Source organism: Dipteris shenzhenensis, chromosome 1 (assembly GCF_047967505.1).
Source record: "Dipteris shenzhenensis isolate YYH24624 ecotype China chromosome 1, Dip_SZ_1.0, whole genome shotgun sequence".
In the NCBI taxonomy this organism is placed as follows: domain Eukaryota; kingdom Viridiplantae; phylum Streptophyta; class Polypodiopsida; order Gleicheniales; family Dipteridaceae; genus Dipteris; species Dipteris shenzhenensis.
The window spans coordinates 42,920,820-43,064,998 of NC_141596.1; the positions used below are offsets into that span (position 1 = coordinate 42,920,820).

General features: G+C 41.0%; 3 protein-coding genes across 3 annotated transcripts; 2 read left to right on the plus strand and 1 right to left on the minus strand.

Annotated features, from left to right (window-relative positions):
• Positions 1-18,428: 18,428 nt before the first annotated feature.
• On the minus strand, positions 18,429-80,521 carry LOC147905883 (D-xylose-proton symporter-like 3, chloroplastic). The gene is made up of 14 exons (XM_087382148.1): positions 80,202-80,521; positions 79,878-79,988; positions 79,707-79,785; positions 47,212-47,271; positions 46,981-47,047; positions 46,709-46,833; positions 39,288-39,389; positions 38,838-39,203; positions 38,693-38,740; positions 38,461-38,523; positions 35,642-35,722; positions 35,360-35,458; positions 34,879-35,016; positions 18,429-19,007 (listed from the first exon to the last, which is right to left on the minus strand). The coding sequence occupies exons 2-14, from the start codon at positions 79,976-79,978 to the stop codon at positions 18,876-18,878; spliced, it is 1,461 nt and encodes a 486-aa protein (XP_087238274.1). The 5' UTR covers positions 79,979-79,988; positions 80,202-80,521; the 3' UTR covers positions 18,429-18,875.
• Positions 80,522-103,217: 22,696 nt separating this feature from the next.
• On the plus strand, positions 103,218-104,334 carry LOC147905884 (uncharacterized). The gene is made up of 3 exons (XM_087382161.1): positions 103,218-103,305; positions 103,773-103,929; positions 104,040-104,334. Exons 1-3 carry the CDS (start codon positions 103,303-103,305, stop codon positions 104,084-104,086), a joined length of 207 nt encoding a protein of 68 aa, XP_087238287.1. The 5' UTR covers positions 103,218-103,302; the 3' UTR covers positions 104,087-104,334.
• A 25,979-nt stretch (positions 104,335-130,313) lies between these two features.
• On the plus strand, positions 130,314-133,501 carry LOC147905885 (protein CYPRO4-like). The gene is made up of 2 exons (XM_087375222.1): positions 130,314-132,040; positions 133,025-133,501. The coding sequence occupies exons 1-2, from the start codon at positions 130,448-130,450 to the stop codon at positions 133,298-133,300; spliced, it is 1,869 nt and encodes a 622-aa protein (XP_087231348.1). The 5' UTR covers positions 130,314-130,447; the 3' UTR covers positions 133,301-133,501.
• The last annotated feature ends 10,678 nt before the right edge of the window (positions 133,502-144,179 follow it).

Below are 144,179 nucleotides of genomic sequence, written 5' to 3' on the forward strand. Positions count from 1 at the left end.
TTATCGAACTTTTATCTTTTCACTTATGAATTTGAGTTTATGCAACGTCTTATTTCTATCAATACCTGCCCTATCATTTTACATAAGATTAGCCAAGTTATGTGTTTTATAGATGATTTATTTGTACTACATGTTCCTGACTTTCAAGACTTTATGTACAAAGATACTTGTGCTTTTGGAGAAGGAATCTATCCTCGTGACTCTTGTGAACTGAACTACACTTCAAGAGGGGATTCTTGTGTTTTCTTAGATCTTGGACTTTCTCAATCTACCATAGGATTAGAGGTTGATATATACACTGATAAACGTGAACAACCTGAATATAGTGGTTTACACATTATAAAAATGCCTCACATTGACTCAAAACATTTTTAATTTGGCAAATTATGGAGTCATTTCTTCCCAATTCCATAGGTTTTCCTGCCTTTGTACAACAACTGAGTCTTTTATCACTCAATGTAGTAATTTGAGCACTTTACTATTACACAAGAGGTATAATCCAAGAAAATTAATGAAAAAAGTGCGCACATTCTTAGATATGAAGTCTTTTATCTATGGTATATCGGCCTTAAGTATGTTTCGAATGATTGATCATAAGCTAAAAACAAAAAGCGGGGAGCTAAATAGCCCGTTTTTCTTTTAGTTTCAAAAGAGAGTTTGATTGAGTATGCTTGTGCTTTCTAAGTTAGGAATGTAATTTTGCCTCTTTGTTCCTAGGAAGCGATATATAAGTGTAAAGGGTCCATTTGGCTTTTTATGTTTTAAATAAGAGAGAGAGAGAGACAGAGAGAGAGAGAGAGAGAGAGAGAGAGAGAGAGATTTTATTCTTGTTTTTTGGAAGATTTTGTTTCTTGACTTGCTTCTTTATTTTTGCTTAGTCACCTTCTTCCTTTCTTCTTTATTTCTTGTTTTCTTTCTCTCTCTTTTTTTTTTTTTTTGACATACTTTAGTAAGCACTAGGTTTGCCCGAGAGACTCCGCGAGTCTTTAGAAACCTAGTATAGTTGCTTGTGCTTGGGCACTGATGACGACATAAGTGTTGCTTTGCTTGCTCAGTATGTCTTCCTTTCGTTTTTCATTAAAGTTTTTGTTTACCTCTATTTTTTGTTCTCTTTTGTTTTCTCTTTTATTTTCTGTGTAGTTTTTTTGTCTTTAGAACAACAAAAAAATCTAAATTTGTATGATTGGACATATTCTAGTCTTACAATGGTATATATACAAAGGTGGTGTGTTTTTATCCCTCAGTTAGAAGCACAGTGATAAAGGCTAGCACTAAGTGTTGTATGTGCACATGTAAGCAATGATATGGCTAGCACACGTGTTTGCTTTCCCACCTAAACACCCACACCCACACTTGAACTTTCAACTACATTGCTGAACATGCAAGCTCATACATGCAAAAGCACAAACCCCCCCCCCCCGGGAAGAAAAAAAGGCATGCACATATGCACTCGCATGCTCATGCATATACACCCCTGTGTGCACACATACACATGCACCCATGAAAGTTGCACAAATGTATGTGCCTTACATGCATGTGTGCACTTCCACTCTTACCCTTACCTTCCCAATTCCTTGGGTTTCATAATATAAGCCAAAATGACAACATTTGTAGGGTGAATCATGGGAATGGTCATAGTCAAGAGCATGCATGTCTTGCTCTTCTTTGTATCATTTGCCATGATCTAAGTGGATAGAAGTGATGATAGCACCCATGGCAAAATGACCCTAATTATAGGAGGTTTGAGGGAATGGCATTGGTTCCATTCGTCTAATGCAATGGGCAGAATGCCAATAGTACTATTCTTCGCAACCTCCTATAAGGATGTGGGGAGTTGCATCTCTCTCTCTCTCTCTCTCTCTCTCTCTCTCTCTCTCTCTATATATATATATATATATATATATATATATAGCAAATAGCACACATGCATGTAACATAGCAATTATTGATTTCTCTTCTGCAATTGTCATTGGAATTCAAATTAAAGGCTTACCCTCATGTCAAGGCGAAATTTCTTTGGCAAATTTGAACAAGTACAATCATGTTGAAGAAATGTGGACTTTGTAGTTATTGTGGATGTGTATGTTGTACCTTCCCACCAGATGTGCAGTCTATTTTCTCCTACTCTTGCAATTGATCTTTGTTAGTAGGAATTGTATTTTGTATCTACCATTGCCCCCTGTCTATGTTTTTATGGTTTGAGTTGCTCATCAATCTTGTGCCCATATCACTTCTTAGCGTGTCTCCACGATGCTTAATCATAGTACTTTTTTGGGACATGATGTTTCAACTACTCAAAAGTTGCACATCATGTCTCTATGGACATGGGTCAATTGAAGTGGAAAAGCAGGGTTGTCAATGTGGGTTGAACTTAGATGCAAATGAAGAACCATATAACTTTGGAAGCGATGGCAATGGAGGAAGTTCATGTGAAAGGTTTGAATTCATTATATTTTTAGCGTACTTGACAAGAGAAACCTTGGCAGAACATTGTAATGTAGATTATTAAAAGAAAATGTGGAATACAAATAGGCTTGTGGTTGAATTTGATTGCAATCAACCATTTGTTATTGATGACATTGTAGGCTTTAATACTTAAAAACTCAAAACATTTTATTGTGTTGTTATATCCCTTTCTATAGGTTGCTTGGCATCTTGTTCCATGATCATAACTTGTAATGATGATGAGGAAGCAATAAATCAAGCACTCATTGAATCAATGATCTTAATGGGAGGAAATTCTTCTTGCAAAACTAGAAAATGGTAGTTTTCAAGGCCATAGTGATATGAATTTAAACAAAGAAGATTGATTTGAATGTAGTTTGTTCCTTTTGTGTTGGAAATATCCCAAAACACAAGATCTATAAGCTCTTAGAATCAAATCTTTCTTTGATAATAGCTTCACTAAGAATTTTTAGGAAAGGTTACATAGAGACTCTTTACTTATATACAAGAATTTGAGCAAGTGCAAGTGGCTTGGGAGCACGATGTGCCCAACGAACGCTAAGCAAGAATGAGCTCGAGCCTCCCTAGCCTCATACATCCCAACCTTCACAAATCCTATTTTCTCTCTTATTTTCAAACATTTATACAAGGAAAGAAAGACTAATAAGAAATCTAGATTTGACAGCCAATGGGATGATTATTGAAAGAAACTTAGCCATATTGAAAGAGATGAGTGACTCCATTTTGCTTGATTTTGAATAATATCATGGCATGTCTTCTTGAAATTTTATGTAGACTTTATGCCTTGATCATAGGGAGCAATTATAAGTACCAAACAATAAACAGAGAACAAATTTTATAGTCACCATACTTACCCATGATATTATAAAATACTTCCTCAATAAACTGAATAAACTCATCATCGACAACATCATGGAGATGATATACTGCCCGATCGCCACTGATAATCTTTCCAAAGTATTCAGAAAGGCTCTCCCATGGGAGCACATGGAACACCTCATTTGACACATGGGAATCGGCTCATAGTGACGTCATTGAGAGGGGGTGTTGGAAGTAAATGTCCCCCACCTATGAGCCCCCATATGAGGAGGACATGGGGGGTATTATGACTATGAGGGGGAGGGATAATCATCTATTTTTTTTCCAATGATAAAGAAACAGATATCACATGCATGGGTACTACTGGTTAATGTTTTCATCTGTAATTTTTTGCATGTTTTTCCACATGAAGGCTTCATATCAACAGCTAAGGACTTTATAGATACTTCTTCTTTACTCTTGGCTTGGGCAATGGTAGGGCCTAGTGCTTGCTTTTCTTTTCCCTTCACTACTTGATCTTTCCAAATTTGAAAGAAATTGAATTGATGAGTTGCCAAATCTCACCTATTTAAAATGCCAATTGGAGCAAATTATTATAATCTCTAAAAATATCACTAGGATGCCTCAAGGCACTTGGCAAAGTGACATTGATTTGTGCCAACAAGCTTGCCTTTAAAGCTATAATCAATAGAAACCTATGCTCATTCTAGGTAGTCACAAACTCATTTTTAAAAATATATTTCTATCGATCTATACTATCCATGTATTCTATCTATTTATTCTATCTATCTATCTATCTATCTCTCTATCTATCTATTAGTATATATCTATCTATTCTACCTATCTAGCTATCTATTCTATCTATCTATCTGTGTATCTTATCTATATATCCCTCTCCCCCCCCCCACACACACACGCACGTATGCACGCACCATAATCATCCCTTTCTTGTAGTCATTGTCTATCAAACACTAGTGAATAGTTGTTTGTCAATCTTGCAAAGACACAACAATTGCGAGTGTTGTGGAATGTATGAGTGGGGTGCCATGTTGTTAGTTGCCTTTTTCCTTCAGTTAAATGAAAACCACCCTATAGAATATAAATTCTTTAATCAAATTCTTTTTGTAAGACCTTGATTTGAATCCACCAATACAATCCAATTTATTACATTGTGGCCCGAGCAGATACAGGGAAGGCACCCATGTCTCATGTTCTCAAATGTCAGTTCTACGTGCATTCGCTATCGTCCAAGCTATGCTTGTATATTAATATAAAATCTTGGCAAAAGTTTTCAAGCTTATTTTTTTAGTTTCACAATATTGGTAGAAGGTAGTACTTTTTAATTTATTTTCTTTTGAATTTGGAAGGAAAAAATGTAAATCCTAGCGAGAATTTATTTTTTTTTATAAGTCCTTCACGCAAGCTCGAAATTGGGGCAAGAAGTAATTGTAGAACACAATGCCCCAGTCTACTTCGATCTGGCCCTCCTACACGGCAATCGCCTTGGCTACAAAAGCCTTGGGACATTGCCAATGATTTTTCCAATCCGATGTACTTTGAGAGGAATTTGAGGAAGGGCCTCACCTACTAGAGGCTAGTATTGGGTGTAGTTGATGAGGTACCCTTGTGAAGCATTGTAGCTTCCCTCCTAGAAGTACTTGTCGCAACACAAAGCGTTCGAGAGGCAAGTGGGATGCACAGTGGAAGGGATCTGGAATACTTGATCTATCAGCTACAGGTGGACGTTCATCTTCCTCCCTTTGACGAGGATGGTGCATTCCTTATCATCATAAGTGCAAAAGATCACATGTGCCTCAGATGCATTGAATTCTTTTCTCCATGGAATCCATGTGAATTTCTTCTACTTGTTGCGTTTGAGCATAAACTAGCTCAAACATTGTTGTTGTTGTTGTTTTGTTTTTGTGATAATCAGCACCGTAGTTTTGGGCGCTATATGTTATGGCTCTCCTTTGAGTAGTTGCATGAATGTTGTATAATCTTGCCAAGTGGGAGCATTGCTTTCTTTCATTCCTTGCACATGTGAGTGCTCTCTTTCATTAGCATGCCATAATGAGAAATTTCAATTGCAACCGACTGAGATTACTCCCATTGAACAACTTGTGGATGATCCTCCCTTGTAAATCGGCTAGCTAGGGACTGCACCATTATTGAACATTTTGACTAATTGGGAGGGTCCATTCCACCCTAGCTTATGCTGGGGTATGAGTGGGCCAAAAGCTAAGATTGTATAGTAGCATGAGCATGTTCTTCTTCACGTTCTTATGTACAATGTGGTTTTCATGCCATGCTTTCCTCATCTTTGAATCACTTGATGTGTCCACACTACTTGTACTCAAACATCATCAAGCTCCACCAAATATTGGAGTCATTTGTTAACAGTGTCTATCTGATACTCAGCGAGCACCCATAAGGGCACTATTGCTTTTAGCTTGCAAGCCATTCGGAATTGAGTCCGATTTGTTGTTACCTTATAGGCCATTCTATAAGCCTATAAGGTAGTATTTAGCTTGATGTCCCAATCCCATTGATGCATGGTGATCATGAAGATGGATTTCAATAACTCGAATAGTAGTAGGTCACTACTCTATGTATGATCATGAATTCCTTGGTGTGAGCTGAACACCTCATTCATGAAGTGTTGCCTTGGTCACTATGAGCTCAATTGGGCAACCATATCCAGAAATGATATTCTTGTAGATGATCTTGGCCATACTTAGAGCTAAGTTGTCTCATATTTTCTTGGCCTCTTCCCAATTCATTGCATAATCCATTGCAATGATGATGTGTTTGTTTTGTGTGTTTTGGGCATACTATTTTGAAGGGTCCCATGAAGTCTAATCCCCAACGTTGGAATGCTTCCCATGATTTGATCAAGTCTAGTGGCTTGTGATGTTGAGGCAAGAGTCTTATCATTCTTTGGCATACATCATATTTGAGACACCATGAGTGACCATCCTGGAACAAGGTGCTCCACTATGGCTTGAATTGAAGTGTAAGTTCTCCACTAAAGTGTCCTCCAACGAGTCTTGTGTGCACATCAATGAGGTAAGCTACTTGTTCACTAGAGAGGACCCATCTTTGCAAGATCCCATCTATGGCTTGGTGATAGAGCTATCCTCCAATCAAGCTATGCCTCCAGGCTGTCACTACGAGGGCCTTCACTAGTCTTGTGGCATGTCTTTTGGAAATGTTTCTTGGAATAGGTACCAAATCGTATCCTCATACTCTTTTTTGAAATGTCAACTACAAATGGGTGAGCATTTGGTAGCTCGATGGTAACTTGCCTAGTGCCATAGGTCTATTGCAGCATGCAACTTCCTAGGCTTGTGGATGATTTTGAAGTTCCATTCCTACAACAATGGCATCCAACCTACTTGTATTCCTTGGATGATTTTTTTTTTGATTAGATACAACAATGGTTAGTGATCAACATAGGAGATAAACTGGTTGCCAAGCAAATATGTCAGAATTTTTAAACAATACAGACCATGCCGACGACCTCTCGCTTGATGGTGCTATTATTGCGGTGGAGGAGGCCATCAAATGAATGACATAGTAAATAGGGTAATCCATTCTACCATTTGACTATGCTAATTAGATACCTATAGCATACCTTGATGCATCAACATGTATATGGAAAATCACATCCCACCTTGGTTGTAGGATAGAGGTGGTTGTTGCTCAACTTTTCAATGTGTGCATGGAATGCCTTGGACAGTTCTTCATTCCATTGGGGCTTTACATCCTTGGTGGGCTCATAGAGCCCCACGATAATCTTGGCAAAGTCTTTCATGAACCCGTGATAGAAATTGATGAAGCCAACAATGTTATGTCAAATTCTTTAGTTTTGGAATTTGCTCTATGGTATTGATCTTGAATGCTCGGTTCTGATTCATTATTTACAAATCATCTATCCCAACAGGATGCCAACTCCAATGCAAAAGCTATAATTGACCAAAACAAAGGAGATTATCACCTCTCTGCACTTCTTGAAGACTTTTTTAAGGCGAGAGAGAGCACGTATTTCTATTGGGTAAACAGAAAAATCATCTAAGTCAATAGCAAAAAACTCAGTCAAGTACTAACTAAATGTTTCTACCATGAACTATTGAGATATTGTTGATGCATTCCTAAGTCTGAGGGCATGAACTTGCATGCATATGCACCCTACTCAGTGATGAAAGCCATTTTTTGTTATCTTCTAGCGCCAAGAAATTTAATTGTAGCCTCTGTACCTATCCATGAACAAGTATATCTTGTGGCCCGCTACTTAGTCCAAGATAATGTCAATGAAGGGAATGGGGAACAAGTAGCATTCATACTTGAAATGGAGATGGCCGTAGATTTTGAGGTTCAATCTCTTCATTAGACTCTCAAAAATGATGTGGCTCATGATCTTACGACCCTTGGATGTTTTGCTTCTTTATCTTGATCATGATTATGTGACTTGCCTTGTCTACCATTGGGTTTTCTAGAATTGGGATGGTTACTAGTGGATCAATCATTGGTGTGCTTTCATTTTGGGTGCAAATGGCCTTGCGAAAAATTCTCGACAATAAGGTGCCAACTACATAGACCATCCATCATTAGGATAATCTTCACTTCTCGAAACATTTTCGAGGCTTTTGTTACCTCTATGCTTGAATCTCCACCTTGGCTTAGCTCTAGGTTGGGTGACGTGCTTGGTGATGCCTCTCCTTGCTTTTGCAAGGCATGTGCTTGTTCTATTGTGTGTTCAGTACTCTATGGGAACTCCACTATAGGAGCCTTACCCTTTATCCCTTGCCACTTTTGATGCGTCTTAATTTTGCTCCTCGATTTTATGTCCTTTCCTTTTGATGGCGTCCTCCCCATGCTTGCTACCATTCCCTTGTATTGGGTTACTTCATTGACGTCTATTGACTTACATACCTCTATTAAAATTGCTCAACATTCAACATATGGATCTACTTCACTTCTTTTGGAGTTGTGGTCATATTCTTCACAAAAGCAGCACTAGATCTTTCTCTGTGTCCTCTCAATGTGAGTTGCTGCTTCCTTGACCTCTTGGTCCATACCCTCTTTCTCTTCATTGGTCAAAACAGCATGGTCTATAGTCTTTCGGCTTTGCTCCTTGAGTGACCTAGCTGATGTCAACTATTCGCTTGTACCAACATTTCAAGCAATCACGCCGTGCTTTGCACAAGCATCGCTTCTCGCTAACTCTGAGTCTTCCTCGAATGCCTAGATCTTGAAGCACCTTCTTGAGTTGTGCTAGCAATGCTTCCTTTTTTGTTGGGAGCAAGTTGTCCTCCTCCTAGCATTCCTCGATGATCTTCTTTTTCTTGGGATTGACTATTCCACTCTCCTCTAAAGCAATGGCTCTGATTGAGGAGTTCCTTGTAGTTCTTTGTTGGGTTAACTATCTCCCAGGTGTTGGGATATATGTGATCAAGGGCTTGCTAGGTGCATGTGTGCATCCACTAGCAATCGTATGGCTGTGTGTGTGTGTGTAGAAGAGCCACACTTAGTGCCATAGACCACGACACAAGTGATGATGTAATGCAAAGGCTCCCACATGGGGTGGTGCCTATGATTGTGGAGTTCCTATGACTTAGGAGCTAACTCCATTGATGTAGTAGAGGTGCCATTGATTTAGGACACCCTCTCTCCATTTCTATAAAAGAAGGACTTCTCTCTCACAATGAATATAACACCCATTTGAATATCTCATGTGTTCTCACTCACCTCCATGATGAAGCTCTTCTCTCTCCCCAAGTTCCAACATTTGGTAACAGAGCCTCCTTGAGTCGCTAGCCCATTGTAGCTTCAATATGCCACCTCATCATCTTCTTCTCCACCCTCCATCTTCTTCTTCATTTCTGTCCTCTTTCTCTTCAAATTTTGCTTAGCTCCGTTCTCCTCCATTAAGCGACCATTCCCAAAGCCCTCTGAGTTGAAGTTTCCTCTACTTAGGACGCACCTTTGAGACCAAGCAATTAGAGAGAGATACCCTCTACAACCCGTGCCGACACGATCTCTGCTCGCCAAAATTTTAAACAATTCCACCTACTAATACAATATTTCACCAATTCCTCTTAGCCATGGGTGGGCGATACTATGAGCTTGCTACTCATGAAATTTGGACTCAAATGCTTGTTGGAATAAGGAGAAACAAGCAAAAGACCAATCGGAGAAGGCACTACTGCCATGAGCAATGCTGCGTATCTTTTTGGCAATCCTCTGCTGAAAGTAGTCCTCAGTAAGAACTTCCATTTTCCTTTAAAAGCCCTCTCAAAGCTTTTTTCTTCAACTTCAATTGCACCCTCCAATTTCAGAGTCCTCAATTTGGGAGTAACAGTGATATCTGCTTCTAAGATGAACCGTTGAATATGATTAAGTGCTAGAAAGTTTCATTATTATCTCAATTATCTCTAGTCTTTTGGATGTTTGACCGTTGGAAGTGATTTGAGGCATTTTTAGTCTTATCTTTGGAGCACTGTCCTGCAGTTTGACAGTTTTGGTAAATGCTCATAATGCATTTATGATTTGAATATGCTTGAATGCTATTTTTTGAAGCAATAGACACTGTATTTTTTAAAGCAATAGACACTGCATTTCCTTTATGCTAAGAGTTTGGGGTATCTAACTCTCTCCAACCAATTATACTTGTGGAGAAGGAGACTTCTTTGTAAGGGGCTAGACACTGCCACATTAGTGATAAGTCCTTCCCAATATGCCTTCATCACATTGTTCCTCAACATTGATTATGTATCTCAGAGGAAAGCATTCTAAAAGAAGCCTAGAATGAGAGTAAAGTTTGTAATGGTGGATATTTCATCAAGGTGAACACCAAGAAAAAGATATGTGCCTTTTGTGGAGTATGCAATCATACTATGGAGTATTGCCACCTGAAAAGGTTTTCTCTACAGCTGCTCTCCAAGAGACAAGCCCAAGAAGAGAAGAGGAATGACTCCCGAAAGAATGAAGCATTTTATGTGAAAAAGAGCTGCATCAACAACAAAGAAAATCTTGCTGAAGGAAAGACTGCATCAACAAATGAAGAATCAAACTTTGTGGTAGAAGATAAAGACTATGCCTTTTCAGCACTTTGTCTTTTGAATTTTATTTATCATCACTTTGTCCAATTTTGAGGTTCTCTGCCTGGAATAGTACTCCAAAAAGAATGTTATGTGTTTTGTCTTTTGTAAATCACCTCTGGTCACCATATGATGTAAGCCATGTGATGTGTGTTTGCTCCCATGGTACCTCTTGCAAACATGAGAAACTAGGTCCACACAAAGGCCTATGATTAATCCTTGTACATGCAAGAGAACCATTTGAGAGTGATCTATCCCATTTTTGTAAACCTTAACCCTTAGGACACCTTTGCTAGCATGAGATCCTAGCCATAGATTCATTCTTAACCACCATGAGATGGCATGAAAAACTATGTAGATTTATCCTTGACCACCATGAGATGACATGAGAAACTATGACTAGATGAATCCTTGTCATAGCAAGAGGCAAATCCTTAAGGGGAGCTATGTTGGGATATATGTGATCAAGGCCTTGCTAGGTGCATGTGTGCATCCACTGACAATCATATGATTGTGTTTATGTAGAAGAGGCACACTTAGTACCATAGACCATGACACAAGTGATGATGTAATGCAAAGGTCTCCACATGGGGTGGTGCCTATGATTGTGGAGTTCCTATGAGTTAGGAGCTACCTCCATCGATGTAGGAGAGGTGCCATTGATTTAGGACACCCTCTCTCCATTTCTATAAAAGAGGGACTTCCCTCTCACAATGAATAGAACACCCATTTGAATATCTCATGTATTCTCACTCACCTCCATGATGAAGCTCTCCTCTCTCCCCAAGTTCCAACACAAGGAACTAAGACCCATGTTTGTACCACTAAGAATTCAAGTGTGCATCGCTTTGTCATCGGGCAACGTGCTCAATTGATTGATTAGAGCTTTCATGTTCCAACACAAAAACTTGAACTACATCCTCTTTCTTCTACTTCAAGTCATCGAGCTTGGTTCAGACATCTTCCTCATTGAATTCTTGACAAAACCATCTCAAGAAGGTTTCCAACATGTGGTGCCAATCCAAGAAGTGTCCAATGTGAAACTAGTTGAACCACCTCTATATTGTCTTCGTCAACATGCACAAGCACTTCATATACTAGTCCCTGGTGTGGCTCCATTAGTAGTCTTGCAATTGGATGCATAGATATTCATCCTTAGGTAAAGATTTATATTAATGTGCTAGGATGCTTTTGCATTAGTTCGCACCACCTTGGAGCCCGGGGTGCATTCTTTCCTGCTTCTCGTACTTCAATCATTTGAATGCTGCCCACAGATTGCCTCGTACGCTTTTGGATCGAGGGTCCTCTCAGCCCAGTCTTATTGAATTTTTTAAATCCTAAGCTTTGGTGCACCTTTGCTCTAAGTCTTCAATCATAGCCTCCTATACTCGTGGTTGTGTGCATGCCTCAACCCTAGGCTTTGCCTACCTTCCTCTTAGCGCATTGGTCTCAATCAGAGACGCGCAGCGATTTAATACGCCATTCACGACTAGATGCGTGTCCCGACTCAAGGCTAGACACCCTTATTGTTTCTACATGATCTCACTCATGGCATGGCTATTACATCACTTCCTCATTGAATTGAGCATGCCCCACTCATAGCTTGGCTAGTACTCAGTTTCCTTCCACTGTTCCTGAGATATAGGACACTCCCACAATAAGTGCATGTGTGTCTCCCTAAAGTTGTTGCAGAATGGGCATTGTGGCTGTATTCTCGGGTTCCACTTGGCCAGTCTTGCTCTAGTAAGAAGCTTACCCATTAATACCCTCCAAATCAGGAAATTTAATTTGAAGGATGGAGTCAATTTCCAGCTCCTCCTCACTCTCATTTCCAGGTGGATTCACTGTCCATTGACACATGAAACTTCCAATGGGCCTTTGCCATCAGGGCAGCGTCATTGCCTTATCTGTCTTTGAAGTCCTGCAGGGTCAGTTTGGAGAATTCCTTTCTTGTCTTCCATAAGAAGCCTTTGAAATCCTTAGTCTGCATGAAGACATGGCTCGTTGGCCAATCCGTTTTGAAATTATTGATCCACCTGCATTAGTGTCTTCATGCATAGAATGTCATTCTTTTCTTTCATTCTCACCAACCCAATGCCTCCTTCTTCCTTTGCTCTATAAAGAGCAGATCAGCACTGAATGCATGCCATCTTCCCTCCCAAACAAAGTTATTGATGCATTTGTCCACCTTTCTCAAACAATTTTTTGAGAATGGTATTAAAGACAACACATAGACTAAAACTGACTCCAGCACATGTTTAACTACTATTAGTCTTCCTGTGAGTGAGTGTTTTGCCCAACCATTTGTCAAACTTTGCTTTGATTCTTTGAAACGCCCATTCGAATTGATCCTTCAAACTCACTCCTACTCCGATCAGGCAGCCAAGGTACCAGATTATCTGACCTTTTGGGACCCACTTAAAGTCAAACATGTCCAACCATTGGGGCTGCTCAGTCGCTTCTGTTTTAATGTTTTGAGTTTCGAACCAGACAATTCTGCAAATTCATTAAAGACCTCCATTAAATTCTCAATGTTTTCTTCAGACCCCTCCAAGAGGCTCGTGTTATCATCTGCAAAAAAATGTGCAATAATTTGTACCGTCGCAGAGCAATAGCCCCTTCAGTGACCCTCTGTTCTGGTGCCAGTCTATTTGGCTCAATAGTGGCTCAATTAATATGGCAAATAGAAGGGGTGCCAGTGGACATCCTTGCCTAACTGATCTCTGCAACTCGAAGCTCTTGTAGTGATATCCATTGACCGCTATCTGGGCCCAGGCAAAGCATTCTGACCATACCACAAAATTTTCCTCCAAATCCCAGAGCTATCACTGTGCATAGGATAAAATCCCATGAGACTCCGTCGTATGCTTTCTCGAAGTCCATGTTAAGCATCACATACTGCTTGTTTTGTGCCATTGTGTAGTCTATTGCAATAAGTGCATTGAGAACTGCATCTTTGATATTTCTTCCTGTGGTGAAACCATACTGTCTCTGATGAATAATTCTTCCCAAACTAAACTTGATTCTGTTGGCTAGTAGCTTGGCCATGATCTTATATGTTGTGCTGAGCATTGCTAGTGGTCTCCACTGATTTGGGGTTAACTTCTTGTGACTTTTGGGAATCAATTTGATAATCCCCGTGTTTAAGCTTCGAAGCATGGCTCCTTTCTTGTATAACCACTGAATCAGTTTGACCAGCTCGTTTTTGCACAGTGGCCAGAAGTGTTGGTAGAACTCTGCTGGTATCCTATCAGGACCCGGAGCTTTTTCCTTAGGCAGTTGCATTACTGTAAACCTGATTTCTTCCTCTGAGAAGGGTCTCTGTAGCATGGAGTCTTCACCGGCTATTCTGCTAAGGTGTGTCGCAAAGACATCTGCGATTTCTTTCTCTTCTGTTACTATATTTCCTGATTCATCCTGAATCATTGTAATGCAATCCCTTTTCCTTTTGTCTTTGACAGCTTTGAAGAAGAATGCACTGGGCCAATCTCCGTCTACTAGCCATTTATGCCTCAGTTGGATGCGAGCTGCTTTGAGCTTCTCATGTTCCTGCATTCGTAGAAAAACTTCAGTAGTGCTTAGGAGTGAAGCAAAGTGACTATCTTTCAAAGAGTCCTGCAGAGCTTTAAGGAGTGAATCTCTCGCTTCTTCTGCTTCTTACTTGTTGCCTTCCTCTTTTTACATTGTTTCTCCCAAACTCTTTAGCCACCCTAGTGACTGCCTGCATGCATTCCAACCACTTTTTTAATGGGTTTCCTTGTCTGTTAGCAGTCTTTTCCCATTCTGCAGCGATCCTAGCATCAAAATCCTTTCTCCTAATCATTGAGACATTGAGCTTGAAGGGTGGTGGCCCTTTCTTAGGTGTCGTGTCTGTCAGTAGGTCGAAATGTATTTGCAGCAGCAGATAGTGATCTGAGTCAAAGCATTCCTTCATAACTCTTCCTTGAACTCTCGGCTTTATCCAATCTCCTCTCTTAGATAGGTAGATCCTGTCTAATCTAGCCACATGCCATGTCTCATCTGCATGTCTGTTGTGCCAGGTGAACACTCTCTTCCTTCAGTGGGTCATAGCTTATCCAATCAATTAGCTCACTACTTGCTTCCAGCTGTCTCAATTTTGTTCTTTCTTGAACCGGCATATCATTGCTTTCATGAGATCTATCTTGTTCACTGCAAACATTGTTCCAGTCCCCCATGAGTCCCACATCCTTTCCTGCAATTGTTTCCCTCGATCTATCCCATAATTCGCTCCTGGGGCGACGAGTTGTTGGGGGCATACTCCAAGGCCACTGAAAACTGTATACAATGAAATATAATGTCTGCTAGGACAAATTCTCCCACCGGGTCAGAGATTACCGTCTTCACTTCGATCTATTCTTCCAAAAGCAAAGCCATTCCTCCCTTCATCCTCCAATGATGCAGGTCCCTCCAGGCTCCTTCCAAGGGAGTGCTTGCATGTTGGCATTCTGCATGGACAACTCCTGCATGTCGCTTTTCTCACCTGCGGGATTGCTATTCTGATCTTTTGCATGAGACTTTTTCGGTTTCTTCTCTTTTGTCTCCACCCTTTTCAGGGCACTCCCTTGCGAAATGGCCGCTTTTCCTGTAAAAGTAACAAGCACAGTGAAAATGTTGAATCGTACCTCCACAAAGAGGTTCCATCCGTTTGGAAGGTCCAACTCCAGCGCTTCTGGGACCTCCTTTCTTCTATCCCACATTATGCATGCTTTCGGCGAAGCCCTCTTAGGTTGAATCAGTGGCATGTAGAGAACTCTCCCCATGGCCGCTGCAATCGTCGCCAGCTGTGGTAGTAGTATCTCGTTAAGTCCCTGGAAGTGGATCCAAACAGGACATTCGTGTTGAAGAACCTCCTTCGATGTGAAGGATGCGCTCCACGGGATTGCGTAGACCAGGTTTTCCCGCTAGCCGATTGAACTTGACACCAGCCACTCTCGTTCACTAGGAGACGAAACCGTTGCTTGGAAGAATCCTCACAATGCACACCAACGGATATCGTCCCATGAACAGCATGAAGACCCCACAGTCCAGCAGCCTGTTATACTCTCTACACAGCAATTCCGGTTGGATGTCGACCTGCATGCGCAGAATTTTCCTTACCTCTCCTGTTTGAAACCCCTCCTGTTTCCTGATGTTGATATTCTGTAAGTCATGCTCCATGCAAGCAAGGTCGATGGCATGCAGACCATCTTGTCCAGTCTTTACTACCTCTGCAAAGGAGAAAGACGGTTCACCTACCACCTCTTCAGTTTGTTGCACCTTCCTCGGCGAGCTTTGCAACTGTTTGCTGACATTTGGCGTCTGGTTGTCCTCTCTTGGCAGCGGACATTTTGATGCAATGTGTGAGCCAGGAGGGCTCACACATTACTTCCTCATTGAAATGTGCATGCCACGGTTCTTGACTTTGTCTCTCTTCTTTTGGTCATGCCCTTCACTCCCGGCGGTTGGATGCACACCTTGACTCGGGACTCGCTCATGGCTCATCCGGTCTACCACATCATTCTTGATTGGAGGCACATCTTGATTCAAGGCTTGATGGGCTTCTCGAAGATGATGACTCAAAGGTTCCTCTTGTTACAAGTTTCTACGCGTGGCTCACTGCATGCCTCTACATAGTAGTCTAATGATGCATCTCTTCTAGGTAATGCCTCGTGCTCTCTACTGTCGGATACCACACTCCACTCCCATTCTTTGCCTCCTATCATCCAGTCCCGGTTCTGAGTTCTTCTTAATTCCTTCCACCCTTCAAAACACACGTAGATGCGTAGGTTCTCAGAAGCTGTAGGTCTTTCTTTGACTCATAGCACTCACTTGTAGTAGTGTATCACTCCAAGCAGTTATCACATCTCGTTCCTTGTCAACATGAGCTCTTGTACGCTCAAATGATTATGCTCTCGTGTCTAGGGGCTCCTAATGCTCATTCCTCACAATCTTCCACTCTTTTACAGTAAGTCCCACCTTGACTACTAGACGTTGACAGTCTTTTCCCCTCACTACCATGCAATCACTACTTGTATGTCTATGTGTATGCTTGTAGCCCGCTAAGATGCCCTCTCTTATTGTCATAACGCGTAAAGTGGGAGAGACCTGATAGTAAGTAGGTAGCCTAACGTCATGCTTCGACCAATGCTGCGGGTTGTAAGGGAAGCCAAGTGTCGTGTAGCGAGGGTTGTTATAACATGGACACAAACATATGAAGACATGTGAAATGAAGAAGAATATAGATGGAAATCAAATCTTATATTACAGAAGGGGGATCTGGGCCCATATTGTGTGTCACACTACCAAAATACAAGCAACTATGATCTCTACTCTGTGGTCTTGCTCAATACAAGCTCCAACCCTAGCTTTTAGCTCTAGCTTTCAGCTTTCTGTTAGCCCTTGCTTCGGTGTGGTCCTATCTTTTAAAGGGTGTATAGCTTTTTTATTTGTTTAGCTTGTTTTCGTTGCCCATTGCATTTCGGGTCAACATTAAAAGTCCTTGATTATAAATGACTCTTCCTGTCTACTAACATCTTTTTATTTCCCCCATTAAATTTGTAAGGGCTTCAAGTGCACAAATAAGGCAAGTCGTTTATTAAAAATATAAAGCATGTTTCTCTTAAAAGACAACCATAGTATATTGTTATAGATTTAAATGTTAAAAGAAGTCAACTCCTACTATTTCTTGATTAGAATTTAGATTGACAAATTTGAATTAAAAAATACCCTTAATACTACAAGCAAGCTCTTCACCATCCCAACTTCTAAAGAGAAACGAGGTAGGGCTTGTGGACTCGCAACAAGCTCTTTATGATTGCCTAGTTGGTGTGAAAAGTCAGGTCATGTATGGCGCTGCTAGACATAACATAATGCATGAACTTAGTAGTTCTCCCACAATCTTTTCACTCTAATTGTGGTGTTATACATTGTAAATCGTTTGCAAATTTGATACAAATTACCTATATCTTATTACAATGTCAACTGACTTTCAAAATGGTCACCAAATTTCAAGAAGCTTGGACATCATCCCTCTAGAATAGAAACAAAGAAACAATATCTGCCATCTATATGACACTTGTTTGTGAGTGGTGCTAACATATAGGGCATCATAATGTACATTACAACATTCAAAGAAATCTCCATAAGCGCTTTCAAGTAGAGGCTTATAGCGTATACACACCACGCGCGCGCACACATCACGATACTCTAGAGATTGCAGACGCTGTTGGTAATCAACCCTAATACCATACAAGATTGCCTTAGTATTGGGATTGAGTGGATTTCTATCATGGAAATGCTATGACACCAAGAATGTTAGGAAAGGTTGCTTCCCTCTCCAAGTTATTACTAAAATTTGCATGCAAATATAAAAGGCTCTGATTTTAAAAAGTCCATACATCGTTCCAAAAATATATATTGTAGATGTTCTCTAATAAGAATATTGAAAGCTTTAAAATTATGGCGATGATTTTAAAAAATTGTGGGGCACTCACACCAAACAAGAAGCATGCTTCATGAAATGCGACTTCATATTAAAAGGTTGAAATCCATTTCCATTGATGTCATTAAAGAGGTGTCAAAACTCAAAAAAGGAACACTATCAACTTGCAAAATGGCATAATTAATTCAGCAAAGGTAGACCAAAATCAAGGCACTCTGATGTCCAAGGACATTTTAACGTCTTTTCTCAGTAAACTAGTGTATCCAATTTCATGCCATACAAATGTAGCATTCGCATTACTTTCAGGTAGATTTCAAAATTCAGCAATCATATATTATCATATCGAGGCAAGGAATTACTAGTTTCCATGCGTAGCCTTCTCAACTAGGAGTTAAAAAGTCACAAATTCAAGCTAGGCAAATCTTTCCTTTATATTGATGCTAGCCCAAACCACAAGCTAGAGACACGATCACCACTATTAAGCTTGCAGACTGGTACTCTTACACGTCATATTTATGAAACACCATTGTATACTACTTGGACTATCCATAATTACACAAAATAGCTACCATTTTACATAAAATATTAAATTGGGTGGTGAATTCTACAAATGATAAACTTAATCAATAAATATCAAATAAGGAAATGTCCTTGCTTTGTACATTCACTGATGGTACCAAGAATGTGATAAGGGCTTTGTTGAAGGAAAATTTCCTCACACCTAAAGCTCTGTGAAGTCAAGGGATAAATGACCCCTTGCCTTAGCAGCAGCAAAGAATGGACTCTCGCGAAAATGTTCAACAAAATTCAGGAAGATATTCTTGTGATTCCATGAGATATCGTTGGCATTTGAAAATTGGCATGTCACTATAAGAGTGGTAAGTATTTCTACCACTGCACATGTAGATTTACAAACATCTCATACTACCACCAAGCTTCTCTTCCAATCTTCTTTGAAGAAACAATGGTTGGTAAGATGTATTGGTAAGGAGCTCACCAGGTTAAATTTTTCATGGCTGATATCTCTTCCCCCCATCCTCAATTCTTACTCATGTTAAGAGTTCCTCTATCTCTTCCAAGCTTAAACCCTTTGTCTCAGGCACTTTGAAGATGATAAATAGTATTGCAAGCACACCGATGATCCCAAACATTGAGAATGTTGCAGCAGTACCAATTGCATCCTGGCAACACAGAAATCCCTAGAATACATCACAAGCTGAATGTCCAACATGCTTAATTACACATTGTTATATCAGTCTAGCTTTACATTAATGCTCAATTGATCTAGCTCTCACATTACAAACCAGATCAACAATGAAAGGGTTGATATATTTCAATGTAAATACCTAGCAAACGATAGTTTGCTCGCAAATACCTCCCATCTGAGGTGCATCACCACACATAAAAGTACAAAGAAAAGCAATCCAATGCAAAATCTCTATAGCCATGCATGCAGAGCATGTATGCAGCATGTGAAATGCTGTGTGCAAAATGGCCATGTGCAGGTAGGCCCATTAATCAATGTTCAGCCATCATTGTGGCTTCCTTTGAAAATATGAAGGGTGGAGGTAAGGCCACAAAGATCCCAAACTAAGCATCATAAATATAGAATAAAACATATGTAAGAACACTCAACTTAAGAGCTTCAAACTTAAAGCTTTGCCATATGATGGAGGAGCTTCTGCATTCGAGTTTCCCAGATGATGTTGCCGTCTATTTGCAGGGTGATAACGTTATTTTGGATCAGTTGAAGGGTGTAGAAGAATTGCAAAGGCAGGAGCAATGTTGGAGGGGACCTAAACATCGTTAACAACTATCCCATTTGCAACATGTTCCATTGAGCACAAGTCACCTCTTAAGCAATATCCTCGCTCCTCAAAATCAGGACACCATGGTCACCCCAAGGCTGTTCCTAATGCCAATGCTTAAACGCACACCCATGGCTGATATTGTCGGAAACCCTATTTGACCCTGCATCCCTCTATTTAGAGGAAATATTTGATCCAGAGCACCATTTTCCATTCCCAGGAGGTGGCCTACACCTCCCCAAGGTGAATGAGGAGGAGAATTTGCTCGGCTGGGAATAGCAAAGTTAATTCGCCAGAAGCACAGGTTCTTTACGTTTATTGCAGAACAATTCCAGTAGGGGTGTAGATTTGGGCTCCCCTTGGATAGAGTTTCTACACAACTGTTTCGAGGAGGAGATCATGTGTTTCTCAGGCTCCCCAAGTCCCACTAATACTAAGCTTGCTAACAAGTGCTGTGGCCCTTACAAAGTTCTGAAGAGAGTTGGCGAGTTGCTTACCAGTTGGCACTGCCCCATCTTCTAGAATCCATAACTTTTCCACGTCTCATTTTTTAAGAAATACTTAGGCCCTTTGGAGCAAGTCCTTGAGGAATTGTCTCCCATGGATGAAAAAGGACACATCTGGTACATTCCAGAGAAAATTATTGCATTCAGTGACCATGTAGTAAGTCCACACACGTTAAGAAGTAAGGAATGATACAGGCTTACTTACCTCTTTTTTTCTGCTTTTTAGCTCTTGGGTTGAGGCTTGTCACTTGTATGGCTGTCTCCTTAATCTGGCGACAATCTCCTTTTGTTTTGCATAGTGCCTAAATCTCTCCCTTGAACTGAGAAGTCCTTCTCACAGAGGCAATTCCTCCCCAAAATTATCATCCTCAAGCAGCTCTATCACCATTTATTTATTTCGTCCTCAAAATATTTTGACCATCGTGGCTTAATTTCAATGTCTTCAAAGTCGTTCTTATGATCCTGTATCCTTTCTTACGTTTCTTGATCTGCTAGACCCTCCAAAGCATTCTTGCAAATTAAATATAATAGCTTGCTGGTGAGATCTCCAGAGACAACAGCATTATTTTCCCCTCTTTTGATTTGTTGTCTTTTGGAACCCAGTTCTCTTTTGGAACCAAGAACAAAGTTGAAGATTCAACCGGAGGTCTAGCCTTGCCCTCTCTTTGAGGAGAATTCTTAACCATGTGGTCTGATAGGCCACATAGGAAGCAAGTATTTTTATCAGAGTTAAGTCAAGAGACCAATTCTCTAAGTAGTTAGGTTGGTTCCTTATAGTCAAAAGTACCTAGTAGAGGACTTTGGCTGCCATTTGTTCTTTCTCAAAAAGAAAGACGTAGTATTGTTTCCTCAGAAAACGTACGTTCGTAACTGTCGCCCCTCTCTAACCCAAGACTCAAGGAAAGCAATAGGGGGACTGCAACCAGGAAAAGCCCACTAAGGCATAAGTTTTCAACCAATCCATTTAGTCGTTATGGGGATCTTGATTGATGGTGATAGAGACACAAATACTTGGAGTAAAAGAAGTTGGCATTTTTTAAGGTTGATGGCCCTCAACATGAAGCTCTCGTGTATTGCTTTGTGGGCTTGGAACTCGCTTCTTGTGAATGAGTCTTCCTTTCTTCTTGTTGGTCTCTCTGCAAGGATTTTCTAATGAAGAGTCGTCCAATATTTGGGAACTAGCAAGGCCAGTAGAATGTCGTGATCCGTGGAAAGGCGTGGAGAATAACCCTCCTTTATGAGCTTGTGGCACACCTGCGTACAATGGCCATACATAGATTGTCTGTTTGCATGATTGTCACCTGGTCTTCCATATGTTGGTCTTCTGTTTGTCGCGGAGTGGAGAAATAGAGATGAATCTCCTATTTCAATCTCCCCTACAAAGGGGGAAAGAGATAGAGGTAGCGAACTGCCTAATCCACTAGAGTGAGGTTCTGTCACATTAAGGTTGTCTTTTCCAGAAGAGAGAGGGTCAATTATAGCAAATCTAGCTCTAAATACTTGTGCGTGAGAGATTTTTGGAGGGAGGAGAGGAAAAAGAACGGTTGTCCCATCTGAGTCAACCTCCATCCCTTCCTCCGAGATTGTTTTAAAATTTTTTGCTTTGCCAATTGGAAATAGTTCGTCAAGGACATCCGAGCCGATTCTTGACACCATAGTACATGGGCTATCTTTACAGAAAATTCTTCGAGCTAGTACAAGGCACCACTGAATCATTTAACTACTCCGTAAATCACTTGATTCAAGTGGCCATCCACTTGTAGGTTTCAACTTTCACACAAGGACTGGATCAATAAGTTTTTTTCATGGTCTTCAGTATGACACTTATGATATGTTTGCAGCTTCAGGCCAGCGACGAACGACAACGCTTATGACTTAGAATTTTGAGCTCATGAGCTCTCAACAAGAAATGTCAGCAGACCACAGGACCAACAGCACCTCACACATCAAGACATCAAGTGACTAAGTTTGGGGGTTTTCTCAACATGGAGGAGAGGCAAAGGCACAACGAGGAGCATCCTTAGACATCAAGACATCAACCGGCAGTAAGTTTTGGGGTTTTCTCAACAGGGAGGAGAAGCAGAGGCGCAACAAGGAGCATCTTTGTTATCATTGCCATGTGCATCGCCACAACAAGCAGCATTGCCCCCATTTGCATCCTTCAGATAGTGCAGAGATTACAACTTCGCTTCCATCAAGATCTGCTACAATCTTAGGAGCAGTCTCACAAGTTGCAGAAACTCTACAGAAGGGAGGTCCTCGAGGAGAAGGAATTCTCGAGGTTCTCATGTGTTATGGCCAGATAGCCAGAACGAAGGTCACTATCGTTTTGGACAGTGGCAGTTTTGAAGGATTTGTTGGACAACTCCCTCACCACCAAGTTTCGTCTTCCAACAACACAGTCGACAACGGTGCTTCAACTCACAATGCATTGGGAGTGCCTACACATGTTTTTGGATTTTGAGTCGATCTGACATCATCAAAGGAGATGAACATGTGATTAGTTGACACCATTATACGTTGTTGATGAGGAAGCATGTGCATTGGACCCTTTCCTTTGCAGCTCTCTTGGCTGAGAGTACCTGGCTCAACGCTTGTTTGACGTTGAATGACTTGCTAGCTCCTTTGATGGTCAACTGGGAGATGGTCCATCAACCTCACTGTGTACTCTAAATGCGTTCACAAAATGAACCTTGTTGAAACCATTATAGGCCTTGCGAAACTTTCATACGATAGCTTCTACTATTGATGGGGCTACAAAACCTCTCATGGTAGAACTTCAATGAGGCACCTACAAACTGCTCACTTACTGTCCTTACATTGCAATCCCCTAGAATAATGACTCTTCCTGCTTGAAAGTAGAGGCATTGGCACCCAAATCAGAAGAGTCATCATAATATGGTGAACCACAATGCAGGATATGACAATTAACAAGGGAAATGAACCTCTCGATTCACCATATTATGGTGAATCATAATTAAGTATAGTATGGTGAATCAAGATATAAAAACCAGCAAGGGAAATTACCTTCTTGGGGCCTTCCTTCCTATGTTCCATTTGCATTTGAGTAAGGTCTCATTAACATGGACTGTAGTCCCCTTGAGGACATACCTCCTAGTGAAGACACCCTATCTTAATTGTGCATCCTTGAACTTAATGATGAGGTATCGCCCTGCATCCCCCTTAATCCCAACCTATTTAAGATCAAGGGCTTTATTGCATCTTCTAGTTTCTTTACTTGAATGACCTTTGAGGTTTGCACCCGATCAACCATCTCTTACCATGTTTTGGCCTCTTATGTATGTGCTTCCAACTTAGCATCCACTTTGACTTCCATCTACATAAAGCTCTCTATCACTTTACCTCGGGCATTTTTCAATTCTCTCTCTATCACTTTACCTTGGGCATTGTTCAATTCTTTCAGCTTTAAATTTTCCTTCATCAGGGCATTGTTGGAAATGGGAGGAGGATTGAGAGTGGAGTGAGCAGGCATGAAGCAAAATGAGTTGTTGCTATTGCAAAAAGAGTGACTAAAATACAACAAAACTTAGGGTTTTGTACCCTCAAACAAAAGAAAAGCCCTAAGTAGCCCAAGGGGAAAACCCCTTACTGGGGATAAAAGTGCCCCTGGGTCATGTGTGCACAGCAACTCACTACTAACATCTTACAAATCCCCCCTATTGTAATAGTTTGAACATGTACACAGTAGAAGGTGATAGATCAGTCACCAAATGGAAGTAAGGTATGTGGCAGCTCAGCTCCTTCTCATCCAACTTACAACTCTAATAGGCTAGTACACCATGTCCCTGTTTCAGCACAGTCCCAATGCCTCTACCACTAGCATCAGCTTCAATAGTAAATGGCTGATAGAAATCTGGATATACAAGGATTGGAGCTTTAAGTCAAGGCATCCTTCAAGCTTTGAAACTATTTTCTGCCAAGTGCTGCCAATGCACAGCGCTTGATTAACCTCCTATAGAAAGAGGCAAAGCCCAAGGAAACCCCTTAACTCAATAGTATTTTTGGAGTGTGGCCATTCTCTTACACACTTGACCTTATTGGGGTCCACTCTAATCCCACTACTGTTAACAATATGACCAAGATACTCCACCTCATTTGCCATGAATGTACATTTTCTTGTTTTGGCAAAGAGTTTGTGAGTCCGAATTGCATGCTTCAGGGTCCTCCTCCTTGGATTTACTGTATAGACAAATATCATCAATAAAGACCAAAACAGTTTATTGAGGTAGGGCTCTAGGATTGTATTCATGAGTGCTTCGAATTGTACCTTGCAAAGTCAACTCCCTCAAAATCAGAATCACCGCCTCTTGAACGGTCACCTAAGGGACTGGAAGAAGTATGCGCAGCAAATGAACCCTTACTTGGAAACACCTTACCAGTGGAAAAGTTACCCCACAGTTCCCAACATAAGAAGTTTCGAAAGTATAAGCCACATGTGCATATGAAGATCGATCAAGAGAATTCACCCAAAAAAAAAGAAAAAAAAGAAAAAAAAAAAGAAAAAAAAAAGGATCTACAAGAGTCAAACAAATTATAATACTATGCCACCCCGTACACATGGCACATGTCAGGCTAGTTCAACACATCAAAGGCTGATCTTTAAGAAGTGCTGGAGTACTTCAAGAATTATACAAGTGGCAGTGTCCCCAAAGCAATGCCAAGACCATGAAAAGCATCTGAAGTTCAAGCTGTGCTGCTAGAAACCTTGGACGGAGTCCAATTCAACACAACAATAACCGGGAGCCAACTAAAGCGCTACTACTTCAACACGCAAGCCATCCCCGATAAAAACAACGATTTGGGAAACCAAGTCTTCCTTAGTTAGGATTAGATTGTATCACAAGCACTCACTCGCATATGCACGTTTTTGCACATATAGTTTGTACTAGATTGTTACACGCACACTCACTAGCATATGCACGTTTTTGCACATTTAGGAAGACCTAATCAATTTCGTATTAGGGATGTTTGAGTCTTAGTTTCCCTATTAAATCCCACAAATAAGCATATAGTTAGACACATCACATGCACTCACATGATTTTGCATAGGCACATAATAGATTGCATCAAAAATAGTATCACACACTTTCATTCCATACTCTCAAAGCATGCAATGAATTCACAAGCAGGACAAGAAGCTATGCCAAAACTCAAGATAAATTGGCAAAAGAGTCTGTAGCCTCCGCAACGAGACCCCCGCCAAACATCATAGCCGTCTCCTATATGCAAAAATATCAAACTTGCATTCTAATTACCTAGAAGCTCAATGATACAGGTGCAATCACATCCAACATGTATGCAAGATAGCAAGAAATGCTAGCCTAAAAAACGAGACCCCCGTCAAATCTCTTCCCAAGAAGATTCGATGGCACAGTCCGCAACCTCAGCAACGAGATCCCCTCTGAAATTCACAGCCGTCTATCCCTCCTTAAGAGGAGATAAGCTTCTTGACTACAGACCACAAATTGTATGGTGCAAAAGCATTACAGCAGGTACGACTGGATTACGCACATGGCATCCCAACTCTGAAATCAAGATAAGCCATAACCCGAGGACGGGTAATAAAATGGATCCAGGAGTATGTTGACTCTGTGCCAACATGAACTTATGTAGAAAGAGAATGTGTTACAACTTTGTGTTACAACTCCTACATACGACTTCTACATATAGAAAGAGAATGTGTTACAACTTTGTGTTACAACTCCTACATACGACTTCTACATGTAGAAAGAGAATGTGTTACAACTTTGTGTTACAACTTCTACATACGACTTCTACATGTAGAAAGAGAATGCGTTACAACTTTGTGTTACAACTTTGTGATATAACTTTATGTTACAACTTCTACATACGACTTCTACATATAGAAAGAGAAGCTCTCCAACTTTGTGATATAACTTTGTGTTACAATTCCTACATGCAGAGAGAGAAGCTCTCGAACTTGTATAAATACCCCATAATGGAATGAAGCCCACACTCTTTGGGACATTGTGTTCAGTCTACTTTGGTATTCCAAGCATTTGTCTCAAGTGTCCATGCTTCCTTGCACTCCATCTCCAAAAGCACGTCCTAACCTTACAACTCCTCCTCCCCTCTCCTCCAACCTTGCAATCCACCCTCTCCCTCTCCTCCTCCCTCCTCCTCCTCCTCCTTCTCCCTCCTCCTCCTCCTCTCTCCTCTCTCTTCTTTCCCCCATGCTCTTACACCTTCTTTCTCTCCCACTCCTATGCTCCCCCTAAACCCTTTGTTTGTCTTTCCTTAAAATCCATGATCTACGAGGGAGATGAGTTCTCCAGAGAAAGAGAGATCTCATAGGGGACGGTCTCATAGCAAGAAGAGATCGAGGCATCATCACCGATCAAGTTCTTTGCCATCTATCTCGCGCTCGACTTCTATATCTTCTTCTTTATCAGATAAACCATCCAAGAAAAGAAGGAAACACAAGAAGTCTAGGAAGAGTAAGTCTTCCAGAGAGACCAAAAAATTCAAAAAGAGAGGCAAATCTGTCAAGTTTATGACCTATAATGGACAATATGGTCATACAGACAAAGCATTGCAGTTCATCAAGTAGTTTGATTTTGCGTTTGGTACAGAAAAGTTTTCAGAATCCTCCAAATTAAGAATGGTCAGTTTACACTTGACAGCAACAGCTAGTGCATGGTGGAGTGCACATACCACAGATGGGTCAACCCCAAAGAGGTGAAAGGACTTCAAGAAAACCTTCTACAAATAGTTTATGCCTAAACAGTTTAGAGACCATGTTCTTCAAGATTGGGACAGTTTGCATATGGATGCAGGAGATACAGTGGATGTGTACAACCAAAAGTTTTGGGATGCTTATTTGTAGGTTGCACCTTTCAAAAACCCCAAAGAGGTGAAAGGACTTCAAGAAAGCCTTCTACCAACAGTTTATGCCTAAACAGTTTAGAGACCATGTTCTTCAAGATTGGGACAGTTTGCATATGGATGCAGGAGATACAGTGGATGTGTACAACCAAAAGTTTTGGGATGCTTATTTGCAGGTTGCACCTTTCAAAAAGATCTGCAAAGGAACCCAAATGAGAAAGTACAGAGCAGGTCTCAGTCCAAGAATTCAGGCAGTAGTAAATGCTTTGGGGGCAAAGAACATTCAAGACCTTACGCATTCAGCTTCAATAGCTAGTCTTGTGCCGTTACAAGATTTATCTATAGTACTATCCTTGCATGCACGACGTGCTGAAATTTCAAAATCAGAAAAGAAAGAGTACCCCAAGGTTGAAAAGAAAGGGTTTCAACCTCAGAAGCTGAGGGGTACTCAGTTTTCAAAGACTTATAAAAGCAAATCCCCATTCACTCCTGAACAGATAGCTGAGTTTCGCAGAGATGGGAAATGCTTTAAGTGTGGCAAAGAGGGGCATGTGGCTGCCCAGTGCCCAACAAAGCCTTCAACTTCGAAGGGAAAAGAGGCAGAGAAGCCACGCAGACCGCAAAAGCCAATGGCAGGAGGAATTCCTTACATACTGGGTCATGTTTCAAACCCAGAAGAACGAGAATTGCTGCTATCATGGGGCAAAGTTAGAGACCAGCAAGCGCTAATTTTATTTGATCCAAGGGCTACTGATAATTTCATATCAGAGGACCTAGCCCTGAGGCTGGGAATAAAGACGGAGGAGTTGGGCACGGCTTTGGATGCCGATCAAATGTTTTGTGGGAACCCTATGCCAGTCACTCCCTTGATAGGGAAGCTCCGTCTTCATGTACAGAGTTATGTGGATCAAGAAGACTTCTTCATTTCTCCACTGAAACATCATGATGTAGTCTTGGGTATGCCTTGGTTTCATCGCAAGGCAGTGAAGTTGACTCTTCCTGAAAGAGTGCTGGAGTCTGTACATAGGGGCAAAGTATCAAATAGTTCCGTTGAAAAAGAAATAAAGTCTGCAGTTTCAGCTTACATGATTTTTGTAATAGAGAGAGATGTGGAAATGCATGCTGAAACAAGTGAGGCAGATCAGAATAAATTTCAGTTTATTGAAAATTTTAAAGATTGCTTTTCTGATGCTTTGCCAGGGGAGCTACCCCCCGAGAGACTTGAGGATCATGGCATAGAACTCATTCCTGGAAGTGAGCCACCCAATAGGCCCCCATACAGAGTTAGTGCAACTCAGCGATAGGAGATTATGACTCAGGTGCAAGACTTGTTGTCCAAGGGGTTGATTCAGCCCAGTTCTTCTCCTTTTTGTTCCCTTGTACTGCTAGTACAAAAGAAAGATGGCTCATTCCGTATGTGTGTCGATTACCGCGCACTGAACAAAATGACCATCAAGAACAAATTCCCTATTCCGTGCATTGATGATGTGCTGGATCAGTTAAATGGAGCTTCAGTTTTCAGCAAGATAGACTTAAAGAGTGGCTATCACCAAGTGAGGATACAGCCTCAGGATGTGCACAAGACAGCGTTACGCACTACTTCTGGGTTGTATAAATATCTGGTGATGCCTTTTGGATTAACAAATGCCCCAGCTACCTTCAATAGGATGATGGATTGTATCTTCCGACCCTACAGATGGTTCACTGGTACCTTCTTCGATGACATAATTGTCTTTTCTAAGTCCGAAGAAGAGCACAAGGAACATCTTGCTATAGTGTTTCACGAGCTGAGAAATCATCAGCTCTATGCAAACAGCAAGAAAAGTGAATTCTTCCAAGAAGAAATCCATTATCTGGGGCATATAATATCCAAGAATGGGATACAGATGGATTCAACAAAGATCCATGCCATTCAGGAATGGGGCTAGAGCTGAAAACTGTGCATGAAGTTCGAAGTTTCCTGGGCCTGTGTTCTTACTACAGAAGGTTTATCAGGCATTTTGCGGATATAGCCGCTCCACTCCACGATCTTACTAAGAAAAATGCAGCTTTCAGATGAGGAATTCCTCAAAAGACAGCCTTCACCACACTCAAGGAGAGGCTGACTACAGAGCCAATCTTAATCGTTTCAGATTTGTATCAACCATTTGATGTGGATTGTGATGCTTGTGGGGAATGTGTTGGGGCTGCATTGCATCAGAATGGTCATGTAGTGGCCCATGAGAGCAGGAGACTCTGGGATGCAGAGAGAGGGAAAGCCCCCTTTGAGGTCATCTATGGAAAGGTGATTTTGCCACCTATCCTGAGGACCAAGGACGACATATTTGCAGCTGATCAGTTTGTGAGAAACCTCCAAACAGCTTACAGCCAAGTCCAAACAGCAATCGAAAGGTCTCAAGAGAAACATAAAAGAGCTGCGGATAAGCATAGGAGACAGTTAGATCTCAAGGAAGGGGATTGGGTACTTTTAAAGTTCGAGAAAGCTAGGCTCCGTAAGTTTAAAGGCAAACAGAAAGTGTATGCAAAGTTATCTCCCAGGTACTATGGCCCTTTCCGGGTTACAAAAAGAATAAATGAGGTTGCATACAGGCTAACATTGCCAGAGCATTGGAGGATTCACAATGCATTCCATGTGAGTCTTCTAAAGAAATTCCAGGGGCCAGAGCCTACAGAGCCCGTATCAGAGGATCCACCAGAAGTGGATGAGCTGGAGGAGGTCCTTCAACTAGAACAGATTGTGTACCATACTGTGCGCAAAGGCCCTCAGGGCAAGGAGTTTTACAGGTATCTTGTAAAATTCAAGAATTATACGGCATTAGATGCCAAGTGGATGGATGAAGACATGTTGTCCGATCATCCACAGCTTTTGGATGTTTATAAGGAAGCTTTTCAGTTGAGGTCAACTGAATAGAAGCCGAGGGGATGTCACCATCATGTAAATATCCCAGTTGACCATTTATTTGATCATAATTAAAGAGTTTTCATATGTGTTAATTATGGTCAAAGAGTTCTTTTAATGGTCAGAGAATTGACTACAGTCAAAGATACTTGACTCTGGTCAAGTAAACCTGACTTCGGTCGGGGAGACTTGGTTTATCACCAAGAGGGTTAACTACGGTTAACCAAAGAACCACAGAGCTGACTACAGTCAGAGAGTGTTGACTTCGGTCAACGAGACTTGGTTTATTGCCAAGAGGGTTAACTACGGTTAACCAAGATGTGCCAACTTCGGTTGGAGAGACTTGACTATAATTAAGGTGCCTCAACCCTTGGTCAAAGCCTCTTAATTATAATCAAGAGTGTTGACTCCGGTCAACCAGAGAATAAATATAAATATATATTTTTATATTTGTTATGTGTGCACATGTGTTCAATGGGGACACCCACCGTGGCTAGAATTAGTCCACAGTGTGTTGTTTGCATGCAAAGCGTCAACAATTAATGGGTGCCATGGTGGTGCGCTTTAATTAATTGTTGCAGGTACTAGGAAGAGTGATTTTCCTAAGCGCAATGGAGCCTACCAAGAGTCTAGGAGGTGCTTCACGTGACCAAGTGCTTCGAAGACTCCAGAGTTGCCCTTAGTGGCATGTAATTAGGAAAGTAAAGTAGAAATTGACAAGTGGCTTGTTGCCAAGAAGGGGAGCCTAAGAGCTCATGTAATTGAAATTCACGTTTGAATTTGGTATGTACAGCTTCCATGCTGAACTCATGTATTGATTCTTCTCTCAAGTAATAAAATCCTTCCGGGGGTTCCAGCCCAACTGTCGTCCTGGGCCCTAGTGTCTCTGTTGAGAGAGGGAGAGAGGGAGAGAAATGATAATGTCTCTGCTGTCTTTAACAAGTAAGGTTGCAATTACCCTCAAAATCTCTGCCAACACAACATACTGATCATCAACAACTTTGACATTTCAGTGACACTGTGGTTGGTAGTCTCCATTAATCATGGAGTATCCCAAGGTAGAATCACCTAGGTCAAAGGGAAATGAGGCCCCCTTCTTGGAACCGTGAGAAACTAATGTTTGCCATCATTCTCATAAACATGGAATTCCGAAGCTGCTACTGGATCATCAGAGGCTGGTTAATCATCAATCTCTGAGAATCATGCTGAACTTTGCCCCTGATTTGGCCTTGAGGTTTGCATACCCTCAGAAGCTCCAGAGTCCGCTTTTCACCACATAGATAGCACAGATTCTTTTTGAGGGCCTGAGATAATTGCTTAACCGTCTTCTCCGCAAGTCATCCTTGGAGGGAATTGTCTTGGTGTGTTGAGTTGAAATTGTTTGTTTCACTTACCAATGAGCAACAAAATTTAGGCCGAATACGCACTTGTATGGGTTGAAGGAGATTTGAGTCTCCGTATTTGTAGAGCACCTTCTTCAGGCACTATAAGGGATAAACTACACCCTTCAAGTGTTCAAGATAGTGACTAGAGAATCATATTCGACCGGCATACTCTTGAGGAATTTGTCAAGAGAGCCTCCCACATAGCCTTTACTGTCATGAGATTAGACACATGATGAATGAGTCTACCCTTCACCTCCGGAGTGCCAACATAAACTCGGTACAAAGACTTTGTATAAATGGATGCTCAAGTATCTGTGGGGGTGTGGATTTGTATGTGTGAGAGCATATTGTTATACTATGGTCTACACCCACTGTTGGGCGCTGATGACGTCAATGGGGATGTCATAGTAGCTAGTCCCTGCTATGCGTGATGAAGTTTATGGTTTTCAACCTTATGAGTGACTATCATGAGATTGAAACTGCACTATGTTGTGTTTTTAGAGGATGAGTTTGGGAATGTTCCTGGATTCATCTAGGTACGTGATGAATGAGGCACTTTGTGATGCATAGCGTAATGGACTGTGCTTTCTCATCATCATCGATGTTGTCCTTGCCATTGATGTTGAATCTCCTTGTTCACTTCACGATTGACCACACCCTTTGACATGAGCAAGTAACAAATGGAATCTGCCATGCGTGAAAACCAGTGCCATCAAATTTGTCCACATAATGGGTTCTTTTGCCATGGCGAGAAGGTCTTACCAGGTTGTAGACCGCATGGCAGTGTCTATGGGTTTATACAACACAAAGCACATGAGCACACTAGAAGATATGGGCTAAAAAACAATGAAGCATTAGAAAAGACAAAGCTGCTTTTGTTGCGGTGCAAACAATTCACTGTAATAACACAGTCAAAATTACAGCTGAGCTGCCCAAATAACAACCTTGTAATTTGGAAATAAGAGGCCTTAAAGGACTAAAACTTTTCTGCCACGTGTAATCAAATGAGAACCTTAGCCAAGAAACTTTGGCCAAAAAACTCTTCAGAGAAGAGACCGTCGTTGTGGCAGAAAAACATCAAGAAGGCTTGTTGCAGAAAACCTTGCTGAAGCAGAAAACACAGGGTCATAGTCCTTCTGTGTGTAACAGAGGGGCTAGTTTAGTTGGCTAGTTAATTGACTTTATAGTTAGTGCGATGTAATCTAGGCTAAGTAGGTGATGCCACGTCACACTTTTTGGGTAGTATCCCACATACATAGTTCTAAAAAACCTGCTTTAATTCCATAAAAAGCCTGGCTGCCCCATTTGTACACAAATTATCAGCTATCACCAGCTTGTGAACAAATTGGATCTGTACAGCAGGGCTCATTGCTCAAGCTAGAATTCAATAATGAAATAACACTTTCTGTCCTTGTGCAGCCCATCACAAGTTTCTGTCGTAGGTCTAGCTCATGACTTGCATCCTTCCTAACTTTTGAGAGGTACTCTTTGTTTAGTTCTGCATTGCAGCTCTAAAGTAATGAATGTAGCTGCTCTTGCCTAGGCCTCTTGTTAGGGAAGAAGTTCCTGCTTAATCTGCTCTAATATTGGAGTTGATCTGCCCCAAGATTGTCCACTGGTCAGGGATAGCCAGAGATAGCCAGAGTTAGGGCAAGTTCTGTTTCATTGGTATTAGAGCATAAAAATTGTGGGAAATTGTAGAAAAATCATGTCCAATTCTTTTGAAATTTGCAACATATGTTTGTTTGTAAGCCTATGGCACACCTCTGTGCAAATTTTTGTCGTTAAAAGATGTTTCAATCTCTGGATTCCGTGTGGGCCTGTAAATAGGTTGAAAATTCAATGTTATCAAGTTTGAATTTTTTTTTGCATCATTGTGTGTTATCAAGTTTGATTTTTTTTTTGCATCATTGTGATCGGAATGACCTCTTGCATCAAAGCCCTAGGTCATTTTTGAATTGGAGCTGTATTTGGTGTCTGAAAGCTGGAAGGCTATTTCACAAATGTGGTGCTACCTCTTGGAGATCTGAGTCGCAATTGTATTCTGAAGAGCTGTACTATGTGACATTGTAATTGAAGCTGATTTGCCCCAAATTTTGGAGCAATTTCTAAAAAACTGTTGATCTCTCTAAATCCTAGCTGATCTCCAGAAATTTTGGCATTTGTCTATTCGATTCTCTACTATGCTTCATTGAATATAGTATATGCTATAAGATTTGGGAAATTTTTGAATTCGGATCAGAACAGTGAGTTCTCTGTATTCCTAATACCTACAAAGATTCTGGAAACCAGTTGAGAAGGTAAGTATTGAGTGATTCAGACCCTAGGATGGAGGGTGAACAAATGGAAAATTCAATTAGAGCTGGTGGCATTGCAATGTTGGGATTGGGATCAATAGCAGGAGAGCAGGCTGTAGCTTCAACTTTGAAGTAAGGAGCCTGTAGGGAAACAAATCAAGTTTCTATGGCGGTATCCAGGAAGATCACATTCAATCAGGTCAGGAGCAGTTAATTCGAGGTTGTTTGGGCCTTGTGCTTTGTCCTTGATTCAGATGAGAAATTCCAGCTCCGGAGGGATCTAATAGGAGGGCTCACTATATTTAAGGGGGGGGGGGGGGAGAGAGAGAGAGAGAGACGATAAAGCAAAATATCTTCCACAGGGAACAATTCGGAAAAATACCAGTTCTGAAATTGAAAGTTCTATGTCAGAGATTTAACGAGTACAAAGGCTACTTGCTGATTTCAGATAAGTTCTCACATTTCAACAATATTTCAAACTTTGAAACCCACAGATTCCAAGGGGGTTAACATCAGATGTCAAAGGTAAAATTATCCTTTCCGAATTCAAAGGTGAGTCTGGTTCACCGGGTAAGCTGGAAGAATGGATAAGCAAACTGGAAGATTATTTCATATTGTATCCAAAAGGGGATCAAGCAAAAAATTGTGCTCCATCTTGAAGACTTTGGGCATACATGGTGGAGGCATCTACAACAAGATGGTGTTGTAATTTATACTTAGGAAGCATTTGAAAGGGAGTATCTCCCCTGGTCTGGGACTAATATATCTGCAAATGGTATGATTTTGACTCAAAAAGGAATAGTGAAGAATTATATCAGACAGTTCTGGAAATTCGCTTTGTTCGTCCATGGCATTGATGACAGAAGTAGAATGCTCAAATTTATCCATGGAATGCATCCTAGTATTGCCTCAGATGTTGCCGCATAAAAGCCAAGCACTCTCAAGGAGCCTATGTGGTTGGCTGAATTGTATGAGCCCAAGCACAATTTGAAGGAGAAGAATCTGGGAATTGGCCACGTTAGTGCTAAGACTTTAACGAAAGTTAGCACTTCTGATGATAGCAAGCCACATAAAATGCACTTCTTACTTGAAACTCAAAATCCTGAAAGAGGATTAACTTACGCGTCACATAATATTTGAGCCTACATTAAGTCTAGGGAGTGAATTTAAACAGCTGGCATAAAGCAGTCAAAACTGACTGCCAAGAAGCATTTTTTCTTAGAAACACATTGAGTCTCAGACCAAAGTATTTCAAACTTGCGTAATAAAAATTCACCAAATTAAATTTACCTCTAGGGGTGAGAAAGCAAAAGTTACTAGCGCATTTGCTGAAAAATTCACAAGAACTGTGATACTTAGAGCCCATCCCCGTGTTCGTAACGGGAAAATCTCTGAAAGCATAGTCCACCCTATAGGCCCAAAAGAAGCCTGAAATAATATGCACATAACAGCAAATTACTTGTACATAGAAATAAAAATTTCTGCTACCAAAGGCATGGCTAAAATTGAAGGATGTAACAGATCCAGGATCATTGTTTGCATGTTAGATCACAAAGAACACAAAATGCATTGAAACAGTCAGAACTGATATGCATGGTGCTATATTAAAATTTACTCCATGTTGGAGCTACAAGGCAATTGAATGTGTAGATAATTCCTCTAGCATGTCTCGCTATTTGTGAGAAGACATCAGACTTACTTCTACAGACTTCACATAGAACTGTCCAATACTGAGCAAAGCATTCAGACCAATTATATGGATGAATCTTACTTGATAGGAGCCCACATAGAGCAGCAGAGAGGTGACTGCCAAAGCTGGAACATTTGGCAAAAAGGCATAGTAAAATGCTAGAAGAAAGACTGAAAGAGTCTGCATAAGAAGGTGAAGAGGGAAATTATAGGGGCTTAAAAACACCATATTCGCTTTACAGTTAAGAAATTAAATCAGATACAAACTACTGGTGAGCTAATGGGACGTTTAAACATAAGGAAAACATTGAATTAGCAACTTATTGGTGATCCAATTGGATATTCAAATTTAGGAAAATCTTACCAGGACAGTCACGCCTCCAATCAGCAACGGTCTTCGCCCTAGTTCATCTACTTTCCAGACTGCAATTAGTGTCATCAAGATCTGCAGCTCCACCAAATGATGATCATTAGCCAACGCGCATACGAAACTTGAATGTTTCTCATAAGAACCATTCCTTTGTTTTTAAGTCTTGCAATAGCAAATGGTCGATACAATAAAGATAAAACCTCAGAAACGCTAGGAACATGCCATGAACTTTGGAGGCAGATTCTACGCCTGACATTAAAAATGACTGCTTCTACGCCCAACGTTAAAATAACTGCCAACAACTGTATGATTCTGAAGTTTTCGGCATATCTCCCTCATTTGCATTCCATTATTCAAACACCCATTTGTGCCAATGTGTTCCTCCTTGAGAGCTTACCCTAGTGTTTTGCACGAAAATTTAGACTTGCATCTGCACAAGTCTTCTAATCTTGAAAGACCACGATTTGTTGCTGAACAGATCCTAGTTGTATTGTATAATTATCTCTAATTCGATCACAAAGAAAAGCTGGATCATAATTGGGAGAGACTCCCATGAAAAGAGCAATTGCCCACAACATCAAATAAAAAAGATTTCCATGTTGCGTTGCTGGGAACACATAAGCACATAAATCCACATTAATCGGTACTTGAGGAGTCAACGGCTTGTGTGGAAGGTCATACAAAACAGCCTCAATAGGGTAGATCGAAGGGTGATTCAATATCTCATACAGCACACACACACCCCAATTGCCCGCCCTTTTTCCCCTTGCACCAAAGTGAATGATTTATAAGCTTGAGAATTGTCATCCTATTAAAGGGAGGTTTGTGCGAGAGCGTTGTCGTGTGGCATTTGGAATATTGGAAATTGGCAGAACAGACGTAAAGTGAAACAAAGATGATAAAGGCAAAGGTAAATGATGTTGTGAAGCTGATGATTTTATTGCAACATGGCACGTGGCTACCCACATTTGACGCCAAAAAGGAGGTCTCTTCTGTGGGCTGATGATCCACATGTGTCCACTGCTCTTGACTTGTAAACTGGATATCTATAAGCACATACGCATAGGAGAAAATTTTAGCTTGTCAAGGAGCCAAGAGAAGCAAACGGAAGAAAATGAAGAGATAGGAAACCCTCATAAAAGGGGATTCTAGAAGGAGATCATGTAAAAACGAGAGAGAGAAACTATCTTAAAAAAAGAAAAATAAATTATAAGCATCTAAAAAAGAGAGGAATGGTGAAAACAAAAAGACTTTGAAACAGACATAAAAGAAATAATGTATGGGCCCTTCCTGCGGTCAAGGATTAAGTCAAGGAGATCGCAATCTTGCATGCTCTTGTCTTGCTCTGTGAGCAAGTATAGATTCTCCTTCTTTGCTCTGCGTCTACCTCTTGCACAGCTTGAGACACCCAGGATTCTTTGTATGCTAAAGTTGCAGCAGCCCTTATTTCAATTCACCTGTACCAACATTGAACTAACTTGCCAAGATGTAGGAAGAAAGGCTTAGTTGCTGTGCAGAGAGGGGAGAGGGAGGAGGGAGGAGGAGTTAGAGAGAAGCAAAGGAAGGGAAAGAAGGCAGGCTCGCTACTGCGAGCAGGGTGGGAGCTGCTACACAAACGGGGTAGGAGTGGGAGTTTTGGTTCCAGTACAGAACCAAATGTACTAACTCAGACAGCCATGCCACCTGTGTTCAGCAATACTTCAAGGGAGGAGGAGGATGAGTGTGGCTTGTTCCTTCTATGCCACTGTGTTCTTTGCTTCACCGACATGATAAATGCAATAGCATCAGTTATTAGGGGATATAAGGTTCAAGCCTACAAATAATGAGAAGCTCTGTATCTCTTTCCTAGACAAGGAGAGGGATAGAGGTCTCAAGGAACCTCTCAATCATTGAATCTACTTGTCCATTTTTTGGAAACTCCACTGTTTCTGAAGGCTGGCAGATACTGCAAAGAGAGCTCTTCTCCTATTATGGTTTACAGTGCAAGAAAGACTTTGTTTAAGAAGTCCATAGACCATAGTGGCGAGAGTTTATTTTATCTTATTTTAAAAGGTGGCTAAGCAGATGCGGCCAAAATACCTCCATGAAACACAGACCAAAATTGACTTGTAAAACAAAAAGTAGTTACCCACAAGGTTCGAAACCAACTATGCCATTTTCACAAACCAAAATGGGCTAACCATTACCTAACATATGCAACATTTATACATACTGATATTTAAAGTTTCACAAAAGCTTTCAAAACCTTTGACAATTAAGGCTTATCGCATAAAAATTTGTGCCCTCCGCAAATGCTGCAATTGTTCAAGATAACGCTAATTCATTCAACTGCCTGAAACAATAGAGATAAGAAATCCACTTAGAAAGAATTATAATGATGTCAACTGGCTATACCCAACAAAATCAGCATGCCTTTTTGCTTTAGTGGGTATGGGTCTGTTTACAGACAAGGATACACAACCAACAAGTGTGCTTATGTATACATGTACAGAGGAATCATCACACATCCCCAAGTTTCTTGGTAAAAGCCAAAGAAAAACACAGTTTTTAACCTTGGATAGTCACTAACAAGGCACAAATACTAGATCATGCATAGCATTTATTATATGCCGTGCCTTCCATTTTAAGGGGGTGTCATCTGCGAAGTATTTTGTGGCTATCATTTCCAGAGACATTTCTATTCTCAAATTTATTCCTTCAATACCCAGAAGAACTCCAAGAGTTGCCTACTATAAAACAAGTCTAGACACTAGCATCAATAGCCTGTTTTATAGTGAAGGACATTTCAAAGAACAGAGAGAGTTCGTTCTCACCTTGACAAGGCCAAGGATGACAGAAACTCCTGTTGCATCTGAGGCAGTAGAAAATCCTGCATTCTGTACAGCAATCAATGAATGCTTTGCTAAACAACAGATCTGAGAAAAACAACAGATTTAAGGGAAAATTGCCCAGTTGCCACTGTGATGAACTCCTTAAATCTGCCAATTGGAGCAAACTAAAACGATGACCCCAGATTAATTGCCCTTACTTGTGAGATCACTATACCTGAAAGATTGTTGCAGCATAGTAAAGAACGCTAGGTTGTCCAGTAAACTGAGATTCCGAGCTAAGTCAGAATCCATGTTACAAGACCTTTTTTGCAATAATAGTTAGCCATGAATACAAAAAAACAAATCTGGCACATGCACACCTGCTGGAATAAAACAAGGCCAAGACCAATTATAAGGGCATTCAAGCTGCTGCCCTTAAAAATGTCTGAGAGGCTTGCTTCATTTTGAACAGATTGCAATGATTGCAAGGTTTCCTCTAGTTGATGCTTTAAAACGTGTTCATCAGCATCATTTCCCCTCAACCTACACATTGCTGCCATAGCACTCTCTCGTGCTGAATCCATTCTATGTTTTCCTTTGCATGCTTGAAGCAGGATCCAGCGAGGTGATGAAGGTAGCCACAACATGCCAATCGCCATAACAACAGCGATAGGTGCACCAACTATATACATGATCCGCCAACCTCCTACTGTATCTACCACCAGATAACCAACAAGATATCCAAGCTGTCGAACAAAAAGATTAAGAGTTGGTAGACAAAAGCAGGCAAAAGATTCTTCATAAACTTGTCTCTTTGTAAGCAAACTTACCAGCATCCCCAAAACTACGAAGGCCTCTTTCATAGAAATCAGTGTCCCACGTATTTCGACAGGACATGTCTCTGCAATGTACATGGGGCCCCCATGCATAGTCTGCCACAAGGAATCTTACATTAAGATCATGAAACCTAGACTGACCTTTACACGTAGCCCTTACAATGGTTTCTCAGGTCACCAGACAACTAACTTCTTGCAATTCCATGCCTTACGCTTAATGTAGATAAATCATCCAACATTTGACATCTGTTGTTTCAGCGTTGCTAATCCTATCAACACACCAGATTCCCAAAATACTAGGAGTCATACTCAGACATTGTGTAGGCAATTAATGGAACTATTTAATTTTAAACAGATGCAGCAGTGCTCCTGTTAGAAATCTGTCATCTCCTGTCTATACATTAGTCACTGGTGAGTGAGGGCTTGTATGTGGGTGTGCCCACCTGAGATAAGTGCAATGTTCTCACTGTATTTGTACAGTTATTGAAGGCTTTTCCAGCAGACATTTCCAGGGACAATGGGTGGATGAAAGGTTGTCTACAAGCCTGGTTAAGGGGCTGGTCAGGACCTGGTAAAGGCCACATCTGGGCCAGGTAAGCAGGGCAGGTTTGGGCCTGTTTGTCCAACCAACCACCAGACCCTTGGATCAAGATTTGAGTTGATGGATCCGACAGGTCCAATTAAACCGACCAGCCTGTCAGGGCCAGTCAAGTCTGGTCAGCCTGATGGACCAGACCAACCAGCAGGGGTTCCCCCTTATAAAAAGGGCACTACCTGTATTCTATCTTTTACAGTGAAGGTTTTCTCAGTAATAAACGTGTAGTTATTCCTGTACATCTCTATTCGCATTCTGCTCTCTCTCTCTCTCTCTCTCACACCTAGTATAATATAGCTTATCTATAATAACTTTGGAAGTGGTTATATGCGCTCCCAAGAGACTCTCGGTCTATAACTGATTTTTTGTGTTTACCTTTTTAGTGAGTGTGCTTTGTCTCATAGTCCCACAAGGGCTTCTGAAGCCGTTAATCTCTTTCTCTCTCTCTCTCTCAACCCACTTGTATTCTGGCCCACAACCCACTTGAAGAAGGGCAGATCCAAACACCCCTTAATGAGGAGCTGAATACCCTCAAGATAGAGAAGAAAAGCTCAAGGAAGAGATGGCTTCCCTACATATGACAATGCAAGTGAAGCATGAGGAGTTTTCCAAGCAAATAGACATAGGAAAGGCTGAAATGGAGTGGAATGAAGTAGTCAATAAGGGTAAAGCAGCTCCAACAAAGAAAGAATTTATTATGATGCCTTAGAAGAAGAGAAGAAAAGAAACAATAAAGCACTAAATGTCCTTGTTAGAGGCCTCTCAGTCGGGGCCACTGCAATGGCAGATGCTGAAGTCTTGATCACTAAGATGGGGGTCATTCTTACCTTCAAGGCAGCTTGGAGAGTGGGAAAGGATGATGCACCAACAAGACCTATGAAAGTGAGATTCCGGACACTAGCAGACAGGTCTACATTCGTGAGCATGAGGGCAGCCTTGAAGGGGACTACAACATACTTAGATGATGATCTCACAACAAGCGCACAGAAGAGAAGGGATGGCCCATGTGTTGGCTGCAAGACAAGAGCGGAGATGGGCTGTATATGAAGATGGTAAGGTCATCATCCGGGAGAGGGCAGAAAGAGGAGGGAGAGATACATATAGTGCATGAAGGTGTCAAGCATTTGATGCCCCTCTCTTGGGATACTTTAATTTCCTTTGCCCCTAGGCACATTTCTTACATTAGGCCCTTAGCCTTAGATCCACCTAGTCTGGTGCTATCATCCCTCACCTAGGACCTTGACATTAATTCCCTCTCGATCATTTACATGAAGCGCAAACAAATATATTACAAACATAGATCCTTAAGGGAAATGTCGACTGATTCTTCCGAGGTCATGCTACCTCGGCTAGAGCGTAACATTCCTTCCCTCTTCAGACATCAGTATCCTCAATACTTGGTGACATTACACTGTAGCATTGTGATAGCAAAGAGAATGTTGTAGACATGAACCATCATCCAGCTACCTAACGCACAACCAACTTTTATGGCGGTGTGCTGCTTCCCCCCAAATACATCATCATATGCGCATGATGTCACTAGAGAGGGTCACAACCCATATGAGACAATTTATGCCAACATCATGGAGTTCTCCAGGCAGGGTCACTCTCTGAAAGATAGAATCAATTTGGAGAGGTGTCGTGGCGAACTCTACTTGTATAATCTGAAGAGGGACCGAGGGCTTACTTCTGATCACCCGAGAATCCATAATCACATGCAATCTCTCAAGCCTCTTCCAGTTTGCCGTCGAGAGGTCACTCCCCAAGAAAGGTGATGCAGAAATGGCTGGTCTCATGAGCGTATAAAAAAGCCATCCCTGCGTATGCGGGTCCTGGAAGTGCACCTAAAAGCACTGTTGCTCTAGTTGAGCTAGAGCTCCCTAGCCGTGTGTGAATTGTGCTTTGGCTGAATGGACCATTCTGAAGACAAGGCTCGAGAAAAGTGCTTCGAATATGTGTAGGACTACACAATCTCTACGGGCTCGCCTTGGTAGGTGAAACTGTGTCGACGAAGCACCACCTGTGAGTGTTGAAAATCATAACCTTGGTCTTCCCAAGGTTGTCTGTCAGGTTCCTCTCCCAACAGAACACCTCTAGGGAGGAGGATACGAGGACTATGTCATCAACATAGAACAATATTTGTACCATCAAGTCAGCAAGCAGTGATCCCTCACCTCCTAAACTATCACAATGAAGGTAGTGATCTCATCTGTATACAGCCCAAAAGTGTCGGTGAGAGGGGGCATCCGTGCTTCACTCCAATCATGCTCTCAACCCAATTTGATAAACCTCTTGTAGCATGTACTCTACCTCTGACTGTCTCGTATAAGCTCATCACCCCCCATATCATTCTGCAGGAATCTGCCTCTCTTGAAGCCTCCTAATCATGCGAGTCCATGGGACAGTGTCAAAGGCCTTCCAAAAGTCCACGTAGACTTTCTGGGATCTCGATCTCGCCTCCTCAATGATGGCCCGTAGAGTGAAGGTGTGATCTAGAGTAGAGTGATGTCTCTTCCACCCGGCCTGCCCTAAATCTTGTTGCTCATGTATCTCTTTGAAGGCAATAATGTGTGGGCAATAATTCCCAGTATCCATGGGATCTCCTAACTTGTGTATCGGGTTGATGGTGGTAGTGCTCCAAGCGGAGGGAAACCTGTGACAAACAGCCTGGTTGAACACTTGCGCAAGGACTAGTGCTCAGCCTCATGATCCTGTGCTCGCCAGTTGTGAAGCTGACGTAGTGCCGTCTGCACATTATAGATGGTGAACAGGGATATCAGCTCTGAGCACTTATCATCAAACCATGGGTTTTGTGGCATCTCCTTGGGTGGGGAGGCGTGTTGTAGAGAGGATCGTGGGGAATGGTCTGATGGCCGCATTCTGGACCAATGAAACAAGTGTCTCCGAAGAGTGAGTGAGGTCTGCATCATCACCAAAGGGAGTCGCCAGCCCCTGAGACAGGTGGCTTATGTATACCGCATGAAGAGAATGATCAAAGTGTACTCCAACCTGGGCGGGGGAAGGGGGATCATGTCCTATAACTGGTAATGCGGTCGAGATACTGAAGGACAAATTTGAGTCGTCAGCGCCAAGTGGGAGGGGGTGATCTATGAAGAAACAGCTTGCAATGAAGAGCCTTTGTGCCATAAAGATGCTTTTGACAGCAAAGAGTCGATGGATGCAATGAGAGCTGAGTTACAATCCATTGCCAAAAATGACACATGGGAATTAGTAGATCTCCCTCCCAGCAAGCATGCCATTGGTGCCCGGTGGGTCTACAAATTAAAAAAGAAATCTGATGGCAGCATAGATCGATACAAAGCCAACAACAAGGCATTGACTTTGAGGAGACATTTGCTCCCACATCCAAGATTACTACCATTAGATGTGTCATTGCCATTGCAGCCCATCACCATTGGCAAGTGCACCAACTTGAAATCAAAACTGCTTTTCTTCATGGGGATCTGCACAAAGAAGTCTATGTCACACAACCTCCTGGCTTTGAGGTTGTTAATTCTGAAAACAAGGTATGCCGGCTTAGAAAAGCCCTTTATGGTCTGAAGCAGGCACCCCGAGCATGGTATGCCAAAATTCATGCACACTTACTATCTCTTGGTTTTCAGAATAGCCCCACAAAACCCACTCTTTATGTCCGTGGGAGTGGATCTGATTTTTTAGTGCTGATTTTATATGTGGATGATATGCTCATCACAGGCCCAGATCCTCAGCATATTGCAGCTTTCAAGGCTGATTTGCAAGAGGTTTTTGAAATGTCAGACATGGGACAGCTCCACTATTATTTGGGCATTCAGTTTGCTCATGTTGAGGGGGGGTATCATGATGTCACAGTCCAAGTATATTGGACAGCTCCTTGATCGTTTTCAGTTCGAGGATTGCAAGCCAATTTCTACTCCAATGGACCTTGGCTTCAAATTCTCAGCTCATGATGGGAGCCCACCATGTGATATCACTCTTTATCACTGGGCTGTTGGATGCCTTATTTATTTATGTCACACCAGACCTGACTTACAGTATGCAGTATCTCAACTCAGCAGATTCATGCACATGCCCAGTTCACAGCATTGGCAGGCAGTGAAGAGAGTCTTCAAATATCTCAGAGGCACTCAGGATTTAGCCCTCTTCTATGGTGATTAGGGTTCACTTACCATGCATGCTTACATAGATAGTGACTAGGTAGGATGTTCTGACACTAGAGTGTCACATACCGGCAATTGTTTTTTGCTTGGCAATTCATGTATCTCTTGGCTTAGCAAGAAGCAACCAGCAATTGCCACATCTAGCTGTGAGGCTGAGTACATGGCAGCTTTCACTGCCACAGTAGAGTGTGTTTCGCTTCGATAGTTACTTACAGATCTTAGTATTCGCCAGACATCCTCCACTATTGTCTACACTGACAGCCAGAGTGCTTTGGCCATTGGACGTAACCCAGTGTTTCATGCGCATACCAAGCATATTGATGTTCACTATCATTATGTTCGGGAGCGGTTGTCAGCAAGAGACATAGAGTTGTCCTATCTTCCCACAGAGGACAACATAGCAGATATGTTTACAAAGGCACTTCCTCATCCCAAGTTCGAAGTCTTCTGACAAGCTTTACACTTGGTTCCCTTTGTTACATGATATGACATCCCTTGTACATTCATAGGTGGCTATATCCTTTTGGATGAACATGTGCAACCATGACCAGAAAATACCAGGTATTCTAAGATGTTTCCAGAATACTTCAGCCCATCCCATGGAGGGGGGTTTGTAGGCCATCTTCTGGTGGTTCTAGTGATGCCCTATAGGCCATGGCATGTGCCTTGTAGGCATAAATATAGGCACTTATAGTTTTAGTGCCTTTTAGGCCACATAGGACACTTAGTCCTATGTGACACCTAGGACACTTAGTCCTAGGTCTAGGTACAAGTACTTTGTACTGTTTCTTTTCTATTACTCAAGATTGACGTGACAGCTAAGACTCTATCGACTCTTTGCACCTTGCTCTCTCTCTATCATCTAACGATCCTACAAACTCTTTGCACCTTGCTCTCTCTCTCTATCATCTAACGATCCTACAACCTGCAAATAGAAACCAAAGATATATGAAATGGCAAAGAATATAGGACGTGCAAGCCGTGCAGCCCAAGAAGGTTATTTTACACAAAAGATCTGCGAAGGAAACTGCTTCAACTCAACTGATAGAAAATCCATTGATAAAAGAATGTGTAATCATGCATACAAACGCACCTTGCCACCTCAAAATCTGCCTCGACTCAATTGCTAATCTTTTTAACGTAGATTGAATTTATAAATTGTCCATATCTCTTCAACCGGTTATCTGTTTTCAATGAAACTTATATCAGAGCGAAGCTCTCTTTAAGGGTCTCCCTCCCATTTATTAGTTTCTTACAATGGGTCCAAGACAAGAAGTTATGAGTCTCTGTGTATGACTACTTATTTTTATGGTAGTTTTTACCCTCTTTCAGTAAACTATCCATATCTCTTCAACCGGTTATTTGTTTTCAACGAAACTTATATCAATACGAAGCTCCTTTAAGGCACATCCCTGTATGTACTTTAATTTATGATCGCAGTTTTTTGGTAAAAGTTATAGACCTCTATGTTTTCTAGCAGTTTGTAGAATGATTTTAAGCCATTTCTAGAGGCTTCTGTGAAGGAGGTGCCATGTTTCCCTGGGATTTATCCATCCAACCAAATCAGCCCCTTCAAGCCCCTAGATATATATCAGTTCATGTCATGTTGAGATGAAAGATCTTCTTCCAACAACGCATCACTCTTCTCTTTGGCGCCAATCGGCTTGGTGAGATAATGGCCTCTGCGGATCCTTTTCTTCTCCCGATGCTAGACTACAACATCACTTGGGATGTCACCATATTCATTCTCCTCTAAGGGAAGCAAGGAGAAAGATATGTTGTGGTTTTTTTCGCATGAAAATATTTTCTTCATCTCTCTTTGCAAGTGATAAGGGTCTCTATTATTAAGATGGGGAAGAGCAAGAAGGTAAGAGGTGCATGAAGTTTCATTACCCCCAACTTCATGTCACACTATCATGCTCCATCATTGTAGTAGGATTCTAAGTTGTAAACGAACTTGTAGGAAATATTTGAATTAACTTATTAGTAATCTGTTTACTTTGTTTTTCTCCGTACTTCAAAAAGACAGATGGAGATATCTAAAGCAACCATCACTTTGATCAAAAGTAACTTTTTAAGATTCTATGCTTAATAAACACAATACAGTCCTTTCACCCCTCAGCCACCACTAGTTGCGAGTACACAAACCGCTATACTCGCCCCAGAAAATTATAAGAGAAGGTTGCTAGCTCATTGCAAACAAGCATTGATAACATAAGGCACCTGCTCACATTTTCATGGTTTAGAGAAAAATCTGATGCAGGATGCATGAAGTCTACCTTTAACGTCTAGAAGTTCTACGAATATACATTGTAAGGGTCTGACTGCACATTAATACAAGATCTTTCGTAATCCAACAACAAGACAAGGACAGGAAGCTGTGTTGATAGAACTGTTCATGCATATATATATATATATATATCTATATATATATATATCTATATATATATATATATCTATATATATGTACAGTTAATGATATCCCATTTGAACAAGCATTACGTGTATTACAGAAGACTTGCCCAAGACACTTACCATACCAATTCCAAAGCCATAAACTAATCTTTCAATAAGCAAGAAAGTGAAGTTAGGTGCTCCAATGTACTGTGAAGAATATCCAATTTGAGAGTGAGGAGATGTATTACAGAGGACTAGGTACTTACCACACCAATTCCGAAACCATAAACTAATCTTCCAATGATCAAGACAGCAAAGTTAGGCGCTCCAGCCATCAATATGGCTCCAAGCATAAAGAAAACTGCAGCAGTAAGCAACTCCCTTCGGCGACCTTCATAATTTTCCCAACAAATTATTTTTTAGACTATTTGCCTCAATTTATATTGAGTAACAACATGACATAAATTTTGATGCTACCAATTTCAAATTGAAACAAATATGCAAAGGACAGGTATCTCTTATTGGATTTGAGGAAAACCTAGAAAATCTGCTACATTGAAGGCCAAGACAGACCCTGCAAGTGCTCCATAAAGTGATCCACTTTTCTGCAAAATAACAAACCTGGCCTTAGAATTAGATTTCTAATCAATCACCTTGTGTATCCTTAAGCATCAGTAAATAGCATGCAGTTCTTTAATCCTGATTCCTAATGCCAACCAAAGACCGATGCATACTTGCAGTAGTTTGGATGTCCGAAAGGCAAACTTACCACAAGCCCAATCTCCACTGACGAAAGGTCATACCAGTCCATTCCACTGAACAAGGAGGACTGCATCACCAGATAAACCATCCATATCCAATGGTAAGTATATATCTTAATGAATCTTGGAACGTACCTGAACTCATCATTAACAAACAGTTTTCTTTTTTTGGGGGGCATATCTGTATCCTTGTGCGAGGTGCTTATATGCAAAAGAATCAAATCAAGAAAGGAAAATTTTAATGTATTTCATCATCCACTTTAGGCTTAGGATAAAACACTCGGTTATCATATCGCAATCATTCAGTTTTAACTGCATTAGAGGACACCAGAGACGATGCGTGAGTACCGTCAACTAGTGCGCCGGAAGGAGCAGGCTTTTGTCCATCGAGACAAGGAGTTGATAAACATTTTGTTTAGCAACAACTCCAACGACTTTTGGCAGAAGTTCCTTCAGCGGCGATCCCCGTCACCCCTCACAGACACATAGAGCTGACACACCTATGCCCGCACGTTGTATGACATCCCCCACCAACCCGCCCCTCACCTCTCCTCGCACTCACCTCATCCTACCTCCTGCACTCTTTTCACCAATGGCAGTGTCAAGTACACATGACTGAAGCTCCATAATGGCCGAGCGAAAGATCATGAGGGACTATGCACCAAGTTTATTGCATCATATGAGCTGTTTAGACACTCTATGAGAGGGTCTCATGCAGAGTCCGAAAAGGGGCTGGATGGACAGAGGAAATCATGAGCACTATTGGGGTCAAACAAGGTTGACCGTTATCACCAACTTTGTTTGGCCTCTACATAGATGAGCCGAGATCTTCATGGAGACACTAAGGGGAGATGGATGCTCTCTCACCGGTTCATCGTCTTCATATTCAAATGACATGGTGCTATTATCTTCTTCTGCAGAGGGCCTCCAAAGACACCTAGATGCGTTAAAGACCTTTAGACATTTTGTGAGTCACATGATTTGAGGGTCAATCTTGAGACAACCAAGGTTATGATCTTCAACACATCCTGAGCAACTATGCATAGAGAGCGGTTCACAATTTAATGGATCATCGGTTGAGATTGTTTCGGCATACACATACTTAGGAGTTTCCTTCTTTGTCCCTATTTTCACCATTAGACCGGTGATCCAAGCCCATTTGAGCAAGGATATGCTTCATTAGCCCGACTGGAGAGACGGTGCTTCCACTCACACTTTCAAAACCCTCGGGAAGGCGACAACAGACCACATCCACAGATAGCCGCCAACACTCTATCTCTGACTTCGTGCCAATTCAACACCCACGACCAGGCCCACCATGATATCCCACACCTTTCTCGGACCTCCACTCACACATATAACTAGACTTTGACATGACAATGATGATGATGATGATGATGATGACGATGATGATGATGATGTTATGACTATGTAGTACTTAGAAATTAGCATGGGTGATGATGCTCATTTAGTAGCTCCACCTTTCAACTTATTGTATCAAGTTTCTCTCACACTCATAAACCTGCAATCTTCCAAAGACTTTAATAAACTTTCTTTTTTTCTTTCCTTCTTACATGGACTCGAACTGCAATCCTGTGACATGTGGCTGCAATCCTGTGACATGTGGTCTTGGAAGGCTTGCCATAGTGCAATTACATTCAAATGATGCCGCAAGTCTCTAAGAGGACTACATGTGATGGAAGAGAGAGCAGTGATGTAGATCCCGTTGTTAATCATGCCTTCCCGAACAACCTGGCCGGTGGCTTTGTCCCAAATATCCAAGGAATCCTCCTCAAACTCTTGTGCCCTTGCCAATCTTGCACACTTCAGTACACTAACAACAAATGGAAACTAAGAGATGGATATCCAAGGAAGTCTTCTCAAACTCTATGCGCTTGCCAATCTCATGCACTAACAACAAATGGAAACTAAGAGATGGAGCATACGGTACCTGGGAGGAATGCTTCCCCATCAAGAATGATCCAAGCTTGATCTAAACTCGAACTGAAATAGTAGATTTTTTGCCAACAAAAATGTGATCCACTACCACCGAAAGCCCTAAAACTGCTCACGCGAAGGAGTCATGTGCCTGGAAGCACCACCGTCGAAAATCCATTCCCGAGGATGGGCTGCTAGAGCGCCTTGACCAATTTTATGTGAAGAATTGGGTGATGCACAAAGGGGGGTTTTTTGGCAAGCATGATGATGTCAAATCACTTCTCGATTGTATTTCACTTAAAGCAGTCCCGAGGTGGACTCCCACCGGATTTCCACTGCTTTACCCCGTGAGGAGCAGGTTCAACAAGCAATACGTGAGATCTGGCAACATCCAAAGCCCCCCCCAGGAGGGTTGATGTGCTAAAATGTGCCTCCCCTTTCACGTATGCAGTAAGAATCTTAAGCAACTTGTAGGCCCCATGACAGGAAAGTAACATGTGATGGTGAGATACTCGGCACGACAGCTTCTCGACAATAGAGAATACACACCGAGAACGATGCGTTTCACAAAGGCTCAGGTCTCTATCATGGCACTTGAGCTAGTAGTGCACAACGTTAATGGGCCTACTTTTGGAGCTCAAGAAATCACTGTAGATATGGTACATGCTATATATCACACATAGGGATACCAACATGTAGGTGAATTTGCCATGGGAGTTAAGAAGTAGCCAAAGGCATCCTGTAAATAATCATGATTTTCCTAATATGGTTTTCAAGAGAGACTCTAATTACAAGAAGTGATGAAGAAAAGCTCATGGCCACTCACGGATAACTGGCGTACCCACGGATATGGGAAGCTGGCAGCTAGGTGCATGTGATGACGACGATGGGACTGAGAAGAATACTGAGAGATGAGCACACTCTACGGAGTCTTTATAACAAAGGTAGGGGTGGCATGGCTGCTAGATTGAGAGATATTGCATCAATTTTGGGCACTGGCTTCCGAGCGTTGTTGTGGGCTTGTGTGCACACATCCAAGAAGAGAGTTGGTGCTGTGTTGAAACTTGAGGCATATGGTTTCCTATCCTTACGCTAAGTATGGCACTGAGATTCCTGAGTTTGTTGGGTAGCTAATCCAGCTAGTAGGCCTGCTAATCTAAGCCTAAACCATTAGTTAGACTACCTTAGAAGATAGCAGCTACGTAGAACAGCAAGTAATCAAGAGAATACAAGTGCACAATCACCAAGAGAGTACCTGGAAATCATGCAGGAATCCATGGCTTCTGATGGGCTGCACACTAACAGGCTACGTATGCCATTAACAAAAGTGACTAGTTACTAGTTGTTCGCTATTGTGGTAGTCTTTAAGAAGAATGGAAAGATTCGTGTCTTTATAGACTACAAGAAGCTTAATGCATAGATCATCTTCGATCCATTCCCTATACCTTTTACAAATTGAATCATGGACAAAGGAGAGCTATACTTCTTTATGGATGGACTATAGAAAATAATATCAAATATCAATAGGTAAAATGATAGCACAAGACAACATCCGTGAGAGGGAGCAAATCCACATGTTGAGTCATGAATTTGGGCTAAAAATTTATGGAAACCCTCGGTAAATATCTTAGCAATCTTATGGCTGTCTCTTTATTGATTGCAATAGATATCACATTCAAAAAAATAATGTTCATACTTGTCTTTGTCTATCCTCCCAATGATAGAATGGAGGACTAGGACTTCATTAATGCACGTGGAAGTAATCTAATGTTGTTAGGTGACATTAACATGGTTGAAGGCAAACGTGATAGATGGATGGGATTTAGCATTTTTCCTTAGAGGTGGGGAGCTTTCTCAACTTGCACATATTAAATCGGCAAGGCTAAAAAAGGAGAGGTAAGAAGGGCTGATTCAATAAGAGAAGGATGACACATCATGAAGAGATTTGGCCCTTGCTCTGACCCTTTAAGTTTCAAATTATCACTATAATGTTTTTGCTATGACATGAAAGATTTTGCAGCAAACATTCCCAAATGTGGCTACAAGTTAGCCATAGCCAACATTCCCTATGGCTTCAAGCTAAAGGGAAAGGTCAAATGATATTGCTCTAGGACATAACTAGATTGTTGCCATGCTATTGGCATTCAAATCTCATAACATAGCTCCAATAGGGAGCTTTATTCTTTCTCAGTCCTCTACCCAGCAACATCAATGGAAAAAGATCTCATGGACTGGCTACATCGACAAGTGCGTAATAGTTCCCTGATAGGAGATTTTGTCGTATGTTGTAAGCCCTTGTCCAAGGACAGTCAGGCACAAGCTACGTAAGTCAGTCTCTCAACCTTAGATCAAGTCGGAAGATCAGTCCTTGTTCACTAGTACCTACTGGAGAACCATAGGGTAGTGTTTCTGTCTTAGATTTAGGGATAGGTTTAGGTCCAGCCTAGGATAGGAGCCCTTCTGGGCCCCCTCAGGGCTGGAACAAGTGAAGAGAATGGCAAGGGAAGGGCTGCCTTTATAGGCTACCCTGCACCCCTCCCTAGGCTGCCATTTATGGGGCCAACCAACCAGCCCCAAAAGCCCTATAAATAGGGGGCCTCCACGCCCTCTTTCTCATTCAGTTCTCCCAGCACTTCAGCCTCCTACAGCTCCTCAGCCCCCTCTAAACAGCCTGACACTCACCCCCAGTGGCCCTCTAACCAGCCTCAGCCTTTGGCATCAGTTCAGCCCTCTGGGAAGGTGTTCACGCAGCGCATCAGATGGAGAGTCGGAACAGCGCACGGAGTAGGGTTTGGGATCTGTTTCAGCAGCTTTTTTCAGTTATCTCTTACAGTTTTACACAGCTCATTCTCAGCTCTTTATTTCAGTTCTCTCTCAGCTCTCATAGGATCTGTCACTCCTAGCTTTCACTCCCTCACTCACGCAGTAACCCTGCATTCCAGTGGACAGCACAAGCCTCTTCCTTGCCTTGCAGAAGCATCCTACATCATCGGTGTGGACAGCATCAAGGTCTCGGTATTGGTCGGCGTTGCCTCTTAGGTCTTTGGGTCTGCTATACGTGTGCACAGTGAGCTCTTCAGAAGTGCGTTCTGTGCTTTCTCGAAGAGTGTTCTTTGTATTTCTCAGTTCTCCAAGTGTAAAGCAAATTCTCCCCTGATTGGAGAAGGGGGCCCTAAATGGGTACAAGGACCCAATCGGTTGTCGACTCTACTCTCTCTCTCTACCCTCATCTCCTTTCTCTCTCTATGGTAAACAACGCTAATTCCTCGCTAAAGGTTTAAAGAAGGTCTTGCTGTGAATTACACGATCAGATTACCGTTGCATGTTACACTAGGTTATTGCTGAATTCGATAATATGGTGAATTCCAATTGGTCTCACAAATAAATAGTTGATCTTAGGAGACAAGAAAGATCATATGAGATAAGGCTATAAAGGTATCTTGCTATACTTGCTCTTCATTTCTCTTGTCTAGCCACAAGCTGAATCCTGGTTCAAGGTTAATCCAAATTCTTCAAGTTAGATACTACGCAAGTTTATATATCCAAGATATGGGTTAATGCTTAAGTGATAGAGGTCCTAGCACTAATACGTGGCACAATAGAATAGGGGTTTCAAATAAAAGATATGAAGGAGTCCACTGCTCAACGATAGAGGCTGAATATTGTGTCTTCGTGGGTATTAAAATGTGCTGCCTAATCCATGGACACATGAGTCCACTTACTCTTTGGAATGGGAAAAGGTTGCATATTTGTAGACATCTTTCCATAGCCCTTTCCATACGAAACTCTGCTTAACCCTTTCATAGGTTTTGAACACCACAAGCGAAATCCTCCCTTGTGCCATAATAAGCCATTATACAATTTGGATTTCCGGTGGCTACCCTAGTTGCCATTTTTGGAAAGGTCACCTCCCCATCTGTAAGCCCCCAAATGAGGAAAGCATGGGGGAGGGAGACCTAGGGCAAGGTATGCCCAGAGAAAGGGGACAGCCACTGTACAGATCAGTATGGGCTGCTGCAGGGCAGTATACGGAAGGTGTGCACGGTGCGCCAGGGTCCGGACAAGGGCTGAACAGAAGCGGAACATTAGCAGCATGGAGTCGCACTGTTGCAGCAGGTATTGGGCAGGTCTATGGCCTGCAAGCAGGGCTGGCAGGTGGCGGGGTAAGCAGTCCAAAGGGGCTGGGCCCTGCATGTAACAAAGGACCAGCAAAGGGCCCTAATTAGGGCTGGATAGGCAGCCAACCAGCCAACCAACTCGTCGGTTGGTTAGGGCTGCTACAGACCAGCCAGTCGGCCCAATTAGGGCTGGCTGGTCGGTTGGTTCTGGAGGGCCTTGTGCCCTATATAAGGAGGGCCTTTGTGCCCTCATAACTCATTCTCTGGAGCAGCCAACCACCAGCAGATTGAAGCAGCAGGACCTTCCTTGGGCCTACATCCAGCAGGTGAAGGAGGCACATAGAAGCTGCAGACAAAGCTGAGAAAGGGCTGCCTACCTAGGCTGATCTATAGGTAGTAAGGGAGAGAGAACCATTCTGGACGGAAAGTCTACAAACGCTCAAGGTGGAGCACGCGGGCTCGACTCTGGAGATAATTGGCAGATAGGAAAAGGACCTTGTGGTAAGATCAAAGGACCACACCATTGGTGGGACTCTGGATCTCTCTCTTTTGTATTGTGTCCATAGCTTTGGACGGAAATATATTATTTTGGTGGTTTCTCTATCTGGCTAGTTCATTGTCTATTGGCAAGTCTGCACATCTATTTTAGGCACATAAGTTAAGAAGTTTGTGATTCCACACCCCACACCACACTGTGTGAGCTCCTGGGCATTACTATCAGTCTTCCGCTGTGCGTACCCTCTGTTGGGTGATTTAAAACATGGTATCAGAGCACAAGTAGGAGGCCGACTGGAGGATTGTGCCCTTGCGAGAAGGAGGGTGACTTAGGTTCAGTCAGGTGCGTTCAGAGTTCTGGTCTACTAAAAATTGAGTTTGGTTGACTTTGCTGTGTGGTATAACAGCAGATATGTCGACCTCTACAGCCCCTGCTCTCCCTTCCTCCTCCCCCAGTTTTCTCTCATTCACTATCCCTAACTTCGGAGAGCCTGGGAAACTAGACGGGACCAACTACCCGATCTGGAAAGTGAAGATCCGGAGTCATTTATGTTACAAAAAGAGAGAGTGAGAGAGCAGGAAGCAAGAGAGCTGAACGTAGTGCTTCCAATAGAAGAAGTGACTAATACAAGAACTGGGATGGGTTTTGTCTAAGTGACAAAACCTTATCCTTCACTAATCGTTGTTAGTGAACTAACTCTGGTTAGGGGGAAAAACCTCTAAATGAGAAAAAAGTGCCCCTAATCTACTTATTACATTACATTGGTCACTGCTGAATTATAATAATAATTCTAACACCCCCCTGCAATGCCAATGTCATGTACAAGGAAATGATCAATCACCAAAAGGAGATAAGTTCAGGGCACTGCAAAATGCCTCAAACTTTTCACGTGGAAGTGCTTTGGTGAAGATGTCTGCAACATTGTCATGTATTGACACATAGATCATACTGATCTCTCCTGCATGCAACTTCTCTCTGACATAGTGATAGTGAACCTCAATGTGCTTCGTGCGAGCATGAAACACAGGATTCTTTGCCAGCCCAAGTCTGACATATCAAATGTAGCTTTCAATTGGGCCTTGAAATCTGCAATTACTTCCTCATTTGATCCGGTGAGCAGCATGTCATCTACATAAATCTACATAAAGAATGATGACCAGAATATCCCCCCCATCCTTCTTGATGGGGAGGGTGCTCTCAGTTGGACTATTGTGCAGCCCCTTGCTGGTCAGAAAGGCATCAATTTTGGCATACCATGCACGTGGGGCTTGTTTCAGCCCATACAAAGCTTTATTCAACTTGCATACCTGAAGTGCATTTCCTGAAATTTCAAAGCCAGGAGGTTGTTTGACATAAACCTCTTCCTACAAGTCTCCATTAAGGAAAGCTGTTTTAATGTCCAACTGATGAACATTCCATTCAAAATTTGCAGCCATGGCTATAACTGACCTGATGGTGGTCATCCTGGATGTAGGAGCAAAAGTCTCCTCATAATCTATGCCTTTTTTCTGAGCATAAACCTTTTGCAACCAGCCTTGCCTTGTACCGATCAACAGACCCATCTGACTTTCTTTTGACTTTGAAAACCCACCATGTACCTATGGCATTTTTACCTGGTGGCGAATCCACAACATCCCAAGTTTTTATGAATGGACTGCAACTCATCGTGCATGGCATTCATCCAATGCACATTATCTTTTGCTTCTTCAAATGTCTCAGGCTCCCCCTCATCAAGAAGAGTACCTGCATAAGCTAATTCAACTGAATGAGCTCCCTCCATGTGCCTTACTGCACTAGGAGTTCTGCCAAGCAATGGAGCTTCAAGCCTACTCTCCCTGAGAGTCTGAAGCGAACAATGCCGGACTATTTTGGCTGCGTGTATCTCTTGAATTTCTTGCCTGACAACTTCATCCACACCCTGAGGTTGTACCAATTCAACTGGGGGCTGAATCTGTACTTGTGGAGCTGGCGGAGGTTGCTGTAAATTCTAATTTTCAGCGGGGGAACCAAATGCTATAGGAAGCATCCCCTCAAACACATCATCTGAAGAGGCCGGAATCTGAAATTCAGCATTTGTATGTGCAGAATTTTCAGAGAATATGACATCTCTACTGACAAAAATCTTGCATGTAGCAGGATTGTAGACACAATAGCCTTTGCTTTGTGAACTATATCCCACAAAAATGCATTTTAGTGCCTTATCTGACAACTTGTGTCTGAACTCCACTGGCACGTGGGCATATGCAACACAACCAAAAACTCTGAAGTGGTCCACTAAAGGCTTTCTCCCATGCCATGCCTCATAGGGAGTGATTGTCTTCAAAGCCTTTGTAGGAGCCCAATTTAAAATATAGTTTTCACACGAGGCCTTCCAACCAAAACCTGTGAGGCAGCTTCTTTACTTGTGAGCATGCATCTATCCATTTCCATGGTGGTGCGATTCTTCCATTCAGCTTTGACATTCTGTTGAGGTGTAAGCCTCACTATAAGCTGACGCATAATGCCTTTTTCTTTCAGAAATGTCTCAAATTCATGAGACATGTATTCCCTCCCTCGATCTATGCGAAGTGTCTCCATCTTGAGTTCTGTCTCATTCTCAACCATAGCCACATAGTGTTTGAAATGCATAAACACTTCTGATTTTGCCTTGAGACCATAGACCCAAGTGTAATTGGTAAATTCATCTATGAATGTAACAAAATAGAGATAACCCTCAAAAGCAGGTGTCTTCATGGGACCGCAGACATCACTGTGAATAAGCTGCAATTTTCTTGTAGCTTTCACTGCACCATCCTTCTTGAAGGGAAGCCTATGCATTTTGCCAAGAATGCAACCTTCACATGCATGAGGAGGAGGCATCAATCATATCATGCCTCTGAAGTGTCATTAAGCTGCCATAGCTCATGTGCCCATACCTGGCATGCCATAACTCCGCATTGTGCATCGTAGCAGTGGGAGTGCTAACTGATAATGCAAGATGGGATCTTTTTTCATATAAATCAAGCTGAAAAAGACCCCGATACAAAGTGCCAAACAACCTCAAAGCATATTCATTTTCTTTGTCTCTGACTGCACACTTGTCATCATCAAAAACAACCTGAAATCCTCCTCTATTGAGTGAGGACAATGAAAGCAAATTCTTCTTTATACCTGGCACATAGAGTACATCTGAAATTCTGAAATCTGTGCCATCAGTGAATATGAGAATAATATCTCCCACTCCACACACTGAATAAGAAGAATTATTTGCACAAGTGACCTCCTTCTTGGTGGGTGAAGAATGCAGAGTTACAAACAAATTTTTCTTGGAAGTGATGTGCTTTAAAGCACCACTATCAAAATACCAAGTATTTAGTGTCTCATCAACACTGAAAGAGCATTCATCCTTTGAAGGATCATAACTGCAAATCAAAAAAGCATATGGGTCATCATCATTAGTGGCTGTAGTATCTAAACTACCCACTAAAAAATCTGAAGTGCAAGTCAAAAAGGCATAGTGCTCTTCAACCAAGTTGGCTGCAACATCTCCTCCATCATGGCAATGTGGACCTGATGCATCTGATACAGCCATACCGGAATCCCTTTTCTTTTCTTTGGCTATGCGCTTCTTGCACTCTCCAATATAATGACCAAGCTTCTTGCAATAATGACAGATGCCCTTCTTTTTCTAATTGTTTGTATCACCCTGTGCCTTATAAGAAGGCTGTCCAGAATCACCTTTATGCTGATGTGTGGGCTGATTGGCATGTAGCTTATGCTGCCCTTTACCCTTGGGCTTGAACATGGAGAGCATAGCATGCTCGCCAGCCCGGGTTGCCATATTTTTGCATGTTTGTTCCTCCTGCAACAGAAGTCCTACCAACTCGTGAAAGGAGAGAGGATTGCTGCCCCCCCTCAATGACAATTCAGCGAGGTGTGGAAACTGAGATAGGACTTAGGAAGAGAGTTCAGAGAGGTGGAGATCATCTCTGAATCCAGAATGACTTCATCAATGTTAAGCAATTGTTCCCTGAGATCCTGAAGCTTTGTGAGGTGAGAATTGATGGAATCTCCCTCCTCCATATGTGTATGGGAAAGTTCTCGCTTCAGAAAGGAAACCCTGGCATCGTTCCTTGCTGCAAACATACTCTCAAGTATTACCCAAGCTGCCATAGATGTCTTGCATGACCGAATATGAGGTATAATGAACCTCTTGACAGAAAGAGAAATTACTGAAAGAGCTTGTGCATCTCTAGAGTCCCATCTTTTCTGCTCTACTGTAGGAGCTCCTAGAGCGGCTGCTCCAATCACCTGTGCTGTATTTGTACCTCTACCCCTGCCTCCAGCTGTAGGAGTGACAGGTATAGGCGTTGTATCTGGTCTTTCTTCATCTCCATTGACATAATGCCAAAGATTTCTGCCAACTAAGATATTGCAAACCATGAAACTCCACAAGGAGTAGTTGGTGCCACCCAACTTATCCTCCTGTGTGAGAACCCCGAACACCTCATTTGAGTTGTTCTGTGCCATTTTTGCCAGATAAACTCAGAAATACAGCTAACTGAACAAGTAAAATCCCTTCTTGGGATGTAAGATGCACAAATAAAATCTGCCAAAGAAAATCTGCCCTCAGTGACAAATATTGTCACAGCCTATCAAAGGCTCAAAATGCACCACAATGCTCTGCTCAATGCCCAAAAATCTGCCCTCAGTGACAAATATTGTCACACCCTATCAAAGGCTCAAAATGCACCACAATGCTCTTCTCAATGCCCAAAAATCTGCAAATAGAATCTGCAAAAGGTGGCCAAAGTCTGCAATTTGACTCGTATTGAGTCCAAAACTGTTTGCAGACTTCCAAAATGCCCTTTTACCTACAAAATTGCAACCCAAATGCAAAAGCCCCAATTTCTTGTGGGAAATTGCATACAAAAGAGGGCAAATGGTCTGAAAGCCCCAAATGTTGCACAAATTGCAGTCTGCCTGCAAAAGCCCCAAATTTCACTGCAAAATTGCGCAACCCCACTATAGTATCTGTCCACAAATACAGAATGCTCCAAATTCTAAAGCCAAACAATGGCTATCTGCAGATAGTGCCTGCCAAAAAACAACTGCTCGAGTACCTGCAAGAATATAACCTGCACAAAAGTGTGGATGCCAACCAAAAGTACAAGGGCCTGTAAAATGTACGAAAATCCGTACGTGTACGGATTTGCAAAAACTTGTACGGATGGTAGCTGTACGGAATACAGACAACCAGCGCAATCAGGTACAAATGTCTGTGTACGGACGTACGGCACAGTGTACGACAATAGTACGGCACATGGCAACTGGCAATACGAATACTAATAGCGACGATGTACGGACGCTGTACGGGCTGGCGCATATGTACGGAGTGCTGGCGGGCTAGTCGATGGTACGGACACTGTACCGAATGTACGGAAGCATACGCAGATGTACAGATAGCAGGAGCTCCATGAGCTTGTACGTCTGTACGATAGTACGGACGAAAGGTGCGGCTCGGGTACGAGCTGTACGGAATCAGTCCGTACAACTTGTACGGACGGGAGCTTGCGAGCTAAGAAGCAGAGAGTAGGATCTCACTCTGATACCAAATGTTACAAAAAGAGAGAGTGAGAGAGCAAGAAGCAAGAGAGCTGAGCGTAGTGCTTGCAATAGACTTGCAATAGAAGAAGTGACTAATACAAGAAGTGGGATGGGTTTTGTCTAAGTGACAAAACCTTATCCTTCACTAACCGTAGTTAGTAAACTAACTGTGGTTAGGGGAAAAAACCTCTAAATGAGGGAAAAGTGCCCCTAACCTACTTATTACATTACATTGGTCACTGCTGAATTATAATAATAATTCTAACAATTTAGTGGCTCGGAAGCTATGGAAGTTGACCACGGGAGTGGAGGCGAAGACACAAGACATGGCGGACAAGCAAGGGGAGATAGTCATGGCAGTAAACTGAGAGGAGCTCGAAGCTTGGAAGACAGAGATGCCCATGCCTTGGTATTAATCATAGGGACTACAGCGGACTCTGTTCTTCCACATATCCAGATGGTCGAGACGTCAATAGAGGCGTGGATCACTCTGAAGGATCTATACGAGATGGACAACACGTGCGGAAGCGGAACCAGACCTGGTGGAGCAGGAGCCACTGGATGAAAAGCCAAGAAAAGATTTTGACACCGAAATGTTCCAGAGGACTACAACCATGGAGTTATTGGAGCATCGTCATCGACGTGTTGGCATTGGGCCGAGATGTGTCGGTGAGAGGGGGTGTTGGAAAGGTCACCTCCCCATCTGTAAGCCCCCAAATGAGGAGAGCATGGGGGAGGGAGACCTAGGGGAAGGTATGCCCAGAGAAAGGGGACAGCCACTATACGGATCAGTACGGGCTGCTGCAGGGCAGTATACGGAAGGTGTGCAGGGTGCGCCACGGTCCGGACAAGGGCTGAACAGAGGCGGAACAGTAGCAGCATGGAGTCGCACTGTTGCAGCAGGTATGGGCAGGTCTATGGCCTGCAAGTAGGGCTGGCAGGTGGTGGGGTAAGCAATCCAAAGGGGCTGGGCCCTGCATGGAACAAAGGACCAGCAAAGGGCCCTAATTAGGGCTGGATAGGCAGCCAACCAGCCAACCAATTGGTCGGTTGGTTAGGGCTGCTACAGACCAGCCAGTCAGCCCAATTAGGGCTGGCTGATCAGTTGGTTCTGGAGGGCCTTGTGCCCTATATAAGGAGGGCCTTTGTGCCCTCATAACTCATTCTCTGGAGCAACCAACCACCAGCAGATTGAAGCAGCAGGACCTTCCTTGGGCTTACATCCAGGAGGTGAAGGAGGCACATAGAAGCTGCAGACAAAGCTCAGAAAGGGCTGCCTACCTAGGCTGATGAAACCGGCCTCTAATCACTCAGAGGGCAGTGGAACTAAACCTTTAATCACTTCAGCACTTATTTACAGCTCACAAAGCATATATCACAACCATTAACCATTGCATGATCACCATTTGGCATTTACCCATTTGTTCACAAACAAAACCACTGAAAAAGGGATGGAGGCTAGAATGCCCCTGCTCAACAGACATAGACAAGTGCACCCGATTGGCCCCAAACACCGTGGCGCCCCTTTCGGTATTTCTTTATATTTCACAGTGAAATGATTACAAGTTGCATCTGGGAGACCTTCCCTGCAACTGAGCACGCAGCCCCAATTCACTAAGCCTTCGCAAGGCTTTCAAGCATATAACACCATCACATAAGTGCACTTAACCCGTAGGCTCAACCCAAAGGCATTCTCTTTTCCGAGTGCAATTCCATTGGCTGTCCAGATGCAATCACACTACACCCCAGCTGCACTCTCCTTGAGTGGTTTCCAGATGGCATTCACAAAGCTTTTCAAAGCTCCGAAATAAAATCAGCAAAGTACCCAACCAAAGAATGACTCATGTAGCACTGCCTGGGCACCTGTGAGCCAAGAAAGAGGCGGCACACGAGGCCAACCAATAGCTTATGGCAAAAAGAAATTGCAGTAGCAAAATCACAACTCACCAAGCCCTGAAGACTCGAACCAAGTCCTCAATCGCCAAGAGGACATAGTAGCCAATGCCCAATTGCATTCTCAGCCAAAGAGGAGTGCAAAGGCATGAAGAAAGAGCATTTACAAGAGCCGACCAGCAAGAATTCCACTGAAAAATGCGAAAAGAAACACTTCTGTCGCGAAGAAGTGGGAGTTCTTGGGCTCAAAAGAAGCGTGCTTCAGAGAGGAATGCATTGAGAAGGTTTTGGAGAAGTTTCATCGCCGGAAAGTCCTCCAAAACTGAGAAAAACCAGTCAACCAGCACGTCGGACCACTCGAAATTCAACAGAAAGCTGTAGCTTTGCAAGAGGAGAGGCCCAGGAGGCGGTAGAAGCAAAAAGGTCCAGAAAAAGCCACTTTTGCAAATTCGTCCAGCAAAAGAAGTGCTCAGCTCTGCCCGTTCTACCAAACGCACGGAGGGAAAAGCATATCACTACGAAGGGGAGGCAGAGGGGAAGCCATCGGGCCAAACGGAAGTTGAGGAATCCAAACGGGTGAGGAGTTATGAAGAAAAACGGAATTCAGCTGAAGGAGGCTGAAAAACCAGTCCAAAATCTCAACAAAGGGAGAAGATGAGAGAGAAAACCACACATGTGAAGTTTAGAAGGCCCAGGAAGGTCCAGGAATGGCAAAGGAGCATGTAGAAGGCACTAGAGCCACCTGGAACTCTAGGGGGGCCACTGAAGGTACATGGCCCTCTAGGGGGCCCATTAAAAATGCCACGTCATCATTTCCCAACAACCACTCTTTTAATTCCTTGGAATGCCTTTGGGCCTAGGGATTAATTACGCTTATGTGCTAGGCACCATGCCGCGTTTAATTACACATTATTAAGCCCACGCTTGGACATAAAAACCAAAGTTGTCACGGTCTTGTAGTACATTAAAGTACCTAGAATTTCACGCCCCCGTGACATACCCCTCTCTTGAAACAGCAAACCACAGTTTGCTGCCCCAAAACACAGGAGCGAGCATGAAATATAGCATAAAAGAGTATACAAGAAAGCCGCAGCTATAGTATACAGAGACAGTGAAAATATGGCTAGGAGAGGCATGCATCCATCCATATATACTGCTCAAAATCTATGTGATCCTCGGCGATCAATAGTCAAGATGCATCAATATCATGAAGTCTCACAGCAGAAATACTGTCAGCTCAGTATCTCGGATGAAACATACAGTGTCATCAAGCGACCTCATGAAATCACGGTGAGCCCGTCTGTACTGAGGGAGTGGAGGTGCTACCCCCCTCTCGAACATCAGGTAATGCTCCAGACGCTCGCTCTGCTGAACTACCTGTAGGAGCCCGGACCGCAGTCGGCTCTAATTGGAAAGCATCAAGGTAAAGCTGCAATATCCCAGGTGAATCTGCCAGTTCACCTTCCTCCATCCATTTCGCATCAAGTGATGGGTAATTTTGAAATTTTACCAAGTAGCGACGGATAACTTTACCCTTGAGCTTTCTATCTCTGTGTGCCAGAATCTGCTCTGGGACCAGAAGTTCATCCTGTTCTTCCACTTCAGGCTGCACCTCATCAGGTACATCCTCGGGAATATCTCCATGATATTGCTTTAATAAGCTCACATGAAAGGCATTATGTATCTTCCAATGCGGAGGCAACTTCAGCCTGTAAGCTACCTCGTTTATCTTTTCAGAAACCTGGAAAGGACCATAGTAACGCATGTTCAGCTTTGTGTACAACCTTTCCTTGCCTTTCTTATTTTTCAGCCTTGCCTTCTGAAAACGCAGCAAAACCCAATCACCTTCTGTGAATACCAATTCCCTGCGGTGCTTATCTGCTGCTCTTTTCTGCTTGTCTTGACTTCTTTGCAAGGCATATTTGATCTTCTTGTAAGCCTCTTCAAGGCTTTCCACAAAACGATCAGCTTCGAAGATTTTCTCTTTTGTATGCAAAATGGGAGGTATCTTCCTGGCACCTTCCACTATTTCAAAAGGTGCTTTACCTGTGGATGTGTGCACCGTATTATTGTAAGCATATTCCAGCAAAGGCAAATAATGCTCCCATTTGCTTTTGTGGTCTGAGACATAGCATTTAAACATATCCAAGATGGTAGAGTTTTCCTGCTCCGATTGTCCATCAGACTGAGGGTGAAAAGATGACGAAAAATTCAGCGTAGTGCCCATATTTTCAAACAGTCCTCTCCAAAAGAGGCTGGTCATCCTCGGATCTCTATCACTGATTATGGATTCAGGCATCCCATGATACTTGAAGACATGCTGCAAAAACAATCTGGCCATTTGATCTGCTGTAATTTTCTTTCTTACTGGCACAAAGTGGGCTTGTTTGCTAAACCTGCAAATTATTGTCCACAATCCATCATGTCCAGTAGGAGTACGTGGAAGATCAAACACAAAATCCATAGCTATGCTTTGCCATGGTCTATCAGGAATTGGCAAAGGGTGTAACAACCCAGGTGCCTTCTGCCTGTCAAACTTTACTTTCTGACAAACCATGCATGTTCTCACATAATCTTCCACATCTTTCCTCAAAGATGGCCAATAAAAGTATTGCTCCACTGCTGTAATTGTTGCTGTAATTCCCCTATGTCCTGCATATGGAGGAGCATGACTTTCCATTATGACTTTCTGTCGCATCTGATCAGTGACACAGAGTCGTCCATGCATCAAAATGAAACCCTCTTTCAACATATAGTGATCATGCCTTTGACCATCAGAAAGCTGATCATAAATAGTTGAAAAATCAGCATCATTAACATACTGATCTTTCATCACATCTAACACATTGTTGTAAGCAATGCTCACTGCTGAAACACTGGGTTTCTTGGAGACTGCTTCAGGCTGTGGTTTCCTGGAAAGTGCATCAGCCACGACATTTTTGTTACCCGGTACATGTACAATTTGAAAATGAAACATTGAGAGGAAGTTAGCCCATCTCATGTGCTTTTCAGATAATTTTCTCTGCGTGAGAAAATATCTAAGTGACTGATGATCTGTTTGCACATAAAAATCAGCTCCAAGAAGGTAATGTTTCCATGTGGTCAAAGCATGTATCACTGCTAACATTTCCTTCTCGTATGTCTGCAAGTACAATTCAGCATCTTTGAGAACTCTACTCTCATATGCAACCACTCTGCCATCCTGCATCAAAGTGCCTCCTATGCTGTTTCCACATGCATCACAAGTTACAGCAAAGGGTTTTGCAAGATCTGGCAAGATAATAACGGGTTCAGAACACAATTTTTGCTTCAGCTCTTCAAAAGCTGCATTTTCCTTTGGTCCCCACCGAAACGGTACAGCTTTCTTTTGTAAAGCATGCAAGGGAGAAGCAATTTCTGCAAAGTACTTTATAAACCTCCGATAGTATGAACACAACCCAAGAAAGCTTCTGACTTCATGCAGATTTTTCAAAATTGGCCAACTCCTTATGGCCTCAACTTTTGCAGGATCCATCTTGACTCCATCCTTTGACACTATATGACCGAGAAAATGAATCTCATGCATAAAGAATTCACTTTTCTTGGTGTTTATTAATAGCTTGTGTCTTTTCAACTCTTGAAACACAATAGTGAGGTGTTTCCTGTGCTCCTGCTCATTTTTAGAGAACACAATGATGTCATCAAAGAAAGTGCCCACAAACTTTTCTGTGTGCTCTAAAAATTCTGTCCATCATTCTATTGAAAGTGGCAGGTGCATTAGTCAAACCAAAAGGCATCACAAGGAACTCATATAAGCCAAATGAAGTGCGGAAGGCAGTCTTGTAGACATCTTCAGGCCGTATCCTTATCTGATGGTATCCACTTTTAAGGTCAATACGACTGAACATTGAGGAACCTTCCAACCGATCCAATATATCATCAATGCGTGGAATTGGAAAACGGTTCTTAATTGTGACTTTATTCAAAGCCCTATAATCAATACACATTCTCCAACTGCCATCCTTCTTTTGCACAAGCAACACAGGGGAACAGTAAGGAGAATTACTTGGCTGTATTAATTCCTTTTCCAAGAGTTCCTTCACTTGTGACATTATCTCTTCCTGTTGTGCCTTACTGACACGATAGGGAGGTATATTAGGCGGTGAGCTTCCTGGAATTATATCAATTTGATGATCCTCGGGCCTCTTGGGAGGTAATTCTTGAGGAAGTGCATCTGAGAAACAATCCTGAAAATCTGAAATAAAAGCAGCCCTTTCTCTATCTAAAGCAGAAAGAGTAGAGCCCTCCTGAACTGGTTGGCTGTCCTCTTTGACAAAAATCAAGTACGCTGAAATATGACGCTTTATTACATTGGAAATACAAGAAGCTGAAACTACAGGGATGGACTCCCCTTTCAACTTTACATCAAGTACATGATTTTTGCCTCTATGAGTTAAAGAAATCTTCTTGTTTCTCATCTGCACATCAGCCCCCACCCTGTACATCCAAGGCATCCCAAGCAAAGCATCACACTCTGGCAAAGGCATAATGTAGAAGTCCTCTGCATCCTGATATCCCTGGATATGCATCCTCAACTTGCCAATGATAGGAGTGACAGGTGTGTTGAGTTCAGGGTTGGCCATATCACACATGCCGGATGGCCCCATTTCCTCAGGCTCGATGCCAAGCCTTCCTGCCATATCAGGAGTTATGAAATTTGCCTTTGCCCCAGAATCAAAGAAAAACAAACAATTCTGATTTCTGATTTTTCCCCATGCTCTGCACATCTCAGTCTTTTTCATTTCCTCTTCATCATGTGCATGTGGCAAACTCCCAATCACATCTGGAAGAAGTCCTGCAGAAGGTTTAGGCTTTTTGCCCTTCCGATCAGCCTGTTTATCACCATTCTTATCATCATCTGACCTGTCTCTTTTCTTGAATGGGCAATCATAAGAGCGGTGTCCCTCTTCTTTGCATATAAAACATTTGTTTTGCTCCATGAGTGACTTTTTCTCTTCATCAGATAACTTGGTACGGGGCTGTTTATTAGGCTGTCCACGCCTTTGACCAGCTTTGAATTGGGCTTTTCCTCCCTTTTGAAACGGTCGTTTGCCATAATTTTTATTTTCAGATTTGATGTCCTTATCCTGGTGTTTGGCAGCCCGTTTGTTGTCTTCTTTCTTGCTGTCCATAAAGCCCAAATTCTTCTCCTGCATCCATGCATATGCTGTCCTTGCATTCTCAATTAATTGAGTCATAGAACCCACCTTGGTTTTGATGCAATAATCACGTAGCTCACTAGGCAATCCACAACAGTACCTCTCTATTTGCTCTTTCAAAGAAACATGCCTGTAAGAGCTCAATGGCAGCAAAACATCCCAAAACCTCTGGGTGTAATCATCAAGATTCTTGCAAAGTTTGTATGACAAGTCATGCCAGTGTGAAAGTACTTCAACTTCAAAAGTTGGAGTAAGCCAAGTAGAAGAGAACACTTGCTTAAATTCCAGCCAAGTAGCAGGCGCATCTCCATGAAGCATAAGGTTAGTGTACCACTTAAGTGCATTGCCTTTCAAAAATGTGGCAACCTTCCTCATCTTGGATGCTTCTGTAAACAAACCCCCAAGAAATGCAGCATCAAACTGTTGAAGGAATGTGAGGGCTTTGTACCTGTCCTGTACTCCATTATATGTATCAAACTTGACATGAGAACCACCATCCTTAAATTCTTTATATACATTTGATATTGGCTGTCCCAAAGATGGCTGTATATTTGCAGCATTCCCTTGACTAGGGAGAGCCATGCTTGGCTGAACATTAGGCATGGGAGCATATGCTGTGGCTTGCATGCCTGGCTGCATTCCCACATTGTCATACATGGCTTGTTTTCTATGCCCAATTGGCGGTGAAATCAACATAGCATCAAAAATAGAATCTGTACCAAAATATTCAGGTTGCTGCCTCAAATATGGCTGAGGTGGTTGAGCCACATTTATGGACTGCACATTATTATTTTGAGGAGTAGAAATACCCAAACCAAGGCCTTGTGCTGGCTGCTCATACTGTTGCACTGGATGTACTTTTTGTACCTCTTTCTCAAGTGCTCTTTTGGGCGATTCCTCTCTCTTGGAAGTCACTTTCTGAGTCATTTTTGATGGCTGTCCCTCATGGGAAACCGATGCATGTGTGTACTCACTCTTTCCGTGCTTGTGCTTTCTTGGTTTCTTCTTCTTCTTGGCATTTGTTTGCACAATCTGAGCCAAATTTTGAGCCAGCTGAGTCAAAGCAGTCACTGCACTTGCAAGCTGTGCATTCAACATAGTAGCATCATCTGACTCACTGCTAGAACTAGTATCACCGTTGAGCTCAGTTGTAGCTTCATGTGTGGCCTGCTCAAAAGGCATTTGTTGTGCTTCCTGCAGCTGTACACTAGCTGGATCATTAAGGCTTTCCTGCCTTCTCCTTTGAGGAGTTGTGGAGCTCTCTTGCTCATGGGTACTCACCATGTTCATGGTTGTAATATTCAGCTGTCAAAAAGTGCAGCAAAGATATCCTTCCACCAAACTACCAAGGCCCACCTCTTGAGAAAGAGTGTGTGGTGTCCCGGCAACGGAACCAATGAAACCGGCCTCTAATCACTCAGAGGGCAATGGAACTAAACCTTTAATCACTTCAGCACTTATTTACAGCTCACAAAGCATATATCACAACCATTAACCATTGCATGATCACCATTTGGCATTTACCCATTTGTTCACAAACAAAACCACTGAAAAAGGGATGGAGGCTAGAATGCCCCTGCTCAACAGACATAGACAAGTGCACCCGATTGGCCCCAAACACCGTGGCGCCCCTTTCGGTATTTCTTTATATTTCACAGTGAAATGATTACAAGTTGCATCTGGGAGACCTTCCCTGCAACTGAGCACGCAGCCCCAATTCACTAAGCCTTCGCAAGGCTTTCAAGCATATAACACCATCACATAAGTGCACTTAACCCGTAGGCTCAACCCAAAGGCATTCTCTTTTCCGAGTGCAATTCCATTGGCTGTCCAGATGCAATCACACTACACCCCAGCTGCACTCTCCTTGAGTGGTTTCCAGATGGCATTCACAAAGCTTTTCAAAGCTCCGAAATAAAATCAGCAAAGTACCCAACCAAAGAATGACTCATGTAGCACTGCCTGGGCACCTGTGAGCCAAGAAAGAGGCGGCACACGAGGCCAACCAATAGCTTATGGCAAAAAGAAATTGCAGTAGCAAAATCACAACTCACCAAGCCCTGAAGACTCGAACCAAGTCCTCAATCGCCAAGAGGACATAGTAGCCAATGCCCAATTGCATTCTCAGCCAAAGAGGAGTGCAAAGGCATGAAGAAAGAGCATTTACAAGAGCCGACCAGCAAGAATTCCACTGAAAAATGCGAAAAGAAACACTTCTGTCGCGAAGAAGTGGGAGTTCTTGGGCTCAAAAGAAGCGTGCTTCAGAGAGGAATGCATTGAGAAGGTTTTGGAGAAGTTTCATCGCCGGAAAGTCCTCCAAAACTGAGAAAAACCAGTCAACCAGCACGTCGGACCACTCGAAATTCAACAGAAAGCTGTAGCTTTGCAAGAGGAGAGGCCCAGGAGGCGGTAGAAGCAAAAAGGTCCAGAAAAAGCCACTTTTGCAAATTCGTCCAGCAAAAGAAGTGCTCAGCTCTGCCCGTTCTACCAAACGCACGGAGGGAAAAGCATATCACTACGAAGGGGAGGCAGAGGGGAAGCCATCGGGCCAAACGGAAGTTGAGGAATCCAAACGGGTGAGGAGTTATGAAGAAAAACGGAATTCAGCTGAAGGAGGCTGAAAAACCAGTCCAAAATCTCAACAAAGGGAGAAGATGAGAGAGAAAACCACACATGTGAAGTTTAGAAGGCCCAGGAAGGTCCAGGAATGGCAAAGGAGCATGTAGAAGGCACTAGAGCCACCTGGAACTCTAGGGGGGCCACTGAAGGTACATGGCCCTCTAGGGGGCCCATTAAAAATGCCACGTCATCATTTCCCAACAACCACTCTTTTAATTCCTTGGAATGCCTTTGGGCCTAGGGATTAATTACGCTTATGTGCTAGGCACCATGCCGCGTTTAATTACACATTATTAAGCCCACGCTTGGACATAAAAACCAAAGTTGTCACGGTCTTGTAGTACATTAAAGTACCTAGAATTTCACGCCCCCGTGACAGCTGATCTATAGGCAGAGTAAGGGAGAGAGAACCATTCTGGATGGAAAGTCTACAAACGCTCGAGGTGGAGCATGCGGGCTCGAGTCTAGAGATAATTGGCAGATACGAGAAGGACCTTGTGGTAAGATCACAGGACTACACCATTGGTGGGACTCTGGATCTATCTCTTTTGTATTGTGTCCATAGCTTTGGACGGAAATATATTATTTTGGTGGTTTCTCTATCTGGCTGATTCATTGTCTATTGATGAGTCTGCACATCTATTTTATGCACATAAGTTAAGAAGTTTGTGATTCCACACCCCACACCACACTGTGTGAGCTCCTGGGCATTACTATCAGTCTTCCACTGTGCGTACCCTCTGTTGGGTGATTTCTAACAGCCATTTAGCAGGACATCATTTTCACCTTGCGTGCCACTTGGGAGCGTGGAACTCCAAGATTGAGAGCGACCGCCGAAAGGCGGGAGTGTTTCTACAAGGCCTCGCCTACGGGAATCTTTTACACCCTTTCCGTGAGGGGTATGCACTAGATGTATAGACCACCACCCTGGTTGCCAACTCCTATTTCGAACCTCTCTAGGTAGTGAGCTAGGAGATCCAAAAACAGGTTGGTTTTCCGCTAGCTAGCAACCATCTCCTTTTATTGAGTACTTACCATCCTCAGCTCCTTTCAGAAGCTGTTTTGTACGGTGTTTTAAAGCATCAATAGAATTTTCTTTCCTCTAGGGAAAAAATAATCAGCATCCATATGACCCTGAAACCCAGCGCCAAACCATGAAATCCTTCCTTGTGTCAACAATACTTGCAAAGCACCTAGATGACTCCAAGCACTCATTGTAGTCCTTCACCTTCACAAAAGTTTCCGAGTCCTTGATTGCCCACATCTCAATATCAAGCATCCTTACTGTGACTTTTGGATCTGCATGTCTGATCTCAATAACACTCGAAAATGTCACAAAGAAAAATTATCCACTGAGTGCCACATTAGCAGTGTCTGACTCCCCTCAATCTGAACTGGACCCCTTCTTGTTCTTTTGATCTACCTTTTTCTTTTTGCAATCCTTCACAAAATAGCCTAGCCGATCACAATAGAAACACACATTTCTTCTAGTGCTTCCTTTTTTTCTTGGTTTCTTAAGTGTCCTCATAGTCATCCTTTTTGAGCTTGCCACCGCTAGGCTTACTCTTCTGCTTGCCGACATTATCTTTGGCCAGCAACGCCTTGTCATCACTCTTGTCCCGAGCCTCCTTTCGCAATAAAGGACCCAGTTCTCTCTTGTTGTCACAGCCATAACAAACCCCTTGAAACTCTGTGGTAGCATCCCAAGAACTGGCAAGGCCAACTGGCTTGAGTCCACTCTCTGGCCAACCGAGGCCAACTGATTTCTCACCACCTTCATCCTAGTGAGATGGTCATGGACCGTATCTCCTTCATCTATGCTCATATTGAACAACTAATGATTCAGAGCTATAATTTGGGACATCTTGTCCGTGTCGTATAAATCCTTTAGAGTGGCCCACACCTCGACCGACGTGTCCACCATCTTGATGTGAGCAATCACTGAATCTGCCGTCGTCCGTATGATCAGCGCTAGGGCCTGGGCATCCTTGTCATCCCATGCTTCGAGGTCATCTGGATCTATAGCAAGGACCACATTACCCACCGCATCCTTGACGCCTGTGGGCATTGGATCTGTTCCTGTCGTGATCTTCCACAGGTCACTGGAGCTACGAGGGAAAGTGATTTTGGGTGGTGCTACTGATCATGAGGTTCATGGTATGCAATCAATTGACATTCGGTCCACTTGTGGCATGCGAGGCCGTAGGCCTACATCTCTTCTTGAGGAGCATCAAGTTGCTATGCCTTTTCATGCTAATGATCCTATGGACGAAGAAAAATTCATTGGGATGCCCAGCCAACACTCTATACCATCTCCCTTCATGCTTTGATGGGTGCCAAAAGTGTTGAAACTATTAGATTGAAAGGGATGATTGATGGCAGGACTGTTCACATGTTGGTGGACAGCGGTAGCACTCACAGTTTTATTAATTTCAAAACCCTACGGAAGGTGGGACTGATTGCTACTGAAATAGATCATGGGCTGAGAGTAGAGGTGGCAAATGAACAACATATGATCAGCAGATATAGTTGCCAGGATGCAAGAATCAAGTTCTCTTATGATTATGAATTCGGAGCAGGTGATCTCTCGGCATTGGATGTGGGCCCAATAGATGCTGTCTTGGACTGTGATTGGTTGAAATCATTGGGCTTAAATGCTTTGTCCACAGGACTAGATCTGTAACTTTGCATGGTCTTGCAACCCCTAAAGTACAGGTCATTTCAGCAAGGCAGCTAGCCAGGGAGTGTGCCATCAATGCGCTGAATGTGTCAGTATCTCACGAGGGCAGCACTCCCCGTGTTGAGGATTCTGATATGCAGAAATTGCTCTCAGAATTTGCAGATGTGTTTGTGCTGATAAGCCTTGTCATCTATCCTGGGGATCGGAACCTATTCTTGATAGCGGTCTTACGTAGTCAATGCACATGCGATATGAACCGTCTTTCTTCTTTACCAGGAGTACTCGGGATGCAAAAGGAGAAGTGCTATGAGAGAGAAAATTATTCTCAAGCAATTCTTGCACCTGTGTTGCCACTTCTTCCCGTTCTACCTTAGAGAGGCGGTACGGGGCCTTATTAATTGGCTTATGGCTAGGCTCCAGAACTTTGGCATGATCAACATCTCTGCTTGTGGTATTTTTTTTATGACATCCTCATTTACAGCAAGGATAAGTAGTGAACTTTCATGGCAAAAGAGGTTGAGTACCTTGGTCATATTGTGAGCAGGGATGGAATTCGGGTGGATCCAACCAAGGTCAAATGTATAAGGACCAACTCAGAGGCTTTTTGGGTCTTGCTTCTTTTTACAGGAGATTTATTGAACATTTTGCCAAGAGGGCAGCCCCTCTCACTAACTTGTTGAAAAAGGATGCTTTCAAGTGGTCAGAAGGAGCACAACTCAGTTTTGACGACCTCAAAGATGCCTTCAGTAATGCACCTATACAATCCTTCATTGTAGAGACAGATGCAAGTGGCAAACGCCTAGGGGTTATTCTAAGACAAGAGCACGGAGTTATAGCTTTCGAGAGCATAAAATTTGAGGCCAAGGAATTGAACTATCATGTTTAGGAAATGTTGGCTATGCTACATGCTTTCGAGAAATGGCACCACTACCTGTATGGTGGCAAGATTAAGGTTAAGAAGGATCGTAGGACACTCAAGTACTTTCTTACACAACGCAATTTGTCCATGAAGCAGAAGAGGTAGTTGTTGCAATTCAGTCCTATGATTTCAACATTGAGTACAGGAAGGGAGAAAAAAATGTGGTTGCCAATGCTAGAACCGAACTGGAGGGGAATAAAACAACTATGGCTTCACGTCAACGACGGAATTAAACTGTCCACAGCTCTCCCTCACTCCCTCTCTCTGATCATACATTAGGGCCCAGGACAAATTTGTCGGGCTGGACCCCCCGGAAGGTCTTTATTACTTTCAGAAAAACTGTTACAAAAGTTTAGCATGAAGCTGTCTCGTAAGTCTCTCATACCAATACGTGAAAAGAATTCTCTTTTTTACAAGGGCTTCAAGCCCCATTCAAATTGGCAACATGCCACTTGTCTAAAATCTAGACTAAATCCTATTACAAGCCTCTAAGGGCCATTCTGGAGTCTTCAAAGCTCTCGGTCACACGAACCGCTTCCTGGATGCTTGTCAGGCTCCCATTTCGCTTAGGAAAAATAATCCTTCCTAGTACCTGCAACAATTAATTAAAGCGCACCACCATGGTACCCATTAATTGTTAGCGCTTTGCATGCAAATAACACACTGTGGACTAATCCTAGTCACGGTGGGCGTCCCCACTGAACACATGTGCACATCTAAACAAATATATATATATATATATATATATATATATATTCTCTGGTTGACCGGAGTCAACACTCTTGATTATAATTAAAGAGCTTCGACCCAAGGTCAAGGCACCTTAATTATAGCCAAGTCTCTCCAACCGGAGTTGGCACATCTTGGTTAACCGGGGTTAACCCTCTTGGCGCATACCAAGTCTTGTTGACCGAAGTCAACACTCTCTGACCGTAGTCAGGTTTACTTGACTAGAGTCAAGTATCTTTGACCGTAGTCAATCCTTTGACCATTTAAATAACTCTTTAATTATGATCAAATAAATGGTCAACTGTATTTTGACTTAGGATATTTACATTGTGGTGACAAATGCCATGTCTAGAATGAAAGGCTTGTAGTTTATCTACCATTTCCACCATCTATTAGGAGTGGATTCATGGGATCCAGGAAGAATATATGCAGAATTCAAAGGAAGCTCCCATACTTCTAGAGTTACGAGAGCCTTCAAGCCACGGGCATGCTGAATTTAAGCTGCATAATGGGCTGTTATACTGCAAGGACAGAATTTATCTTGTGCTGGACTCCAAGTATAGACTGCTGGTTTTGCACGAAATGCACTCATCTCCTATGGAAGGACATGTGGGTATCACTTAAGACATATGAAAAGATCAAACAAAGCTTCATCTGGGATGGCACGTGGCGGGATGTGGTTAAATATGTCACTGAATGCTTGCCTTGCCAACAGAATAAGGTGGACAGCCATCTATCCACATGTCTTTTTACAGCCATTACCTATTCCAGGAGGCAAATGGGCTATGGATTTCATCACAGGATTGCCTTCTACAGAGAGGGGATGGGATAGCATTTATGTTGTGGTGGATAGAATGACAAAACAGGCTCACTTCATACCCACTAAGACCCAGTATTCAGCATCACAAGTTGCTTGGCAATTTATTGAGCATGTTTTTAAGCATCATGGCTTTCCTAAGTAAATTGTCAGTGATTGAGATGCAAAATTTATGGGTCACGTTTGGCAAGAGTTATTCACAGCAGTGGGTACTCTCCTCACACCCATCATTGCTTACCACCCTGAGACGGATGGACAGTCAGAAAGGGTGAACAGATGGGTGGAGGACTTGAGGCACTTTTGTCATGATACACAGAAGTCTTGGGATGATGAGAGGTTGGCTCTTGCTGAATTTTGTTACAACAGTACCAAACACCTTTCTATTGGCATGAGCCCTTTTAAAGCAATGTATGGATGCAAGGTTGGGATGCTGCCTTTTATTTCAGACATGCCTGTGAAAAATCAGCAAGCAAGGAGTGACTTGGAAAGAATGGATGCCCTTCTGCAATTGGCTAAGAAGAATATGCAAGATGCCCAAGCCAAGCAGAAGAAGTATGCAGATGAACGCAGCAGGTATCTGTCTCTTGAAGAAGGAGATTATGCGCATTTATGCCTCCATAAGAACAATTATGCCTCACTGAAAGGTAACACCAACACGAAGCTTGCTCACATGTATTATGGTCTCGACGCAAAGTTGGAGAGGTGGCATATGCGTTGGAGCTCCCCAGTACCTCCAAGATTCATAATGTTTTCCATGTGTCCTTACTGAAGCCGCATGTAGGACAGCATGTCCAAGTTCTTCCTGAGCTACCACCTATGGATGCAGAGGGTCACATCCTCTATGTCCTAGAGCGCATCATGGGTTTCAAAGACCATGTACTCCAAAACAAGGTCTACATAGAGTATCGTATCAAGTGGCGGGGACTCCCTAAGGATGAGAATTCATGGCAGCCAGAAAGCATTGTCTAGAACCACCCCTATCTCCTACCGGGTTGATTAGTAGTTGCTGTTGCTGCACTTTTTGGACAGCTAGGATGTAACATTTTGAGGGCAAAATTCTATGGGAAGGGATGGCTGTAATGAAGGGGGCAAAGGGCTAATTTAGAGGCCCTTTAGAGGCCTTTAAGGTGGGAAATGTGGAGCGACTACATAAGTCCCCATCCACCCCTCATTGTACACTTTTCGATGTGACATCTAATCTTATCTCCCACCTCCTCCTTCCTACCTGCTGCCTTCACTCTCTCTCAATCTCTCTCTATCTTTCTCTTCCCCTCACCCTTTTCTCTCTCTTCCTCTCCCTCTACCCCTTTCCTGTTGGAATACTGAAAAGAAAGAGTAGAGTGGACACAAACTCAGAATACTTGCTTATAGAATGAAGAAGAAAGAGGTCCTTAAGTAGGCACCTCATACAAGGTCACTGACATCACTGATGACCTCAAAGCTCCACAATCATCTCCTCAATCTGCTCCTAGATTCACTCAATCATCCTATGTGGCTTTTCCACCACCTAACTGTGGTTGTGGGCACCTAACTGTGCCTCTAGCACTCACACATAGAAACATAAGGTGTGCCTGAGGCATACACCTTGAGATATCCCAACAAACCCCCCCTCAAGGAAATGCCTCAGGCTATGTCAAGGATACATCTAGTCTCATAGTTTCTCATGCCATCTCATGGTGGTCAAGGATAAATCTATGGCTAGGTTCTCATGCTAGCAAGGGTTCCCTTGGGTGTAAGGTAAACAGAAAGGGATACAAACAGACCTTCCAATGGTTATCTCTCCTACATGTACATGCACACAATGTCTGTAGGAGGTACCATGGAACAAACCATACACATGGCCTACATCATAAGGTGACCAGAGGTGTTTACAAAACACACAACACACAATAGTTTATTTTCATTCATTTTGGAGGACTATCCAGGCTGAGTACCTTGACATAAAAAGAGTGATTTGGAGCATACATAGAGATGAGTTTAAAATGCATAATCTTCATGGGATGCCTCATCTTGTGGAGGCAAAATATCCATGTCAAGGCAAGGTCTTACCACATGGGCAGTGTCTAGTGCCTTATAAGATGGTACTATGATAGAACAAGTGGATTTGAAAGTCATATCCTTCAAGAGAACAATTATCTTGTCATCTCCATAGTTGTGTAGAGAAGCATATCTTAGGTGTCTGACCTTCATCTTTTTCTTGTACTTGGAGTCAAATAAAAGTGCCATGAGAGGGTAGATCTCTGTAGTTGCTTCCTTTTTGGCAACCATTGTTTTGGCAATCTTCAATAAGGAAGTCAGGTTGGCATTTTCATCCTTTGTAGCATAACAAGACATTGCTTTATGTTTTGGCTTTTCACATATTTTGCATAAGCAAGCCATGAGAGGCTCTAACCCAAGTATTGGGTAGTGTCTTCTCTCTTACAGGGCTTAGAATAACAACTGAAATGCTTCAAAATATAAGCATTTAATGTAGCAAATAGTATTGACTAGATTTCAAACAATGATGCTTCCTTTTACATGCTTCATAGAAGTGAGTGAAATAAGCACTTTCCAATCAAAACCAGGTCTAGCAAGTCAAAAACAAACTGAATCCACACTTGTGCTGAAGTTATTGAAAGCTTCAAAAAACCAGAAATGCTAGAGTAGCATTTTATGTAGCATCATCTTCAAAAACTTGTCCAAAACTGTCAAAACTGAAAAGCTGAACTTGGAGGGCTTGTAGCTCACTCTTCAAAGCAAGGAAAAGAGGGCTTTCTGAAGCAAAAGAAAGCTCATATACCAGAGAAGGTCCAGCACAGAGGTTGGACGAAATGGTGCGCACTTTTGCCCGGGAGAGTTGCTACAGGCTGAAACTGAGTTTTGACGATTTCTCCCTCGTTACTGAACCAAATGACCTGAAAAATGGCTCAAAATCTTCGTCTTGAGGTCGCCCATCTACTCCTAAGAGGGCTCAGGCAATGGCGGAGTATGCAGGGAGTATTGAGCAACAGAAGAAATTCGCTGTTTAGAGAATGGCAGCCACCACAGACGTTTTTTCTTCAATTACTTGCAGGTGGAAGTTCGCCCATACTAGAGGAGTTTCCAGCTCAGAGGGTTTGGGCAATGGCTGTTTGTAGATGGAGAACCAAGCTCTCAAAGATTTTGGGAAGAAAGAGGAAAATGGAGAAGAAGAAGATGAAGAAGAAGATGATGATGTGGCAGAAATGGGCTCAAGGGGGATCAAATGGCTCTGATACCATGTTGGAATACTGAAAAGAAAGAGTAGAGTGGACACAAACTCAGAATACTTGCTTATAGAATGAAGAAGAAAGAGGTCCTTAAGTAGGCACCTCATACAAGGTCACTGACATCACTGATGACCTCAAAGCTCCACAATCATCTCCTCAATCTGCTCCTAGATTCACTCAATCATCCTATGTGGCTTTTCCACCACCTAACTGTGCTTGTGGGCACCTAACTGTGCCTCTAGCACTCACACATAGAAACATAAGGTGTGCCTGAGGCATACACCTTGAGATATCCCAACATTTCCCTCCTCCCTCTCCCCTACCCTCTTCCCCTTTTCTGCCATCTTTGGCCCCTTTCACCAAATCTGTCCCTTGCCCTTCATTGCAAAATAGACAATGAATATAGAACCAACAAATATATTTCTGCCCGAAATGACACAATACAAAAGGAGTCCAGTCTCCCACCAAATCGTGGTCCTCTGTCCTTACCAAAAGGATGCTGTCCTACTACCTCCATGGCAATTCTAGATCCCTAAGTCTATGTGCTCCTTGTCGAGCTTCTCTCGGCTTTGTCACCATGCCTTGATCCCTGCTCCTTGCTGCCCTGGAAGACAGCCAAGGGTGCAGCTCCTTCCTAAGCTATGTCTATAGCTCTTCAGCCCCACTGGATCCCCTGGATGGTGGCCCAGATATATGCTGCTCTGCTGCTCCAATGTGCTGCTGGATTGCTGCCTCCAAGGGGCCCCTTTTACAGGGTCTGGAAGCCGCCCAAAATGGGCCGACTGGACCTGGCCTGTAAAACGACCTATGCTTGGGTCTGTGGGGAACCTTTTTGGGTCTGTGTGCTGGCCAACCTGGTTGGTTGGGCCGACCTGGTTGGTTGGCCAACCAGCCACTCTGTCCCCTCCTGGCCAATCTGATCTAGGGCCTCTGCAGCACCCTGATCTGCTCCATACAGCCTGCCACCTTTATGCCTTCTGTCCTGGTACCTACTCCAACCTATAGACACCTGTCCTAGGCCTGTACCACAAGCTTTCCTAGTCCGTACTGTTGCTGCAGTCCTCCAAACAGCCACATTGCAGTTTGGTACTGTCCTAGGCCTCAATAGGGACCCCACCTTGCCAAGTAGGACCTGAGGTGTGCTGCCCACATGGCAGCCTATGTGCTGCCCATGTGGCAGCCCCTTCTTCTTGGTTTTCCTGTGAGTTTGCCACCCACATGGCAGCCAATATGCTGCTCATGTGTTTTCGAGAGTTAGACAGCATAGACTGCACAAACATTTTTTGAGATCTGTTGCCTACTTCCTGGAAGAAATGACAGACAAGTGAGGTGATTTATAATACCTCCTTACCTATATGCAGGAATCTCATATACATGTGATTAACGTCCAGGGTGATCTCACCAAGGGACCTAAGCCTAGAACAATGTCTATTGGCCCCATGCCCACAGCAACTAGATCGCCCTGGAAAGAATAATCTGAGTATAGCTGAATCCGCCTGACAATAGTACTTACTCAGAAATGCTCCCCATTAGCCACTTGAACTTGTAAGCATTCACTCTTGACACAGCCCATCGGATATAGAGATCGAGGAGACCATGTCCCCCACCACAACGAGAGACAGCTCGACAGACGCAGATCCGGGACATCTTTGCAGTCCACTGGAGAGCCACCATGGCACCAGGTTTCAAATTCTGAGTTTTCAGTTTTCAGCTTTGAGTTTTGAGTTTGGGCTATTGAGCTCTTTAGCTTATAGTACCCAGCGAACTAAGGCTTGTAAGAGTTTCTTGATTTGATGTACTTTGTCCCATAGGCCCGTGAGGCCTTCCGAGGAAGTTAATATATCTTTTTCTTTCTTGCTCCCTCTCTCTCTCTCTCTCTCTCTCTCTCTCTCTCTCTCTGCTATTCTGTCCCCCTTCTCTAAATCTGCCCATCCCCTTTTTCTACATTTTCCTTTCCTTTTGCTGTCGTTGGTTAATGCAAGAAGCAGTTGACCGGCAGCCAGAAAGGCCTTAACCAAATGACAATTCAAATAGACCTTTAAAATCAATCTGCAAATGAAAAGTTTGAAACGCAGGGCAAACTGTATGCCAGCACAAGACTCAAAGGTTTTGAAGTGTTTATTACAAGAGGAACAGACGGGGCTGTCTTTTTGGCTCTACGTAAACAAAATAAAAAAGTTTAACTCTTAAGGAAGAACAAGATACGCTTTCGTCAGCTTCTTAATGTGTGCACTACAAGTTCGCTACATTTAGCTGTTCCAATGAAGACGCTGCGGCCTTTACCTCAATGGATAAGGTGGCCGACGATGTCGCACCTATGTCGTAACCGTACAAGAGTCCTCCCAAGGCTGGAAAGAGGAACCTGAATGATTCCAATGGTGCACCTGGAGTTCAGTTTGACTTCTGAACCGGACGTAGCTTCAAATAGGAAGATGGCAAAGACAATTTACATACGGTAAAACGACGGATGTCCATCTGTAACTCCGGAAGGTTAGTTTTTCTTGTTCCTCCTCTGACTCGATAAGAGGAATATAACGAGAAGACTCCAGCTTCATTGTTTTCGGCCTGTAAAATCCAAATCCAGATTGCTGGTTACATCAGTTTAGATACCTGTATTATCAGAACACTAAGAATCGGTAATTCGGCGCCACATCTTAAGAGGAGGAAACGTTAGGAACTTTTAAAGGACGCAGCGATACGAGATGCGATGTTTTTGAGATGATCCGCAAGGCAGGATCGGTCAAACGGTGAACTCAAGAGGAGGAGAAGGACGCGCACACGCCAAAGGGGACGCGACTCGAATCCAGCAACGGAAACCGCGAGCAAAACGAATTACGGTGGCTTAGAAAAGGAAGCGAAGCGAAGCAATGTTTTGTGCATCAACGCTGTGATGATCATCTACAAGCTCTCCGCGAAGCAGCAGGTCGCCAGGATGATAATGGCCAGTACACAAGCGTTTTCTGCAGAGAGGGGAAAGTGGGGGAAGGAAGGCAGAAAGAGCTCTAAAAACTGAGGTCTAAAGTGACGAGTGCGTGATGATCCTGAGAAGCTGGCGGTGCCAGAGCTAGCGAGAAGCATATGCGCTTGTAATCGCTAGAAAACGAGAGAGACCATGAATGAGTTTGGTGATTGAACTTTTTAAAATATGGGCGTTAAGAATGCTGTCACGAGTATAAGTACTCGTGAGCATTGCTTTCAATTGGTTCTGTCCAAGGAAAACAATTGTAGAATTATTATTTGCAACACCTGTCATGGAAGTCCAAACCCATGAATAGGAAAGTTCTATTGATTTGCAAACTTCATGAGAGAGAGAAAGAACCAAAATAGTAACAAAAATGGTTTTTTAAGAAAAGTGAAACGAGTGCTAGTATCAGTCCCCACCATTTCAAGTCCCTCCTCATTCTCGTGTGCACAATGTGCATGTTTGTCTCCCAAGTCTTCTCTTTTGCAGTCTCGTGTCTTGCCTTTGTGTGTGTTTGTCTCCAATCAGCCTACACATAATACACCTCGTGTCCCTTGTCACTATCTTCTTGAGAATTCTTTTTCCTCCTCTAAGCCCCGGTCTACAAAGTCAAGTTTTCATACTTCTTCCTCTTAACGTCATGAGACAAGAATTCATTTTTCTCCTCACGCTCCCGATCTACAAAGTCAGTTGTCCTACTTCTTCCTCTTAACGTCTAGGTCCCATGAAGGCAATTATTTCCCTCAACAAAACTCTCAGAGAACCTAGCTATCCCACCTCCCAACAAAAATAAAAGCTGACACCACAAAAGATTTCAAAACAAGAACAAGGTGGCCATCCCTACTCTCCATTAAATTATTGATCCTACATCCATTTTAGACATAAAGTAACAAAAATTTTATTACTTTTTTCATGCATATTTATGCTCTTGTGTACAAGTGTTGAGTTGTTATGCATATATATATATATATATATATATATATATAAGTTATTGAATGATCTATCCAATATACACATATGAAGTTCCAGCATTTGTTTAGTCCCTAGGTATGTTGCTTCATATGTGGTCAAGCTGGCTACTACCATACATTGTAGTTGCTTCTATACAATGCAAATGGTTTATATTTATATCTAGATTTATATGTATATATGTATGTGTGTGCGTGAGTATGTGTGTGTTTGTGTGTGTGTGCGTGTGTGTGTATATGTATATGTACATGTGTATACATACATACATATGAGTGTGTATAAGTGTGTGTGTGTTTAGATTAAAAAGTCCCATCAATAATTGAGCCATATAATTAATTCCATCAATTGGATAAAAAGTTTTTAAAAAGGGGAACATATAAGGAAAAAATGTTTGAGACATCTAAGTTGATAAATGCAATAAATAGAGTTTATCAAAAAATTCCACCAAAATTAATAATTTTTAATAATATTGAGTTTGACAAATACAATATTGGAAAAAGATGTCAAATCCTCAGGCAGTCCAGGTTTTGAGGTCAAGGTCCACTTACCTGCCACCATCCAAACAAACTAGTTACGTTTGGGTAGAGAGGTAATGTATGTTTTCCTTGGCTTATTATCACTTTACCTAGGAATATAGACAACCATATGGATTCTTAGATAATTAAAAAAAAGTTTAAGTCACAAGTAAAGTTTAAGTCAAGAAACGCACGAGTGCATGGGTTGAGAAGGGATTAGTGGAGGTATGGGAGGATTAGTGTGCTTGGTGTGTCGGATGGTTAAAAAGAGATTGTAAAGGGGAGATTTCACAGGAGGTATATAAAAGAATAATTCATAGTTGGGAAAGTATACATGTGTGTATGTGTAAGTGTGTGTGTGTATGTGTGTAAAGAAATAAGTGTTTGTGTGTATGAGATACATTTACTAATCAAAATTGTTGTATGTGTGTGTGTGAAATAACTTTCCATGTTTGATTAAGCATATTTGTGTTTTCAAACATGTCAATGTTGAAATCACCAACTAATATTGTGTAAATGCTTTTATTAGCACTAGCTCTCCTAGAGACAGTGCTTAAGGATCGAGTTGGATAAATTTTTGTGATTATTTAATTTTTTGGGGGAATTTTTAAAATTCCTAAGCTCTATAGCTTGCTGGTTGGCTTGTTGGCTTGCTGGCTTACTCACTAGCTTGCAAGTCGCAGGCAAACGAAGCAACAGCACAGTAGCAATGATCAAGAAGGAGAGAAACAATGAAAGAGTCGTGGGCAGTTCAATTTATTACAGATCGAAGAACAAATTCGAATGAGCTCAAACTTGCTTGCAGCAACCGAAACACAACCAATGTAGCATGCAATAGCAGTAGCTAGGGGCCGTCTTTGATGGTGACTTTGTAGCGTTCAACCGGCGGTTGGCGATACATTCCTCCCATGGCTATTACAGCAGGCCTTGGCAAGTATTTTGCTAGTTGAATCGGGAGGCAAGACAAGCTTCCAGAGCTCACCTCTTTGGCTATGGCTTAGCTCCTTCTCCCTCAATCAGTTGCTATTCCTCTTCTTATTATGGAAGCTGAGGGAGAAATCAAGCTCTTCCTCGGAGAATTTCCTTGCATTACCTCTGCTCCTCTTCGCTTTGATGACCACCATGGATCGCCCTTGTCTCCCTCCAAATCAATGTTTTCTACCTCGCATGCTAATCCTCTCGTCTCCCCAAACTCCTAGCCCAATCTTCCCTCCACCCTCTTCGATTCATGCATCGCCAATCTTCACCCTTCAAGGCTCTCTCCAGGGATTCCTCATAGGCCGTAGCAGTCTCGTCGACAGTACCCTTTGGAGCAGCGCCATCAGCACCTCCAAGCATTCCAACCTCCTCTGGGAGCTGAAGAACAAGGGCAATTAAATCTCGCAGCAGTTGTCTCACCATGAGGAGGAATCGATACATTCAACATTGGCTAATTTGAGCCTCCCGAGTGACCACGATGGTTTGCAATTTTTGTGCAAAAATGGAAACGAAAGCATAAACTATGGCAAAATGGTTGCGGCCCTTGAAGGTTTTCTCGTTGAATCAGTAATGCGCAACACTCATTAATGAACCTTTTGGGAATGGACATTCTTTCTCTGTTAGTGATGAACTGACATATGTCCGGACGACTCAGAAGTTGCAAATCCTAAGAAGACCGCAAGGTCTTGATTGGAGCGCAACATGGCAAGCGCCGGTGTGGATCAGCCTTTGATGTAGTTTCAAGTGCAACAATCCCTGTTCGAGGACTGTCTTTCACTTGAACATTCTAAAGCAGCAATGTTGGTGATGCCAAGGTAATCTCCTTGCAGAAGCTTTCATGGATCGAACTTTCATGAAAGTAGAATCCAGGTGAACGTCGTTCCACAGGAGCTACAATATGATGGCGAAGTGTTGGCTTATATTTAGCAGTAGAAGCTGGAGCTTGCACGGCAAGTCGCGGTGGATAGGTAGCAACAACAAGCTCAACAACGACTATTGTGGGAGCAATAGTCCGCTCTGTATGCGAGTTTGCATAATCAAGTTGGAGGCCCATATCGGAATTACTATCTTGCAATTGCTGTTCTTGGAATTCCATAGCAATCGTTTGATCATCAGCAGCATCAAACTCATGCGATGGCGGCTATTCTTCAGATGGGTTGGAAGGTATTGTACCCAAGGATAATGCATTCGAGTGGATGCTTGCCCCTTCTTGTACTTGCATAGCTATGGAGAAAGTGGCGTAGGATCCTCCTCTCTAAATGGACCTTAGCTCGAGGGATTGGTGGGCAAGATGAGAGGCTTGGCAAGGTCTTCCCCAACAAATCTTGACAAAGATGGAAATCAGGAAGTTGTTGCCATCAAAGGGGGGAGGAGGAGGAAGGGTATTGATCTTGTAGCCAATGGTGAAGTTCAATCTCTAGCATAGAAACTCGGTGTACAAAGGCTATTGGTGTTGGACGTTGATGGGTCACAGCAGCTCATGAAATTCACAACTTTGGAAGAGGTGGAGGGCCAAAAATACAATGTCACTGAAGATCAGCATGGCTACTGCTTCTTGCAAAGGAAGTTTGATGAAGGAAACCCAAAGGATGTAAAGAAGATATTTGAAAAGATTAGGGGCCATTAAGTTGAGCCAATGACTGATCCTTTCGGGAATTACCTAATGCAAAAGCTTCTTGAGGTTTGCAATGAAGCCCATTGCATGGACATTTTAGAAGCAGTAACCAAAACTGATGATCTGGTCAACATCTCAAATATGCATGGGTAAGAAAATCACCGTCTTGAATTTAATTTGATGTAAAGTTAAGAATGCTAGATTTGGTCAACATCTTATTGAGTATGCATGGGGAATCATCTTGTATTTGATTTGGTGTAAAGTTAATAGTGTTAGATCTCTCTCTCTCTCTCTCTCTCTCTCTCTCTCTCTCTCTCTCTCTCTCTCACACACACACACACACACACAAACACCCACACATTTTAAGGACTTTTTCTAACACGCATTACTGTTTCAAATTTGAATCAAGGCTGCCTTCATCTTTAGACAAATTTGACAACTTCTACGTTGGAATATATATTTTTGCATGCAATTTGCATAAACCAAAGTATTGTCAAACTTTGTTTTAAATTTTCCATGCTAGAAGGTGGGAGTGAAGTTAACGGTATGACTATCTCCATTTTGACATCACACGGACTGTCCAGAAACTCATCGAGATATTAAGGACCCTTGAGCAAGTATCTATGGTGATATTGTCTCTAAAGCAAGGAGTTGTGACCCTCGTCAAGGATATAAATGGAAATCATGTGGTTCAAAAGTGTTTGTAGTGCCTTGGCAATGAGAACAGCAAGGTAAGATGGAACTCTTTCTTGGAGTTTAAGGATGTTTACATGCACTAGTCCATATTGTATTGATAAAATGTATAATTCTTGCCAGTTCATGTTGGATCACATTTTTTGTGAGTTTTTTTTGTGGTTACTATTTTTTAGAAGATCATTTCAGTGGATGATGTGGGTTTGGTTGTGAGTTTGATTGGTTGGCTTTCTAAATGTTGAAGGTTACTACAATTCCTTGCTCACTCTGTTCTGCCAATTACCGAAAAAAGTTATTTTGCCAATTGCCAAAAAAGTTGTTCTACCAGAAAAGCTATTTTGCAAAAATATATATTGCTAGAAAAACTATTTTTCAAAAATATATGCTACCCAAAAAGCTATTTTGTTAAGAAGGGCTTAGCCTGCCGAAAGGGCTTTTTGCCTACCAAACGAGCTTTATGCATGCCGATGAAAAGATTGTTATCTATTGGATAGGGAAAAAAAGAAAGAAAGAAAAGTTGTTCTTTAAAAGAAAAAGGGTTGTTCTACCAAACAAGCTGCTCTGCAAAAAGAAACTATTTTGCAAAACTATATACTGCAAAAAACATTGCTTAGCCAAAAAAGCTAGTTCGTCAAAGTTTATACTGCCGAAAAAGCTATTATGCTAGTTATCTTGCAAAATTCCAGATATTAGCTATTGTTTATTCTCATTCTTTGCATATTTTCTGGCATTCTTTTTACTGAGGAAGCTTCTTCTTCCACGTTCATCCAAAGAGTCAATTTTTTACTTATATTTTTAGTTATTTTTTCATGCTTGTAGAAAGTCAAAGAAACCTATATGATTGGTATGTGCAAGATATAGATTTTTCAAAATTTACAATGAATACAACTACTGATATTCAGGTAATATGCGAGTGTCCAATTTATTCGCAAGACTTCTTTGCAATACTATTGGACCCTAATATTCTTGATGTTGCTTCAATATTAATCTTACAACATCCCTCTCTTTTGATGCATGTTTTCAATGGGAGGTAAAGATTTGGAATCAATAGTAGAGATAGCCGAATTGGATGCAAGGTCGAAGGATGACATTTCATATAATTGTAGTCCATGACCCAATATTATTCAGGTTGCAATCAATGATGAGTTATGAGCTCTTGTGAGTGTAGCCTTATTCATGTATTCATTGGGCTTCAATTCCCAAAAGTTGCAAATCTTTGCATGTCACCAAGGCAATAATAAAACACTACCCTTGACATTTGCAGCAGGGAGGATCAGTCCCGATGGACCCTATGTCGTGTCTCACGTTCATATTTTTTTCGCTCTTTTTTCCCCTTTATGAAAATTTCATTAAAAAGTAGGATCCAAGTTTCATTTTAAGAAAGTAGTTATGTGCTCCATGACAAAAGAAGGAACTATGAAGTATAGTGAGTGAGCAATGAATGAATTAATAAAAACACGCCAAGGACTCTCAAATTTAGAGAGCTATCAGTGACAATAAGCGGATCTCTCAGGGTTAAGTAGAAGCTGCATGCATTTTTTCAACCACATGGGTATGGAAATTGTTTTGAAATTTCTTTTGGCCTTAATTAATAGAGCCTCATAGTCGGAGCCAGTGCTTTTGTGCAGTCATGCACTCTTGTTTTGTATTTTGGTTTTTTTTTGAAAGAATATGTATCAAACATGTTGATATTATTTATTGGTGGTCTACACATGCTAAAAATATTGTATTTTTTGTTTTGCTTACATATTTGAGCTTTTATGATTTCAATGCCTCCATATATATATGTGTGATATATTTATCTATTAATATACAAGAACCTATAGTAAAGAAGTTTTGAATTGTGTTGAATTCTTGAGATATGTATGGATCATATTTTGTAGTTTTGCAAGCAAATAATATCTGATTATAGTAATTTTTTTGTTCCTTTTATGTTTAGTTCATATTTTAATGATTGAACAACTATGTTGGACAATCTTGTATCTTTTTTTAATTTTTTTATAGTTTGCCATCTTGATGTACTATTTCACCTTTCCATTTTAGTATGGACATCTTTCTATCTTAAAGTGTTCATTTTGTAGTGGCTCAAGTAAGTATAAATTGTCGATATTTTTACTGTGTGAAATAGTTGTGTATGCAAGTCCATGTGTGCACATGTCAGGATGTTTGTTTTCAAAGGTCGTATTTGCACTTCTTTTACTTTCTAAAAATTGGAGTCTAATGCTGATTTATGTTTGTAGTAAATACATTAATGTTTATTGTGGGATCTTGTAATCATTTCTAGCTATAACATGTTGTGTGGTCTATTGCTTTCGAAGCACATTTCTTTCCTTTTGGAATTTCCAAGACAATTTCATTATGTTTGTCCATATGCAAGTTTGTGTAAAACAAATGGGAAAATGCATGATCTTGTGGTGGTTCATGTAAATATTTTTTGTTATTGTAATCTCCAATGTTATCTATGTAAACATTTATTGTTGATGTAATCTATTTTTTATTGTGCATGAGTACATTTTCTAAATGGGTTTAAAGCTAGATGAAGTCTTATTTTTATTCTCGTTGTTGGCTTTAGTTCATAGCACTTTGTGTTGGTTGCCCATTATCTATTAAAATGCACTCCAATGTGTCCTCAATTGTTTTGAACACCCATGCGTCCTTTACTAGTTTTGTTTCAAAGAAGTCCCCACAAGTAATGACATCAATATCTCCAAGGTATTCATCATAATGATTTTGTTTCAACAAATGCATATGTAAGTCAGTGAAGTTCCAACTAAGAATAGCATATACAAAATGATTATATTATACTTGTTGGTAAAGGGATGCCAAAGTGTCAAGTTTTCTCTTGATAATGATGTGAGATTCTCGCTATGTATTGGCAATTGTAGTGCAGAATGCATGGTAGTACCATTTACATTGTATATAGCCTTTCCTATGAAAGTATAAGAACTTCAGGCACGTCAATGTCATTGTTCAAAGTTCTTTGATTATCAAGCCTTGCACGTAAGAAGAAGAAGGTATGTTTTTATTATTCGGGTGCCACCTACTAGTAATAGATGATTTTTCCTAGTGCTTGACTCCTTTTTCATATCATAATGTCATCAAGAATATCTCTTTGTTCTTTATCAAGCGAATGTATAGCTATTTGAAGTACTTTTCATTATTTTTTTCGTTGAAATGACAAAATCGTTACATGAGGTTTTTATTTGGTAGTGCAGGAATTTCTAATCCAATATTATGATCTTGCTCATTGGCTTTTAGAATGTCATTAAAGCTTTTTTTTTAATTGTAACTGAAATTTTCTTATATATTTTTTAGATTCTAGTAATTTATCATAGTTAAAGTTATATAAACTTATATTCTTCGTTATAATTGTTATGGTGCATTGTAAGCATTTTCCCATGATTCATGAATGAGTAGCTCTTGATTCTCATCTTCTTTAGATCGATAACACAAAAGTAATTGCTCTATAAAGTAAATTTTTGGATCCTTTGTTTTGTTAAATTTAATAAATCTTAATATTCTAAACTAACGTCTTTTTTGCTTGATCCGTCCTTGTGGTTGTATTTTGTTGCAAGTGTTGATAGGCAAATATTAATCGTGTTTTCTTGCTTTATATATTTGTCGATGATTGTCTCACATTTTTATATTTGTAGAGCTTTAGCTTTGTAATTGATGTTTTTATCTTGTTGTTCTATGTCATGGAAAGGATAATACAATATGAGAACCTAGTTAAGCCCTCAGTTGTTCAGAATGGGAAAAGGCATTTTCCATTTTCCTCATTTTTTCGTGTGTGTCTAAGTTCTCTTACATGAAACTTCTCATAGTTTCCTATGAGCTTTTATGTTATTATGTTATACATTTTTGTGATATAGGAAGTGTAATATGATGTTGCAACATATGGTTCTGTAACAAGTTGTATATCCATGTTTGATAACCACCGTAAGAAGCTAATTTTTCATTAAATGCACTAGTGAAAATGTCTTTTGGCTGTCATTTTAGATAAATTGTGTTTTGTTAGTCGACACTTTACTACCATAAAACAATAATATATTGCATTCAAAATGAGTAGAAGGCGATTATAGCAGAGGTGGGAGAGTAATCTTGGATCCCACAAAATCCGCAAAGAAACCAAAAAATGGGCATAGGCAGTAAGAAACAATTAATCTCTAGCCTATCATGTATAACAGAAACCTGATGTGGAAGAAGCTGGAGCATGTCCCAAAGATTTGTAAATAATGAGCCTACTTATATAACCCTTTCCAATGTGGTAATGAGGTGGTGGAATCCCTCTAATGTCATAGCGGGCCCGATTGAAAAAACAAGGAAGAAGATACTTCACACCCTTCTCAAACTTAGTTGAGTCTTTATTGATAGCATGTATGTTATTCTAAATATTCCAACCACTCATTAAGTCTTTTTGTAGTATTAGGAGCTATAGAGCAATTTTCTTTTTTAATAATCTTACATTTTTCTTTATATTATTTTCTCTTACATCCTTTTAGAGACATGAGTATCATAGTTTCATTTAGTGTTGGCTTTTGATTGTGAATATGATAGGTATTTTTATTTTGTTTTATACATGTAGAAGTGTATGTGTATTTGAATTTATTTCATATTATCATTTACATAATCTGTAAACATGTTATGCACTTGTCAATCAAAGATACTATATCATGGTCTTTGTTATAATTGTCTAAAGGAGCTTCTTTAATCCACAGAAGGATTGTCCCTTATAAGTTGTATTAGAAGTTTGTTTTTTTCATTTGTTGGTGAACTATACTTGTTGGGCATGTATGTTGTTTGTAGACATGTTGTTTGTATGTTGGGCATGTATGTTCTTTGTAGACATGCTGAACTATACCTGTTGGGCATGTATGTTGTTTGTAGACATGTTGTTAGCAGTTCCACAATCGTTCTGCATAAGCAAAAGTCACAAAAAAATAGGAGGTCCCAATTGACGCATCATTGTAGATGCTTCTTTACTTAATTTTTATTTGTGATCAAGAGAACTTCTTAAAGATTCAAAATCTCTATATCCTATTCTTGAATGCAAAACTTTCTCAATGTTTGTACTGTTCGTGACATCTTTAGCAACAAGCTTCTTAGTTGTGTAACATGCCTTTTCTAAAACAAACCCAAATTGATTGCATCACTTGCTAGATCAATACTTTTATTGATTTGAAGAATAGATTTGGTATATAATGACAACTTTTAATGACTTGTGCAATAACTAACTATACAATGTCTAATTATGATTTAAAAAAATTGTTTGCAATTGATCTTGGTGATCCAAAGTATACACTGGGAAAATTTAGTTCTTTACTTTGTTTATCTTGAAACAATCCAAGAGGTTTTTGGTTTTCACGTGTGCTTGTTCTGCAATAATTTTATTGTGTATTAATCTATCAGCTTCAATTTCCACATTCAGGTCATTTGGTGATGTCACTTCTTTTACTACTACTTTTTATTTAATTTGTAAGTATAATCGACAATTGCACATTATTACACTAATCTTTTATCTAACGTATATTATTACTTTGGTATAATGGTGTTTCTATTATTTGCACATTTCCTAGGATTTTACTAATGGTTTGTATGATGTATTGATGGTAGTGTGGTTTCATGCTTTGAACTTGCTTATTCTCTTGTGTATGACATGTATTAGATAGTCATGCCACTTCTTGCATCTACTTTCCACCTTGTCCACTCTCATACAAGAGCTAAACCATTGCTTAAGTGATTTGCACATAGATTCAATTGAACTTGCTTCTTGATTCTCTTCATATCGTAACTCATTCGACTTGTGAGGATAAGAAAACCTCCTCCTTTGGCAATGAGCACAATAACCTCCTCCATGGGCAATGAGGGCATTCCTCCAAATGATGGTGATGAGATACTAATTTTTGGGAAAGGAGTGTCTTACCACTTACCTTATATGAAGGGAAAGGGTAGTGTCTAATTCAAAATTACATTGAGAGCATGTGTGCATGCCGGTTACATGATACCCAAAAAAATACGAGAATGCAAGTGTAATTAGAGTCATGCTTAAATGGTGTATGTGGTTGCCTTTTGAATATGCTATAAAGACATATGCAATGCATACATTTTGAGGGGTAAAAAGGAAATAATCCTCTTTCTTGCATGTCAAGTCTCCCTAAATTTGGATCCATGGCCTAGATTTATCTCTCTCTCTAAGGCAAAAGATTCATGAAATTTTCAAGAAAAAAAGACAAATGCTTGTATGAACTTTTTCCTTTTTTTTTTCAAAAAAAGTGTTTATGTAATGTGTTATATTGGGAAATTTAACAATTCATTTCCTTACATCATCACCTTGGGATGAGGTAGCAAAAAGATAGCCAGAGCCGAAGTTCACAAATGTACGATGATCAACACATATAGTGAAAACTACCAAAACAACAAGGTGCCATAGATATAGTGGGGGGTTGGACTATAACTTTTGTTGCTCAACACATGGAGAAAGTTCACTGGGGAGTGTGCTATGTATTCTCCTAGAGTCAGCACGGCATTGCACTATTTAGGTTCCTCTATCTCTTGAAGCAATTGGTCATGTGCTTCATTGTAATTCAAGACATCTTTCTTAAATCTACTCTTTTCTTGTTAATCCAGTTCAAGAAAGGAATATAGGCATAAGTAAAAAAATGATAAAATTGCAAAAAAATTTCTAGAAATTCATATAAACCACAAGGCATCACCTATAATAATTGTCAATAGTTTCTATTCATGGAGGTTTCCCTCGTAAGATTGTCTTTGAGTTTTTAAATTTTCCTTGCATTGGGACAAGCAACATATAAGTAAAGATATCCTCTCAGTGACCAAGATAGCTTTTGCATTTCTGCCTATCAATACTTGAATCCCCTCTAGAGTTAGTCCACATTACCTTGTGAAGAGAAGAATTTTGCCCTAGAATATACCCTATCCTAGATTCCCCAAATTTTATCAACAAGCAATGCCTACTACTATCAAATAATTTCCACCTAGAGTTGAGCACTTTGAATATTCCTTCTCTGTCATTTGTGGGCATGGGGATGGGGAAAAAATCAGGGGCTCCCACCTAACTAAATTCTTTCATATAAACTAGTGAAATCCCTCCTTTCCAAGTTAGGGAGTTATCCCATAAGTCATGTCTGCTTCTTATAATCCCAACATCCTAATTGGTCGATCTAAACTCCCTCCTTATTTCTAGCCAAGTTTTCCACCTAACTTGTTCCCTATACCATACCAACTTTGTATTGCCTTCTTGGATAACATGTTGGTTGTCAAAAATTATTTATCTCCTAGAAAAGCATTTCTGTGAATAGTAGTCCCATGTCATGAAATCCCCTTTACGTAAGAAAATTATTTGACTCTTGATTGCCCACAATGATCTCCACAAATCATTGCCCTTAGTGCTATAGGGTTAGTTAATAAAATAGCATAGTTCCTCCTTTTTTAGGCCCTTATTGGCCCAACATAATAGGAAATTCTTAGCAAGAGTTGAGACTACTTAAGCTCTGGATTAAGTATGGCTTTGACAATCTAGGAAGCAAGTACCTTAGAAGTAGCTTATTGAACACCTACAACCCCAAGCCCACCTTCTAGCTTGGACCTATGTAAAAGCTCCATTTGACCTTTGAGATTCTCTTGCTGCCACACCATAGAAAGGGCATATAGTTGCTACCAAATTTGTTGAGGCATGATTTGGAAGGTAACCAGCGAGAGAGGTAAAAAATTACATTGGGTAGATGCAATGGTTAAGAACCATCTTCCTACCTATGTAGTTAGCATGGGACCCTCTAGAGAGCATGGGATTTGTCTCCCTAATCAAAAGTCTATAATGCTAAAAAAATTGGTAAGAGAGCATTGGCTCTTAGCCAACTAGCCACCAAAAGCTCCCCTCTAGAGGATTCTCTTAACCCACACACATTAAATGTGATGAATGATATTGGTTTAAATTTGCCCCTTTTTAGCCCTGGGGTTAGGGCTTTTCACCTAAGCTACAGACTCCTTAACTATAGAAAGTCTTCTCTTGTTTTGAATGATAGCAAGGGCCTCACCTTGAATAGAGAATTCCCGGAGCTTAAGGGAGTTCTTCATTTGAATAATCATTGTCATTGTCTTTAGTAATTGTTACATCTATATTATTAATTTCTTCTTCATATACCTCTAACCACCTTGCTTGGACATTGTGGCTTCAAGATACATGTTGATGTTCTTGAATTCATAGATTCGTCTCAAGCTTCAAAGGAGATTTTACTGATGTAGGTCATTCCTGTTTCCTTCTTTGCTACTGAAAGCTGATCCCTTAGCTCTCTCCTCCTTTTCATTGTTCTTCAAATTAGGGGAAGTATGAGGTGGATTTGACTTGGGGAGCCATTTATTTTTTGAAGTAGCTTGAGGAGTAAGAGTAGCCATTCTTTTTTTGCTTCAAGTTGCTTAGCTTGGTGTGGAAATCTTCTTCATTCATCTTCTATCTGAACTATCTGAGAAATGCCTTGGACATGTGTTGCCAGAGTCTCTTAAAAAACCAATCAAAAATTAGTTGAACCATCTTTCAACTGGTTTGACCTAATACATGGAAGTACTCTTCCTTGGTAAATTTTCCATTAATATGGCAAATCTCCCCATAAGTGACTATAGGGGTTTCTTCTTTGGTCTCTTTAAGTCCTAAAGCTTGATGTAATGAACTGTGTAGGATTTTGGTTTGGCAGTCACCAACTCAAGGCTCCTTCTTCACAATTGTTCACTCTCGACTTGGTTAGCACTTTGAAATTGGTTTCTTGCATCATGGTGACCATCTGGTACATACTGTGGGTGTTGCCTTGCTCCATGCTAGTAATCATCACTGTGGACATGCCTGGGTGCTTGGCTCAGTATTCTTGCCTCTGGTCTACCACATCTTTGTGCATGGCATCTCGATTTTGATAAGCAAGTTTATCAATCATGTTTTTATTTCTCGGTTTACAAAAGAATAGCGTTGGATAGCTCTATTCCTCCCTATTGGTTTCTTGTTTTCACTTGGAGTTATGTTTGTATCTGCATTGTGAATCTCTATTCCATAGACATAAACATGAACTAATGTGTTATTAAAAGGTTGTTCTTCAATATTGTCTACATAGTCATGTTTAGTAATTGCTTCAAAAGCATTAAATTCTTGTCCATTATTACATCATGCATTTAAAAAATGGTCACCAGATCTCAAATATTATGATTTTTTCTGGTTTTGTACAATGTTATATTTATAAAATCACAAAGATGATATGGTTTGGTTGGATATTGTGGCTAGATTTTTATATTCCAATCTCCTTTTTATAGCAATTATGATTGTCATCATGTCATTCAAAAGAATTATTTATATGCTTTCTAAAATTTTAATTAGATTTATAATGCCACCTTTTACTAAATAATGTGTAAAATGTAGGTATTGATGTAGTTGATTGAATTTGCATGTGGTGCAATCAAGATTTCTTCTAATTCTATTAATATTTCTACAATTATGATCCTTTATACCATCCTTTATAAAAGTAAAATAATATTTAAAATGTGCTGACTACCACTAGATCTTACAAATTTTATCCTTTCAAAAGGAGGTCTCAATAACTCTAGGTGAAAGAACACTGATCTTTGTATTAAGTATCACCTTCATAAGGACAAGTGAATCACCTTTATTGTACTAAAATTTCCCTACATTTATTAAGAAATATTAAGCTTTGATAAAGATTCATTCTTTAATTAATCTATTATACTTCTTCATCAAATCAAGACCATTTTGTTATAGCATTATGCCCCTCCTTCAAAGTTCCTGACCCCACCTCTCTGTAACCCCTTCCTCTCAGCTAAGCACATTGCACTGCCTCCTCTCTTACTACCCCTCTCCTTCTCTCTCCCCACCCCCTACCTTGCCCCCCCTCTCTAACTCCTCCTCCTTCCCTCTTCCCATCCCACCTCTCTCTTTGTGTCCCCCCTCTTCACGTCCCCTCTCCACTCCCCCTCCTTCCCTCTTCCCCCCACCTTTCTATTTATGCCCCCCCCTTCACTCTTTGTGTCTCCCTCCTTCACTCATGAGTTGTATACCCATTTCCTACTCGCAACGTGCCTCTCTATTCCACACCCCTTCATTTTGCTTGCACCCCTCATTCCCAACTCATGAACCCCCCTCCACACTGTGTTGCCACTCACCTTGGTCACAAAAACCCTTCCCTATTTGTGACCACCCCCCATGCTCCTTGTGCCCCTCTTGCCCCACAACTAACCCCCCTCTTGCATTGCCCTGACTAAGCCCCCCCACCCCTTCCCCCCTTTCCATCTTGGTTGCCCCTCTCCCTCTTCAAACCACCTCTCGGTTAAGCCCCTCCCTTCCCAGCCCCCCTTGCCTTGCCCCTCCCTCTTTGCACTCCCTTTTTACCCTCAACCTCAAACCTTATGCATCTTAGCCATATCTAATACCCCGGGAAAGCTACGCTGGGTGCCCCCTCAAAAGCTACACCTAATTGCTTACTTCTTAGATATCTTGTCTTCCCAACTTGACAATATCCACCTTTGTGGAAGGATGCCTCTCAAATCATTCCTTCTTCAAACCCATCCCATCATTGTTCCCTTCACCAAGACCTTCATCCTCCCCCTTACTTTATACTATAGCCGTAAATGCCTTAGGGTGGCTACTCATTGACAAAACACATGCTAGTTCACTAAAGGGTATAGAAATGCCGTTTGGAAAATAGCTTGTTATGTAGCAATTTGCGGATGACACTAAAGTCACGCCTAGGAACTCCCCCAAGATGTTCATGAAGTTTTTGAGTGTCTGGAAATTTTTTGTACAACATAAGGTTCTTAAATCAATCATAGCAAAATGGGGTATGGCATGCTCAGTGGGAAGCTGCAAGAGGACCTACAACACCTGGGATGTCAATTGATCCTTAAAAGAATTGTTTTCAGATTGTTAGGCATCCCCATGGGTTTTGACGTCTCCATGATCAGTGAGAATATGTTTAATTACAAACTAGAGAAGTGGAGAGGCTTTCAGGCCAACTTGGCAGGAAGACGAATGGTCCTCAACCATTGCCCTGCCCTTTCTTTTCCCCCTTTACATCTCCACACCTCACTAAGGGTGTACCCATCCATTCACCCATATTACCATCTACCACCCCACTTACCTTGATCTCTCCCTATCCCACTCATTTAGTTGTCCGCTTCATTTTCACTCATTGGCTCAAAATGAGTTAATTAAAGATGCAATTGAGAGGAAGTTTTTAGAGAGTGACACCACATGGACACACCATTCTGGTCTACATCTGACCTTGTTCATAGCCTATAGTCTACCATAAAAAGGAAATGCAAGGCAAACTATGGGGATGGGAAGCAATACTTTTGCATCTTCTGATCGCTTACCCTTACAACATTAGTAGGAAGAGAGTCTAAGGGAAGACAAAGGAAAAGTGAATATCAAGGAGATCAATACAGTCACTGATGATAGTGACCATGACATTCTTTTCATGTCTACTCTACTTGTAAAGTTGCTTACCAGTTCAGATGATGCATATTCCCAAGATTGGATTTTGGATTCTGGTGCTTCATTCCATGTTACTCCCCATAGGGAATGGTTCTCCACTTATGATAGTGGAAAGACAGGTTGTATGCATCTTGGAAATAACTATGCTTGTGACATAGTGGGAGCAGGTGACATAAAGTTTTCTTTTGCAAATGGGCCTATATTTGTTTTGAAAAATGTGAGGCATGTTCCTAAGCTGACCAAGAGTCTCATTTCAGTGGGTCAGCTAGATGATGCTAGTTTTCAGACCATCTTTGATTTTGGGAGTTGAAAAATTCAGAAGGGCTCTATGCTTTTAGCCAGGGGTGCTAAGTGTGGGACTCTGTATTGCTTACATGTATCAGGGGTGTCTGATCATGTTGTTGCAACAATTGAGAAGCTAAGGACTTCTTTGTGGCATTGCAGGTTGGGCCATATGAGCCAAAATGGAATGAAACTCTTATGTCATTTGGGTTATGTACTGCATTTAAGTTTTTCTGACTTTGAATTTTGTGAGCATTGTCTCTATGGGAAGCACACTAAATTAGACCATAAAAGAAGGGGTAAGAAAGAGCTTGAGAAGATTGATTTGGTGCATTCAGACGTATGTGGTCCCATGCCTACATGGTTATTAGGTGGGGTTGAATACTATGTGACATTCATTGACGATGCAACTATGAAAGTGTGGGCTTATGCTATGGCTCGGAAGAGCGATGTGTTCCAGAAATGGTTGGATTTGGTTGAAAATCAATCAGGTAGAATGATTAAATGCCTACAGACTGACAATCTTGGAGAGTATCTCTCTCATGACTTTCATCATTTTTTTGATACTCAAGAAGGAGCTCACATCCCCTCATAGTCTAGAGCAAAATCCAGTTGCTTAAAAGATAAACCACACCATTTAGGAAAGGTTGCAATGTATGCTTTCCAGTGCAAGTCTTTTTGGTGGTTTTTGGGTTGAGGCAATGAAGATTGCAGTGCATGTGATCAATAGATCACCTAGGAAAAGTTTGGATGGTGGTATTCCTAAAGAGGCATGGAGTGGCAAGAAGCGCTCTTACTCTCATTTGTGTATATTTGGGTGTGAGGCATATGCACATGTGCCAAAAGAGCTTCGGAAGAAGCTAGATCCTAAGTCTAGAAAATGCATCTTTTTGGGTTATGGTGAAATATGCACATGTGCCAAAAGAGCTTCAGAAGAAGCTAAATCCTAAGTCTAGAAAATGCATATTTTTGGGTTATGGTGAAAGTGGAGAGATGGGCTATCATCTTTGGGATCCAGAAGCAAAGATCATATGAAGCCATGATGTGGTCTTCAATGAGAAGAAGATGCATAAGATACTGTGATGCCAAAAATTGATATTTTTTATTTGGCATTAGTATTGTTTTCTTTTATGTTTGATAAGAGTTTGAGTATCAAGTGATAGCCTAGTGGCTCTCACTTATTTCTATTTTCTAAGATATTATATGGGATTGAGAGGATGAGTGGAATGGATCATTGTAAATACCATAGGTATGAATTATAAATACCTTGGTATGGGGTGAGAGTTATTTGTGTATGAGATATTATGGGGTTTTTAGAAAATAGGAAGAGAGTCATATAAAGAGGTGGGCTCATGTCCATGTGTTCTAATAATATAAGAGAGGCCACATGCCAAGCGTGTGGAAGGCATGTGGAGAGTGTGGAGTCAAGAGGAATCCTTCTAGAATTCCCATGTGGAATAAGGAGGATGTGGACATATGGAAAAGAGAGGGTCCTTATGGGCTCCATGTGGGGAGACTCTTGATTTTCTCAATATTTTAAGAGTCTTGAGCATCTTTTGATGGGACACATGGCAAGAGTAGCCAAAAAGGACATGGATGGTGACATGGTAGTTCTTATTCAGCCGCTCACTGTGCACACATGGTCCATCCATTTCCCGAGCCACCATGCAAGCTTTTTCCTCTATTTTAGGCAAATTCTAGTGGTATTGGATCATTTGATAAATGTGGAGCCTTGAGGAGTAGTTTGCTTAGGCAAAATCTGCATGGGCAGATGGTAGTTAATATAGCACTTAGACCCCCTGTCAGTATTTGGCCTACAACTTTCTTCTCGATGGTCCGATTTCAATGAAACTTATATCAATGCAAATCTCTCTCTAAGAGTCTTCCTCCATGTATTTAATTTCTTGCATTGGGTCTAGGACAAGAAGTTATGAGTCTCTATGTATGACTACTTATTTCTATGGCAGTTTTTACCCCCTTTCAGTAAACTATCCATATCTCTTCAACCGGTTATCTGTTTTCAATGAAACTTATATCAGCGCAAAGCTCTCTTTAAGATCTACCTCCTATGTAATTAGTTTCTTGCATTAGGTCTAAGACAAGAAGTTATGAGTCTTTGTGTATGACTATTTATTTCTATGGTAGTTTTTACCCCCTTTCAGTAAACTATCCATATCTCTTTAACCAGTTATCTGTTTTCAACGAAACTTATATCAATACGAAGCTCCTTCAAGATACATTTCTATATATACTTTAATTTCTGATATCAGTTTTTGGGTGAAAGTTATAGACCTTTGTGTTTTCTAGCAGTTTGTAGAATTGATTTTGAGCCATTTCTAGAGGCTAATGTGAAGGAGGTGCCATGTTTCCCTGGAATTTACCCATCCAACCAAATTAGCCCCTTCAAGCCCCTAGATATATATTAGTTCATGTCATGTTGAGCCGAAAGATCTTCTTCCAGCAATGCATCGCTCTGGGTCTCTATTATTAAGATTGGGAAGAGCAAGAAGCTAAGAGGTGCGTGAAGTTTCATTACCCTTAACTTCATGTCACAATACCCATGAGGGATGTGGAAATGAGAAGAGTCACAGAGAAGCTATGATGCATGAGGATCAGTGCAAGTGGGAGTATGCTATGCAATCAAAGATGAGTTCACTCATGAATAATAACACTTGGGACTTGGTTTCTTTGCCACATGGAAAGAAAGCATTGCAAAGTTTGATTCTTTCATTGGTCCTAGGGTTTCAGAAGAAGTGAGATTGATCAATGCCTCTACACTAAAAGGGCTAATGATAATAGCTTGATACTCCTGACACTTTATGTGGATGATATGCTATTGGCTAGCAAGAACATTTATGAGTTGGATGCATTGAAGGCCAGGTTGCATGAGTCCTTTGACATGAAGGATTTGGGACCTACACGTCATATTCTTGGTATGCACATCATTCATAACCAGAGTTGGAAACTCCTTTGGATTTCACATAAGGAGTATGTTACAAAAGTGTTGCAATGTTTCAATATGGAGGGGGGGAAGGCAGCAAGTCCTGTTTCCCCTCAACAAGTGTACTTAGCCTTCCCCACAAGGCTGTTCTCTCAGCAGAACAGTTCGGGGCATAAACTGAGATGGCCATGAACTTGACCTCCTGAAAGGAGAGCTCCACGACTACGTATTCCCCCCTTGAAGTGGTTTCGACAGATAACACCTTGCATCATTGTGATAACTCAATACTGGGCTTTGCCAAGGGTCAACAAGAGGATGAGAGGAGCTGAGGAGCTCTAGCAAGCTCCACTCATCACAAGCTCAACCGTGCCTTCTAACAAGAGGAGGCCTCTTGAGGCTCACAGATCTCAGTCCCCCGTCGACATCACTGCCAGAAAGCTGCAAAAAGTAAGTGAAGGTACTGACTGTGTCAGTGAGGAGACATGCACGTTTGCCAAAATAGTGGTCGGGCAGCAATCTCAAGATTCTTCATCTGCTTGAATGCTCTAAAAAAGATTAACTATCCTTGGCAAGATGAAATACTATCAGAGTTTGTAGTTAAGATTCCCCAATCTAAACTTTTCGCAAGGCTAGTCCAAATATGGAAGGTTAAATCGAAGGGTTATCTGTGGGGGGTTCTAAGGTCGCTCCATGGTAATGCATCTCTTGGGAGGTCAATCTGGTTATCTGACTAGTCTTTAATCACATGCCCAACTCTCCTTAAGAGCTACCCTTGTCTGGCTACTAGAATGTTCAAGAAAGGGATTCAGACCTTTGTCCAAATTTGGGATCTTGGTGGTCTAAAGTGGCTAGATGCTGAGACCATTGTGCAGAGATATGGGCTAATGGTACAAGAATGTGAGGTAATTACTCTTTTGTTGAGCAGGATTAAGGGAGATTGGCTTACTATAGCCAATATTTTCAAGAGGAGCCGGGCTTCAGAGGGTTCATTTGGAGTCAAGGAAAACCATTCTCTAGAGTCTGCTTAAGGAACTTTAGGGAAAACTCTTCTCTTGAGGCTCCCCTGTTTTCAAGTAGACAGTGGAGGTTCCATGCCCCAAATGACAAATTGCTTGTATGGGTCGCACGGCTCAATAGGGTGCGGAAGGCCACACCATCTTACAAAATGAACTTTCTTCTCTGGCAGTGAGGTCAAGAATCGCTAAATGGAACCCAAATGTTAGTCTGATTTGTCTGTTTTGCAAGGATGCTAAGGAGACTCATATGCATTTATTTTGGGACTCCTTCTTTATCAGGGATGTGCGGAAATAGATCGGCCTCCGCCTGGCAAGAGCTCACATTATCTTCAAAATAAATTGGAAAATGGCATTGCTAGGGGACAGATGTAGGTTGATTGACCCCATGTATGAAGTGTGGCAGGTAATTAGAGGGCATGTTATAACCCATGTATGGAGACAGAGAAACAACTTACCTTTCATAGACCACACTTGGGGAGACTAGTGACTACAGCCATCATAGAGGACACGAAAAAGCAATACAGTTTTTTGGGGAAAGAACGAGACATGTAATTTTGTAGGAAAGATCTGGAAATGAAGGTTCCTGCCTCACTTTCTTGAGGCCGTTTTGTATATCCCCCCTTATTTACTTTCTACTTTTTTACTTTTATACAAGATGAATGTTACCGCAAAAAAACAAACAAACTCGATACTCGTCCTAAAAAAGCTCTCAAGTAAGCAAAATGAGCATCCCTGCATTATTATGATGATCGCCTCAATGAAGTCGAGCATGATCTTCAACCGAACAGAAAATAATATGAATCTCAGGTTCTTAAAGTGCATACAGAATTGCAATAATGCCCAAGGACATTACCTTTCAAGAAAACATCATTTGCATCTCAGCTCCGGGGATTACAAAGATTGGAAGCAACAAGACGAACACCCATTGTGGTCCAAACTTGAACATAAGACTGCTATTGCTACATAAGTGGAGCATGTTACCCTTGAGTGCTCACAAGTGATCTGACAAGAAATGTTGGTCTTTTAGCTAGAATTTAGATTTGCTTCTCTTATAGCTAAAAGATGAACTTCCACAGAACATGTAAGCTTGAAGATCAACATTGGAACCAGCAAGGAAGTGGATGTGGCGGCAAACTTGATTGATACATTGGACTGTGTCCTAGCTTTTATCTTGTTAACATTCTATTAGGGCTTTTGCAAGCAACAACTATGGGCCAGGGCCCCTCTTCATTAATGCTTCCCCTTACACTTGATGATGACTGATGCTTTGTTCACTACCTTTGGTAAGCAAATTTTTTGCAAAGAAGACAATGGAGGTGATTACTACAAATGATGATGAAGAAAGCACTCTCACTTTCACTTGTAGTCTATAGTTGGAGTTTGGACTCGTTCTTTTGTAGGCTAGAATATTAAAAGGCCAATTCGATGCCAACTTTTCAATTAAAAACAATAATTATGTCACAAAGGAGAATCCAACTCTCTAGTATAACACAACCACTAGGGGATTGTTTCCACATGGGTTGAATGCACACACCCAGGTGCAAGATGCGCCTCGCTTCCATTCACGCATGACAACAGTAGGGATGGCGGTGGAGGTTTGCGCGCCTGGGGGCCTATAGAGAAATTTTGAAAAGATTGGATTTGTTTGTGGCCATCGGGGTGTAGCATCCTTAGCCCAGTGAGCTGCCTTCAGGGTACTTCCAGCTGTGTTTGTTTCCTGATAAATCTGTCTACCTCCTTGTGTTTGGCATTGAATGCGCGCACCCATGTGTGGGATGTGCTCTACTTTAGTTCACGCATGTGAGGATGGCAAGGTGGTGGTGGAGGTTTGTGCGGCTGGGTGGCCTATAGAGCATTTTTGGAAATAGTGGATTCGTTTGGCCACCGGGGTGCTCTATCCACCACTGGTTCAAGATGCTCAGCCAATGAGTTGCTATCCAAGGAACTTCCAGCCTGGTCTTGCTTTCGATGGATCTGTCTGCCTCTGTGTGTGCCAATTCTCCGGGTGTGGTGCCTATCGGGCCACTGCACTCGCACTAGAGCTCAGATGGTGTCGTAAAATAAACAAATCGGAGCACTAGGGGGGGTTTTGTTGCCGAAAATGTCACACATGCATGCACAAGCGAGAGGTGGATCGGGTGACATGTGGAACAGCGCAAGTGCGAGTTATGCCGCGAAAGGGGACTCAAAAAAAATAAAGCCCCCAAAATATTTTTGGCTTTGGTTGGAGTTGCGAAAGGCGGGCCAAAAAAGGTGCCACGTGGCAGAGCTGGTAAAGAGTTGGTGTAAAGGCCGACTGAGAGGGGGGTGGATATAAAGTCGCATCTTGTGCTCCTCATCTCCTCTGGGAACTTGGAAGCGCTCTTTCGTCTCCATTTGCATCTTCGCCTTCCCGTAACACAATGGTATGGCTCCTTACCTTCTTCTCTCAGGTTTTTTTCAAAAGATCCCTCGATCCCCACTTTACGATCGGGCAAGCAGAGTTAGCAGGCTGCTTTATTTGACTGCTGAGATGCAGCATTTTTCTTTCTCCGTCTAGCTCTCTCTCGCTAATCATTCAGTTCAGCATCACCCTTGTGCATTTGAGTTGCCCACTCCTTGCGTTGAGGATGATTCGCCGTTTTGTTTTCTTGTTGATTTTGCCGATTTGCCCTCAATAAAATCGATAAGAATGGAATTGCTTTTAAATCCTTTGTATGCCTGTACTGATGGCATTGGTACTGCTGGGCTTCTGGCTCGCCTCCCAGCCTTTTGATGTGCAAGATTGCCCGTCGTGGCATTGTAATTTCGACAATTTAACTGCTTAACCTGTAGAATTAGGATCTCCTTTGGTTGTCAATGAAACTGACCGGACCTCATGCGTCTGCTACAGACGACTTCCAAACGCCTAGCAGATCGTAAGAGTGCAAAGTTTCAGAAAAATATTCTCAAAAGAGGTCTGGTTCCTGAAACATCTGTGAAGAAAAGCAGTCAGTATCCGGTGGGCCCTCTCGTGCTGGGTTTCTTCATCTTTGTGGTCATTGGCTCAGGTTTGTTTCCGACATTTGAAACGCAAATACGTATTTCATGGAAAAGCTTGTTGCAAACCGGCTTGGGTAGGGGCTTCACCCTAACTTCCTCTTAATCATTTTCAATGCAGCTTTACTACAGATCATTAGGACAGCGTCTAGTGGAGGAATGGCGTAATCTGTTCAGAGAGAGTATTTTACCAAAGGTTCTCTTGAGGATGCTGACTTGACTCTGTCTGCAACCCTTTTCTATTGTATTGGAAAATCCTATTTTCCTAAGAATGCGTAGGATTGACTAACCTGCAAAATTGGGCTTTAGCGAATCCTTTTTCTCAAGTTACATTGGGTGATTATAAGAACATACAATGGTTTCATTATTCTCTCCTGTTTATGGAATTTAAATTATTTTAGTTATTGATTGTGATATTTGGCACTGGTCAGTTGACAGGATGTGACATTTGCCTGCAATTCGAATAAAAAATGTTTTGCTTGTCTTTCATGTAATGGTTTGCTGTAGGAAGCGATCTTTCCTGCAAGGGAAGTAGTGTTTTGCCTACCTTGTATGTAGATGTCTCAAGGGATTTGGGGTCTCTAACTTTTGGGGCTAGGGGGAAAGGTTTGCTGGCATGTTTCCATGTTTAATCTCAACTTTTCTTTTATAACCAATATGCTGATCCACACGTCGGTATCTGCTGCTCTGAGTGATTGTGAAAGTGTGCTTTAACGGACCTTGAAAGGTTAGAGTGCCTTCCCATGTCTGCCAGATCTGGCAATGTGGTGGGCTTACATTTGCAGAGTGTGGGAATGTGAGGGTCACCTCTCCACTTGTGAGCCCCCATATGAGGAGGACATGGGGGAGGATGACATACCTTGAGAGGGTGAAACAAGAGGTGCCATGTGGGCAGCAGATTGGCTGGCACATGGGGAGCACATATGTGCCCTTCTTGCATGAGTTTCAGGAAGCTTGAAAGGCCACCCGTGGACGGAAGCAAGGCTCGAAAAACCCTTATTAGGCAAGGCGACTATTGCAGGAGCCTTAGATAGGCTACAGGACTGGTCTGGCCAGTCTGTAAGCAGTCGGCTAGCCTTTGCAGCCAGACCCTGGTAACAGTTGGCTAGCCTTTACATGTATCTTGGGATAACATTGTACAACATTGGGGACGTCACTCTTGATTGGCATAATACTTACAAAACAAATGAGATCTTGAAATACTTGTACTAGGATGATGGAGAAAATTACAAAGAATTGCCATAGACAAGAAGCCAACAATCATTGCATAAATTGTAAGGTGAATGAGTGTAATTGGGTCTAATTGAGGGTAACTGGGTCCACCTTGTGATCATGAGAAAAGACTTGCAATCATGGGCCTCAAAGTTTGCAGTCGGCTACACCCTTCTTGTTGTGCGTGGCTTGACCCTATTGTGACCTCTTCATGCTTTCATTGGTGATAAGCGTATTTTCCCGTGCTCTGGCTGGGGATTCCAATTCTGGATGGCTCGGGCATTCCCATGAGTAAAGCTGAATTCAGCCATAAATCCTCATATTGAACGTCTGCCCCAGGTTGCTGTAAGCTGGATAGGCTGCAGGAGTCCTTGAAATGTGAACACGATTGGATGGACCTGCTCTTCCAGTCCAGCAGCCCAAGGCTGGGTTGGAGATGGGGATTTTCACAAAGCTAAACTAGCAGGCAAATGCTGAATCCAGCAGGGAATTCAGCAGTCCACCATCATGGGGACTGCTAGTGGGCTGGGATAGCCCCACTAGCATACGCGGAGAAGCCCTCTAAGCAAGCAACCTACCTCTACGTTTTCCAACAAGGAGGCCCTTTTCCATAAAAGGGTGGATTCCCCCCTCAAAGTGCCACATCGGGGGCATTTGTAGGGTCCACAAAGAAACTCTCCACGTCTGGAGAGCTAGAACCTTAGCAGCAGACACAGGGGGACACACAAAGACTGTAGCCTCCCCTGCCCACTGGGCAACCTTCCCAGGGCCAGCAGCGACGTGGGGAGGTCCAACACTACTCACGCAGTGGAAGTATACCTTAAGATAGAGAATGGAATGCAACTCAAATACATGTGCTTGACTTAATTGTAAGAGTCAACAAACAGATCTGAAATCATGTACTAAAACTTGCCAGAATATGTACCAACACCTCTAGGAACAATCCTGAGTTAAGGCACCAAACTAGGCTCTGTTTGCTGCACTCTCTGACGGAAACTTCTGCTCTTCTGCCACCTGCCTCTGTTGTAGACTTCAGTAGCTCCTCAAGGCTGAGCACTCCCGCAAAGTAATGCTCTGATATGTACTGCAGACAAAGCTCCCTCTGTTGCACCACTTTATTCTGTCTGCTCTAGGTGTGCTGAAGACTTCTAGCCTTCTGCACTGCAAGCACTGATGATGTTGACTCCTCAAACTCCCTCTGCTCTCACCGTGAAGGTATCTGCAGGCTGAGTATCTCTGCTAGAATGATTTCCACCCCCAAAGGGGCCCTTTTTATAGGCTTGTCAGCCCCCCTCTGTGGCAGACTGTAACAGACTGACCTACCCGTATGCCATTATCTAAGTGATTGTTTTTGTGCTACTCCTTGGCAAGAGGCCAAGATTTTTAATCTACTGATTAACGTGAGAGCATTTTTGGAGGGTTGGAGTTGGTGGAAAGTTTGTGACAAAATGGATGTTGATGCGGTACGGTAAGTGATGTAAAGGGCATCCGTTCGTATTTGAAGAATGTACTGAAAGCAAACAGAAGACACCATATTTGTATTTTGAAGAGTAACTAGCCATATTGGATGGTGTGCTTTCGAGATCTTTAGTCAATCATAATTAGGGGTCGATGATATAAGCGCATTTGTGGAAGTGTGATTCCAATAAAGAGCTTAAGTAGTTTCTTGAGTTTAAATAGCAATGCAAGGGAACTATATTTTAAAACAACAAAGACATGACATACCACAATCAAATTCCATTACGTACATGTTTACAAAGAGAACTGAAATAGGTAAATTTGATGCACTATGGGTTGTGTATGAGAACTACCTTGACCCTTGGCATATTTCTTTATTTCAATGATACAACTAATGTAGAAATATTTACTCTAGATTCTTCTTACATGTAACATGTGAAACTTACCAGGTGTCTCATCAATCGGTGGAGATTCCTACTTGAAACTTGTGATGCTTGCTAATAGAGGCCTACCCATATTCTATTGAGTGGGTAATAGGGGTTTACCTTGCAACAAAAAATGTGGCATGAGGTGGTTGCTTTTATGAGGTAAGGCTTACTTCCACATATTCTCACAACTTTGATTGATAGAAGATTTATATGAATTGTCCATGACACCCATGAATCTCCTTGGAAGCAACTCACTTGTCGTTGTTATCATCATCATCATCATAACCATCACCATCACCTTGGGATGCATCAATGGTAGAACCATTTGCGCTAATGTCCTCATCCTCATGCATAGCTTGAGGAGTTAACCACTATTGTTCTTCTAAGGATGCTATGCCTTCACCACCCTCACCAATATATGGTTGCTTAAGTCATGTGGAGGAGATTCATGAGCCTCATTACAATAATGCGTGCAGATCTTTGTTTCTTCTTTCCTATCCTCCCGTGATGATCCAGCCTAAGAGGAGGAAGAGATGGATAGACCATGAGGGTGAGGACATGAGGGTATAAACCAATCTAATCTTGGGCACATTTGAGCTAAATCTATAGATCAAGTTCCTTGGAGAGTTGAAGATTTCCATTCCCCATAGGAGGATTGAAGCTCAACTATGCATGCATTCCATGTGTCATGTGATCAAAGTGTCTGGAGCTTGATCTCAAGGATTTGCACTTGGGCCTACCATTGGGCTAAGTGCTTTGAAAGTAGATTTCTCTAAAGAAGTGAAGTATTTGAGACATATTATATCCCAAGAAGGGATTTGTATGTATCCCGAAAAGGTAAGGGCCATATTGGAATGGACACATCCTACAAACCTACAAGAATTGCAAATATTCTTAGGTTTGTCTGGATTTTATAGAAGATTCATCCAAGACTATGCTAAAATTTCTATTCCGACGACAGACCAGCTTAGGGGGAAGGGAAGTACTTTCATATGGGATGAATCTCAAAAGAATAGCTTTGAGAAATTAAAAGTGGCTATAGTTTCTGTTCCTGTCTCAAAGGTAGTGGATCCCAGTGCAGTTGAAATAGACGCTAATGATTTTGTTGTTGGGGTGGTACTTTTACAACCCGTGGCTTTTGAAAGCAAGAAGTTAGACCGTGCCCAACAGAATTACTCGTCTTATGAGAAGGAAGTTTTGCAATCAGCCAGATCTTAAAGGAAGAAAAGCTAGGTGGGATAAAATAATGCAAGAGTTCGATATCCAATTGACACATCGGAAGGGGCAGTTCAATTTGGTTCTTTTGCAAGTTAGTCCATCTAGACTCAACCTTGAGATCGTTTCTTCCTACCTATGATCCTTCCCTCCAAATTTTTGATAGACTAATCCATAGACAATCTGTCATGATGGAAATATTCCCTCATAAATGTGTCCCCTTGGACATTTTGAGCTCTCTTGCCCCAGCCAAAACTTCAAGAAGACCTTAGTGGGGCCTTGGACAATGTTCCCCCCCCCCTCTCTCTCTCTCTCTCTCTCTCTCTCTCTCTCTCTCTCTCTCTCTCTCTCTCCAAGCATATTCTATTCCCCTTGGGGACACTTCCTCTTCCCCTGGGCATTTGATAGAGCCCTTGCCATTTTTCACACAAGAAGTAAGTTTGAGGGGGAGCTGAACAGTAGCCTGGGGGTCCATCCGCATACATAAGTGGTCAATACCCTAATCCTGTAAGATGAGACCTAGGTCATCCTATCGAGATATCCAAATCGTGCCTATCCTTCCTCAACTTAAAAAGAAGGCATTTAAAAACTATAGTCTTTATTGAAGCCATCAATGTACATTTTCTGAGCATGATTAAATAGATAAACCATTTAGGGTGAAGACTACTCTAGGCTATCCTTCTTTTGGATTGGTTCTGCACCTCCTTAGCTATCCTAAAAAGAGAAGATTTAGTAATTTCACTTTTAGTTGTAAGGGGATTTGTAACAACGATTATCCCTATGATGGCTTAGAGGCCATGGAGAGGTTTGGATCATGTGTCTAAGAACAAGAAAAGACAAATGCTACACTCAACGAAAACTACACGATTGGGGCTTCATCTTCAAAAGCTGACCAAGGACACTCAACTTCATGTTTGCTAACTTTCCATTTGAAGAAAAATTACCAATGGAAGACCAAGATAATGCCCAATGGAAGACATCTCTCCACCAACTAGGTGCTCTTCTTATGCATATTCATCTAGCCACAAGAAATCCTAGAATCAACCATTCATAAGTATTAGAACCACATAGGTGATGCATTATACTTACAATGTTGTATCCATGAAATTACAGGTTGAAAAGACCTTATACTCTGGTGAAAATTTTACCAAATTCATTTGGATATTTGGCCAAATTCAAAAACCCTTCTTTATGTTGTTTTGTAGTTATAGTTTTCTTTCAGGTCTGGAATTTAATCAATGATATTAGATCAACACTACTTTATAAAGCTAGTCTACCCATGGAAATTTGGTATTGTGGAGCCTAACAAGAACGTGGATGCCTAATCCATATGTGTTTTTCCTTGTTTTTTTGTCAACTTACTAAATCACTTTCACTTTGCTAAAGAGGATTCATTCCTCTTTAGAGATGGTCCCCTCTCTACAGAATGTGAAACTTGATGTCCACCTTTTTCTTGCTCATAGGGATCTTGATGGTTTCATACAATTTCCACCTAATATAACATTACATTGACATCAACAAAAAAATTACAAACTTGACATGTTTCACAATGGTATTAAATTAACAAAAAATCAACAGCAAATTACTTACAAATTTAATTGATCGGAATCTACAAATTTAATTAATTGGAATCTACAAATTCAACAACACATATACTTGACAGCAAACAAGTAATGGAAAGCATGAATAGAAATAAGAATTCAAATAGCTCTAATTATCTAATGATTGTTAATCAAATCAAACATGCTAAATTAAAATGAAAGTATTAATAACATTAGCATATATAACATAGTAAAATGACAACAAACAAAACTGATATCGTGGTAATATAGCACATTTAACATGGTAAAATGATATTAAAAAAATTTCATATACAAAGAGCACATAAACAATGAATAAAATGAATTTTAAACTATTGAATGCAAAACAAATTAGAATTTAAAATAGACTATCTAATGATGGTATCAAACATGCTAATATAAAATATAATTGTCAAAAACATTAGCACATATACATGGCAAAATGACAAAAAATGAAAGTAACATCACATACAAAGAGAAAAAGCAAAACTAAAATCACATAGAAAGACAACATTATAACAAATATAATAAAATTGCATTTAGAAAATTTAGAAGCACATTTGACTTAGTAAATTACAATAAAACAAAACAAATTACCTTTGTAAAACCACAAACATTGTTAAGCTATTGAATCTAAAATAAATCAAAACTCTGTGGATGAACCATTTGAGATTTTTGGAATAGGGACATTTGAAGGGGAAATGTGATCCAACAACTTATCCTTCCTAGTGGCCTGTCTTGTATTCTAAACTGAAGTTGATGGAGCTTGCTCTTAAACAAATTAAACAAATTATATGCTTCTAAACATCTCAAAATATATTGAAACAGTCTTTTGTTGAAAACCACATATTGTAATAGTGTATCTGCTTGAATACAATTCCAAAACGTGATCTTTAGTCCATAATAGTATTTGAGTTTTCTTTATTGTAATTAGCAACAACAAGGCCCGTTGGCATGAGCTGAATATAGAGTCGAGGTCCCGTCTTTGAGTCAATTTCAATAAAGAGAGTTTTGTCTATTCGTTATGTTATAATATATTTTCATAGTGCAATCTTTCAAATAAAAATGTGAACTAGTGCATGCTCGAAAGTTGTGAGGCTCTAAAAGCTAACAAGAGAGAGAAGAGAGAGAGAGAGAGAGAGAGAGAGAGAGAGAGAGAGAGAGAGAGAGAGAGAGAGAGAGAGAGAGAGAGCCTGCTGCCATGGTAGCGGGAAGGGGGGGGAGAGAGAGAGAGAGGCAAGGGAGAGCCCACTAAATGATAAGAGTTTAACATGAATATCCATCCCATTATAGGGAGGAGAGAGGAAGAAGCTTCCCACTTTTGAGTCCAAATCTTTTGGAATGTTTCCAAATTTTGAAATATTAATTTATGCGAAATCTTGACTTCCATGTCTAGGTGCCTCACAGAAATCCAAGACTATTTTTCAACATGAAAGGCAATAAAATTTGGGTATTGTATAGCCTAAATGAAAAAGATATTCTCATTTCAACACTAATTTCAAGACATTGGTAACCGCCCTTACTTGAAGATACATGATGATGATGTTGAGGTGAACCATATAAAAACCTGCTAGTAGACTAGTGGAGAATTTCTTTGATGTGGAATATATAGAGCTTGTGGAGAGAAACCTTCAAAGCTTACCCCCCTTGTTTGAAGGTCTTCACATAGTAGTGATTGTTAGAGGCTAAGTTATTGTTACCCCCCTTGTTGATTGAAGGTCTTCACATAGTAGTGATTGTTAGAGGCCATATGAATTGACCAACCTATTGATCCATGAAGAGGATGATGGAAAGGTGCATGGAATGTGCTAAAGGTAGATTAGTTACAAAGCTATGAATATGTAGCCAAAAAGTGAGAAGACTTGGAGATATGCATAGCATGGTAGTTCATGATTGGTAGAACAACAGGAAGCAAGGAGACAGTGCTACCAATGATTTAATTGTTATGACGAGCAACAAAAAATCTCTAATTTTGATAGCTTAAACATTTTCCCAATCTTGACACCTTTAGCAATAATAGAACAAGGATTGTGAAGCTCCTAGCATATGCATCCATATTTGTTGAAGAAAACTCTAATACTATTCCCAATCATTTAACCAATAGAAAGGAGATTTTATGTGATGCCTGGAACTTATAATGTATCACCAATAAATTCTATAGTATTTGCATTGCTATGTAGTGGTAGGCTTTCAATTCCTTCAATTTTATGACATGTGCTGTCACCATGGTAACATTCTCAATCTATTTGGATGTAGTTCTAAAATTAGTACCTTTCAAAAGTCATGTGGTTTCTTGCACCTCCAAGTATTCTCCATCTCTAAGTAGTTCTAAGAACCAATACTTTTCAAGAGTCACGTGGTTTCTTGCACCTCCAAGTATTCTCCATCTTTGTAATTTTCATTAATTGGCTTCTATACAATGGCATCATGAGAAATGAGAGCGGTGTGCTAGAATCGATATGGAGAAATATGTTGACAATGGTCATTAGCATAATGCGTAAGTTCTTTTACTTTGCTTGCCCTCAACTTTGATATTGATTAGCATTTCTACTATTTCACCACTTATTGTCTCTTTTTGCATTCAGGTTCTCAAGGCTTTCAGATACCACAACAATGACAAATTGCATACCTTTGCAGGTGCATTGGTTTGATTATATCCTCTTATAGGACTTCCTCTACCTTTGGAATTTCATGCGGACCTTGATCATGTTGATTATGATAACCCGGTGAACTATGCAGATTGATAGTTATGGGTTGTCTGCTGCCAGAGTCATGTGGAAAGTATCCTTTGGCTGGATTGTTGAATCTACGTGAATTTCTTCCTTTCCCCATACATATTCTTTTCCTTTGGCAAAGAATTCTTGATCATGGCTTTCAGTATTACTATTTGCACCTCTTCTTATTTGCTCCTGCATAAGCATGTTCATAAGCATGTTTGACATAATATCAAAGGATGGTAGTGCATTTCTGGTGGCCATTACTATGACAAAATAATCATAGTCTTGGCCTAAACCATTTAGTGCAATTTGCAGTAAATGTTCTATCTGTTCTCTTGACCAATGGTTGTTAGTTGAACTTCTATGTCCTTTGGTCTTAATAGGCAATTTGGAGCTATCTTTGTCTTTTTCTACAACTTGATTGCATTGTTGAACTGATTTTTAAGCATAATGATTTTAGACATGTTATTTTCATTAAGTTGATTCTCAATATATTTCCACACATGTACGGCTAAATTTTTATCTCTAATGGTAGGAATTATGATATCTTAGTTGATGAGATCGTTCCAACTATGCTTTCTCATCCCCTTCACTTTATTCTTACTTAAAGTTGGCTAAGTGTCAATGGCATTATTGAAGTTGATGTAGGAGGTTCTAGTCTCTTCTCTTATAATTTTGTTATGATATTCCACCACTCTTTCACTTAGAAAATGTTCATAAGTTTGAGCTTCCAATTACCATAATTATGGTTCTAGAAAAAAAAATCCTCTCATTATGTGACTTTGCCATACACAACAAGTGTAATCAACTGCAAATAAGGCCTTTGTCTTGCAAAAAGTAATACTTTCAGTGAAGGAAGGATACCAATGAAAATGAACAAAATTTGACCAATTTGTGGGAAAATTTGCTAAAGATAGTGACAAAAATTGATACAAGAGTTATAGTTTAGTTATATGAGCCTTGGAATAGCCAAAATGGCTTTAGAATAATAGATCTTGATATGCTCATTGAGTTAATAAAAAAAGTATTAAAAGTTGATAAGAATGACCAAGATATGGCCAAAGTAGTTGAAAATAGCTTGCTGTGATGATAGGTGCATCGATTGCTGTGAATAATGATCCTCGAAAAGAGTATTTATAGAGAATTATATTAAAAAAATTTTAACTTTCTATGTGTGAAATATCAATTCAAAATGGACTCAATTTGGATGCAAAATGGCTAAGGTATGGATGTACAAAAATAGGCAATTTTAAGGGGCTAATTGACTAGTTAAGGAATCTATATTATGGGTGACCAAATGGTTACAGGGACCAACTGCAATAACTAATAGTGCTTGATTAAATTTTGTGAGTTGGATCTCCAGGGATCTCCAGCCTAACCTATGAATTCAATTTCCAATGCATGGTGCATAAAAATGATGACTTTGCAAATAGGTGCATATGCAATGTGTGCTAGTGGTGTGGTGTCCTTAGCATATGTATGCATGTGTTGCAAAGGTGTTGAAACACACTAGTGCTTGTTTAGAACACTGTGCTTAAGAGGAAAAATGATGAGGTGGCCATATTTGCCATGTGTATATTGTATCTGATACTCTATCCTACCGTGTGTTAACCAAACACAGATGGTGACATGTCAAGTTTTCTTGAAGAGGCTTTTTGCAAAAAGGGGAGTCAATGGCAATTGTGATGAGGAGTGGTAAGGCACTACAATAACATGCAGTGCGCTTAGTAAAGCACAACAAATGATTACACATCTTAAATCATGTGGCTTATATACATCTGCCATGTGTTGGGGCCTCTTGAGAGGGTCTTGGCACATCACCACCTAGCTAGCCCACAAAGTTACTCAACCTCAAAAATCTTCACTAGTATTTGAGGCCTTCTCTCCATTAGGCATTATATCCCTTCTAGCTTGTGCTACCCAGTTGTATCTGGGATTAACCCTTGTGGCCATTGCCACATGTCCTTTCCGACGTGAGGTGCATTATGGCCTTCCACTTTATGTTCTAACACCCTCTCTTGATCTTCACCTGAGGAACCAAGGTAATTGAATGCCAAACCTCCCTCAATCTGGAGAGGGTGCATGATAATGTAGTAGAGCCATGTCTTCTTCTCTATGAGGCACATTCCACATGAGCTACCCTTGTTTAGCTAGAGCTGTGTTGCATTTGTGCATGGAGGTTCAGTTTGACTATTGCCAAGTGTGTCGTGTTTTGCTCTACCCCACTTCCATGTGGGCATGAGCAGTTGTCCTCATTCGAATCTTGATAGATGACTCCTACTAACTTGGTAGAGTAGGCCATAGGATGCCCATGAAACTAAAGTGGTTAAAATCTATCATTTTGTGTTTTTTTGATTGTTTCCACTTGTATGAATCTATCACCAACCATGTGGCACAACTATCCCACATGTCGAGGCTTCACAAGGGGCTCATGTGCCAAACAACGACGTTGCCAAAACTCAAACAACCCGGGCAGAAGGGGCTCAGAGCACCTTGCCCTCCTCTTCACCCTCCCTCGTTTGCCAATCAATGCAGGGCCAGCACATGGCTTGGCATCCTCTCTTTGTATGCCACTTTTGGATGCCTCTCATTATCATCGTGCACTTCAATGAGAGTAGCTTCTAGATTACAATTATCTAGTAGCTCATGCTTTTTGGCCCTGCAAGGGGCCTATGGGATGACTCATATTTTGTGTAGATGTTGGCTTTTCTTTGAGGAAAGTCGTGCAAACCTAGTTAGCACTACTTAAGTTGGATTAGAATTAATTTAATTAGGCTTGTATAGTTAGTACTAATGGGGATGTGGTTAGTGGGAATCCTATGCTAACCCTATCCCCCTTTCCCCTCTATCTCTCTTTGGCGGATCATTCTCTCCCTCTATTCAGTCTCTAACGTGCTCTCATGTGCTCCACTCTGCTTCTTTTGGGTCCTCCTTGCTCCTCTTTGTGCTCCCTTTGCTATACTCTCTATTCTATGACACGCTCGCATCTTTTGTTTGTCTTTCTGACTGGTGGCTATGGGCTTCTACTTCACTGCTACAAACGGGTTGCTGCATCCAACATATTTGGTAACGATTCATATAGTGGCAGCTTTGTTTGGTGCTGGCGATGGCTCTATGTTGGTTGCATGAGGGATTCGGGGAGTGTGTATGGTGGAGCCACATCCGACTACCATCCTTCAAAGAGGTAATAATCATTCCTGTGAGATTTGCAAATGTTTACATGCCTTTCTCTACAATTCTGATGATTTCTTGAATACATGCAGAGAGTATTTGCTTCGCCACTCATTTGACCCTCTCCAAATGAAACTTTGCACTGCTCTTATGCATACTTGCTTCCAAGTCGGATTACTATAGATATGGGGCATTGGTTTTTGTGTCACTGTTGTGTTCTTAGTTAATGTCTGTTAACAGGTATATTTTGCGAAACTTATGATCGAGGGTAAGGATTACTTACCCTTGGTTTCTTGTTTGCAAGTAGCGGCCATCGCAACTACAAACATGTAAACAATCCTTCATCGTCCCAAAGTTTTTTAACCTCTGTGTTCATTTTAGAATCTTCTGATCTCTTCTATTCTGCCAAATATCGGATTTATAGTTGTTAGGCTAGTAACCAGATGCATGTTTTCTTGGTAGTGTCCATGCATGTCCCAAAAACTGAGTCCTATGGTGGAATGATCTTCCCAAATCGTGTTTTTAGACAGTTAATATAGTTCCGTTCCTTTTCTCTATCTTTGTACAAGATCATGCGATTCTCGTGAGCACACATGCCATCATGTTTGTAATGGTGTACACACATTTATAAATAGTGGTACCCATTGTACTTCTCTCATTGGCAGCTTATGTTTCCTTCTCTCTCGATCTCTTGTGCAAATTTAGATGTGGAAATGGCCAACTATGAAGGTTCGTGTCCTTACGAATCCCTATTTCGAGCTTCGGATATAGCTTCTCCTCTCTTTGAACATTCTATGGTTAACATGTAATACTATATTTCTATCATCATTATGGTCCATAGAGGTGTAGGATGAGTAGTTGATCTATGGTAAACCTTTTAGATATTCTGCGCTTGCTTATGCCTTTATGTTCACTAATCCATAGCAATATTTCGACCAGAAGTCTTCATTAGGATTACTGTTCCTTTTGTCTTTAATGTTTGAACTTTCTTAGTTATAGCCTATAATGCATGATAGAGGAAACTTTTTTAGTCAATTGTTAGAGAGAACTATGTAGTTGAACCCCTTGCCTCAATTTTACTATCTTAACATTGAGGACTTGAAATAGTGCTTCTAAGCACTTTAGGTATTTTTCAAGTTTTAGCTCACCACACAAGTTAATTAAAGTGTGGTTTTTAAAATCTGTTTTCATCTCAGAAACATTCCAAGAGGTTGCAGTTTGTATAAACGTTGAATCATTTCCTGTCACAAGTCCAGTATACCATATATTCTAAAAAACTTTGATTAGATTTCTAAAATATATTAGACAAAAAGGCAATGTAAAATTTCTTAAAGACCTCTTCTAAATATATTAGACAGAAAGGCCATCTAAAAGTATATTAGACAGAAAGGCAATGTAAAATTTTTGAAGACCTCGTCTAAATCTATATACGTGGTTACCATAACCAATTTGTTGAATATGTATAAGAAACACTCTTAACAGCTTACTTGAGAGATCTAGATCTTTAATTGGGGCAATTATTATAGCATCCAGCATGCTAAGAGTGATAGGTTGTGTATCCCTCTTGATAGGTTGTGTATTTCTTAATATGAACTGACATTCACCAAAAGACTTGAAATGGTTTGTTACCTTTAAGTAGTTTGACCTTCTATTACTCCAAAAAGTAAGCTAGAGAAGGTATCAAAGGTGAAGTTAGATAAAAAAGTAAGTATAACTTCAAATATTGCAAAAAAAATTGTACATATAATAAACCACTTACAGTAATAAGATCATCAGCCAGCGCACCATCACCTATTATAAGGCCATCCCTTTACTTGAAGGAGGTTCCCAACTTGATAATAGTCAGAGCCAATGTTGCCAATGGAAATTGATTACCCTCACCTTTGTTGATGAGGTCCTTACAAGTTTCCTTGTGTTTGAAGATAGAATGTTTAGGGAGAAACTAGGGCTCTACCACAAAGTATGGAATCCTTTGAAGGCGAGTAGAGGGATCAAATGTTAAGGTATAATTTGATGTCCCTCCATCATTCCTCACATTCTTCACACAAACAGAAAAGTTGAACACACGGACGCAATCCCTACATTCCAAGTCTTAATAAAATCAATATAGTGAACCTCATCAATTTATAGAGTTATGCATCCAATGCCCTTTCTATCTACCAAGTCAACTTTAAAAGATTTTGGGTATGAGACATTCTGCAACATAAAGGTGCCATACTTATTGGAGTACCTTGCCTTCAAACACTCCATTCTTAAGACATAAGTCTATGTCTTGGACACACAAGGGATTATTATGAGGAGGCAGTATTGGGGTTGGCTTTTCATCGTCATTCCAGTTTTGAGGTGACCCTGGTGGGGTTAATGGCAAGGGGTCTACATGACAAACAGGGTTTGAACTTTCACGTCCAAAGTTGAGGGTCTTGGCCCTATCTTGGATTTCTTATCCTTGATGGGGCTAACTTAACGGGGGAAGACCTTTTGATAAACTGCCTATAGGTAGGAGATCCTTTCACAAATGGAGGAGGAGAAGCTACAAGAAGGGAGGCTACACCATGTAATAAGGAGAGGCTAGTATTGTGACTGGTGATAGGAGAGGACTTCACTGGTCAACAAGCATCATCTTTTTCCTTAAGAGAGAATTGATTTGCCATAGAAACAACAATAAATTTTAGAAAGGGTGTCCTTTTAAAAGGGCACATAAACCACAATGTCCATCATGATTGAAGTGAACTACGATGCATATGACATCAAAAATTAGTTGTTGGTAGACACTACTTTGCAACTATAACAGTAAGCAAATACATCATCTTAATAGAAATCTTCGTGCAAAAAAAACTCAAATTTAAATCCTCTACTAAATACTTGCACAACTATGAAAGTAGCATTCCAGATTAAAAACTTACAATTTCAACAAATTTTAAGAGAACTTCATACACAAAAAATGTTATTAATTTTTTATTAAAATGCCAGTATTGCCAGATTCATCTGTCTACTGACTGCAAACAAGAGAAAAAAATGCTAGTTTTGCCAATATAAAATGTCTACTGACTTAATCAGCATAATATGCCAGTTTTGCCACTTTTCATCGTCCATTAGCTAAGTTTCTAAGTAAAATAGTCTACTCTCATCACTAAAACAAAAGCAAAAACTGTCTTATAGTTTCAACCTCCCTAACATTTTCCAAAAATAAAAAAATAATGTTCAAAATTGTGAACAAATGACAGCTTTTCAATACATCTCTTATCTTCACTTTAAATTTATATGCCATTATCATTTGACAACACCAAAAGATATTACTTTCAAAGATATATAATATTTTCAAGGAGGCCAAAAATCTTTAGATAGCTTGATAAGTTGTTTTGTATGGCATGTGACAAGAACACAACCCTGCTGAAAATTCCCAAGATCAAAGGTGTGTGATTACCACAACTGACGGAGCAAAAATCAAAGTCATTTGAAAGATGCCATTGGGGACAAGGTTCTCTAGCTATCCTCTTTATTCATACAACTCCTTGAGAAGAATACCCAATACCTTATGTCCTAGCTTTTCAGCAAGAAAGTAGAGGGTCATTTCCTAACAAATATGTTTGGAATGGTTATGTGCTTTATTATTGCAAAACCTGAGCTTGAATAAAGCTATCTGATGCTAAGTTGCATTAATTCGCTCGATTTTTTTTTTCAATTCGAAAAAATGCAAAAAATCGCAATTTTCCCGAATTAAAATGAATCCAACGATTTTTCCTAATTTATTCGTACGAATAAACGATGTTATTCATACGAATAAACATAGTATAAATTTGAAACAATTGTTATTTTTGGTATTCGTACAAATACATTCAGCTGTATTCTTGAGCCACCTGCTTGCCTGCCTGCCACCTCTTGGTTGCCTACCTGCTACCTCTTGCTTACTTCCATACCTACCAGCTCTCGTCATAGGTACCTGACTGCACCTTAATTTTGTTATAGTCTTTCGTTAGTAATCAATGTATCTCTCTCTATTGTTTTGTTTAAGACTCTGGCACTCATCTCTCTTAGGAGAGTTGTGTGTTGCAGTGTTTTTAAATTGTTTAATATTTATTTTTTATTGTATTTAAGTGTGTAGATAGGTTGGCACTCATCTCTCTTGTGAGAGTGTGTTGCAGTCTATTTTTGTCATGTGTTGCAATTTTAATTATAATATAAATGATTATCTTTTACTTGAGATTGGCACTCCTCTCTCTTAAGAGAGTTGTGTGTTGCAGTCTCAGTTTGTATAAAAATGTTTGTTTGTAGGAACTCTTCGGCTAGCACTCATCTCTCTTAAGAGAGTTGTGTGTTACAGTCCAAGCTTAGTGATGTTTTCATAGATGCTTATTATGGCACTCATCTCTCCCTTGAGAGTTGTGTGTTACAGTCTAAGTTTAGAGATGTTTTCAAGTACTTAGTCTGGCACTCAAGTGTCCCTTGATAGTTGTGTGTTGCAGTCTAAGTTAGATATCATGCGACGTCATCTTAGACACTTAGTCTAGCACTCAACTGTCCCTGGAGAATTGTGTGTTGCAGCCTAAGTTAGAAATCATGTGATGTGCTTTTAGACACTTAGTCTGGCACTCAATTGTCCCTTGATAGTTGCGTGTTGCAGTTGAAGCCTAGTGTTAGATGGTGAAGTCCACGATTAGGTTATACCTAGGTCATTTTTTGTGTTTTGATTTTCTATAGTATGTTACATGATTTGAGGCTTGAGTTTGAGTTGAGAGGTTATACCTAAAGTTCTTAGACTGCTTGCATTTCTTAGACTGCTTGCATTGATTTTCTTATTGCACCTGGCACTGAATTCTTTTTTGAATTTTGTGTTGCAGCTTACTGCATATGAGATGGCTCACGCCGGTGAGAAGAGGAAGTGTCAACAACCTGATCTCACAAAGTCTCAGAGGAAGGTGCTAAAAAATGAGAATGTACACTTCTTAATGAATGTCAATCAGGACATCATTGAGACAGCTTTCCAAAATGGTGAAAGTGGTGTACAAAATTTGGTGAGGACAATGGTAGAGCATGGAGGGAGGACCTTGCGTGATCGATTTCCAGATGTTTTCACAGTAGAGTCTATAGACTAGTATTTGTACCACTTAGCGATGGAGGGCTGACGATGCCTCAGTCAAATAGATCGAGACATAAACTCATGTGACACAAAGTGGAGGGTCTTGCTGTAGATGCCAGGGTCATTTACATCAAGAATGCGTGGTGAGGTTACAAAGGCAAAGTGTCAATAACCTGATCTCACAAAGTCTTAGAGGAAGGTGCTAAAAAACGAGAATGTACACTTCTTAATGAATGTCAATCAGGACATCATTGAGACAACTTTCCAAAATGGTGAAAGTGGTGTACAAAATTTGGTGAGGACAATGGCAGAGCATGGAGGGAGGACCTTGCATGATCGATTTCCAGATGTTTTCACAGTAGAGTCTATAGACTAGTATTTGTACCACTTAGCGATGGAGGGTTGACGATGCCTCGGTCAAATAGATCGAGACATAAACTCATGTGACACAAAGTGGAGGGTCTTGCTGTAGATGCCACGGTCACGTACATCAAGAATGCGTGGTGAGGTTACAAAGGCAAAGGAGCTGCCTCGACCTCCCTTCCATCAATGCACCCACACTGGTGTCCATAATATTTACACTATAATATTTACATCGTAAGAAAGAGACCGAGGCATGTACTTTTCGTATCTCTGTCACGTATGACCAAATCTTGCCACGCACCATGCTTTTGAAGTTGCCAAAAAGAAAATGTAAAAAAAACTAATTTGAGTATACAATAGAAACATATTGCAATACACATTTTATAAAAAACAACACATATCCTTTGAAAAACACGTTCAAGCATGCAATATATTAATTGTCATTCAATCACACTCTTTTAAAATAATTCACATTCTATCGAAAGAATATTAAATATTCATTCAAAAGAAAGTGTAAGAATGAGACAACTCTTCTAATAACTTTTAAAACTTTTAAGTCGTACACTTTACAACTCTTTGTATTCTTTCACATTCTATTGAAAGAATATTACATATTCATTTAAAGAAAGTGTGAGAATACAAACACAATAAAATAATATTTCTCACATGAGGTCTAGGGAACTCAATGAGAAGATCCTAAAACTCCCACATACAAAAATTCCCACAAGAGATCTAAGGAACTCAACAAGGAGATCTTAAGACTTCCACAAACTAATTTAATAATTTCATAGACACGAAAACAAGCCCATTTCTCACAAGAGATCTAAGAAACTCAACAAGGAGATCCTAAACTCCCACATAAAAAAATTTATTCACATGAGATCTAAGAAACTCAACAAGGAGATCCTAGAACTCCCACAAACAAATTTCCTAGACACAAAAACAAGCCCATTTATTGCAAGAGATCCTAGAACTCCCATGTACAAAAATCTATTCACATGAGATCTAAGAAACTCAACAAGGAGATCTTAGAACTCCCACAAACAAATTTCATAGACACAAAAACAAGCCCATTTATCACAAGAGATCTAAGGAACTCACCAAAGAGATCCTAGAACTTCCACATACAAAAATCTATTCACATGAGATCTAAGAAACTCAACAAGGAGATCTTAGAACTCCCACAAACAAATTTCATAAACACAAAACAAGCTCATTTATCACAAGAGATCTAAGGAACTCACCAAAGAGATCCTAAAACTCCCATGTATAAAAATCTATTCACATGAGATCTAAGAAACTCAACAAGGAGATCTTAGAACTCCCACAAACAAATTTCATAGACACAAAAACAAGCCCATTCATCACAAGAGATCTAAGGAACTCACCAAAGAGATCCTAGAACTCCCACGTACAAAAATCTATTCACATGAGATCTAAGAAATGATCAATTTCACTCCTTCTAAAACCCTGGGACCGAATGAAAGCATCAAAATTTTGATACCATTCTCTAGGCGCTTGGTTAAGACCATAGAGACTCTTCTTTAGCATGCAAACTAAATGCTCTTTGCCCTTTTTTTCAAGGCCTTCTGATTGCACCATGTAAATTTCCTCATGCAGATCCCCATGCAAGAAAGCTGTCTTGACATCCATTTGCATAAGCTCCATATCCTCTGATGCCACTAGTCCAAGCATGCATCTAAGTGTGATCATCTTTACAACCAGAGAGAATATCTCATCAAAGTCCACACCCTTCTCTTGCTTGAACCCTTTAGCAACCAAACGGGCCTTGTACCTAGGCACATCTTCACCTGTGACCTTCATCTTGTAGACCCATTTACATGGCAATGCTTTCTTTCCATGTGGCAAAGAAACCAAGTCCCAAGTCTTATTCTTCATAAGTGAACTCATCTTTGATTGCATAGCATACTCCCACTTGCATTGATCCTCGCGCATCATAGCCTCTCTGTAGCAAGAAGACTCCCTGCAATCAGTAAGCATCACATAGTCTACCCCTGGAACAAACCTATCAGGTGGTCTAGACACTCTAGATGATCTTCTTAAGGACATTTCAGCTTGCTGTCCCACCTGCATATCAGCCACATTTGGCTCATCATTTCCACCAATAGATGATCCATCATCTACCCTTGATTGTATACCTGTGGGAGTACTTGGTGGTACCATTTCTTGCACATTTGGTGCATGGACAACTTGCTGTCTATCAACATATGTAGGTGGATTCACGTCTTGGAAAGTGATTCTTCTCATTTTCACATCCCTCATGGGTGCCTTATGCATCTTCTTCTCATTGAAGGCTACATCATGGATACGTATGATCTTCTTTGCTTCTGGATCCCAAAGACAATAGCCCATCTCTCCACTTTCACCATAACCCAGAAAGATGCATTTCCTAGACTTAGGATCTAGCTTCTTTCGAAGCTCTTTTGGCACATGTGCATATGCCTCACACCCAAATATACGCAAATGAGAGTAAGAGGGCTTCTTGCCACTCCATGCCTCTTCATGAATACCACCATCCAAACTCTTACTAGGTGATCTATTGATCATGTGCACTGCAGTCTTCATTGCCTCAGCCCAAAAACCACCAGAAAGACTTGCATTGGAAAGCATGCATTGCAACCTTTCTTGAATGGTACGGTTTATCTTTTCTGCGACTGGATTTTGCTTTGGAGTACAAGGGGATGTGAGCTCTCTCTTAATCCCATGTGTATTAGCGAAATGCTGAAAGTCATGAGAGAGATACTCTCCACCATTGTCAGTTCATAGGCATTTAAGTGTTCTATCTGACTAATTCTCAACCAAGGCCAGCCATTTCTGAAATACGTGGAACACATCACTCTTTCGAGCTATAGCATAAGCCCACACTTTCCTAGTTGCATCATCAATGAATGTCACATAGTATTCAGCCCCGCCTAATGACTGTGTAGGCATGGGACCACATACGTCTGAATGCACCAAATCAAGCTTTTCAAACTCTTTCTTTCCCCTTCTTTTATGGGCTGATTTAGTCTGCTTCCCATAGATACAGTGCTCACAAAATTCAAAATCAGAGAAACTTAAATGCGGTACATATCCCAAACGGCATAAGAGTTTCATCTTATTTTGGCTCATATGACCCAACTGGCAATGCCATAAAGAAGTGCTTGGTTGCTCGGTTATTGCAACAACATGATCAAACACCCCTGATACATGTAAGTGATACAAAGTCCCACAGTTGGCACCCCTGGCCAAAAGCATAGAGCCCTTCTGAATTTTCCAACTCCCAGAACCAAAGGTGGTATGAAAACCGGCATCATCAAGCTGACCCATTGAAATGAGACTCTTGGTCAACTTAGGCACATGTCTCACATTTTTCAAAATAAATGCAGACCCATTTGCAAAAGAAAACTTTATGTCACCTACTCCCACTATGTCACATGCATAGTCATTTCCAAGATGCACACAACTTGTCTTTCCATTGTCATAAGTGGAGAACCATTCCCTATGGGGGGTAACATGGAATGAAGCACCAGAATCCAAAATCCAATCTTGGGAATATGCATCATCTGAATTGGTAAGCAACTTTGCAGATAAACTAGACATGAAGAGAATGTCATTGTCACTATCATGTGTGACTGCATTGATCTCCTCGATCTTCACTTTTCCTTTGTCCTCCCTTGGACTCTCTTCCTTCTGATTTGCACCCCAATTTGCATTCTTTTTCTTATCCTTTTGCTCTCTTTTAAGCTTGTAGCAATCCTTTTTCATGTGGTCCTTCTTGCCACAATAGTGACACACAATGTTCCGTGCCTTGGACTTGCTACAGGACTTTCCTCTTTCTTGAAACTTCCCCTTGGACTGTGATCTGCCCCTTTGCACATTTAAGGCTGCATCCTGCTTGTTGCCTTCCATTGACTTCCATCTAATCTCCTTGGCCAACAAGCTACCAACCACATCATCAAAGTTCAATACTCCACTAGGTGCAAAGTTACTGATAGCAGTACGGAAAGTATCCCATGAGGATGGTAATGAGCATAAGAGAAATATTGCCCTCATTTTCGCATTGAGATTCAGCTTTTGAGCTTGAAGTTGACTGAAAATGATATTAAATTCATTTAAGTGCAAAGCTATGGATACTCCCTCCTTCATGTGCAGCTCAAACAATCTCTTCATGAGATAGACTTTGTTTGAGGCAGTCTCTTTCTAATATGTAGCACATAGCTTTTTCCATAAAGCTTCCGTAGTCTTTTTAGTGACTACTGTGAAATAAACTATCTTCCCAAGATGAAGTCTAATGGTAGAATTTGCCAATGCATCCAACTCATTCCATTTATCTGTGGACATAGTTGCAGGCTTAGCTACAATCCCTTGCAAGGGTTTTATCTGCTTCTTTTGAATAAGCACATCCTTATCTGTTCTTTCCACAAAGAAAAGTTTGTTCCATCAAACTTTTTAATGCTGAAAAACTCCTTTTTAGACATGGAAGAGGATGCCATGATGCAAATAAAGCAAAAATACCAAATGCTAGTGCCTGCAAGAGAGAATCACACCAAATACTAGGTGCACCCAAATGTGTATGCCACAATAGAGTGAAATATCACCAAAACTCAAAGCTCAAAGTATCAAAAGATACAGTTGACTCATGTGCATGTACTATATGAAGGTGTTTCCAAGCTCCTGAAATGAAATTGATACCAAAAGCAGGCCATGGTTGCCTCTACAAGTCAATACGGAGTCTCTGTTATCGAACGAAAAATGACTTTTTCTTTGAAAACACTTAACAGGCTCTCAAAACCACTTCGCAAAACCAAAGTGACTTTTCCAAAGGTTTCTTCAAGGTCTCTGCGCACTCGGATGCAAGTAAAATCACCCACAAAGCTTCTCACAGAGCTTCTCCTTCCTCCCACAGAGCTGCTGAGCTTCCAGGCATTCACGCACGCTCAGCTAGATCATCCGGGCTCTGATACCAATTGAGAGTGCTCTCAACGGAAGTAGAACGGAAGAGGGAGAGAGAGAAATAGAGAGCCACACAAGTTTTTTGGTGGATGCAGAACACCCTAATCTTCTTTTTCATTTATTTATATATGTGTTTGAGTATTGTACATAACCGGGGTAAAAGCACAGTGACCTTTAACCCCCACAGTTTCCTTCCATTGACATGTCCTTAAATACAGTTATTCAAAAAGTGAGAGATATAAGAAAGAATATTTGTGAGGAAAATACTACAACACAACAAATACCTAATTCAAATCGTTACGGGACGTTCAATTCCCTTCCATGTGAAACACAAATTGCAAAGGAAAAGGTGGAAGAGGCCGAAAAAGAAAAGGGTCCATTGTTGTTGATGAGAAATTAGATAAGAATGAATACTCTACTTTGTTTGGCAAACCATTAAATTGCATTCTTAAATATCTAGAAGCCATTCAGGACACTCCATCTTTTGAATGCTTCTCATGTGAGCGTTTGCTTTTTAAGAAGCAAACATTCTTCTTGAAAAAAGAAACATTCATGTGGATTCAAGAATGTTGAGGAACTTCCAATAGTGTGTTCCAAACAAGATCATTTTCTGTTTACAAGGATTGTCGATAGGCCATTAGCGACAATAAGATGCCCAAATATTTCGCACCTAACCAATACAAACAAATCATGAAAAACTAGATGTTGCCATGTTAAATGAAATAGAGGAAATATTGGTGTCCTGAAGAATAGCTTTCACACAAATAAGGGAACTAAGTTTCGATGGACAACTTGGTGTGAAAGGTAGCATAGTCAATGTTATGGCAGACACCTCTAAAGTACAAAATATATTACTGCGCTTTATGGATGAAGATGCCAATATGTTGATTGGGAATAAAAAGAAAATGCAATACAAACCTTCTTACATGATTGGGCATATTCGACCCTTGCTTTTGATGTTTGCAATAAAGAAATTGATAGGCACTCCTTTTTATAAAAGCAACAATGTTATTTTAGACAATGAATGGTACAACCACCAGGATGTGTTAAGTCAATAACAAGAGATACAAGAACAAATGGATTGTGAAGAAAGAATGGAAGTAGAGACTGACACTTTGGTGCACAATTTAATTTCTACCGAGCAAGTTCTAGATTATGAGACAACAATCCACTTCATGGCCCCTTGTGAGAATCAAAGGCCATTAGGACTATTTCAAGACAAGCATAGCGAGGAGCTTAATTTCCCACCACTATTCTTTGGCTCTCCAAGGAACAATGGAAATGAGAATTTATCGTACATGGAAATTGTGAAATGGGAGCTTACCCACAAATTGTAGAAGCCTTGCAATTTCATGCAGTTGATCCAACCACGAGTTCAATACATGCTCTGCCTCCTAGTTGTCAATGCCATATGTGGACTCCTCCAACATTGCAATCAATACTATGCAAAGGGTAGCACAAACCACAACCACCTCCTTCGTTAACGCCATTAATCTTTCACCTAGAAAGTGGAGACACATGCAGTCAAGAAAACATCAATACATGCATCCATGAAAAGATTCGATCTTAACAAACATAAAAAGATACATAACATGCATCCATAAAAAGAGACATAACATGCATCGCATAAAAGGAGACACATTCAATACAAATGCAGCCATAAAGAATTCAGTAGATGCAATTAATAAGAATTCATTACACTAAATTATCATCATGACAACCATAGAACCTTGACATAAGGTCTTAAACTTAACAACCATAAAAAGTACACAATAATTCATGAAAGTCTTAGAGTTAACTACCTTAAGAATTCATTTTAGGCTTTAAGAATTCTTTACTATTTCAATCTTTACAACCATAAAAAGAGACATAACATAAAACACCATTAAAAGTAGGACATAAGACCAAACATGGTCGAAGTCATCATTGCTTGCAGGTAATAAGATTTAAGAACATCATCAAAGACTTTACTTAATAAGATTTAAGAACATCATCAAAGACTTTACTGCATGTAGGCAGCAAGAAAAATGCATCAATTATGAGAGGCATGACCCAAAAAATGAGCCAATGCAGATGTAAGAGTCTCTAAGATGTCCAATCTTCTCTTTTTTGTAGCTTCCCTGTGAGCCCCTACTACCTCCCTTCTCTCTGTAGATCGTTCAAGATGAGCTAGAATCCCAGGCCCATTCTATGTTACGTGGGAGATGAACTCATCCATTTGTGCGTCCTTTCTTCCACCTCGACTGTGTGTGCTTGGGGGTATTTTGAGTGCACTCTGCTATAAAGGGATGGAGGAGTTGCCTTCCTTTGGTGAGCCAGATATTGGCTGAGTCATCGGTCTAGATCCCATCACCAGTGGCCGAGGCATGACTATACAGGGTAACATGTGCACGGGCATGCATGTACTCGTCCACAAAATCATACCACTTGCATGTTCTTTGGACATCATTTCTTGAAATGGAATTATTAAGTTTGTTTGCTTTATACTGGTCATAGACACGGGCCCACTTCTTCTGACATGCTTCGCTCTCCTTGTCGAAGTCAAAGTATGTAGTTGCTAACTTGTTTGCAATTTTGCTCCAGAGATCCATCCCCTGTTTTTGTGGCTTGTTGAACTCATCATTTAGCCCACCACACTTGTGAATCAAGCTATGAACCCAATAATCCTTCCACATTGTAGCTTTCCCTCCCTAGGTATCATTTTCATCATCGACACCATCAATGTCATTCGTCTTTTTCTTCGCCCTAACTTTCTTCTTTGAGCTTTGCTTGCTCTAAATAGAGTCACCCTAAAGAACATTTCTGCCTCTCTTTGCACCCTTTCGAAAGGGAGTGTGTGCAAGTCGCATATCTGAATGTTTAAGAAGTTGACACTTTTACTTGCTCTTGGATTACCTCCAAAGGTTGGTTGACCTTAGTAGGATCCTCGACTTCATAACCTTGTGGCATTGTTGAGGGCAACCGAGAGAACATAGGAGATGAGGAAGGGGACAATGGGGCAAAGCTGTGGGTGTTGAACAAATGAGGTTGTACTGTTATAGTGTCGGATGGATTGTCTCTACTGTCATTGCGTAGGATCCAATGAAATATCCAATGAAATGCCAAACGGTATCCAGTGAAAACGGCAAAACTAGCGTACATTCATCACAAGATAGCAATTTGAAGACATTGGAGCTCCAAACAGCCTTACAAAGAATACCATGCGTGTGTGTATAGGCCACCTGAACATACATCGAAAGTGGGTGCTTGAATGCCTTGAACGATTTGTAAATAGTGCGCACAAAAGCAGGATACAAATTTCTACACTTGAGTAGTGTGTTGTCACTCCATCCTGCTACAAGCAACAAAGAGCAGTGACAATAGGAGGGTATCGGGGGAAATAGCAGATATTCGCAAGTGCCCATAAGGACATTCCTAGATCGAGATGGAGAATCCATTGAGTTTTGCCATAGCCATGTTAGACCCACAATTGCATGCATTTGCGGCAACCAGACAATCTAAAAGGAAAGGAGCAGAGTCTAATTAGATAGCCTGCATTCACAAATGTTCTGTTGCCTGGCTTGATGCGATCTACCTCTTTTGGCGATGAACCACCAGCTGGTTCCTGTTTGCAAAATTATGGGATCGCCCATTTTGGCTTTGCTACAGCCGATCACCCTTCTTGACTGTGCAACAACCAATACAGTGTGATTACACCGTTTTTTTAATGAAGCGTTCAATCCCATTGGAGTTTATGGCTGTGAAACGGGATTTGTGTCGATGCCTGCATATTCTATGTAAGGACTCTGTTTTCCATCACGATGCTGATTTTGTTTTCTTAGTATGTAAGGACTCTATTTTTGTAGTGTCGGGTGCAGGGTTGGATGGTGGCCCTGCTGTTTATTTTTGCAGGTATTACTTTTAAACATTGAAATTTGCTCTATTGAAAATCAACCACTTCTCTTAAATCAATTTTTCTCCATTGTTTTGCATGAATTGTTTCTTCATAATTATGCACCTTGGGCGAGGAAGGTCTGCCAACGAAAATACCCGTTTGTGTGGAGTGTCATTTCCCACTATTTGCATGGAGAGGTGAAGTTTTGTGAAATGCACAACCGCCTAAAATCATATCACACGTGTGCATTGCCGTGGAGCCCACGCAAGCATCTGTGCCGCTTCTCTTCCTAAGCAAGCTATTAATAAACTAAAGAGAAAAGAAAAAAGAAGGGGCCTTTTCATTGTCTCCCTCGCGAAACCGTCCATCGCGAGGACGCACCTTCACAACTCATCGGCTTTGCAGCCACACGCGACGCAGAAATTTGCGATCAACAGTACTTCATTTGGTTTTCGAAGCTTTCTGCAGCAGCGGCGATATGGGTGCTTCCCATAGCCGTGAGGGAAACCTTGACGATTCCGAGTCCGAAGCGGAAGAAGACGAGCAACCCTCCAGTGCTTCCTCCTCCAAATCCAACTCCCAGAGCTTCCATTCTGCCGGTGCTAGCTCGCAAGATGGCGCCGATCGGAGGGCCGATGTGCTCGAGTCCAAACTGGGAGACCTCTCTTTGCATGGCAAGAAAGGAGCCCAGGGACCCCAGAAGGCAAAGCTGTACCGTCATTTAGGCGGGAATACGCCTAAGGCTCAGTGGATTGTGGCGGACAAAATCATTCCATGGGAATTTGCGAGAGAGGGAGATGATGATGAAGACGACGACAGTGGAGAGGAGGACAGCTGGCGACAGAGCGGGAATAGGGGTTGGAAGAGCTGGCTACTTCTCGTCGGGTCGAAGGTCCGGGCTCGGGTGGATGAAAAGCTGCAAATGAAGTTTTTCGACGAGCAGCTGCGGGCTGATTTTGTGAATTTCGGAGTCTGGGCGCTCAAGTTTTCCAGTCCAGCGGACTACAGGGAATTTACTACTGAGTACAGAAACTGTCTGTTCGAGAACACTTACATGCTGGAAGCCACCGAGGAGAACAAGATCAAGGTGTTTGGGAAAGATTTCATGGGATGGGCGAAGCCAGAAGAAGCTGATGATTCTATTTGGGAAGATGCAGAAGACACTTTGGATGTGCCACCAGCCAGGCCGCTGAAAGAGGCTTTCGTAGAACCCTCCACAGGGTACATACAGAGCCTTACAATGGGCGCAATGGATCATAGCTTTCTGGTCAGCGCCAAAGGCATTGAGGCGGTGAGAAATTTGCCGTCCGGAGTCCATGGAAAGGGGGTTTCTGTTGCGTTTGGCAAGGAATTTGGGGCAGGAGATGGATCATCGACTCCCAAGAAGGCCATGCTTATGAAAGGGGAAAGCAATCTGATGGTCTTGAGTCCGGGGCAGGGCACACCGCAGGCCACCGGGGTGCATCAGCTCGACATTGGAACAGGCAAGATTGTAGCCCAGTGGAAATTCGAGAAGGATGGAACTCCTATAACGATGAGGGATGTTACAAATGAGAGTAAAAGTGCTCAGCTTGATCCGTCAGGGTCTACTTTCCTTGGTCTGGATGATAACAGGCTGTGCAGATGGGACATGAGGGATCGCCATGGAATGGTGCAGCAGATTTCTAGCCCCGTGTTAGATTGGGCAGAGGGTCACCAGTTCTCTCGAGGGACAAATTTCCGGTGTTTTGCCACTACTGGGGATGGATGTTGTGTTGTTGGTTCTAAAGATGGGAAAATACGCCTATATGGGACAACCTCCATGAGGATGGCCAAGACGGCTTTTCCTGGTTTGGGTTCTCCTATCACTCACGTTGATGTCACTTACGATGGAAAGTGGATTCTAGGCACCACCGATTCTTACATGATCCTCATCAGTGCGGTCTTCAGAGATAAGGATGGAAAGATGAAGACCGGCTTTACTGGCAGAATGGGCAGCAATATTGCAGCTCCAAGGCTACTGAAATTGAGTCCACTCGATGCACATCTCGCTGGCAAGAACTATAAATTTCAGAATGGTCAGTTCTCTTGGGTAAGTTTTTCATTCCATAGGGCAGATACTGGTTCTGCTAGGATTCTTAAGCTGCCTCTGCGACTTCATGTTAACGCACTGAAATTTTGTTTGAAGATGGTGATCAGTAGTAGCCTTTCTGGAGTTCTGCGAGAAACTCAGTATGGACGGGTTTATAATATGGTTTAATGCATGAGAGCATAAATATAGTTACACTAGGTGGGGATGTCATAATAGCTTGTGTGGAGTTCAAGGTTGTGGGTTATTGTCATGAGGTTGGACTTATCCTAGTCTTACAAAGGTATATTGTCATGAGGTTGGAACTGCACTATTTGTTTTCTTTTTGGAGGATGAATTTGTGCATATTGCTGTGCTCGTACATGATACTTGGTTCTGTCATTTATCTTTTTGTATTCGATGGATCCATGTCACATCAGCGAACAGCAGGAGACCAGTGAACTTACTGGATATGGAGCCACGAATTTGTCTATCCTTTATTTGGGTTATAAAGGTCTGGTATGACAACCTGAAGTTCTAATTCACTTTTAGGGCCCTTCCTAATGGCATCGTGTGCACTTTGCTTTGTAGGTAGAGATTTTTTCTACTGTTTTGTTAAGGCTTATGCTACAGACCATCAGCTGTCCTGCTGTCAGAGTCACCACTGTGATGCACAATTCTTTCTTGCATATGTTTTTTAGATTGCTCCGTATTTGGGAAGCTTGGCACAAGAGGCTTTGATCTTTCTGCTCTTGTTCAGAAACTTCGTTTCTCTTCTTTTAGATATCATGCTTTTAGTATGGTTTGACTTCTTGTAGATCTTGCTATGTTGTCAACGGTTATCGTGCACGATCACACATTGGTTTATTCAGAAACCTTGCTTCAGGCTATTAAATTCATACTTTTAAGTACGCCTGGGCACTTTTTATGAGGATTTTGCATGTTTTATCTTTAGGCACTCTCTTTCATTAGATTTTACATGATTGTAAACATCTGGTCTTTATGCAGATTACGGAAAGCGATAAGCAGGAGCGGCATCTTGTAGCCACAGTGGGAAATTTCACTGTGGTCTGGAATTTTCGGCGAGTGAAGGAGAGCAATCATGGATGCTATAAGGTCTCACAGGGTTTAAAGAGCTGCTATTGCTACAGAATCATTCCAAAAGAAGAGTCTATAGTGGACAGCAAGTTCATGCATGATAGCTACACTTCAAACTCGCCAGATGCACCACTGGTGGTGGCTACATCACAGAATGTCAGCTCTTTCAATGTGGATCGAGAGTAGGGTTGTGGCTTCTTCTCATAGTAGGATGATGTGACACTCTTGTACTTTTATGCTCACGTTGTTTAAGTTTTCCTGTTGTAAAAAAATTGTGGACAGACCCTGTCAACCTTCATGTATCTGGTTTTTTGAATTAACAAATGTCCCTGTTTTGAAGGGGCAAAGCTTATGATGCGCAGCCTCGGTTCTTTATCTATTGAAGGTGTGGTAGCATGTTTACTTATTTCCAAAGTCATCTTACTAGGCAGTCAATATAGGGGTTTTGTCAAAGGGAGACAAACAACAGCACGTCATCCTAATCTCATTGGTGAATGTAGAGTTGTGGTTACTTATTGCATTTACTTTTCAAAATTTCCTAAACCTTGAGGATAGGGTATTTGTTGATGATTGCAGTTGCCTAATTTGATTTCCATTGTCGCCCCCCCCCCCCCCCCCCCCCCCCCCCTTCCCGCGGCCGCGGCCAACACACACACAACAAAGTGTTTTTGAGCAGTTGCCTAATTTTGAATTGCATGATCTCTCCTCTCGCAGCTAAACACACAAACACATCGGGTTTCTTTGTTTGGGCTCTTGCTATCTTGCAATTACAGTGTACTTTTACAATGGTTTCAGAGAGAGTGATTGTCTTCCGAAGTTTATAAAATGATCAACTTCCACTGCTGGGTGCTAATGATTTTGCAGTTGATATTGGTTAGTCATTAGTTGGTTAAATAATTGGATTCTTTTGTTGGGCGCTTGCTATCTAAAGAGAGTGAATGTCTTCACCTCTGTTATGAGAAAGGAGTTTATAATGATCCTCTTCCAATGGTGGGTGCTAATGATGTTGCTGGTGATATTGGCTGAAAAAGTAGGTAGTATGCTTCCCTGGTTTGAGGGTGGAATGCCATGATATTTTGCCTTTTGGTGATCGCCATTGCCTTTTGACCCTAGATACAGAGAGTAAGATGTGTGTACAATTACAGTTGCCTGGAATTGTGGATAGATGAGGATCTACAAGGCATCATTGTTAACAGCAATTTAATGAGAGCAGTGTACATTATGGAGAACGCAGGTCTGAATCAACTGCCAATGATGAAGAGATTTGCTGTTTGCAGGTCTTGAACACGTCTCTTGTGCCTTATAATTTATGGTATGAATAAGCTGTCTTCCTGGAATCTACAGCTTACAAAGGTTATATTGTCTTCTTATTGCTTTTTGTTATTAGTGTTTTGTGTGAGAGAGAAAGAGAGAGAGAGGGAGAGGGCGAGGAGGGGGGAGAGAAGGAGAGAAGGGGGTGCTTGCATGCAGGCACATGCCTGTCGTGTGGATTATTCTGCAGGCACGGTGTGTGTGGATCACATTAGTTGAAATAAGGAGGTGTTTATATAGAAGACACGAAGGCGGTTAGAAGCTTCCGGTTGATTCGATGTATTTTGGCCGTCTCGCCTCACATTAATCATGCCATCCTCTCGAGCTAATTAATGATTTTATTTTTGGGAACGTTAGGGGTCCCTACTCATGCGCACACCACCACGTGAGCTAAAATTACTAGTTATATGCCCAAAATGAAATAAAGGAGGTGGAAATAGGGTGATATCTTAGTGAATGTACGCAATGGTCTTTTTTTCAAGCTTGTATGCCAAAGAAATAATAAATGTAAAGAGTTCTTTTAGTAGACAAAGGCATATTAGTGTCAAAGCGATATATTCCTCTCGACACAAAAAATGCTCGGTAGCTAGGCTACTTTGGCTTGTTGGTCTTTGCTTCTTGTTGCTCATTAGACCATCTGTTATGCTATAGTAGGTCAAGGCTTCACCAAATTTGTCTAGTATTAATATGGTCTAGGCCATTTTTGGGCAAACGGGCTTTCCACCATTGTGCTCCTTTGTGTTGATTTTAGGCTTTTTCTTAGTTTTCGATTTGCTGCTCGATTACACTTGAAAGGTCTTCAAAGTTGATTTTGTCGTCTTGACTAGCTTCTGATTTTTCCAAAATTGCTTGATGAAAGTTGCATAATCCTCTCCCTCTCAGCCTGCTCCCCCTTCCCTGCTACCCCACTCCCTCTACCCCGCTCCCTACCCCCGCTCCTTGACTCAGCCGTCCCTCTACCTCGCTCCCTACCCCCCGCCTCTACACTCTCTCCTCTACCCGCTCCCTACCCCTCGCCTCTACCCCTCGGCCTCTACCTCCCTCTCCTCTACCCCCCTCTCTCCTCTCCCGCTCAGCCTGTCCCCTCTTCAGATATCAAAAGTTTTCTACCAGTAAAGTACATCGTTCAATATCTCAAAGGCCCTTCTCGAACACAAGTTCTTTTAAATGAAGTTCTTCAACAACATCTTGTCAAAATGAAAGGATTTATTCAAACCATGTTTGAGTAGATTTAAAAACTAAAGAGCGTTTTCATGGTGATAGTTTTGGTCACACGAACTGTGTTTCTTGGAATCCAATCTATTCAAACCATGCTCAAGTACTGGCATTCCTCTTCTGGTATCTTTATTCGATGTCCAAACTCAAAGTGACAAATTGCCATTTTATTCGAACATCTTCAAATAAAGGCAACATTTTAGTGAACCATTTTCATTGACAAGTCAATTTTTTCAGGATTTATGAAGCTCGAGGGGTATCAACAAATTGAATCATTGGTCATGCTCAATTTTTGGCGAATCAGAATGATAGCAAGGCAATTAAGGATCGTTAAGATAACTCAAGTGATTTTATTGTAAAGGATTTCAACATCTGCATATTATGCATCTTCATCAACAAAAAAAGGACAATTGAAAGATTTTGTGGAAATTAAATCAACAATCTTGAAGGTGACATTTCAAACGTAGAACAATGTTTGCAACAACATCAATAGGTACGAAAATCAAGCTTAATAAAGTTATCCAAAAGATTAAAATTTGCACCAAGAAATCCTAAATCAAAAGAGGAAGATGTCATCCAAAAAAAGACAATTATGTCAACATCTTTGGTTCTTGCACACATGTGACAAAATCAATCATCAATAGGTGAAAGCATCAAAATCAATCATCAATAGGTGAAAGCATCAATGAAAGTTAGCACAAGTCCATGCAATTTGGAAAAAAGGAAGTTTTGGCAAATATCTGGAAAGTGAATTCTTCAACATTATTCATTTTTATCCAATCAATCAAAGTTTCCAGTATATTTGAAAGTAAGCCTTCTAGCATAGAAGTAAGCATTTTAAGTGATTCCAAAGGGTATGCCTTAATTAGTGTGAGCATTAATATAGACATGGGTATTCATTCAAAGAAGAGTTTGGGTAAGCCTATTTCAGAGAGCACCACAAGTATCAAGTTGGGTGAGCCTCCAATTGGGAGAACCACTATTAGTTGAAGTAAACCTCTATATGGGAGCACCTCTAATAAAACTATGGGTAGTCCTCTAGGAGTGAGCACCAAAAACATCATAAGAATTCAATAAGAAGCACCATTGTGGTGTACAAGCCTCTTATAGAGAATATTGCAATGAATAGTTGAGAAACATGGATAGGTGATACTCCATCTAAAAGGCTAGGTACATATGAAATCTAGTTCCAACATGTTAGGATCACAAAAAATGTAGAGGTCTTCACGTTTGAAACCCACCTAGCTTGTGGATTCCTAAACCATGAAGTGTCTTTTCTTTCTCTTTTGGCTTCCCTCTATAATCATGCCCCATGCCTAGTGTCACTTATGGAACTTCTAGTGGATGCGAGATGTCCACATGCGAGAGTCTTTCTCTCTTTGACCTCAACAATTGCATCCCTTCATTAATGCCTAGGCCTAGATTTTACGCTAAGACCTAGCCCTTTTCATTTGATGGTAGACCATCCTTTATTGCTCCACCTCTTAGACACTATCAGGCCCTCTTGGCTTTCTATCTTTCCATAACCAAGCCATAGGATTCCAACATTATGGTTGACATAACATTACCTTCCCCTTACAAATGCTTACATCCTTGAAAATAAAATTGGGATACCTCCTCTAAAGCCTTTCTTACCCTTTCCCATGTTGAAATCTCCTCAAGTCTATCCTTCCACTTCACTAGATATTCTTTGATATATATTGTATGTATTGTTCTTTTTTCTCCCCTATCTAAACTTTTCTTGGCTCATGTGGTAAAGATGGAGGCTTGATGAGTTCAACTAGAACTTCATTTCTAATGAGATTATTTTCATTGCCTAAATTCCTTTGACTCTTCTTATGATAGATGTACTCTACATACTTATGGTAAAACTAATTTGAAAATAAGCTTTCCAATCTTAAGTATTAGGAGTGGTCCATAAAAACCTAGGAGAACTTTGGGCATTTAGTATTTCTAAAGATTCTAGAACTTTGAAGATAGACTTTATCCTTTTCTTCAAATTCTAAATTTATATGGTAGCATCTTTATCTATTTTTTGAGACTTAGTAATGCTATCCTTGGCTAACTTAAGAATTTGTTTTACTTGAACCTTTTTTTTTCAAAAACCACTGCAATTGAGGCTCTATGTTGAAATCCACACATCATTATGAATGGATTGAAACCTATTGTTAAATGTTTGGCATTATTATATGCAAATTCTAATATGGGTAAATACCATTCCGAATTCATTTGCCTTTACACATATATGCCCCAAGCATATCCTCAATGACTTGATTGAACCTTTTAGTTTGATCACCACACTATAGAGGGTCCATTTCTCATATTAAAGGTAGTTTCTAATCTCCTAAAAATAGCCCTCCAAAAATGAATGTTAAATTTTCTATTTGGTCACTAACACTACTAGGCTAGTAGCCCATACAATCTCTATAAATATGTTCCACAAATAGATTTGCTAATTCAAGAGTTTTAGCCTCTTCATTGATTAGGATAAATTGAGCCATCTTGGTCAATGGATCCACGACTATGCACACAGAGTCATGCCCTCTCTATGTTCTAGATAATCCAACCCTAAAGTCCCAGGAGATACTTTCTAAATTGTAAGACAGAATTTCCAAAGGATGTAGCAGATTGCCTACCTTAAGACGTTTAGCTTTATTGATCTAACATTTTTGGCACTTCAATACATAATCTTGGATGTCCTTATTTATTCCAGTCCAAAATAATTATATTTTCAGAAGTGCATGTCTTGTGTATTCCTAGATACCCTACACTAGGACTATCATGAAACACAAGACTTTGGAGCCTAATATCATCATTATTTGGGACATGTACTCTACCTCTATAGAGTACCCATTATCAATATTATATATCTTCCACTTGAGCCCTTTATTACCAACTTGTGGTGTGCCACCATTACCATGTGACTCCTCAATCAAAGCTCCTTAACTCTTTGGTTCCATCTTCTATATTGTAGAAAACTAAGTACCATGCTCACATTTTCCTTTCAGGGACTCTAGGAAATTATTTTGGAATTGAGTAGAACTTGGAGTTTGGCTTAGGGAATCTGCTATCACTTTAAATTTCCCCTTCTGATATGTCAATTGAACATAAATTTCTGCATTAATTAAACGAATATGGCTTTTCTTCCTTTATTCTCTAGTAGTGCTGATTGCAAATCCATTGATACTTTCTTGATAAATCTGATCTCAAACTTAGCACCATAGAAATCCTATCCATTTCTTTGATGCATAAATCATAGCATACAACTCTGTCTCACATGTTGAGTAAGTCCATTGAGCATGGTCTAACTTCTTCCTTTGAAAATCAACAGTCGACCCCTTTATAGAAGTACTATGCTTACAACAAAATCACTAGCATCTATAGAGCATGAGTCAATGATGATTTTTAAACTCCTTCATTGAGTAGAAGAAACACCCAATACTAGATAGCATGCATTGTTGGTCCTACAAGCAAAAAAGGACATCAAATTCATGAGGATGCATATTGAAGTAGAGATAGAGCAAATATACCTTGGAATGGAAATTTTATGGATTAAACTAAGGAGAAAGTGAATGGTTTGACTAAAGATCAAAGCAAGCAAACCAAGCTGCTATGACTGAATAGTGATTGGGTAAAGGCCAAGGGGAAGTGGAAAGTAGCTCTTACCTCGCTATCAACATCATGTACTAGATTCCTAGTCCATCATAGATGGCACTAAACAAAGAAGATGGTCTCTGAGGAAGTGACATGATGGTGAACATAGGATCCACAAGTGTGAAAGGTGTCAAAAGTTTTGATATGATGTAATTGCACCTACCTCCTTTTGAGGTAAGTGTGAATGATTGTATTGTATATGCAAAGGGTAGTACCCACAGTGAATGTGAGACTTATACAGATGCAAAGGGTAGTACCCACTATGAATGTTAGACATGTATGTAAATGCAAAGGGTAGTACCCACTATGAATGCCATACATGTATATAAACTCCTAGATTCGTAGGATTTTGGTTCATTATTTTGCTATCAAGGCAACTTGTGTGTGTAGAGTGTATGATTTTCAATTCTAGTTTATTTATATAAGAAAGTAAAATTTTCTTTTTGTGTATATATCTCTCTTTCTCTCATTTTGCAATACATGGCCTTGCATACCTAGAAGGGAGTGAAGCACCACTATGTAGTACCAGCATTTGGACACAACAATTGATCCAAACATTACCAAGCAAGTATGATTATTTTATGGGTTTCTTTAGATTCTGCAAATGCTTCATCAACAAGCTCATGGGAGTACTTGAAGCAATTTATCAGCTAACTAAATTAGATATGACATTTGAATAGAGCAAAGCTAGAAGCAAAGAATTTCAGGTCTTGTAGGTGATGGTAATAAATGCACTAATCCTTAGAAATGCTAATTGGAATTTCCCTTCCCATGTGCATGCGAATGCATCTAAGTCCAAAATTTGGATCGATCTTCACATGTCTGAAGGGAAGTTGGATTTCTTAATCTACTATGCAAGCCAACTCAGTGGAGATGAACTATGAAACAATCAAATGAGAAGCCCTAGGAATAGTGTACAATGTCCAAACTTTTTTGCACTCTCTTAGGCAACCCATTTATCTTCTATGTGGATCAGCAGCACCATGCATTACTCTACCTAATAAAAATTTTTTATCATGAAGTTTGATGAAGGATCTAAATCTCTATAAGCCTAACATGATTTCTATTAACTTGTGGTCTGCCTCTCTCCAATCAATTGTGCCTCTCCTTCCAATACATTGAACTCTACGAAACAATTGTGGTCTACCTCCCTCGAATCAATCGTGCCTCTAGGCCCTTCCAATACATTGAACTCTACGAAATATCTACCATGACTTCGTACACCCTACAGAGCAGCCCTTTGCTCGTTGCCATCCATCCAACACCATTGTGTGTGAGAGAGCTCTGTACTCTTGAGTCTTGGCTCTAAATTATTCTTTGCTCATGAGCAACATCCCATCTATGACAATATTCTACAACCTCTGGGCTCCTACCACAGTGTGCAAAGGAACATCCGGATAAGGTTTTGCATTGCTAATGAAGCTATCGTGATAGAGGAGTTTGAAAAACACTGATTGTAGTTGGCTCATCCAAGGATTACGTATTCATGCACCCATAGAAACCACAATGATTCACTATATGATCATACCCACTTTGTACATCTCTAGTAAGAAACACCTCTAAGAGTCTGAGCAGGAGCTTATCCATAGAGCTTCAATGAGGATGGTGTTTGAACATTGAATGAAAGTAGTCTGCTTTATAAAATAAATTCTCATATAGCTTCATTTGGGAACATGAAAGGATGATCGGGCCACATTGAACTCATCGTCAAGGCCTTCATGAATTTGAAACCTCCTTTAAATTTGCTACAGTTGGGTCTGCATCCGTGTTTGTGATTTTCTTGTTATTGTAGTTGACTTATGATTGCTCTCAGAGGTGGCTAGATGGGTATATGCTTCTTTTAATTTTCTCTGACATCTTAGCATGGGCGGTGTCCTTTATGACAGTCTCACAGTAATTTTCAAAGATGTTGCAGCATAAATACTAGAACATCATGGCCAGCATGCCAAGAGTTTGTTGTACAGACCTCAAGAGTCAAAATTTTTAGTAGTGCTAAAGGAGTCTGCATTAGTAAACAACCATTATCTTTGTTCTAGCTTTCTTATAGTATGGAATTTATCATTATTGCATGCCTGGAATACATCTCTGCACCTCTGCGAATAGTTTGCAACAAAGGGGAGCTTATCAATTTTGCTTTAAGTGCCATGTCTTAGTTGGTAGAGGCAAAAAAAGGACCTATTCATGCTTGAGATTGCATATGTCTAGCAAAGCAACACTCAGAGGATAGGTAGGCTATTGTCAAGAGCATTTGCATGACTTGCCAGCACTCCTGGGTCCCTATTCTCAAATGGAGGACTTGAAGCTTGGAGTGGATCTCTACACAAGTAGAGAGTCAAAGAAATAATTTGGCAAAATTGATATAAAAGGCATGACAAAGATTTCTTTAAACTTACATATATGCATTCTATCCTACATCCTTGTCATTACTTAACTTCCTTTAAATAGGTTTCAAGTTGGTAACTATTGGAAGAGGATGAATAATTACTCATGCTAATGAGTGACCATGATTAATTTAAAAAAATATGACAACATGGTAATTTATAGTTATTTTTAAATAATAACAGGCACGTATGGTATGGTTTCATGAAATTATTATACTAGATTTCGCTGATTTGAGAAAAGATTAAGAGAAGAGAAACCATGTGAATACATAATGACTTCTATGCTAAGCAAGAGGGGGACACATGAATTTTAGCTAGGAAGTAACTACTACCAACTTTGATGATTTCTAACACAGATTGCTTTAGCACTACTACAACTCTTGACTCTTGAGGTCTACAAACTCTTGGCATGCAGGGATTGTTAATGAGACCACTATAATAGCTCTTCAACTCACAAACCTAATAAGAGCATCACAAATGAATCCATAATCTGCATATTTCATCAACCTCTCAATCATTTGTAACATCCCACGCTCTCTAGACTACGTTGTGCTGGAAACATAATGTTCAAAAACATAATATAGGCAATTATTCACGTTGATTTCCCATAAATACAAGCATACATAGAATCTGACAAGAGGACCAGTATATGTTAGGGAGCGCTTCTCCCACAGGTCCAATCTTTGTTGTAAGATAGGAGCAGCTTACCAACTCAAAACCAATTGCCTATTGTATTCACTAATTTAAACATTTTTTTCTACAATATAAGCCCCATATTTCTCTAAATACTTTGTGAGATGAATTTCATGTTTTCAACAAAAAAGGGATCTCCCAAATTCGAGTTATAGATCTAAAGTTATTGTAAAAATAGTGTCTGCTACTTTTTTTTGGGGAGGTGCAACAATGGTTTTTATCTGCATGCACTTACCCCACCCCTTCACTGGCTTATGTACCATTAGTTCCATAATCAACAACCACTTTCTATCATCATGCAAATAAGCATCTAGTCCTAGCATGCAAAACATGACCTAAGATGTACAATAATATTAGTTTTGCCTAGTTCCTACCACTAGCAATTCAAAATTGGGCTCCTTGCCCATCCCTCAGCTATAGGCATTCATGTCCAATAGTATCCTTTTGATTTGCCTTGTTTTACTTCTATATCAAAAGGAAATATACCCTTCCTTTTGTACTAGTTGCATTGCCTCGACCCATTTACATCCAAGCATATTTGAGTCTCTTGTCCCTGGGTCTTCAAAGTCTGCAACCCATGTTTTAATCTCTCCAATATGCCTGTCATCTTCAAATCCAACTCTCCAATAGATTCCTCAAAGCCCCAATCAAGAACCTCTTGGTTATAAGTGGTGTGTGCATACACGCCTCTATTTGGGAACTTTGCATAAGATGCATCATCCATTGAGTCATGTGGCATCATCTAAGATTTTGTAATTGCACATGATCTAGAAAGATATCTTTCTGTCAAAGGCATCCAACCCATAAGATTGCTCTTGCAGTACATCCATAGTATCAAGAATCTTCAACCCTTTGGTCCTGCATGGAAGTTGCTACAACAGGCTCTCTGGCAAAGACATTAACATTGGATAGTAATGAGAAGGTTTCACTGCCTCCCTATTCTTCATTATCATCCTTATTGTCCTCACATCTTGTTTGCAGTGACACTATCTTTTCATCAATATGGGATTGATATGGCTCATGCCCATCCTGTTTGTTAGACTTCAATATCTATGGAAATTCTTTCTTGTTAATCCTCTGTAACTGTCTCTACCTCATGGACTAGCTACATGAATGCATCCCAAGCATGTACCTCTCCATTATGTTAAGCATCTATCACATTCAAATGATCTTCTTTCATCTTCATTGTCCTCACATCTTGTTTGCACTGGAACTATCTTTTCATCAATATGGGATTGATACGGCCACCCTGTTTGTTAGACTTCAATATCTATGGGGGTGTAGTAGGGGTGTCTACATCAATGATGCTAAGAGATTATTCAAAAGCAACCCCTATGAAGGAACATCAAGTACTAAACCAAGACAAGGTGGAGGGCACGAGGAATAAAGGACACACTATGAAACAAAAATCAAAGCTACACAAGAATCCGAGGTGTGAATGGAGCAACAACAAAACAAATCAAGGAGCTCCAAGAGCAGGAAATACGTGAAATGTTCTCCAAGGAGGAGCCCACCAAATTAGATCTAGAGCTCCATTTGAATTAAAGTGGCACGTGGCATCAATGAATTGATCTTGGCACCGAAGATTGTGAATAAGAAATACTACAAGATGCATTGAGTGTTAGAGGTGGAGGCCACAAAAATCTTCAACTCTTGTGCAAAACATTGAGTTATTGGTGGTAGGATGGACTAGAAACACTCACCAATTGATACCAGAAGCAATAAAGGGAGATCCAAGTTATAAGGGCAAGGCTTGAGAAAGAGTTGGGACAAATATTGAACCCTTAAATTGATATATCAAGGACTTAAGG

What these genes read in the sequence shown, in the direction of transcription:
- LOC147905883 (XM_087382148.1), bottom strand. Translation starts at nt 79,978, where the DNA reads ATGAAGCTGGAGTCTTCTCGTTATATTCCTCTTATCGAGTCAGAGGAG. An exon ending in CAATGTAGCAGATTTTCTAG is followed by an intron (nt 46,834 to 46,980) that starts GTTTTCCTCAAA and finishes AAAATTATGAAG; the next exon opens with GTCGCCGAAGGGAGTTGCTT. An exon ending in ATGGTTTCGGAATTGGTGTG is followed by an intron (nt 39,390 to 46,708) that starts GTAAGTACCTAG and finishes TCCTTGTGGCAG; the next exon opens with ACTATGCATGGGGGCCCCAT.
- LOC147905884 (XM_087382161.1), top strand. An exon ending in CTTTGTGGTCATTGGCTCAG is followed by an intron (nt 103,930 to 104,039) that starts GTTTGTTTCCGA and finishes TTTTCAATGCAG; the next exon opens with CTTTACTACAGATCATTAGG.
- LOC147905885 (XM_087375222.1), top strand. Translation starts at nt 130,448, where the DNA reads ATGGGTGCTTCCCATAGCCGTGAGGGAAACCTTGACGATTCCGAGTCC. An exon ending in AGAATGGTCAGTTCTCTTGG is followed by an intron (nt 132,041 to 133,024) that starts GTAAGTTTTTCA and finishes GTCTTTATGCAG; the next exon opens with ATTACGGAAAGCGATAAGCA.